This window comes from Cyrtonyx montezumae, unplaced genomic scaffold (assembly GCF_038088225.1).
Source record: "Cyrtonyx montezumae isolate F1298 unplaced genomic scaffold, pur_monq_1.0 scaffold_3, whole genome shotgun sequence".
Taxonomy (NCBI): Eukaryota; Metazoa; Chordata; class Aves; order Galliformes; family Odontophoridae; genus Cyrtonyx; species Cyrtonyx montezumae.
The window spans coordinates 44,618,064-44,757,307 of record NW_027072034.1 but is presented as its reverse complement, the minus strand read 5'-3'; the positions used below and the strand labels follow the sequence as shown (position 1 = coordinate 44,757,307).

At 39.2% G+C, this 139,244-nt stretch overlaps 4 protein-coding genes across 4 annotated transcripts; 2 read left to right on the top strand and 2 right to left on the bottom strand.

Annotated features, from left to right (window-relative positions):
• Positions 1 to 20,739: 20,739 nt before the first annotated feature.
• Positions 20,740 to 29,029, top strand: RBBP7 (RB binding protein 7, chromatin remodeling factor). Its single transcript, XM_065741393.1, has 12 exons — positions 20,740 to 20,755; positions 20,862 to 21,006; positions 23,130 to 23,272; positions 24,095 to 24,268; positions 24,559 to 24,674; positions 25,111 to 25,271; positions 25,688 to 25,814; positions 25,903 to 25,980; positions 26,524 to 26,600; positions 27,004 to 27,061; positions 27,862 to 27,972; positions 28,646 to 29,029. The coding sequence occupies exons 1-12, from the start codon at positions 20,740 to 20,742 to the stop codon at positions 28,712 to 28,714; spliced, it is 1,275 nt and encodes a 424-aa protein (XP_065597465.1). The 3' UTR covers positions 28,715 to 29,029.
• A 2,487-nt stretch (positions 29,030 to 31,516) lies between these two features.
• Positions 31,517 to 57,658, bottom strand: TXLNG (taxilin gamma). Its single transcript, XM_065741394.1, has 10 exons — positions 57,506 to 57,658; positions 49,419 to 49,731; positions 48,744 to 48,835; positions 39,859 to 40,029; positions 38,931 to 39,125; positions 37,563 to 37,682; positions 36,393 to 36,467; positions 34,301 to 34,393; positions 33,663 to 33,758; positions 31,517 to 32,748 (listed from the first exon to the last, which is right to left on the bottom strand). Exons 1-10 carry the CDS (start codon positions 57,641 to 57,643, stop codon positions 32,428 to 32,430), a joined length of 1,614 nt encoding a protein of 537 aa, XP_065597466.1. The 5' UTR covers positions 57,644 to 57,658; the 3' UTR covers positions 31,517 to 32,427.
• Positions 57,659 to 59,771: 2,113 nt separating this feature from the next.
• SYAP1 (synapse associated protein 1) lies at positions 59,772 to 78,987 on the bottom strand. Its single transcript, XM_065741395.1, has 9 exons — positions 78,700 to 78,987; positions 75,163 to 75,281; positions 73,347 to 73,413; positions 71,629 to 71,702; positions 71,308 to 71,447; positions 70,303 to 70,448; positions 65,438 to 65,496; positions 64,452 to 64,599; positions 59,772 to 63,036 (listed from the first exon to the last, which is right to left on the bottom strand). Exons 1-9 carry the CDS (start codon positions 78,896 to 78,898, stop codon positions 62,909 to 62,911), a joined length of 1,080 nt encoding a protein of 359 aa, XP_065597467.1. The 5' UTR covers positions 78,899 to 78,987; the 3' UTR covers positions 59,772 to 62,908.
• A 279-nt stretch (positions 78,988 to 79,266) lies between these two features.
• On the top strand, positions 79,267 to 132,054 carry CTPS2 (CTP synthase 2). The gene is made up of 19 exons (XM_065741383.1): positions 79,267 to 79,301; positions 81,537 to 81,742; positions 83,324 to 83,494; positions 83,631 to 83,731; positions 85,504 to 85,620; positions 86,956 to 87,039; positions 89,847 to 89,927; positions 91,178 to 91,329; positions 91,556 to 91,688; positions 94,729 to 94,817; positions 95,218 to 95,312; positions 96,222 to 96,284; positions 96,884 to 96,927; positions 117,592 to 117,688; positions 118,803 to 118,858; positions 120,467 to 120,563; positions 123,875 to 124,019; positions 129,429 to 129,539; positions 131,119 to 132,054. Exons 2-18 carry the CDS (start codon positions 81,577 to 81,579, stop codon positions 129,496 to 129,498), a joined length of 1,761 nt encoding a protein of 586 aa, XP_065597455.1. The 5' UTR covers positions 79,267 to 79,301; positions 81,537 to 81,576; the 3' UTR covers positions 129,499 to 129,539; positions 131,119 to 132,054.
• The last annotated feature ends 7,190 nt before the right edge of the window (positions 132,055 to 139,244 follow it).

Genomic DNA, 139,244 nt, shown 5'->3' with positions numbered 1-139,244 from the left:
ATTGGTTTCCACAGCAGAGATGGCCTCTGATCATCACAACCCTTAGAGCCACAAACAGGAGACAGCGCAGAGAAGATAGCAGACAGCAGCTGGATCAAAGAATCCAAAAAGCCTTCATCGCCAGCCTGTTCATGGTCAGCAATCAGCAAGAAGGGGAAGGTGCCACAGAGGTAATTCTTTGCCCTTCGCCTGTGTGAAAGGCAGAGATGCAGAGTGGCCTGTGAGAGATCTCACGTGGGCAAGAGAGCTTGATCTGCACCACAGTGAAGGCAGAGCATTAAATGGTTTATGGCATATCCCCAGGAGATGTCCTCCTGTTGAAGACACTTGCAATGTAAGGCAAAATGCTCTTCAGAGACGCCTCTTCAAGCACTGTTTCCTGCTTACAGACTTCAAGAAGGAGTACAACTAGCTGGCCAACTCATCACAGAGTACTGCCAGGTTCCTCACTTAGTGACCTTTTCTGCAGCCACAACAGCTTCCCACACAGAATAAAATGAGTATCTTGAGATCCTCACAGGGATCATGGAGTCCAACCCCTGGCTCCACACAGCACCACCCCAAATCCAACCCTATGTCTGAGAGCGCTGTGCAGACATTCCTTGAACTCCGGCACTCGGGGCCGTGCCCCCTGCCCTGTGCATCCTGTGCCATGCCCACCGCGCTGTGGTGCAGCACTGTCCCTAACCCCCAGCCGCCCCTCCCCTGACACAGCTCCATGCCGTTCCCTCGGGCCCTGTCGCTGTCACACAGAGCAGAGCTCAGCGCTGCACCCTCCCTCTCTCCTTCTCCCCCCCCCCCACCCCCAATCTATTCTTCATTTGCAGAAATGATGTGTATTGTTTCCAACTGTATGTGTTGAAAATCCTTTGTAGATTTGCTATTGAGGTATCTAAAGCTGGAACTTAAAGTAGGAACAGGATTGGGCCTGAAATACAGGCCAGTCTCTGCATGAGTACATACTTCTTATGTTACCAAGCCAACATTAAGTTGATTAATATAGAAAATCTGATTTTTTTTAGTTATGTGCAATCTTGTTGCCAGTACTGAGTAGCAAAGACTAAATATTGTTAAGATACTATTTGTGTCAGTGTTTATATGTGCTCTTCATTTTGTCCCATATGAGAATTCCAGGCAATTCACAGTTGATGTTGTTATTCACTATAGGGATCAGATATTAAACCTCATCACAGCTGACAGGGAAGGTGTGTGTAAGGAGGATCAATTAGATTCTTGTCACTTGGGATTTAATCTTAGTGAGATTCAGAAGGATACAGTACCCTTCCCACTTCTGCAGTATTTGCCACACAATCCTGCCAACATTTTTTTTGTTAGTAGTACAAATAAACTATTTATAATCTTACAGCAGTCTTTTGAGATATGGGCAATGCAGAACATGATTATGTGGTTCAGAAGTTATCCTGTGTAAATGACCTGGCCACCACACAGCTGTGTTCAGAGACCTCTGGGAGGAGCCAGACTGGTTGGCTCACAAATCGAAGAGGTACAGCTGCCTGTGCCAAGGTGACAATCTCATGTGAAGGATAACAGCAAAATTGTCTTTCTGGAATCCAGACTATCAGCTGTGAATGCCACTGGGCTCACCAGCTGATTGGTGCTAGCTATAGGTTTTCCACTACTGCTTAGTACTGTGTCACACAGATGTGCATCAGGAAGAGAATGCACAGGAGAAGCGTAAGGACATGGCACGCACAACAAGAGCTCTGTTTGGGTGGGATAATAGTCAGTGGCATAGCAAGAAGGACAGGTCAGGATTTAGAAGCATCTTCCAAACAAGAGAAGAAAAAAGCATCTCCTGTCTATCTCTGCTCTGTTTCATACCCCTCATTTGAATGATCAGTCTCATAGTTCCTTGTCCTGGCTATGAGCGACCTAAGAACTTTCCTATCATCCCTCCATCATCCTCCTTGCCAGACTTAATACTATGAGCCACATCTTCCCTTGCTATACCTCCATCTGCAAGTTTTATGGGAACCTTCCTATTATTTCCCCTCCTGCTCCCCCTCATCACAGATGACAGAGAACTCTCTTCTTTTCTGTCAGGGGATTCAGCCCCTTCAACTACAAAATCCCACATCTGTGCCTGAGGGCATCATCTGGAACCTATAGCTGATGCTACCTTTTAATATTCAGCTCTAAACTGTGCAAGATTTGTAGAACTGGAGATTAGCCAGAAAAAAACAAGAAAGAAAGAAGGACTGTCTCAAAGGATCTCTAACACAGAGTGCAGGGGGCTGAGGCTCCCTGCTGTACCCGGTGTGTGCAGTGCCTGGCTGCATTCCACACCTCCCCTTGATACACACCACTGCAGAACAACCCAATGGATGCACCCTTTCCTGTTTATTCTTCTGGGTGTGGTAAATCAACCTCTTCTGGGCCATGTATTAGAAAAAACAATTGGAACTTGGCCACAGGATGTGTAGCTACTCTCTTGCACTCAGTCAGACATTTTACAAACATTTCCTACAACAATGCTTCAATTATGCTCCTAATTGATAGGATTGAAATTGAAACCCTGCTGTTCTGGTGCAATCTCACTGTGGTGAAACTTGGGATTATCCTGCCCTAAAAAAGCTCTACTCACAGCTAGAGACAGAAGGTTTTCCAAAACATTGCCATACTAAACTAAAGCTCCTAGAGACATCTGATGTTTCCACTTCAGCATTCAATCCAGTTAGGCAGTATCCAGAGTAGTCCTATGGAAACAGTAAAGGGATCTGAGGATGCCACAGGATCACTCTGGAGTAGAACAGCTGAGAAGCTGTTAGTGAGCCTTCATAACTAGGATCCCTGGCTGAAACACACAGTGAATGTGCACCATCTTTTTCTAGCAAGTATTTTAGAGCAGTTGTGCTTTTGAACACTGTTGTACCTTCCACAGAGTTTAAATAACATACATTTAGCAAGCCTTGACCTCTCTAAAACTATGGATAGCTTAAGGGAGGAACTCATTATAATTTAGTGAGCATATTTGCTCAAGGAGTAACTGATTTAAGGAATAATATTTGCTCAGTCATGGGGTGTATTTTTCTCTTTTTGTAGCCAATATATTTTTCATCTTGGTCATTCAGTGTAAACAAGGTGTATATTTTGGACTCTATATCCTATTGCTGAAGACTTTATTAATTTGTAAAAATGTTTATGCCCTCAATTTCATATTTATTAACTTGCAATATTGGAATAAAACAATATGGAAAGTTTATAAAGTACAAATCTCTACAGTCAAAACTGAAGTATGGCTACACTGATTTTGAGGGGTAATTTTACTATGCTTTGTACCATAACTGATTCCTTCTCATGTCAGCTACATACACACAGACAGGTATTTCCATATCCCGAGGGCCATGATTGTCACTGAGGCTTTAATGGGAGTGTACACCCTGAGCAGGGACCTAAAAGAAAAGTCATCATTGTCTATAAAGTCAACAACTTGTCCAGCTACATGAAATGGAATGGAAAGGAGATCAAATAAAAAGAAAAGAGAATGCTAAAAGAAATAGCTAAACTGGATGACGGGCAGACTTCTACAAGGTTCAAAAAATACGAATTTTTCAGCTTTCAGACCAATGTGTTCCTTCTAAGTTATCCACTGCAAACACCATTCAGCAAAAGGAACTAAGATGATGGTGTTCTATGGAATATTAGAGATGCTTAAAATCTGCAGCACAAACCCAATCTCTCAGGGCATTCAGCGAACAGATGTTCAGAGGCAGTCTGATGCTTGGAGTACTTACAGACCAAAGCCGTATGAGAAATGTCATAGCTGCCAATGTTCTCAAGAAGGACATTTTATTCTGTGGATGTTTTAAAGGTCAGCTTCAGAAATCTCTGATGGTCCCGTAGATTCAGACATATCCTAGTATCTTATTCTGAGAACGCTCATCAGAGAGCTGCAGATGAAAAGTAATTCAGTTAACAGCACTCCTAATTAAAATAATAATTCAGTGAGAAGTGGGGTTTATGAAGTGTGGTTTTCCCACAGTTCCTCCTTGTCTGGATTCTTGGCTGCCCACAGGGATTTGGGGGAACACCACAAACGTTCCCTGGTGTGAACACAGCCATTATGTGTTTCTACCCTCCCAGCACAGCCAGAAGGCTTTGATCAAATGCATTCTTCTGTTCTGAAGACTTAATGGCGTTGGTTCACTTTCACTTGCTCCAGTCACTCAAGCCAGTGCACAGCAATCTCATGTCATTACTGACACATTCTTTTCCTCCTTGGTAGACCCAGCAGTTTGCTTTTCCTTTACGTGGTGCAAATGGATTCTGATGGACCTGCCCACAGACCCCTCTCTCCTACATTCTGTCCTGCAAGTTGGCATATGAGCATTGCCCAAGTACAGGAAGCATTTGCTTGCAGCTTCTCCTGGTCAGCTGTGAAATTTAGCATCAGATGTAACAAGAGTAAAAAAAGAACAGCTATAGCTACCGCAGCAAATCCTATGTTATCAGTTAAATTAAAGCAGGGAGAAAAACTGCATGCTCAGAAGGAAGAAATTAGCATCCTGTTGGCAAGGCATGTGTATTCAACCAGATACTTATCTCAGCAGCACTAGAATTAATTAGGAATAATTGCAATCTACTTCTGCACCAAGGAGAATAACTTTTTATGATTATGTATTTCCTTATCTTTATGCTTGAGCCTTCAAGATTATAATCACATTTTAAAATGTTACTTTGGTTTAGTAACTAAGATGGTATCTGAGGACAGATGTCATCTATTAGGGCTGTTTTAGACAGAACAGCCTATAAAAAATAGGTAGGTTGCTCCGAATGTAATGCCTTCTGCTTATTTCAATGGAAATGAAATAGCACTATTTGATAGAGGAAATTCTAATCTACAAAATACTATTTTTCAACATAGTCACCACCGTGAGTTAAGCATTGTCACCAGTGATGAGCATGCTGTGCTCATAACAACCTGCACGCTTGGAGGTGACCCTCTGTTGCTGTTACCAGTGCTGAAATGCACCACCCACTGTCTCACCTTGCTCACATCCACTGGTTGGTCTCCACAGACATTCAGTCAGTGTCAATAAATGTCAGTGGGTGCCATTTTTTCTGCATGGAGGAATTCTATTCCACTTCTTTGCTTCATACATACTTCCATGTCAGACATCCTTTTGTCAGAGTGCCCCTCTGCATCCATCTGTCACATGGCACCAACATATAACAAGATACTGGCAGGTGGGAAGGTTCAACCTCTACTTCCATCTGATGTCACAGGCCAACAAAATAAAACAGGAGTCATTACTTTCAGTGTAGCCTTTATAAGTGCTTAGGTAAAATAATGAAGTGACACCAAAGTGGGAAATGTCACAAATAAGATTGCCAACATGACATCATTTCTGTCTTGTTAGGGGTACAAAGGCCATATCGTGAATGCAAGGTAAAAATGAAAAAGTTCATCCATGTTTGTTAATTAGTGATAGAACGTAGCATGTTATCTGCCCTGGGGAGATATGACCTTACTCACTTCTGAATAAATAAACTTCCTTACAGTAAACAAGATAATTACATTTGAAGCACAATTTACAAGCCTTGGAAGAGGAGATGCTGAGTGGCAAGTGGGTCTGGACAAAGAGCAGTGAGAGAAGGTCATTAGGGCAAGAAAGGAAGAGTTGAAGGAGCCATGTATGGTATTTCTACTGCAAACTCACTGCTGAGCTTCACAAGGGTGGATCTGCGCATCACAGCTCCAAATGAGTAAACAAGAAGCATAACCAATTAACTCCAGTTTCTCATGTTGGGATGCAAAAGGTGTGGTGTCAGTGGTTTGCGGCCATCTCTGGAGGGCGTCTCTCAAGGGTGACAGCATGATATGTCATGTGTGACATTACCCCCTCTATAAAAGTATGCATAGGCACAGAGCCATACTTTCTTTGTGATTAAATGATTATGAGAAAATACTGAGCAATTGTAAAATAGGTTGTGGAAATATAAATCATGTGACGTCACCAGAACTCACTTTGTGAGGTCAGAAGATGTAGTGGGGGAAATGAAGGACAAACACTACAGTGTGCCTGCTCTCACAGGCCTCTAGAATGCTACTGGGAGGAGTTCAGCAAACTGCTTATATGTGGTCTACTCTTACTTCTAAAGACACAGTTATTTTTTTAACCATATTTCTAATGACAGCTTATTTTTACTTGAACATAAATAAAATACTAGCAAGGAAGAAAGCGATGGGCTTTTGCAACCCTTTTGCTAATCTATGCAAATTTAAGTAATGATGTACCCAGAGAAGTAATAATAAGGCCAGCAGTTGCTGTAGTGAATTAAAGTCTGTAATTGAATCCATGTATGCACATCTCGGCTCTGAAATTAGATGAAATGCAAAGCCTGTTGTGTTTGAGTGTAGCTGTGCTGCCTGTATTGAGTTCCTCATGAGTAAAGATATGCCACCACAATGTGCTAAGGGCAGGCCTGGACTGCAACAAAATACCTCGTGGTGAAGAGCAGGAAGGGGAATAAAGGGGAAAACAGCTCAGCCACTCCATATTCCAGTATTGCTAGAGACATTAATTGCAGAAAATGAGGCATCTAAAAATATCCAAATACAGCTTTCCTCGCAGTGCTGATGAGCAGTTATGCTTGTTTCCCTCCAACCCAGTTCTGCTGGTCTTGTACTTCTGCTGCCTGGCGGCAGAAGCTGAGAATGTTACTGTCTCACAGTATTCGCTGCTAAACAGATGCTTTTCAAAGCAACAGCTGCACTTCAACAAAAAGTTTAATTTTCTTTTGCAATTTTACTACGAGATAAAGCAGCTGGAATGCTTTGGAGATAAAGGAGTTCATGAATAATTCACGTGACACCTTTATATCAAAGTATGGGTGTCTTCATTAACTAAAATTGCCTCCTGTCAAGGGCAGTGAGAGGTTTAGGGAAGGAAAGCAAAATAGATTCCTCTTGAGAGCCCAGATAATGACAGCTGGAAATCAAAGTTGGTATCATTTTGCAACTTTTTATTTATTATTACCCTTTAGATCATTTCAATATAGAAATCATATGGGCTCAACGCTCTGGAACATAACTCAGCCAAAGAAAAAAGAATCAGTGGGTATGGCCAGCTAACAAGAATGGATTATGTGTATTTGTACAGATGGCCAAAATCCCATCCTGCTATGCAGGAGGTATTTTAGCCATTCCTTAGCATGAGGTGATGCTTGGCACCCTCTAGGTGCTTTGGTGGTGCCTGGGAGGTCCTTCTGGTCAACCAGGTCCCTCCAAGCTGCTATAGTTAGGAACAAACCAAAACAAGAGTTTATTGGAGCTGGCTGACAACTAACCGTGAGCTCTCCAACCTGGGAACCTTCTTCAGAAAAAAATCCATGTTTGAAAAATGACCACTACAAAAGCCTTGCCAATGTTGTAATACTTATCAGCAAATGCCAGTAAACTGTCACAGAAAAGGTTAATTATTCCACATATCATCTCAGTATAATCCTGTGTCAATAGAAGCCTTTGGGGAGAGGATATAAAATGACACCACTAGAAGTCTCCCACTGAACATTTTTTTCCTGATTCCACTCCTGAAGGTGTGTGCACATAACTGTACCCTTCTATTCAAAGCTATTGTACTGTAAAGAGACATCTGCTATCTGCCCCAGCCATATGCAAGAAGAATGGCTGTTCACAGCAGGCAGCCTTTGGCCAGCCTTCATTATCTCTCTCCTGCTTCCAGGCACTCTTTGATGCCAGTGCATCACCTCTATTTTGAGTCCTCTCAAGCTTTGTGCACAGTACAGGATTTTGCTCACAGTGATTCAGCTGCCCTGTTGTTAGCAGCTTTAGAGCAGGAAGTGCTGCCAACAGAAACCTCAGGAGCAAGGATAATAGACATGATACAGAGAGCAGTGCAAAGCTGTTGACAAATACAGCTCTTAGTACCACTGACTGTGCTAAGGAAGGATAGAAAGCTTCCTGCAGCTTCCTTGGTACAAGCACGAGAGCAAAGTCATTCCTTGGGTTTTGGATTGTCTACTTGAAGCAAAGAACAGCGGGGCAGGCTGCTGAGTGATGCTCTCTGGCAATGTTCCCTCACTAAAAATAGTGTGGAAGATAACTACTGCTTTTTGGGGGAGTGTCTTACTCCTCAGTTTTCTTTGTGGATTTTATGCCATGCATATGGAGTACCAGATGGGAAATAGTACAGCAACTTTTTCACCTGGCTCAAAATGTCTTTGGTCTGGCAACTTCTTGTTGGTGACTGTTTTTGCTCCTACCCATTTTTCTGTGAAGGTATTTCACAGACTCAGAGTTTTGTCTATAATGATTCATTGCACAATATTTTACCTCTCACTGAGATCAACCTACAGTTTATGGGAATAAAAATAGCACCTGTTAAACTTTGGAGTCAGAAAACTTCTGTCATTCTTCACACGTTTTCTGACTCAGCATTTTGAAAGCTGAGTTTCAAGGCAAAATTCGAATAGTATCTCCTTTTTGATACAGTAGCAAAGCCGATTTTTTTTTTCTTAAGCAGTCTCAGGAGGGAATGATGGCCATTCCTCTGGAACAAATGTGAGCAAGCAGCCTACATATGCTGAACACTTAACAGCTCTTCCAAGGGGTTTGTAAAGGACAACAACAAGCTGCAGTACAATAATTACTGTGATGGCAGAGTAGAATTCTAGAGCTCCTGTGCTTTTTCATTTAAGAAACAATTGCACTGATTTAAAATGCGCCATTCCTTCCTCTCCTCTGTGTCCAGGCCCGCTTATCCTTTCCAAACTTCTTACAAGTAATATGTAAGTGTTTGTAAGCCAATACCATACAGAATCCGGAAGCTTAGCAACAACCACTTCTCACAATAATTTCACTTCAGTTACTAAACTACTAGATTTCACATCAAACTGGCTGAACAATAATTTGCTTTACTGATTCGACAAGGAAGGATGTGGAAAATGTGGTTGCATTCACCTCTGGCAGAAGGACAACAGAGAGTTGGTGAATAACATTTCACATTGTTGCAGACATTTCTTTACTGAAATGGATATCTAGGACCTAAGTTATAATTTTGCAAAGCAAAAGGGAATTAATCCAGAGTTAAACTCTGATATGATCACCAAGTTAATTGCTCCATCAATGCTTTTTTAAAGTGCTACATCATTTTAGTTACTATTAACTGGTCGCAAGCCACTTTAATAAATACAACCAAGTCATTTGCCAGTCATTTGTAAGACTCATAAAAGAAATACTATTCCCACCAGCGATGCAATCCTCCATCATTTTGCAAGTTATGTTTACTGGAGACAGAGTTCTACCAGACTGGTTCGAGTCAAGATGACAAATTCCATATTCCAGACAGAAAAAAAAATATTTTCTATCAGGCAAAGAAATTCAGAGAAAAAAATAATTCAATGATTTTTTTTTTTTTTTTTTTGAGATAGATCTCTTTCATACCGATGATTCCAGTCTTGTGATATAACTTGCTGGTGTTTGAAATGAACACTCTCTGTTCTCAGTGATGATGAATGTCACTTAGAGCTTGTCGAGAACCTCTAATAACTGAAGAAGTGTCAAAATTTAATGTGCTTAAACTTTGAAGAAAATAATAAAGGAGAGATTTTAAAAGGTCATTGTCAAAATATCTCTGCATGCACTAAAAGTGAACAACTTGAAAAAATGTATGAAATATTTCATTTTATTCTGTAGGTGACTTGTCATAGCACAAATGCAGTTTTGAATATAGGCAGCAAGGAGAAACAGCTTGGAATATGTAAGTATTTGGAGGATTTATGTCAGTCATTGTTTCTGTACCTCAAGTGACCAGCTGAAAGAACTCTGAGCTTAAATGGTTGTCTATTTTTCCAGTTCCAGTAATAAAAAGATTTTCTTCTTTGTAAAAGCTACGTATTTGCCAAGGAGTGTGAGGCATTCCCCCGCTTTCTTCTTTGTGATATTGGGAGGAATACTGGTTAGAAAGCAGAAATGGTGGCCTTGGTTAAAGGAAACTATCCAGGCATGAAAATTACCTTCAGCTGACTTCATTATAAAGTGATGATTATGCTCAAATGGCCTTTGAGGTAAGACGTTTTAAAACCACACTTGCAGGCTGCACCACATTTTCTGGGGCCATAGCCCAGGATTCTCAGTACTCTAATAAGCTGAGATATACCAAGTGAGTTCCTTTACAGTGAATGATGTAAAAACCTGCTTGCCCTTAATTGGTGTAAAGATATGTAACATAAATACTAGAATCGGTACAGATGGAAAGACCTGCCTGACAGCACCATAAGAAACAATTGAGTGAAGTAGCAAAGCTACGCCACAATGGAAGTGCCATTCTTCTTCCTGTTAAGACAGGCCCTCATCATCAAGATAAGTGACATGCAGAAGCAAACAGAAGGGGCATCAGCCTTGCTGAAGAGTCACAGAGGCAAAAAGATTGCTCTATATTAACTGTTGACTCCTAAAGGCTATACAAACCTGTCCTAACCTAGTTTACTGTTATCAAAGAAGAGGAATTCAAGAATGCAGTGACAACCTGACAACTACTCGTTGTTGCCAGCCATATTACGTACAGGAGGTCCTGGCAAAACTGCCTGGGCATGCACATGTCTTACTGCTTCCAAGTACGTGGGCATAAGGCTGTGAATGAATAAACTGACTCACACAGGGGATTGTAAACTAAAATCACGCTCTTCCAGCATATGGTCTTGTATTGCCTTTTCTGGCACTAATAACCTGCAAGGATATGTACCTCCCATTGTGTAATGCCATGTTACTAATGCCATGGACTAGTTAATGGGTTTGCCTTTCTCTTGAGCAGTGGTTCACAAATCCCCATTCTGTTTGCCTAACGTTTTGTTCAGTAATTTCAAAATCGGTAATTAGGGGAGGACACTGGAGGATTTCCAATATATAGCAAGGGGAACTTAATGATTTTAAAAGTGGAATCTGTAAATCTTAGATGGCAATCTATGTCACGATCACTTACAGCAGAGTAAGAGTTGACTCTGATAGTTCTGTCGATCCCTTGTAAATTGATATTCTGAATTGAAATGACCAGTTTGGATGCATGTGGCAAAATGGCTCTGTGAACAGCTGAGGACATGCATTCCTATTCTAGCTTATGCTAGGTCAGACAGCTTGACTTAAAAGTTTAATTACAACTAGAGATAAGCATTTATTTAAAGGTAATATTCAGCAAAGTAGACCACAGGGGAGCTTGGTCAGAAAGGATAAAGCCACTTTGTGTAACTCAGTGGTCCAGAAGGGACAAGGATGACAGTCACAGCACTCATTCTGGTGATAACTGCTGCAGATGAAAGCCACTATAATCTATATTTAAGATGACAAAACTGCAACTGATTTAGCTTGTGGGAAGTATAAATCCTGCATTTTTAAGCTAATTCTTCATTTCATTTATCTTTGCTCTGTCAAAACAAGGAGTAATTCCATCTGATGTCTGTGAATAAATTAACACCCTATAAACTTGAATGAACACTACTGAAGGATGTAGAGTCCCTGGACATAGCTGAAACTCTCTACCTACCAGACCCACAAAGGGAAGGGCTCTTACTGGAAGGGTTACAGAGAAAAAGACCACGATAAAATGAACTATGAATGCTGACAACATGACAGATAGCATTTGAAGTGGTTATTGCTTGCCTTCATACAGATTCCCAGGACAGTTACTCCCTCTTGCAGTGTCAGCCACAGATAACCTTTGATGGCTTAAAGGGTACCAAAAAAGATGCTTAGGGAAAATATGTTGATTACATCTGTCGCTTGCTTCATCTTTCTGCTACACTGCTCTCTTCCCTCTACTTGCTATCTAAATGCTGGTAGGAAGAATTTCTATCTTTCATTGCGCAATAGTGTATTGTGGACTTATATAATAGGTTTGCCTTTTTCTTGAAATTCTCTGATTTTGTTCTCATGGCTCAACCTTCAGCAAAGAAACTGCAGCAAAGGACATCACAAGAGATGGCATTTTTATTTATGGGAGCTCTGTTTCTTCCTCATTCTTTTCCTTGTTCCTTCTACCTCTGTGTCTTTTTAGGGAGAAACAGACAATTCTGGTGGAAAGCAACGCATACATAGATTTAATGTCTTAGAAAGATATAGAAATGTAGCTATCAAATGACACAGCACTTACTGATGTATTGCCAGATGCTGCCCTATCATACTTGGAACATGGTTTTATACAGGCTTAAGTTTATATATCTGTGTAAACGACACATTTAATGCCACTATCAGTTCCTTAGAAAAATACTTTCCAAATACAATGTTTTTCAAGGATTCCACTGTATTAAAATAGTCCTATTTTCTTAACATAACATTTTATAACCTTTTGAAGAATGAATTACAAGTGTGATATTTGTAACATGGTTCAGCACTCTTCTATCCCTTTGTAAGAGTAAGGTTCTATGCTTTTACCTTTCAGCTTGATTATTTTACCTTGCTATTGTTTTTAACCACCTATCTTGTTATTTATTTATATTATATAACAAAGGCTTTGTCGAATAATTGTGCCTGCGATTTACAGTGATGGGTAAAAAAGAAATGTATTCCCCTCATTTTAAGCAGTCCCAATGCTACCTGAAACCACCCTTACCATGACATTTTGTACATATTTAAGCCCTAAGACAGGGGAGGCTGTGGTTGTTGTACCAGTCGTGGTCAAGTCTGAAGGATGAACTGGGTTTCACCTGTTTGGGGCCCTCATATTCCCTGTGGCTGATTTTGAGAGGGAGAATCATTATTACTTAACAATTTGTGGTAAATTCTTCCTTTCCCTCTCCTTTTGCCTGTGTAAATGGAAGCAGGATAATAGCTCCATATTTCTGCCTGCCACCTGATCTCTTTGCATTCCAAATGCTACCTGAATATTTATCTTCTGAAGCATTCTGTAGGACCTGAAAATGTTCTAGGTATTAATAAAACACTTGAAAGATCAGTAGTGTACTGCCCCTAGAAATTTCCACTGGGAAAACGAGGGGAAGAGAGACTGATGAGGGACTCTGTGGCCACACATGGAAAAGAGGGAAAAGTGTTTCCAAATGCTCTGTTGAGCCTGGACGATATTGTTTTATTATTATTCTAAAAGCCCTCTGAGACAGAATTTCTGACCTTCAATGTCTTTAGCTGTTGTTTTCTTTTCTTTTTCCCACATGAACACTGCTAGATCAGTGCCACTGCCAAAATGCTGAGTAAGCATTTGAAATGAGTCTTCAATGCACCATTTTAGTTAGTGCTTTAAATGCGTGCTGTGCATTTAGAAACTTGTTCTGAAATAGGTGCAATTTCACTGCAGGTGCTGAGCAAACCATAATGTTGCTACCTAAACAAATGCCACTGAGGCATCAGAGAAGACAGAATATCATCATATTTAAGAAGTAAAACTGAAGACCACTTGAAATTCTATTAAAAGCTGTACTGCTTTCAAAAATATATAAAAAAGAAACAGGATAATTTTCTACATTAACAAGCAACATCATGCAATAGGAGTGGATCTCTAGAGCAAAGTAATTGATTTTGAAGAACTTGACTTCATACTAAACATAAGCGTTTGTTTTGCTCCTTACTTTTAATGTAGATTACATCCTTTGATGCTGTATTCCTGATTATCTGTTGGCAGTTGGAACACATTTCTTATTTGATTTCACTCAAAAGGAATCCAATTCATGTGCTCTGGAACCACTAATTACTATAAACCAACATGCAGTAAGCAAGGACAATCAGAAGGTTTGCTTCAAAAATTCACTACTGATCCAAACTAAAATCCTAATGTTAGCCCCTGAAGATTCACTATCAAGGGCCTAAAGTAACTCTCTTTGGAGGTAACCTAAATAAAAATTAAGCATTATCTGAAAAGTTATCTACCACCTTTTTTTTTTTTTTTCACTGGATGCAGCCTCCCCGTAAGCATTCATAAAGTCATAGAATCATAGAATTGCTCAGGTTGGAAAAGGATCATCAAATCCAACTTCAACCTAACCATACTACCCTAAGTCTAACAACACACCACTAAATCATGTCCCTGAGCACCACATGCAGAGGTTTTTATACACATCCAGGGATAGTGACTCAACCAGCTCCCTGCAGAGCATATTCCAGTGCTTAACAACCCTTTCTGTAAAGAGGTTTTTCCTGATATCCAACCTAAACCTCCCCTGGAGCAACTGGAGGCCATTTCCCCTTGTCCTGTCATTCTGTATCTCCTTCAAGTTCTCATTATATTTTTTTTTTTGCTACTGGAAAAGTAGTTACTATGCTGAGAAAAGAAATGCTCACCTATGATTGTCATCTTGACAGCCCCACCTTCTTCTATCCAACTGTGTTTGCTTCAAAATCTAAGAATAAAAGAGATCTTCAGGTCAACAGCTGATGCATTCTTAATGGTGTGTTATTAGTGCTGACAAAAGCACATTCTGGCCTGTTACTGTGGTATATCAATGCAAGCATAAAACATGAAACTAGCACCCAACATACTACATCTGCTTACTCACAGGTTACTCACACCCTCTTTAATCTCTCATGTGCAAAACTTTTTAAAAAGTGAAAATGACTTCTCACACAGAAATGTGCTCTGTCTTGCCTTTGTAAGACTCAGCAAAAAACAGATCCTTCATAAGAAAGAGGGCAGGGACGTTATGTTTGCTGTCTTCCTACCATCTCCAAAATGTATCTCATAGCAGAAAACAAAGGAAAAACACAAAACAGTAAGTCCAAACATTAGCATTCTGGGCATGAGGCTAGAAACTTGAGCTAGGATTAGCAGTCAGCAGTTCTGATTCCCTGAATTACTCTGGCCAAGTTGCTTAGGCTCTGTTTACATTACATTTCCAGCTATATGGAAATATTAAAGCTTAGATTTTTCTAAACCTCCTAGTGTTAGGGATTTCCTCAGCTGATGGATGCTTAGTCTCAGACACCTCTTAGAGAGGCTCACTGCAGTACCTCAAATCACAAAGTGCTTTTAAAATTCAGGCTTTATTTGATTTGATCCAGTTGTGCTGCCTCTCAGCAAAGCAGTCATTCTGCTAAATCTTTAAAAAAAAAAAAAAAGAAAAATCTGTGGAGAATATTGTAAATGCACGTCAAATAAGGTCTCAGCCTTGTCCCAGGATATTGGGAATCCCTTTACTCGTATTTAGCTCACTTGTCTTCTACTTAAGCCCTTGTTAAATATCCCATTTATAACAGTACCTAAAAAGAAAATGTAAAGCCTTCCTTCCATGCCAGAAAAAAATCAAACGCGTGTGAGTGGAGTTTTCTCCTTCATTCTCAGATTCCTCATCTTCAGAAGACAGACAAGTGCTAGGGAGACTGCAATGCCCACTGTCTGCTGAGGGAACTGAACACACCAGACACTGCAGTGTACCAGTAATAAAGCACTTGCCTGACCTACACATGCAATCTCCAAGTTGATATCAAATAATCTGGAACTGGAGCCTCAATTGAGCCATCTCTGCTCTCACCCAGGTTAGATGGTAGGAAAAATTCCTTCTCTGAAAGAGCAGTGAGGCATTAGAGTGAGCCAGCTGCTCAGGCGGGTGGTAGAGTGACTGTCTCTGGAGGTGTTCAAGAAAAGCAGAGGTGTGGCACTGAGGGACATGGTTAGTGGGCATGGTGTTGATGGGCTGCAGGTTGAACTAGATGATCTTAGTGGCCTTTCCCAATCTGAATGATTCTATGACTCTCTCTACTACTTCTGCCCACTCTCTTTCCCTCACATGATGTTCCTAACTCACCGAAGTCATAGTTAATCTCGCCCCAGCCTCTGCATCTCAAAGGAAAAAGCTGGTCAGCCATCTAACATGCAACCTACCCTATGCCACTCTGTGCAGTGCTGTGGTTCTCAGTATTCAAAACCCTTCAAAAGAGAAGAGGATACAAAATTCAAGATCCCTAGAGCTTTCAAAGATTGCACCTGAGGATGACCTGCTGGAACAACTGAGCAAATCAAACAGAACAAACAAAAGTCTTCTTTACCACAGAAGCTGATCAGTGAGCTACAGCAGCTTGGCACAGTTCCTGCCTCAGCACATTCACTTCCAAGATACCCAGAACCTTGATGATAATGCTATTATGAATTGCTTTGAGTCTCAGAAGAAAGAGTGAAGAACAAAGAAAGAAACTATCTGGTGACCTCACAAAAGACTCTGAATAATGAGACCAGACAGCCCAGGTGAGCAGAGAGAATCCCACCGATCAGAAGGCATGTGCAGAGATCCTTTTCCTTCACTGAATACTCTTGAGGCTTTCAGATTGGAAGACGAAGAGGAATCGGATGATAATAAACATCTCCCACTCACTTTCTTTGGCACCTCTAGTTACAGAAGGCTTGCATTTCCCTGCACATCACCATGCTTCAGTGGATTGTTAAGAGCAGCAGTTTGCCTGGACTCCTTCCTGTATGACTGAAAATAGAAGCTTCTGGATTACAGCCTCCTTCGAGTCCCGCTGTCCAGACACAGGCCTGGAACCAACCCATCCCTGCTCCCAAAATCTCCCTCACAAGATTGTAAGGAGAAAAGTCAAGGCAACAAACAGCAAGGAGTTCCACTGTGCTGAGCCAAATGATGGAAACTTCGGAAGTCAGACGTCTCCCTCCATTTCAATGAACCTCCCTTTTGCACTCATTTAAGCATTTGTACTTTTAGGAAAATAGACTGTTCGTTATATAAATTCACACACCTTTCAGTTCTATCTAAATGCCAAGTTCTGCAGAGCAAAATATTCTTTTCCTTTTCTTTTACTACCCCAAAAGATCTACAAACTGTACATGGGAGCTATCATCGATCCAGGCCAATAGGCTGAGAAATCACAGACTATGCAATAAAAACACACCTGACATCCCTTTGGAAGTGTATAGCATGCAAAACAGCACAGAGAGCAGTGCTGTTTCACGAGATGACACGTTAAAAATTACAGACATACTCCATCAGTTCTACCACTCTGCATAAAAACAATAAAAGTGTACCGGGCCAGTTACATAAGTGTTAATATCTTTGTCTCTAAGAATTCACCTGTCATTCTATTTGGAATCATTAAAAAATGTGCAGAAAATGATAAGCAAATTCCACAGAGTGCTGAAATAGCCCAGCAAGCCTAAGTGCTGAGGGAATACTGTCATACCCATGGCAAATAATAAAAAGTGTTTAACAGGGCAGGACTTATTAGTCTTGGCTTAGTCCCACTTTAATGTTCTTTTTCAGGGTAGGGGGAGAAAAAAGGGGGCTTGCTATATGAGAACAAGCTTGGTTTGTATACTCGTTACTTTCAGTACAAACGTACTCTACATCAAAGGTAAAGCACTGCATACTCTTGAATACTGAAGAAGCGCGTAAGACTGGCAGAATGTTCCTTCTCATTCTATACAATCCACAAGGGGAGGTTGAATGTGTGATACTTATGCCAATTACACAAACCATGCAGCCCATGAGTTTCCACTACAGTATCCAAATGCATAGGAACAATTCCACCAAGAAGCTGAGAATGTTACTCTAAGGTGCTGGATATAATTGCAGAGCGAGCCATGCCTTCCCCTTCATTTAGATGTTCCTGCAAACGTACTTTGTTCTTCATAAAACAAAAGCTATTGTTTGCAGAGTATGTATGCTGTGTGTCTGGATGAAACACAGCCAGGTCTATTTAGCAGTGAAGTGACAGAAACATGCTGTCACTAGGCAATCCCTTCCTCACGTCACTGGCAGAGAACAAGAAATTCCGAGACACTGCAACAGCTCAATGATCTTCTGTGACATCAGGATATTGGTTGGGTGAGGTTTTTTTTGTTTGTTTGTTTGTTTTAATGAAGAGTTAATAATTACTGTGTAAATACAATAAATAGTAAACAAAAATGCTGGATGAGCACTTGGAAAAAGAACAGTCACAGTCACATTTCAGGAAACCGTGACTGCATGTTTCCACCAATTAATCTGAGGTGTGCTTTTCTTGTGATGGAAAAGATGCTTTATTCCCAGCAAGCCCCAAAACACTTTGCAATGGTAGCAAATGCATTAGAAAATAATAAATAGTGGGGCTGCTACTTTACTTCTCCAGTGAGCATTTTTGAGGTTTTGTACAAGCCTGATCTTCTCTAAACAATTTTGTGAGATGCTCATTCATAGAAACAACTACATTTGCTTGTGGAGTTGTAGCTGTGAACATCCATCAGCTCTGTATAATATATAAGCATCAGCAAGATGGCTAATTCTTTGAAGAGTAATAAATCAACACACATCTTCAAGCTGAAAATTAATAACTGAAGATTATTTTTCATAAGTATATCTGGCAATTTGAATCACGATGTGGCACATACAACTGATGATGCAGAAAACAGATTTATTTATTTATTTATTTTACTGAAATGAAAATGCAGTATTTCATGCTTTGGCTTGAAAGGAATATAGCTTAATAAAATAAACGTCATGATTCAGGTCACTGTTTTACTTCAGAACTAATTTATGCTATATTTTACACTATGATGAACAATGGCCTCAGATAATTACTTTCCTTTCAAAGTGTGGGGATCAAAGGATGTGTTTTAGATGTGTGGTCACAGATATGACCGTGCTGTTGAATTGCAAATAACCAGCCAAAGAGTTGATGATGTGTACTCCTTGATAGCTGTATTGTTTATAATCTGCCTTTTCCATTAATATCTCAATGTGAAAAAAGCAGTTAACACAAGGACTTCTGGTCTTCTGTGGATTTAAATGAAAAGCAAATTCATCTATGTGCAATTGCTAACAAGGAAAACAGAACTGTGCAGATCACTCACTATTTTGATACATAGATGTGGCAGCTTCTGTTCATCAAAAGCAGCACTGCTCCTCACAGCCCATTAGAATCCAACTCGATTTACAACCTGTAAAAATTAATGCAGGGCTGAGGAGCAATTCTAAAGTCATAGCTCAGCTAAGCACTACATGACATCATTGAAAGACAATTTTTCTTATCGTGTTCAAAAAGTAATTCATGCTTTACTCATCATATTCCAGGTAAATAGTGACAAAAAAAAAAAAAAAATACTGCTGTTCATAGCAGGAGGCACAAACAGCATCCCACCCAACTCTTGTACAGGCTTGATCCGTCAATGGGCCATGAAATCACACTTCAGTGAGAGCTAACAGAGATTACTTAAAGCCAGGAAGCCTAACAGAGGCTTCTTTTATCCTCTGAGTTTTAAGTCATCAACACACTGTAACAACATACAGGCTCTGAAAAGTTCGGTCTTCACTCTCTAACATTTCAAGAAGTTCTCAGCACTTGGTAGCATTAGACACATACTTGGCAGCAAACACCAAAACAACTGGTAAGTATTGCCAAAGGCAAGCTGGTAACATATCCAGCGTGGCCAAGGCTCTGTGTGCGTGTCAATGCACTCACTCCACACACCGCCTGTCTAGCAGATTATTTTACAGCTTCCAACTAATTCAACAAAAATCGTGTTTTGAATATGCCACGCATCGCTTTAGTTCCAGTTTGTGCAGGTTTAAGAGGAAGACTAATATACAGTTCTTTAGTCTCTTCACTGAAAGATTTCTGTTTTTGATACCCTGGCCAAAAAAGCAGTGGTTTGTTGCAGAATGCTTTCTGCTGAAGAGGCTGGCTGGCTACTTCAGCCTCCTTCCCCAATTCCCATGCTACAGCCTTTGGCTGCTACTCCCAGCTCTAGTGCACGCCAACCTCTCCTAGGCATAAACATTTCCCATAACTGGATTCCTTGTTTGAAAAACTGGAGCTCAGACTGTAGAAGGCTCAGCCAACTGAGTGAAATTAAAAATGCTGGCTCTTTTTGGCTGAGTGTTTCCATGCTGCTGAGCAGGGCTAGCTGAGCATAGCAAGCTCCACCACAGAGCTGTTTTCAGCCTTTCCTGGGGCTCAGGAGCACAGGATTCACAGAATTGCAGGGGTTGGAAGAGATCTCTGGAGATCTAGTTCATCTCTATGCTAAAAGAGGTTCTCTACAGTAGGTTCAACAGGAAAGTGTCCAGGTGAGTTTGGAAATATCTCCAGAGGAGACTCCAGCACCTCTCTGGGCAGCCTGTGCTCTGTCATCCTCAACAGGACCAATCAGGTCCCTCTCTGTCCACCTCTCTATCCAATCCAGGTGACACTGAATGGCAGCACAGCCATCTGGTGCTTCAGCTGTCCCTCCCAGCTTCTCACCATCAGCACACTTGAGGGTGGACTCTGTCCCCTTCTCCAGGTCAATGATGAGCTTAATACGAAGCCCGCAAGTCAGTTTGGAGGCGTCCCTTTGAATCTCCATGGGAATGCGAGACAGCCTGCCCGGGTTCCCAGCTGCTTCCGTTTCCATCACTGTGCCAGACTGCATCCTTCAGGGCACAACCCAAAAGCCCGCCCTCGCACTGCGGTTAAACACCAAACCCGTCTTCTCACACCGCCGCTACATTTGCTTTACTTAAAGCCCCACCTCGCGGCGGGATCGCGCCCACACCGCTCGCTACCCCCCCCCGAGCGCACCCGCCTCCTTCACCCTCCCGGAGCCGCCGGTCCCGCCCCTCCCAACGGCACGGACACATCCGACCCCTCGGGGGCCGAACCCCTACGTCCCTCAGCGCCCCATCCCGCGCCATTGGCTGCCGCGTCGGTGAGGCGGCGGCGCATGCGCGGCGGCGCGAGTTGGAAAGTGGGCGAGCTGGCGCGTGACGGCGGGAGTTGTGTTGGCTTCGGGCGCTGCTGCCCGCTGTGCTCGTTTGTTGCCGGCCCTTCGTGTCGTCTGCGCATCCGAAATGGCGAGCAAGGAAGGTAGGAGACATCCTCTCGTTTCCTTTTCGCTAGGGCTGGGGTACGTGCGTGGGAGGAGGGCAGTGGGGCTCCCCTCCCTTCCCTTAGTCCCAGTCTCTTCCCGCAGTGCTGGAGGACACGATGGAGGAGCGTGTCATCAGCGAGGAGTACAGGATCTGGAAGAAGAACACCCCCTTCTTGTACGACCTGGTGATGACACACGCGCTGGAGTGGCCTAGCCTCACCGTGCAGTGGCTGCCCGATGTGAGCAGGTGAGGGAGTGTTGCAGTCCTGGAAGGTAGCAGGGAGGCTGGGAGCTCAGCAGCATCTGTACCTGGCTGTAGGCTGGGAGCTGGGGGTGGTTCCTTCTCCTAGTCTGTCTCGGTTTGTTCCGCTCCACCTGTTCTGGTTAACCACCTTGTCAAAGTCACTCGAAAGTAGAGCACCTGAGGCTGCAGAGACTTGCCTTAGAGTCACAGAATCATTAAGGTTGGGTAAGTCCAGTAAGATCACTCAGTCCAACCACCAACCCATCACACCATTCCCGCTGACCATGCCCCTCATGCTTTTCTTGAACATCCCCGTGAGCGGTGACTTCACCACCTCCCTGGGCAGCCTGTGCCACTGCCTCACCACTCTATATGACAAGAATGTTTCCTAACATCCAACCAGAATCTCCCTGGCACAACTTGAGGCCATTCTCACCTGTCCAGTCGCTGTTACCTGGGAGAAGAGGTCAACCCCCACCTCACCGTTACCTCCTTTCAAGAGTTGTAAGGTCTCCCCGGAGCTTCCTTTAGAATTCCCCTATGTAAGTGTGTGACTGTTTGTTTCACTTGCAGCACTTCAAACTCTTCAGTTATGCAGGAGAAATCTTTGGTGTGTTCTAATGCATGTGTTCTTTCTGTCTTCTGTAGTGAATTCTCATTAACTTCCTCTTGAAGGCTGTTTTTACTGACCTGGGCTACAACTGGCTGTTATGTGGAAGCTATCTTGTCTGTTTCTGTATTCTTTTGTTACAAGATTGAACTTAAAGGGATACTGTTCTTATAAGATTGATACAACGTCCTGTTTTGTTACTGGCTCTCTGTTGGCTTCAGATAGTTTTATCTTCCTGTTCTTCCACCTGGTCCTGAAAGTATCTGTTCACTAGTCCATCCCTTAGAGAATTTTGGAGATGGAGCTACATTCTGTTCACGTGTTAGCTAGAAGAGACCCTAAATGGTCAGAGTAACCTCTCAGGACTCCCATCAAGATAGTGGACAAGGACCACCACCCTCATGTTGTTGTGAGCTGGATACAGCTAGCTTTTAAGGTATCTTACACTCAGAGTTCGTGCAGTAATTCAGCCTTATGTAAATGATGCTATGCTTGGTGGCTAGATAATCAGTTCTGTATACCAGAATGTTTGGGAAAGGTGTTGAGAGGTGTGAACTAACTAATGATGGCACAGAGAAAATGGAGTGGGGACTCGAGGGTGTGAAGTCCTCGTGAGGAACACTTCTGCTTGCCTCGTGTTTTGCAGATTGACTTAATGTTCAGTTTAAAACCTGGTATTTCCAGTTATCGAGTGTCAAATTCTATAAGCCATTTAAGGCAAAGGCAGTCCCTTTGTATGGCACCTGGTACGATGGGACACCTGTTACTGATGCAGGTAAGTGTGTGTGCATTGTCTTTCACCCTCAAAATGTGTGATGATGCCTTGGAAGTGGAGTAAATAATATTTACAGTGATTTACAATTGCCCCAGTCACACCTGTTTGCCTGGACTCGGAGATCCTAAATTGGTTTTGGCTGTTGTTTTTCTAGCATTATAGAATGCAGAAGTTGCTTGTTTTTGACTGTTGGAATTGTATCCTTTCAGAAATGAGTGATGCTGCCCCTCCCACCTTTTACTTATTATTAAATGTTGTGTTTAACTGCCAGAAGAGGAATCTGATTGTAGTTAAGTAGGAGTTGTGCAGTTTTAAAATGAGCTTCTGAATACTCTAGTAAAATAGTAAATGCTTATAAGAGAAGGTTGCCATTTTTCTCAGTATTATAGAACGTGGTGTTGATTGTTTTAAAGTCAATATCATGCACCTGCTAGGAAGATTAAAGGTTGAAGTAGGTATTTGTATCACCCTCTAGCTACTGTGCAAACTTTAATCGTTTCACTCAAGCAGTATTGACAGTGTTTACTGACTTTTATTGTCACTCTAGTTTTGCTGGTTGTATCACTGGATTGCATATTTAGTCTAGTTTGCTCTGCTGCGCAAGCCTTTTGTGATAAAGGCTCTCTTAAGCCAGTCTTCTTTTTCCTCGCTCTTTTAAAAATTTTGGATCTATTGTTGCTAGCTATCAAACCTCTAGAAGTGAGCATGCCTTTTACTGCGTTAATTTATTATTCTAAACAGGCCAGAGGGAAAGGATTATGCTCTACACTGGCTGGTTTTGGGAACGCACACCTCTGATGAACAGAACCACCTGGTTGTTGCCAGAGTCCAGATTCCCAATGATGATCAGTTTGATACTTCCCAGTATGACAGTGAGAAAGGAGGTGGGCAATGCATGCTTTCTTCAGTTATGTTTTAGCAGTAGCATACTGTATGGGAACTGTTGAATCAGGGCCTGAACCACTGATGGATCAGCTGAGGTGAGCACTGAGTCAGCCGCAGGAGCACAGGTGAAGGCAATGCACTGTGTGACCGGAAGGGGTGCAGTCTGGCTCCACCTCTCCCAGATTCCATTTAAGGGCTGACCACCACTGGGGAAGGGTCTCTTGTTGGAGATCTCTCCCCTGTGGAGTTCTGGGTGAGCCTTGACTACCAGTGACAGATGAGCCTTTCTTTATTTACTGGTTGTTTGTTTACCACCCAGATAAGCCAAGCAAAATATACCATCCACTCTATTAATAATTTCCTGTGGTTACTATTCTTTTGGGTTATTCACCCTACACATACTGTCTAGTGGTACTTGTAATGTTATTAAAAGCTGGCAAATATTTACCAGTTCACAGTAATCTAACATCATTAGCAGCAATTAAAAGAAAGAAGTTCTCCCAGCATTAGAAGTTTCAAGTACTGTTACCATGCGCAGTCCCTCTTAGCATTTCTGCCAGATCTGTTAGTTGTGATGAAAGCTGATATACACCTAACTCAGGTAGGGATTAAAGCTCTGAAAGGGTTTGTGTGATAGATGATTTGGCATACTTAAAATGTTAAGAATCACATGACACAATATTAACTTTCATAGGCTTTATTGTACTGTTATTTTTAAGATGCTTACCGTGGCTTCTTGGATTGGGGGAGAAATGCAAAATGCTGTTTAAAATCAGCTGATCTAAATGGATTATCAACTGTCCCTTTTCTGTCCAATGCAGAGTTTGGTGGGTTTGGATCTGTGACTGGCAAAATTGAATCAGAGATTAAAATCAACCATGAAGGTGAAGTGAATCGTGCTCGTTACATGCCACAGAACCCCTGCATCATTGCTACTAAAACTCCTTCTGCTGATGTGTTGGTATTTGACTACACTAAACAGCCTTCAAAACCAGGTGGGTCCGACTACTTGATGCTAAGCAAAATGCTTCTGTTGCTGAGTTAAACTTGTATTTAGCTGTATCTGGGAAGATAGGTAGTGAACTCTGGATAAGGAGGCACAGATCTTCAGTGACTTTAACTGGTCATGGTTAATACCATTAATTGGTCTCCACAGAAGCAGCACTCTACTACGAAACTGGTACATAAACATGATTGTTGCAACAGAGACGAAGTTTTTAAGTAAGAAAGATGTTCTCATGGATGATATGCAAGATGAAGATGAAAGGAATTTCTTCTCTTTCAGACCCAAGTGGAGAGTGTAATCCAGATCTTAGATTAAGAGGGCACCAGAAAGAAGGCTATGGTTTGTCATGGAACTCAAATTTGAAAGGACATCTTCTCAGTGCATCAGATGATCACGTAAAAAACACTTTTTTTCCTCCTTAAAAAAAAAAGTGAAGTGGCAATAGATGATTAGGGAAGAACAGGATTAGTGTAGCTTTACACTGTATGCCCTACGATATAAATGTACTGCAGAATGTTATGTGATGGTTGACTTTTGCCTGTAATTGGCCACCAGTTCTTTGTAATGTTCTGGGTGAAGTAATGTTCTTACTGCTGGAAGAGCTTGGTGTACCCTGTAAAGTTGCTTGGGTGTGAGGCCATAAATTAATAAGACTATCAGTGATCAACTGTACTAATAGCCAACACGTTTCTTTGAGCTTTGTAAGTGAAACATGATGTACTGGAATAGGGATGGTTTTGCAAGTTGCTATCGTGATCTCAGAATAATCTTTGAGCCTTCATTTGCTCAGTTGACTTATTACTTATAACAGGACACGATTGTTATTTACAGACTGTGTGTTTATGGGATATAAATGCTGGACCAAAAGAAGGCAAAATTGTTGATGCAAAAGCGATCTTTACTGGGCATTCTGCAGTAGTAGAAGATGTGGCGTGGCATCTGCTTCATGAGTCTCTGTTTGGATCTGTGGCTGATGATCAGAAGCTTATGATGTAAGTTAGAGTAGTGCTGCTGTGTGCTGTCTGTGGACTAGTTCAAAGCACTTGAAATGTTGTTAAGAAATACATGAATTCTGGGATAGTGTGATATAGCTCTCTAGTGCAGTCACTTACAATAATGCTGCAGAGACTCTGAAATCTGCATGTCATGTAATGTGTTCACATCATGTGAAAGTAAACTGTAATTAATATGTATATCAGGTCCCCAATGTAAACTGCTTATGTATGGTAGACAAAAGCCCTGGGAGGATTTGGGATTAAAAACTGTAGATTCAGACCAGTTTTAGTAATATAGTAGTCTCTTAACTTGTACTGCGGTTAATAATAGTAACCTCCTATGAAAACTCATGCTTGTTCTCTTCCACTTTCTCTTTCTGCTCCCTCCTCCCCCAAACCCTTCATTGCCACAGCTGGGACACGAGATCTAATACTACATCCAGGCCAAGTCATTCTATAGATGCTCATACAGCTGAGGTCAACTGTCTGTCCTTCAATCCATACAGCGAGTTCATTTTAACAACTGGTTCAGCTGACAAGGTTCTCACTTGTTTCACTTAAATTTATAATGGTTTTAGTGTTATCATTTAAGGATACATATAGTAATAATGTCTTTTTCTTCTCCCAGACAGTTGCTCTATGGGATCTTCGAAACTTAAAACTGAAACTTCATTCTTTTGAGTCTCATAAGGATGAAATCTTTCAGGTGGGAAACTTTTCATGCAAACTGTGACAAAAGCTAGATGAGTAGTGAGTTGGATGAGAACATGTGGATTTTTGTATGATGACTAGCAGTAACAAATGAGTCCGTTAAAAGAAGTACTGAATTTTGGTCCTGTTAATAAGAAAGTACTGTAGTTTCTATCCACACTTGACAAATTGCTGCTAAAATGATACTGAGAGCCTGCAACTACCTTCAGTAAGAGTAGAAGTTATCTCTGAAAGAACTCAAGCTCTCTTCAAAGTAAGATCATATCTCATATTGTGAGCTTGGCCTTTTTAGTAGTGTGCAAGTAACAGGCAGTTAAATTCATGGTATCTTAAATCTTCGGCACTGAAGTAACTTCAGCTGTTCAGTTTGAGAAGTTGTATGACTTTAAAGCATAGAGTTTGAGTTATAGGGTGTCTGTTGTGCTGGAATGAACTAGTTTGAGTCTAGCTGATGAGAATTGCTGATCAGGTGACAGTTATTCAAGATATGCCTTTGAAATGAGTAGTTGTGCTCCATTCAAGTTGTTTTCTTTCATAGGTTCATTGGTCTCCTCATAATGAAACAATCCTTGCTTCGAGTGGTACTGATCGACGGCTTAATGTGTGGGATCTAAGGTGATGAATAATACTGTTTATTCACAAGCTGGGCATATGCTGAAGAAACAGCTGCAGTCTTGCCTTACTTGTACAGCTCTCCAACCTTTCTTGCTTAGCTTGGACTTGGTTATGTACAGCAGAAGCAGCACAATATTTCTAATGTTACTTTCCTATGAACTTACTGCAGACAAAGTAGTCCACTGTTTAGTAGTTACTGCTTTTTGCCTCAATGTGCTTCACAAGTTGGATTTTATCTCAGTTGTGATAAGGCAAGTGATACCTCAGGCTTGTAATTTTTTGGCAGCAAGGGAAACCAAAAGCAATAGCAAATTCTTGAAACAAAGGATAGGAGCTGGTAACTTGAATTGACAGGGTTTGGAATTTTGCTTGTTGATTGAAGTTATAAACTGCTTTCTTACAGTAAAATAGGAGAAGAGCAGTCTGCAGAGGATGCAGAAGATGGACCTCCTGAGCTCTTGGTATGCTTTTGTTGTGGTTATGGTCTGCTGGTGTGGTGACCTGTTTGACAGTACGGTGCCTTGACTGTGCTCCTAAAAGTGCAGTTCTTAAACCTTCACATGTAACCTTGCTTTTAATCCATGGCTCTGACTTGCAATAGGCTTCCTCTGCTCACTTCTATAACAGCTATGTTTCAAAGCTGTACTGTATGTGATTTGCACATGTGTATTTTTGACCACACTTTGAGTTTGGCCATGTGCTTGGCAGTGCTCATCTATAACTAGGAGCAAGTCAAGCCACCATCTCTGATTGTGTCTCTTATCTTAGAGACAGAAGTGGTCCTCTCTAGGTTCAGAATGTTACTGAAGGTCTGAACCTACGGAGGTCTAAAGCTTAGGTTTTGTTTCATTTCCTCAGGAAGTCAGCTAAAAATGCTTATAGTTTTTCTCAATTTCCTGTGTAAACCCTACACGTGCTCATGTGATGAGAAAATGGGTATAAAATGTGACAGGCTTTTGTATGCCACCCCTGCATGAAGGAGCGTGGTTTCAAGGATGTCACTTGATTATTGCCATTAGTAAGTACAGTGCTGTCTCAGGAATTGCTTCCACGTCCATATGCACTGAATTGAATGTGTTGTTTTACCTTCTTTGCATCTATACTGTGAATCTCTGATGGTAACGTTTTGCTTCTGTAGTTATTCTCAAGTTAAATTCATTAGACTGAACTTAGGGGTTTTAACAGAGACAGAATGACTTATGGAAGTTTGTGTTCTTCTCTTGTTTTTATTTTTTAATTTTTGTTACTGCTTTTTTAACAGTTTATTCATGGTGGACACACTGCCAAAATTTCAGACTTCAGTTGGAATCCTAATGAGCCTTGGGTCATCTGTTCCGTATCTGAGGACAACATAATGCAGATATGGCAAATGGTGAGTGTCAAAACAACTTGTGAGTTGCTCTGAAGCTTGTCACGTAAGTGAAACTGGAATGGCTCGTTCTCCCTAGAACAGCTTGCATTGTCAGTGACTGAAAGCAACTCTCCAGTTAGTTCATATTATTTTACATTACAAGGATAATCGATCAAACTCCTATCAATACTGTGGGGAAATCACTTTACAATAACATAAATCCTATTTTTAATTGTGGAAAAAATGGAAACAGACTTCAATTGGTGTCAGAGGTCAGCCTTTCAGTTTCAGAAGTTCTTCAACTTGATTTAGCCTGCTTTGGCAGGGGGCTTGGACTACATGATCTCTAGAGGTCCCTTCTAACCCCTGCAATTCTGTGATTTGTGTGCTTGGGCTGAAGTTGGAATATGCCCAAAAACTAACATGCTCACGTTGAGGAATTTAATGGCTAAGACTTATCCTACCAAAGTGAAAGAATGTGGGAGAGCAAATGCTGAAGTGTAGCCACTGTGTGCATGTTCCTGAGTTTGGCTGCTCTTTGACAAATGGCAGGGAGTGGCTCCCCTTAAGAGAGGGGTTCATTTCTCTGCTACCTCTGTGTTACTGTGTTGGGTTGTTTTGTTTTTGTTTTTCTACTAAGTGTAGTAAGTGGCTTTAAAATGTTTGTCTACCACTTATAACGTTTTGTCTTCAGGCAGAAAACATTTACAATGATGAAGAACCAGATATAGCAGCAGCAGAACTGGAAGGTCAAGGAACGTAACTTTTCTTCCTTGAGGCAATACTGGATGTGAGAGAGTAATATAATTTGACTACTGTATGTTTAAAAAAAAGGCATTGCTTCAAAACAAGAATATTATTAATAGGGCACAAAAAGTTTTGCATAGTCAAGTTGTTATGGGATACCCATGGTTACTTGGGCACTTTGAGCTATTGTATACTGTATAGCAGTTACTTTCTAGGGAAAATAGGAATGATTGAATAGCCATCTCTATTTTTAATCAAACTCAGTGGGTGCCTGTAAATCATTAAGTCCTCATTTTTCCCATAACGAAAGTGAAGGGGAGGGTGGGTAAAGAAAAAATCTTATATTAATATATGTAAAAAGAGCTTTTCACTTTTACATAACACTTTTGACTTAACATTGCATAAATAAAATGTTGATAACATATTTAACTATTGTCTGTTAAGGTGAATGCTTTCTTGCCTGTATGCAAAATAGAATTAGAGAGTCATCAAGGGTGGAGAAGACTTCCCTGGGCAGCCTTTTCCACTCTTCCAGAGAAGGAATTTTTCCTAATATCCAACCTTAAACTGCTCTGATGCACTGCCACCTCTTGTCCTATCGCTTACCTGGTAATGCTCAGAGAAAATTACCATGCTCAGAAAGCGTGTTTGATTCAAGGGACAGATACCAGAGGGAGGCTGGGGCTGGCTGCTGCGAAAGTGAGTGCTGTAGCCTGACCTAGGCAAGGCCACATTTCTCTCCCTCCTGCCATGCTGACACCACCACCACCCCCATCCCAGCCCCTCCCAGTGAGACACGCACACGATGGTAAAGAAGAACCCAGAGTCCAATGTATTAAGCATACTTATTTACTTAATCTATACAGAATTGAGTAGATAAAATTTCAGATTCACATTAGTGAAAAATCTCTACAAAATGTTCTTGAAAAGCAAAACAAAGACTGCCTGTTCATTTATCATTTTTTTCCTCATGAAAGCAGACATGGGTTGTAAAAATAAAGCAGTGTGTTTAGCACAAACTAGATTTCTGCATCACTTTTTTTTTTTCACAGTTATTTCCATCTACAGTCCAAAGAGGTAGATTTTCTGCAACACCTGAGAATTGAACTGTAACATAACCAGGTGTAAGTGTAATGAAAGGAAGGACAAAACATCAGCTACAGCCCAAACTTCCTTGTGTATGCATACACATAACTGGGTCTTGCATCACTGTAATGCAGCTTTTTTGCAGTTTAATCATGGTGAAACCATCAGTCAGGCCCCAGAGTTCTGATGACCAGATATACGTATTTCAGGCTACATCCATTTACAGCCCCCATTAAACAGTCCATGGTAGTGGAAGAAAGGCATTAACACAAGTTTGCTTAAAACCCTATTGGAGCCAATTTGGCTGTGGATTGGCAGTGCAAGAGCCTGCTGATGGCCTTAATATAAATCTGTATGTTTAGTTTTAAAACAACACTTTAAGCAATGCATGAAAAGGTACTGACTGGCTTCAGGAAGCAAAGTACAGCTTAAAGTTGCCAAATGAAAAGTTGGGGCAGTGGGGGCACATCATGTGTAGGAAAAGAATATCCCTGTTTTAAAAGCCTTTGCTTGGGGCATTCTGCTTCATCTACAAATTAAGTAGGTAACAAATATATTGCTGTTCTATACTTGTCGTGTCTCTAGAAGCCCTTGAAAGTATTCTTGCAGCAGGGTCCAAGATCCACTCTTGCCTCCATACAGAACAAGCACTATGGAGAGGATCGTTATAAGATACAAATGCCCAAATAATAGCTTGTAAAAATAGAAAACTGCATGTCCCACCTTGCCAAGGGTATGAGGCATCAGATACAAAGCTTTTCACTTTCCCTCAGGAAAAATCACCTCATGCTTAGTGTTCACTGAAAACCAGTTCTTGCACCACCTACTGTTTAAACAGTTTGATTCTACAAAGCAAGGAAGTCATCACAATCACAGCTCTGGAATACTTCTTTCCAGTACGTTTAACCCTTATGGTCAGCATGATTAACATCTCAAAGCTCTGAGTCTAACCTGCCCGCTCACTACCTCAAAGCCTGCACACACCTGACACCGCCAGCCTCCAGTTTGCTCTGCCAGGTAAGAAATGTCAGTTTCACACAGTTCCTCTCAGTGGCATGAGCTACAACACATTTATCAGGCCTCGTGCAACCTTACTCTCCTTAAGAGACAGCTACATTATTTCAATGTACATCACTACAGAAAAAGGATCAGGAGCTCAGTGCAGCCTGAACATTCAAGTAATTTAGCCACTAAACTGTTAAGGGCAGTGAGGGTGGGAAGCTCATTGAGAGATGTGCTTGATTCAGAAACCCCCTCCCAAGTAAGTGCAAAGGACTGTAAGTACCAGAAAAGGCTACACATTTTTACCCTCCTATACAATGACAGCAACCCGAACTAGAAGGTAAATACACGTGAACTAAAATTAAAGGTAGCATGTCATTACTTCACGCATTACCTTGCAAAAGAAAACGTTGGTCCTAGTTTCTCTCAGAAAAGTCAAAATATGGATTTTATTTTTTTAAAGGAAAAGCCAGTATGGCTGAAGCTCCTCCACAAGGGAGCTCTGCTTGTGGCACGTTACCGCAACAATCTGAAGTACCATCTTTCCCAGATAGCCTAACTGGGGAGGCACCCCGCCAACTGGTACAGCATCCAGGTTGAGAGAGCAACATCCTCCACATACACTTGAGGAGATGTGCTGGAATGGACACGTGCAGTTACAGCAGCAGATGCTTACACACAGCGCATACACGGCTACTAAAGCCCCTCTATGCTGGAGGCTCGGTCTTCCACACTTCAGGCAGTATAAGTTTTATTCACAGCTCTTCTGATAATCCGCAGAGATGGGCTCAGACAATGCTGGATCTCTCTAGGCAGCATAACTGTATGTTAGGGACACACTGCAGCTAAGAGGGAAAGAACGAGACCAACTCCTGCATTAACAGGATACCCACCTGCAAAGCCCCACTCCACCGTGTTCGCTTCACATTTTCCTCACACATGGCAGTTCACCACGCTCACAGGTAGGGCAGACAGTCTAAAATCACCTTTACAACACAACCCTGAGAAGTCTGAAAAGAAGTTGTAACCCTGTTTCACCAGCTGCAAACTAACATCTTTCAAAGCTGTTTGTTGTTTTTTTTTTTTCCCCCTCCCCCCATACCACGAAGTATTTAAAACCCTTAAACATACATCTTACTGTAACCTGGACCTTTTCCATTCACATATATGAACACACCAGAGGGGAAAGCTGACACTTCCACTGGCCAGTAGACATCCTTGTATAGACAAATTTAGGACAAATGCTAATCTTCACTCAACTTAATGAACCAACCCAGAATGGTGTTCCTTAAAGCAAGAAGTGACGCGTCGTCACTGCTTCCCCCTAACCATGTTCTATCTCCACAGTCTTCAGTGACAGTGATTCGTGTTGCGGGGGAGGAAATGCACATGCATCTTTGTATGGAAAAATATTTTCTTTTAAAAAATGAGGCAGATGTGCAACACAGTTGTGGAAAATTTATAGTTTAAGCTATTTAAAGCTGCTATGCAGCTTCCTGTACCACATAAGTCCAGTAGTTCTAAGAAAATACAGATATGGTAGAAAAAGTAAGAAAATTTTCACCACAAAACCAATAGTTACCACCAACAGAGAAAGTTATACACAAAATATATCTCTCAGTACAGTGTTTACACTTCATTCTAGTCTACGGATTCAGTGCCAGGAACAGGACTTGTCAAGACAGTCTTTTCGGAACGATCTGCTGCGTGTGATTCAATGCTGGGCTGGATTCCTGGTTCTGTGTCAGTGGGACTTTCCAGCTCCTCGTGGGAATTGAGAGTACAGGACTGCAACACCTGCACAGCCAGATCCACATCGGCTTCTCTGAGAGAAACTTGCTCTTTAAGGACTTCCACCTTCTCATTCAGCTCGTTCCTCTCTGTCTGAAGGGCTCTGCACAGCTTCTCCAAACGCTCCAGTTTTATCTGAAAGCCCTTGTATTCTTTATCTCTTACTGTTTTCTGAGGAACAGAAAATAAAAAAAAAAAAAATCTGTTGTATTTCTGTTTGAAGAATCACCGTTATTTGATCCTGAGAAATGTTACTTCATCAGATAGGTCGAACCTAGCTGAGAATACCTGACACTACGCTTCACATGCTTTTGCCAAGAGTGACAACAGACTCCTTTTGAAAGGCAGCAAGAGCCACGGAACTACTTAGTGCTAATTATGGGATGAATTATCAGCAAAAATGCTGATATGAAGACCTACAGAGCTATCAGCCAACCCAAACACTGGTAACAAAAAGAAAATAAGGCAACGCATGTGGGAAGCCTACAATTCAGCAGCAGCACCCAGGTCAGAACGTACTATATTACACGGAATTGAGAAGTAAAGCAGAAAAACTAAAAACCAGTATTCTTATGTCTGTGTGAACACTTCACTCCTCTCCTGGAGCTTAATTGCTGGACTGCAATTAAGTAATGGCACCTCATGACAGCAAAAGCAGCATCAGTGCAGGAAAATAAATTATTCCGTACCTACAGATTATTTTCTTCTACCTATTTATAATGGATATCCACTGCAGCACTGACTGAACTTCGTTTAGCATATTAAAATACCATCCATTCACACAACCGACACAGTTTCATCATACACAGTATCCAACCAATCGTGGGCAAGGTGGGTGAAAGTGAGCAAGGAAAGATGAAGCTTTGTTTTCTTTTTTTTGTGTGTGTCATGAAAAGTTGTTATCTAAACTCATTTTTCATCATTTCTGGAGCAGAGTACTGTGCCATTACACATAAGAAAACTCGGGAGACAATCCAAGAGGAGGCTACAGTTTCTCTTCTAATTATCTAATACCGAAATGTATTAAGATCTCTAGAACACAGAACTGTAGCACAGCCATACTGCTGCTTAAAAGATACCATTACCTCCTCAGCCATTTGCAGAAGAGCCTTGTTATTGTTTTCCCATTTTGTACGCCACACTATAGTTTCTTTTTCCAGTTTCTTGATCTTCTTAGTCATCTACAAAAGAATAGAAGACTTACTTCTGTGGATTGTTTAGCAACAGGGGTAGGTAGGTATGCACCTATAATCTGATTCTTTATAAAGGTACTTTCAAAGTCAGGTTTGAACAAATTCTTTTATAGAAAAGCATTTCTGCACAAAAGTAACCCCACAAGTACCAACCCTGCTTCCAAAGAAAACATGACCGATTCCTTAAAAGGAAACATATTACTAACCTTCAACAACAACTAATGAAATTCTCAATAAAAGAAGTTAAAAACATAAGCTCAGTGCACCAAACTCACACTGCAAGTCTTTGGTAAAACTGACACTGGGACTCAGTTACACCAGGAAACAACTGCACCACAGAACGGAATTACTCATTTCTCTTTCATGACATGAAAAAATCTCTATTACCTATTTTAAAATCCATATTAGGTCTCAAAATGATCACATCTTTTCAGAAAGCAAACACTATTTTGAGATCTACTAATGCATACTACTAACAGCATGCGCTTTTCTATTATTATTTCTGATACTCTAAGTAATCCCATAAATACCTTCTCCATTTCTTGCCTGAAGGTTGTAAACAGTTCATTACTTTTTGCCATGGTAGTCTGGAATTCCTCAAATTTATCCATGTAAAGAGAAAGCTGTTGGTAAAAGGGTGGAAACGTAAATGTGAACAGCTGCACACAAATACAGAAATATTCATTAAGGTACAAGGGAAAATTGGTACAGAAGATGATTTTGTTTGTTTTTTTAAACTCTCACGCTATCCTGCAATTCTCTTCTGAGGAATATGCAGAGCTTGTCTAAAAACACACTATTCAAATTATACATGAAAGGAGAGTGACGTATGTTAATATAACAATAATATCCTAAAGAAAGGGATATTGTGTTTAATTAAATGTTGCAAGTCACTGTATTTAGTCATTGCCAAAAAACTGCTTCCCCACTGAGGAAGAAACCCCCTCAAAACCCAACTTCAATATAGAGGAAATTCAGCACATGGTAAGCAAAATTAAGCTCAGAAAAGACCTACTGTTCCACTTTAACCAGCCAAAGCTAACAACCAAGGCTGGGAGAAAATAAACATGACTGAATCTAGAATTCAAGATATATATTCATTCAACCTACAAAATCCAGCCAGTGAGCAAAAATTATGGGAAGTGAATATTGACAAGGCATTCATTCAATAATGAAAAGCCCTAGTTTAATAACTGAAGAGCATTAATATTCAGTCACAGAAAAACTTCTTGCCCTGTACCACAAGGTCAGTCATCAGGGCCAGCAAAATATTTTAATTAGCATAATTTTCCCCCAAAGGTTTTAACACGAAGCATTTAGTGAAAAATGCATTATTATGAGCACATAATTTGATGTTTGGAGAATACAGAAGTTTCAAATGCCAAGACTATTTACTAGTAGCTTTTTATTTCAAGTGTAAGAGTTGAGGTAACTGGTTATATCAGGGGTTGCATGACCATAAAATTCAGGGCAAACATTTTTTTGAAGAAAATGTAATAAGAGAAAAATTCATAAAAGAAATGTCTCACTTTCGACCTGTAGGTTATGACTCTATGCCTTTAATGTAACTGAACTTCCTAGCTCATCTAATTCTACAAAAACATCTGCTGACCACAGAAAGCCACAAGTACACCCACTGCTACTATAAAAAGAAAAAAAAAAGCAGTAGGATTTTAAATAGAAGGTACCTTATTTGAAGATAAAACAAAATTCTACATTAAAAGAAAACTACCTGGGATGAACAGTAAAAAAAACAAAACATCTATGCCCAGATGCCTCCAAACAAGGGCAGTTCTAGTGGAGGTACACAAGTGTATTTTAACTACACACATATATACACTTCAAATCTAAGTGCTTGGAAAAAAATAGGTAGGAATATAATGAAAAAAAATGGTCATAAAAAGGCATGCCATGAGACTTAATACAGAACTGGACATTAAAGCAATAAGAGGCCTACAGCAAAACACCTATCTGTTGCTTCTCAGATGCTGCTATTTTAGCTGACCCCACCACTTCCCTTCACCTCGTGGGCTGAGCTCACGTGTAGCCAATGACTGCAAGTGATCCAGAACAGCAGCACAAAACCTGTGGCCCAACTCTCCACTCACAGAGAGGATCTGGCTGCTGCACTTACAGCAAGTAAACAACTGAAGACTGTTTTCTGGGGACGCCTAGCTTTAGGTTAAAAACTCTGAATAACTATATGATATACAAAACACTTCTTGCTTCCACTGCCCCACAAAAGGATGGAGTGGAAACAGTAAAGAACTAATCTAAAAAGTAACATGGGTAAAAACCCACACTCAACTCTACATGCAGAGTCACAGGGGTCTCTCTGGTACTGAAAAAATACAGAAATGATAGAATACCTTTGGAAGGGAGCAGTTTCAAAATAAGCAAAGATATTCACTTTCTAATACTCTACTGAGAGGTTACTTGATAAAAACAAATTTAAGACTTTAATTAAAACACCAGTATTATTCACAAAAGAAAACACTGCAGCTGCTGAAGATGCATTTATTTTTTTCCATGAGTTGCATTACACTACACTGCAGTCATAAATCTCCTGATACTTATGTTTCAGAAACCCTGTTATCAAGGAGCATTCCATTTTAAAAATACCTGCTGCTTCAGCTGCGCTTCCTGTTGCTTCATCTGTTCACATTTGTGTCTGGACTCAGTAGCTTCTTTTAGCAGCTAAAAAAAGTGCATAAGGAAAACGTTTTTTAAGCTATTCTAAGAAATTTTATCCACAATGAAAATGAACAAAGATTAATGTCACTTAAAAATAAAAAACAAAACATCACAAAAAGGTTTCCTCACACATGCACTTTTTATTGTTTTTTCGTGGGGCTTTTTCTGTTCTTCAATTATTACCATGCCTCGATATATGTACTATTTAAAGCATGTGCTGGCACACACAAACTATTTTACTTGAGGCTTTTTTTAGATAACAGCATGATAAAATTTACGTTCCCATTTTGGTAGCGAGATTGATCTGCTAAAATTATACAAGTTTATATAAATTATACTTTATTAGTGATCTATATGCAACTTACACCTCTTTTTAAACTTCCGTAACTTATTTTCCACCTCCACGTCTCCAGGCATTAATAATACCTTCACAAATCGTTCAAAGCAATTTTGAGTTGACGTGAGAGCATTTTGTAGATTTATCCTTAAATTGATTTTCATCAACTTTGGATTCCAAAATGATTTCTTAATACTGTATACAGTCTAACAGTAGAAGATCACTTTAAGATCACTGCTTTTTCTGCAAGTTACAGCTCCATTAAAAAAAGAGCAACAAACAAGACTATTATTTTTAACTGAAAGCTAACTTAATAAGGGGTTTCCTTGCACTCTTTCAATATCAACACAGAAGTGAAACATTAGGTATAGTTTTGGGGACAGACAGTCAGACAAGCAGACATTTTATTCTACTTTAGTTACCTCCTATTGCATAAAAATGGAACTTATAACCACATGACAGAAAGGAAGTACCTGTGATGCTTCAGATCAAAACATTACTGAATCTAAAAACATATTTTAATGATATTCAGCCCATTTACTGACTAAATGCAAGCAGTAACACTATTTGCCCATGTATATGCACTTTAATAGTGTATGCATCATACACCCAGAACTTACACCTCAGACTTTACACTGACAAGCTATTCTAACTTTCAAAATACATTCCCATCCATTTAGTGCTTGCTGTATTTACTTTAAATCATACATCTGTTTCAGTGATTTGATATTTGCCTTCTAACATGCATAGAATTCACTTACAAACTCTCTTTCCCGCTGATGCTTCTCCTCTGCTTCTTTAATAAGTTGTGTCGTTTGTTGGAGTTTGGCATCCACAAGTTGCTGCTGCAATTCTTTGTGCTTGAACACTTTATCAATATGCTGACGGAAAAAAAAGCATTGGTCAAAGATAAACAGTACACAGGTCAACAAAGCTATATATGTGTACGTGGGAGAAATACTCTTGAGAAGTTTTATGCAAAAGAAAAAGCAGCAAAAGATGATTTTACAGTGCATTTTTCCCTCTGTCCCTTATAAATAGACTGTCTTTTAAAGAAGCCTAAGTTATGCTTGTTAGAATAGCATCACCACTTTGCACCTGTCATTTTTAGATATGCAATAGCAAGCAGTCTGCTATTGATTTTAAAGCTTTCAAATTCCTTTTAACATTTCTTCTACAAGCTCTAGCCCCAACAGATTTAAAAAAGCTCAAAACAAGCAAGGTTTGCAAATAGATTTGTTCAATGAAACTCCACAAAACAACAATTATATGGTCTTAAATCCAAGCATACAGTTGTACAAGGCAACTTGATACCTTCTGTCTTCTCCAAATTACCTCAGTTTATATATGTATTTATATAAATATTCCACAATCACAGAAGATCAGGAACAAGAGTCTATAGAGAATTTCCTCAGTGATGCAGATTAGAAAAAAACATCCATATTCCAGCTCTCTGATGCCAACTAAGAACTAACTGTGCTTAGACTGGTTAGTTTATGTACTTGTTGCAATTAAAGTCTGTTGCAATTAACTCAGCACTAAAATACAGTCATTCCCATAACTCCAGTCCAAATATATTCTTAAGGCACGACAGCTTAAGATTATTCACTATTAAAAACATGAGTTGCAAAATAGCTTGTAGTTCATTGAGATTATTTTTTCCCAGCAGAAATAAGAGAGAATGAATACAATCTCCTCTCACCATATAATGTGAAATTGCACTTCAAGGAATTTAAAATATTAATGCATATTCACATTGGAAATAACTTTTGGAAGTTGTTTAGTCCAAATGCCCACTGAACCTAGAGACAACTTCAGCGACCACGTTGTTCTGAATACTTGCAAGGATAATGAAAGATTCCACCATCTCCAGACAACTTATTTCTCTTTGGTGACCTTCACTGTGAAAGACTGTTTATGACACACCTTGAATGTGAAGGATGCAAAACCACAGAAACAGCACAGTGAGCCAAACAGCCGCATTGCTTTTCAAGGTGGTGAGGTAAAAAAGAATATTTTAAATCACACATACGGTAGGTGTAAAGTACTAGGGTTTTGGCTCCCTTGAAATAATTATTGAATCCTTATAAGGAACTAACAGCATCCCATCAGAAGCATAACGTAAGTACCTCTTCTCGCAAGGCATACTGCTCAATGAGCTTCTTCAGTTTCTCCCCCAGTTCGATGTTTTCCTGACGGAGCTTGGCGTTATGTATATCATGCTGCTCCAGCTGAGCCTGAATTTCATTCAGAGTAATCTGGAAGTGTGCAGTTGCTTCTTTTCGCCTTTCCTCTTCTTCACGTGCTTGCTGGATGTTTTCCTCCTTTTATGAGAAATAAGAAAGTAATGACGTTCAAGCCAGACCACATGCCTTTTCCTTATCTTCTAGCCAGCAACAATGGCAGTCATTCACCTTCGTACAGTTTCAAGTTACAAATTGTTACCATAAGCTGCAATTGTAACATTATACTGATCTAACCCTATGAAGTATCTTGAAGTTGCAAAGCCTTTAGAAAACCTTGTACTTATTCTTACTGGCATTTCAAGACACTGCACCAATACCTCTGCAAGAATAAGAAATGAAACCTAAATGTTAAAAACAGAACTGACACTATAATGCAATCTCCTACACTGACTACAGATGAGAATCTCACAGCTCTTCCACGTTATTCCTAGCAACTGTATTCTGACATAATTAAGCCTTTTTTTTCCCTGACACGTTGACATTTCATGCTGCTGTTATTTCAGTTGTGCTATTTTTTCCAGCAGTCATCACTACTGCTCCCAGAAATAAACATGACAAGACCACAGAGTGCAAGTAATATGACCTATCAACCAGTTTGAGAGAATAGTTCAAAGCCAGTTGAACTATCCTCATGGCCTACCTTTAAAAAAAATCAGTTATGCTTACGTCACATGCTACTTGACATACACAGATGTAGGCAATATAAACATGGGATAAAGCAGTAAGCAAAAAGCAGCAGGTTAACTTTAAGCAATCATCAATAAGTGAGATTTCCACTATCGTGTATCATAAATTATGTCAATCAACTAACCTTTAAAGTCTTGTTATGACGCTGAAGCTCCCGACAAAGAGATTCCAGTTTGCTGCGTGCCAAAATGGCCTTGCTATGCTCACTCTGCAAGTGGACTTTCTCTTTCACAACTTGTGCTTGCTTTTTCTGCAGTATCTTCATCTGCTTTTGAACATTCCGGCTCTCTTCCAACTAACATTAGAGAGGCATTATGAAATTAATACAGCCAAGATTATCTCTATGCATCTACAAAAACAGACTGAACATGTAAGCATTTCATATGAAAGCAAATAAATATAATAATTTCATTATTTGACCCCCTACCACTGATCTTAAAAACAAACACCCAGCATCCTACAGACTACTCTAAATATGTAAGGACAGAAGAGGAAAATATACGCAATCCAACTTGACGTTTGCCATTGAAGAACACAGACCACAGACCTGCTGACTGTGGACAATCAACTTGTGTTCAACTACAGGGGCAGGACTAGCCCTGAGAAAGGAGGATGCAGCAGATACAATTAAAAGCCAGCTGGGACTGGCATTTCAGCAAGCAACAGTTCTTTCCACTCTTATCTGTAAATTACACACAACTGTTTATCCAGCATGCCTTGTTTTCACCATCAAAAAAAGAAAACCATGAAACTGTGTTCCTGTCAGCAGGTGTTCCTTCTGAAGCAAGAAGTAGTTGATAACATTTTGTAAAACGCTAAGTTACTTCAGAAAGGAACAGACACAGCCAGCAGCCCTGACACAAATCAAGTCAAACGTTATTAAAGCTGCATAGCCCAGGTTTTGGTGACTTACAAGATCCGTAGCCTGAACCATGTGGAACAAACTTTTGAAATAATTTTCATTATACTATTTGGATGGTAGCTGTCACTGCTAAACTTTGTATCAGGGCAGAATTCAAAATCTACTCTATGAACATCCAACAAATTGAAGAGTTTCTTACAACAGCACCTAGTCAAGAGCAAGTTCCACTGCATCCTCTGTTTTTTGGGCTCCCCAAGAAACCACATTATTTAGGGTTTGATCTATTGTAAAAGTGGTATCGATATTAAGAGGAATACTGCTCCTTATTTAGTGCCTCAGCCTCAGGACACCGCCAGAAGAGAAGGCTGGCAACCAGGAACATCACCCTGATGGAATATAACAATGGTTTTCTGAAAGAGCTCAAAACAATGCTGAAGCTCAGAAGAGAAAATAAAGTTAAGGATCACCATGACAGTAGCAAATAAAATCTGGTATTTCATCTAGTTTGGAGCAAAGTGACCTTAAGTAAATATTTTGATATGCAAACATGAAAAGCCTTTTTCTTGGTTGGACAGAAAAAAAAAAAAAAAAACAAACACTTTTAAATGTCCCTACTGTCTGCATGCCCATGAAACTTCAGGCCTGTAAAAGTATGCTAGTTTGAGACATATCACCAAGGATGTGAACCTTCCTGCATCACAAACTGATCTTCTGATAGATTCCAAAATAGGAAAAAAAATTGTGGAAGATCTTTTGCCAGGAGAGTGGCATTCCTACCTTTATTGTACAGTCCTTTTCATGAGACACCACTGAAAAACCTGACAGTGAGCTTTAAAGATGATGAATCTTTAAAAAAAGAAAACAAGCATTGTAGGTGCACTGTCATAAACTGTCAGTTCAAACCTCTGCTGGCATTAAATCTGACACCTATGCCAGTGGTTCACCACCATGATCATGAAGGAAGGAATGCATCTTAAAAGGAGCACACTTAGATCAAACTGAACCTAAGGGGAACAGGGCACCACTAAGTACTAACACTAAGCTACTGTTACACTTGCATGAGCTCCCACCCAACTTCCCATGATGCTGAGAACTGCTGGGGAGAGCAATCGGTTCTCTAGCTTGGGGATTCTAACGATAGACTACGGCTCCTCTCCTGGAAGAGGCAAAAAAAAAATCATGACCTGAACAGGTCTCTCCTGATAGCCAAGCTTCTTGAAGGAATTGACTATCATCAAGTCTAACAGTTCCTCAATTAGCTTGACATCTTTCTTTCAACAAGAAAACTCAAAAAAAAAAAAAATAATAAAGATGGTGCAGACTGCTCTCTCTCAGAAGAATTATGGAATTCATCCTGTCATGGTTTTATGATTTTTGGTACTGGTATTCCACATCATAACATCATGTAGTGCATTTAGAGTTAAAGAGTTAATGCTCCAGCTCCATGGATCATCGATAGTTCCAGGTATACCTGTCTCAGAAGAGAAGAAGAACTCCATTCCCCAGAGGACTTTGCGATGCTTTGCGTTCTTACGTGTTTACGCTCAGAGGGAAAGATAAAAACTGTCTGCGGTCACGGGACACTCTCTTTCCTTTGGGATCGACTCAGCAGTGGGTGCTCGCTGCCGTCCGCCTTCAGCGTTAGCGTAAGGCCTTCGGTTTATCGGACACTCTCTCTCTTGCTCATTTTATTTGATTTATTAGCTTTAATTCCAATTATATTGTATTATATTGTGTTATTTTGCTTTCTGATATCTTATTTAGTAAATTAGCTTTCCTCCTCAGATCGTTGCCGCTGTTTTGTTCCTAGGCCCATCTCCCTTTTCCCTTCTCCCTTTCCCCCTTCCCCTTTCCTGGGGCGTGGGTCCGTGGGTCCCCCGCACCAATCGTCACGGAACCGGGCTGAACCTGCCCGTAAACCGTTGACATTTTGGCGCCCAATGTGGGGCACGAACAGCTGCCTTAGCCGAGCAGAGACATACTTTTAGAGTGAATCTCTGTCTCTCGTTAGCAGGCTTATCTGTACTGCAGGTGCTGTACGGCAAAACACGACCTTGAAGTCTGGGCGTACTGCCAGTTGTCCTGGGATATTTGTAAACTTTTTGGGTACTGCCAGCTAGTTTTAGAAAAGAAAAAAAAAAATGCTTTCTCTTTTTAAACTGGTCTTAAAGGGACTGCATTTCATTGGTTTTTCCCTTGTAATGCTCAGAACGTACTGGGACTTAATTAAGTTTGCCAGTCTGATCCATGGAGCTTGGTCTCTGTATGATAAACTAAAAACACTGATGGAAATACCTACCTGGCTTTTGTATACGATGTGGCATTCAGTTCCAGAGGGAGTAACTCCAGATGAAGTTGCTAACTCTATGGAACTTGTGATTTTTAAACAGACTCCTGGCCTCTCCTTTGAATTCATTATGCGTTTTCTGAAAGCCCATCCAATGCTTGTTATGACTGTGGTATCAGTCTCCCTGAATGTACTTTTACTCAGTATTTGTATTTATAATATTTTGAGAAAACCCTCCCCAGAGCCAGAGAATACTGACTGGCAGGGAGTTTGGAGGGACTTAGGAGAGACTTTAGAGAAATGGGCATCACCGGTGTCATGGAACTTTTCTCCTGAACACCTGCAAGATCCTGAGAACTTAAGCAGATATTTGAGACAGGGATGTTGCGGCTCAAACAGATCTGAGGAGGCCCAAATTATTTGGGGTCTGGCTTATGCTTACCGGGCCTTATTCAATACTATCCCAGAGAGGCATAGAGTTTCTGAAATAGAGCGAGAGAGTCTCCGAGCCGAAAGGGACAGTCTCCTGATCCAGAAAGAGAGTCTTTTAGCTGACAATCAGACTCTCCAGTCCAATCTAGACGCCCTCCAATCCGAGCGAAACGCCCTCCAGACCGAGAAAGACACCCTCCAGTCTCAACAAGAAGCTCTCCAATCCGAGAGAGACGCCCTCCAATCCGAGAGAGACACCCTCCAGACTGAGAGAGACTCCCTCCAATCTGAGAGAGATGCCCTCCAGTCTCAACAACAAGCTCTTCAATCCAACATGGACACCCTCCAGACCGAGCGAGACAACCTCCGTTTTCAACAAGATGTCATCCAGTCCAAGCGAGACACCCTCCTGTCTGAACGGTACTTCTTCAGAACTGAGCGAGGTACCTACCAGCCACAATAGCCCCTGCCCCCCAGCCAGGTGGGGGAAAGGAATAATAGAGTGTATTGGACTGTGTGGATTCGATGGCCTGGCACATCAGAACCACAGAAATATAAGGCAGTGGTGGACACTGGTGCACAGTGCACTCTAATGCCCTCGAGTCACCAAGGGACAGACTTAATCTATATTTCTGGGGTGACTGGGGGTTCCCAAGAGTTAACCATGTTGGAGGCTGAAATAAGCCTCACTGGTAAAGACTGGCAAAAACATCCTATTGTGACTGGCCCAGGGGCTCCATGTATACTTGGTATTGATTACCTCAAAAGGGGATATTTTAAGGATCCCAAAGGGTATCGATGGGCCTTTGGAATAGCTGCTGTGGATGCAGACAACATTAAGCAGCTGTCTGCTTTGCCTGGCCTATCAGAAGATCCGTCTGTTGTGGGGTTGCTCCACGTGGAGGAGCAACAGGTACCGATTGCTACAAAAACGGTGCACAGACGGCAGTACCGAACCAACAGGGATTCCTTGCTCCCCATTCATAACCTGATTCGTCAGCTAGAGAGCCAGGGAGTGATCAGCAAAACTCACTCACCTTTTAACAGCCCCATATGGCCGGTGCGTAAAACCAGTGGAGAATGGAGGCTGACGGTAGATTACCGTGGCCTGAATGAAGTCACACCCCCACTGAGTGCTGCTGTGCCGGACATGCTACAACTCCAGTACGAACTGGAGTCAAAAGCAGCCAAGTGGTATGCCACCATTGACATTGCTAATGCCTTCTTCTCAATTCCATTGGCCACAGAATGCAGGCCACAGTTTGCTTTCACCTGGAGGGGCGTTCAATACACCTGGAACCGTTTGCCCCAGGGGTGGAAGCACAGCCCAACCATTTGTCATGGATTGGTCCAAACTGCATTGGAACAGGGTGGTGCTCCTGAGCACTTACAATACATTGATGATATCATTGTGTGGGGCAATACAGCAGGAGAAGTTTGTGAGAAAGGAGAGAGAATAATCCAGATCCTTCTGCAAGCTGGCTTTGCTATCAAGCGAAGCAAAGTGAAAGGGCCTGCACAGGAAATTCAGTTCCTAGGTATAAAGTGGCAAGATGGACGTCGTCACATCCCTACAGATGTGATTAACAAAATCACTGCCATGTCTCCACCCACTAGTAAGACGGAGACCCAAGCTTTTTTGGGTGTAGTGGGCTTTTGGAGAATGCATGTTCCAAACTACAGCCTCATTGTGAGCCCTCTCTATCGGGTGACGCGGAAGAAGAATGATTTTGTGTGGGGCCCTGAGCAGCAGCAGGCTTTTGAGCAAATTAAGCAGGAGATAGCCCGTGCCGTGGCCCTGGGGCCAGTGCGGACGGGACAGGATGTAAAGAACATCCTCTACACTGCTGCTGGAAAGGAAGGTCCCACTTGGAGTTTGTGGCAAAGAGCTCCTGGAGAGACCCGAGGCCGACCCCTTGGATTCTGGAGTCGGGCGTACAGGGGGTCTGAGGAGCGCTACACTCCAACTGAGAAGGAGATCTTAGCCGCGTACGAGGGGGTTCGAGCTGCTTCCGAAGTAATCGGTACTGAAACGCAGCTCCTTCTGGCACCTCGACTGCCAGTGCTGAACTGGATGTTCAAGGGAAAGGTTCCCTCCACCCATCATGCTACTGATGCCACTTGGAGCAAGTGGATTGCGCTGATTACACAGCGAGCTCGGATGGGGAACCTCAGTCATCCAGGAATCCTAGAAGTGATCATGGACTGGCCTGAAGGTAAAAAGTTTGGAACAACACCAGCAGAGGAGGTATCACGTGCCAAAGAGGCCCCACCATATAATGAACTACCAGACAATGAAAAGAGATATGCCCTGTTCACAGATGGATCCTGTCGCATTGTGGGTAAGCACCGCAGATGGAAATCTGCTGTGTGGAGCCCCACACGACGAGTTGCAGAGGCCACTGAAGGAAAAGGAGAATCAAGTCAATTTGCAGAGGTAAAGGCTGTCCAGCTGGCCTTAGATATTGCTGAACGAGAGAGGTGGCCAGTGCTTTATCTTTACACTGACTCATGGATGGTGGCAAATGCTTTATGGGGGTGGTTACAGCAATGGGAACAAAATGGTTGGCAACGGAGGGGTAAACCTATTTGGGCTGCTGAACTGTGGAGAGACATTGCTGCCCGAATAAAGAATATGGTTGTAAAGGTGCGCCATGTAGATGCTCATGTTCCTAAGAGCCGGGCAACTGAGGAACAACAAAATAACCATCAGGTAGATCGAGCTGCCAAAGTTAAGGTGGCTCAAGCAGACTTGGACTGGCAACACAAGAGTGAATTATTTTTAGCTCGATGGGCCCATGAGACCTCTGGCCATCAAGGAAGAGATGCAACATATAAATGGGCTAGAGACCGAGGGGTGGACTTAACTATGGATGCTATTGCACAAGTAATCCATGACTGTGATACATGCGCCACAATTAAACAAGCCAAGAGAATGAAACCTCTTTGGGGGGAAGGGCGATGGCAAAAGTATAAATATGGGGAGGCGTGGCAGGTTGATTATATCACCTTGCCACGATCTCGCAGTGGTAAGCGTTATGTGCTCACCATGGTGGAAGCAACCACTGGGTGGCTTGAAACATACGCAGTACCCCATGCTACCGCCCGAAACACCATCTTAGGGCTCGAGAAACAAGTCCTATGGCGACATGGCACTCCAGAAAGAATTGAGTCCGATAATGGAACTCATTTCAAAAATTCTCTTGTAAATACTTGGGCCAAAGATCATGGTATTGAATGGATTTATCATATCCCCTATCACGCACCAGCTTCTGGTAAAATTGAAAGGTACAATGGGTTGTTAAAAACCACATTGAAAGCAATGGGTGGCGGAACATTTAAACACTGGGAGAAGCATTTGGCAGAAGCCACCTGGTTGGTCAACACTCGAGGGTCCATCAATCGTGATGGTCCTGCCCAATCCAGATCTCTACCTACTGTAGAGGGAGATAAGGTCCCTGTAGTACATGTAAAGAACATGTTGGGAAAAACAGTTTGGGTCCTTCCAGCTTCTGGAAAGGGTAAACCTCTCCGTGGAACTGTTTTTGCTCAAGGACCTGGGTCCACTTGGTGGGTGATGCAGAAGAATGGGGATGTTCAATGTGTACCACAAGGGAATTTGATGTTGGGGGAGTGCGGTCGTTAATTCCATGTATATACATATATATGTTGTGTGTATTTAATGCATGTTAATCATTGTTCTTCTATACGTATATATCAAACATGATGTAGTGATGTGGAATAAGGGGTGGAATGTCATGGTTTTATGATTTTTGGTACTGGTATTCCACATCATAACATCATGTAGTGCATTTAGAGTTAAAGAGTTAATGCTCCAGCTCCATGGATCATCGATAGTTCCAGGTATACCTGTCTCAGAAGAGAAGAAGAACTCCATTCCCCAGAGGACTTTGCGATGCTTTGCGTTCTTACGTGTTTACGCTCAGAGGGAAAGATAAAAACTGTCTGCGGTCACGGGACACTCTCTTTCCTTTGGGATCGACTCAGCAGTGGGTGCTCGCTGCCGTCCGCCTTCAGCGTTAGCGTAAGGCCTTCGGTTTATCGGACACTCTCTCTCTTGCTCATTTTATTTGATTTATTAGCTTTAATTCCAATTATATTGTATTATATTGTGTTATTTTGCTTTCTGATATCTTATTTAGTAAATTAGCTTTCCTCCTCAGATCGTTGCCGCTGTTTTGTTCCTAGGCCCATCTCCCTTTTCCCTTCTCCCTTTCCCCCTTCCCCTTTCCTGGGGCGTGGGTCCGTGGGTCCCCCGCACCAATCGTCACGGAACCGGGCTGAACCTGCCCGTAAACCGTTGACACATCCTAACCTAGCTTGCATGCAGGCCATCATCTCTGACTTGACACAAGAGCTGTTTGCTCAAATAGAAAAGGCACCACATGCACAAACAATTACATATAAATTCCAACTCATTTACTGTATTTTCTCTCAGTATCCTCAAGTTGTACCACAGAATTGTTATTGTTTCTTATTTAGAAGAAAGTGATTTCTTAGAGAAGTCTGTTTTAAAGGGAATTCACTCGTGTGAAAAAGAACACACAAGTGAGAGAAAGAAAAACTAAGCAAAAAACATGGCAGACCTCCAAGGAAGACTCAGGATTCGGAGAAGAAAAGGAAGGAGCTAACCTACATGTATTCTTAAATAGTTATTATTGCTTCTGTGTCTAGAAAGTTTATGTACTAAGCTCATTAGCAAAGCTTTGCAGACAACATTCTCAAAAGAAAAAAGATTAGTCCAGAAAAGTTATGTCACGTAGTGCAGCCATTTTCAGAAACATTTTGATACACACTACACCTGACAACAGGAGAAGGCAAGCCTTATAACTTTTTCAAGCTGTTCAGTCATTACTTTCATTTTGTAGCTACAAATATGGTGGGTAAACCATATTTCCATTCTCGGCTGTCCCCATCTCAAGATGAATAAGTGCATCATTTTTCATCTCCAGAAACATTCAGGAAAGAGAACTTTTTACCCAATTTCCCCACTTAATTTGTCATCAATTAAGTTAGAGAATAAGTTGCCCTATCTGTTATTTAGAGTGGGAATTCACCCTATGATCTGATTCTTTTCAGATGCCTAGCAAAGAATGTTCTTTCCCTTTATAAGCTAAGAAAATACTTCCAGATCTTTTCTGTTAATCCTAATGTTATGATTTGGTACCAGGCTGTCAAAAAGTTATTATAATCTAGTTTTTCTTCAGTTTTAGACACTCTTTTAGAAGTGAAAAGACTAGATGCAAGCTCTGCTGAAAGAATATTCATGAGAAGCCTGTGAGTTCATTTTTGCCTATCAATACCGTGAAACATCCAAAATCATTAACCATCCTGTATTAGAAGTTATTGCATTTCCCTGTTGATTTTGACACATGAATAACTCTTGCCATCTTTACAAATTACTTACCAGATCAGCATACTTTTTGCACAAAGCTGCCAACTTTTCTTCTGGAGTAGAAAGTGTGTTCAAAGCTTGCATTAATAATAGTACTTCTTTTCCTATTAAAAGAAGGGAAGACAACCTTACTTAGGAAAAGAAATACCTTACCAGAAAAGCAGCTCAACTTTAAAAGTAAAATATAGAAGCATGAGAAGTTAGTGTGATTTAAGTTGTTCTCTGGTTTGATTGCTGCATAATGGAAAGTCATCACAGTACGAATCATTTTTCTTGACTGTATGCCATTACACTACTTGATAGCAAAAGCTACTTCAATCTTAAAACCACAACAATGTTTTTGTTTGACTTATAATAGGAAAGGAAAAGCTTAATTTAAAAGGTTAAGTTTAGCTAATAAAATACATTCACAAAAGTGCTTTTAATATGCCTTTGGAATTCAAATACCAGCAGTGAGAGCACTACAGACTGCAATCACAAATTTAAAAATTAATCCAACAACCAGGAAGTTAAAAAGCTAATTAGCAATTAAAAAAACCTGCTGTAAAAACAGCAATATCAGCAGAGGTACTCTTACATATGTATTAACAACTGTTTTTTTTTTTTTCCTAAGCATACATTCTGTTGTCTTCAACAGAGCACTCTTCAGTTGTTCTGCCTACAATATAACGATGAGACAGAACACACCTAAAGTTTTCTCTTTGTGCTTTTCGCTCTCTGGATCTTGTTGGCCATCAGGTGGGTCGGTACGGGTTTCCTCTCTCCCAGGAGTCTCTTCACGAGACTCTTGAGAGCAGCACGTGGAGCCTAAGAGCTTTCTGTTCTTTGTGATATACTCAGTTCCTTCCAATGTGTCCGTGTTTTCCAGGCCATCACAGTCGGGCTGCATATGCTGTAACACTGTGTTAGACAGTTCATTGCACTTGCTGTTCATCAGCTGATCCTGGCTATTCACTCCCATCTCCTGGGATCCAGCTTCTTCCATTGCACCAACAACCAACTTCAGAAGTGAAAGGAAAAAGCAGAAATCAGAAGTCAAGCAGCGTACTTAAAATGGAAACTTCCACGTTAATTTGGCACAGACAAAAAAGAAGTCCACTGTTAATCACACTGATCAAGGTGATACTTACTGCCATAGATAAATGTAAACAGAATAGGCCTAAAGAGCAATGAAGAAAACAGCACAATGGTCCAAAATATTACTTTTTCTATTATGAAACAATCTCAATACATACTCACTGCAAAAATATTTACATGGAGATGTGCTCATGAAGCTTCGCAACAAATGTGATGTCATCTGAGTTGTTCAATCACCCAAACTTAAATTAAAACATTTCTCCACAATACTTCCTAAAAGTGTACCTCACAAAAATCAACACTAAGCATAGGAAATATTAAGTACATGAAAAACAGGATTCAGAAAGTGAAACAAGGACACAGCGTACTTAAGTACCGCTTTATTACATACTAGCTTCAGAGAACTGAAAGGCAGCAGTTTTAAAATAATTCAAGAGCTGTACAAAAGAAAGGTCAAGAAATTCACAGAAATACATTTTTTCAAGGATAAGAGCTTCATCTACTTCAATCAGACACAACTGTAGACTTACAATTGGAAAGAACCTGTCTAAGAAGAATGATAAATCTGACTACGAGCACATTCATTTTCAAAATACTGAAATTCACACCCATTAAATCATTGCCAAAAATGTGAATATTAGCTGGCTTCAGATTTGAAGACTTATGATTTTTTAAACTGCATTTCTGCCCAATTAAACAGAACCATCTTGAAATACTTCTTAAATCCCCAAATGTTTAATTGTTTAACCAAAAGCTTAAACATTTCCAGTTGTTCTAACATTGCAGCAGTTCATCCATGTTTTGGAGCAGAAGACATTCTGAAGCCAACATATAGCTTAAGGAGAGCCAGACTCCTCCCCAAAACAGCCTAATCTCCACAAACATTTCAGAGCAATGAGAATCACAATGTTATGCCTGTTTTGAACTATAGAGGTCATGATGTAGGGCAACACTGTATGGGAACTGCTGAATCAGGGCCTGAACCACTGATTGGTCACCTGAGGTGAGCACCAAGTCAGCCATGGGGGCACAGGTGAAGGTGATATACCTGTGTGATTGGAAGGGGTGCAGTCTGGCTCCACCTCTCCCAAACCCCATTTAAGGGCTGACAACCACCAGGGAAGAATCTCTTCTTGAAGATCCCTACCATGTGGAGTCCGCAGCGAGCCTTTATCATCCTAAAGGTGAGCCACCCACTTTTGCTAACTATCTGTGCACCATCTATATAGGCCTACTGAAATATACCATCTTCCATACTATTTTTGAGTACCATCCTTGGGGGTCATTTACCCTACAAATACTTAGCAGTGATCTAGTGTTTTTTTTCCTTTCGTTTGCAATCTCTACGATGTACGTAAATGGAGGATGATAAGCAGAGTAGAATTCGCTCTACTGACACAATGAGGTGATTATTCCCACTGACTTCATGTTCAGTGAACTTGAAGTAAGTTTTCTTTAAAAGTTACAGCACAAGCAGCTATAGAAACAAGTCTTGTTTACACACAGAGCAATGTTGTTTACGCACAAATTTCAGATTAACATTTTTAATAATAAAATATAATGTCTAAAACCAGTTGATATTGGGTTGTATATTCTGCGTGAATGGATTATGTTCCCCTTCAGAAGAGATTAGCTAACACCAAAGGAATACAGCCAACACTAGTAATATACTTTGAGATACAAACACTATTCTCTTTAGCAGGCCTGGAAGTAATTTGAAATCATTAAACAAACGTGCATTAATATTGTTAAAAATACATGTATGAGAGCTTCGTTGCTCTCCACAATCAAAGCAAGTCCTCTATTTCAGACCTCAAGGTAGATTCATTCTTGTGAAGATGGAATAAAAGCAATGTATTTCAAGAAGGACAATAAGCTTTGCAAATGCAAATCACTTGTACAGATGTTAAGAAGCAACTTTTGACTTATCAAAGAAGATTTTCAATCTGCACTGCTCTTTAAAAATGTAGAAAGCACCTGCTTTATGGACAAGCACTGCAGCTGTGTCTTCATCTAATCATGGCAGTCAATGTGCTAATGAATGCCTCTAAAGGTAATACAGGGACAGAAGTGCTGTTATAACGAATCCATATTAACGTTTTCTTAGAGGTCTAAAACACATTCTTTCCTTAAGAATGTCTTAAGCCTGAGACTTCCATTAGCATGGGAAAGGCTCACTACTTCAAGTCTAGCAAATGGGAGCTTCCTCCTAAAAACAGGATGAGATATGAAACACGTATAGTTCAAAATTGGTGAAATGAACTTTATACTAATAGCTTAAAATAGAGCACAGGGCTTCTCTACAAAACACAATTTGTCCAGAAGCTGGATACAGAGTACTGCAGAGCTCACGTTACATTGCCTAAGCAGGAAAGTTCAGAGGTATCTCAACACTCCATGAAAGTGAGGCAGAACTGCAGCACCAACACATGCTGAAATGTGCTGTTTCCCTGTTACGCAGGATGTTGGCTGCTAGCTCAGATTCTTGACCCTCAGAAGTCTGCCAAGAAGTAGGGGAGGCCTGCCCCAACCTCAGAGTTTCTGCGCAGCAGCAGCTTATTCAGGCTTTCTGAAATTCATGACCAGACTCAGGAATTTCTTTTAGAAAGCAGAGCAAAGAAGTGCCAGGTGCTCCAACAAGCAGCAGGGAAGCCTGGCTGGCTGTGGGCACGCACTGAGCAGTGGCAGCACTCTGGGAGCACTCTTGCAATCACTCCTCGTTCCCCTCTCTCATACCACCTCTCCGCTGTGCTGGCAGCAACATTTGTGCAACTTGTTCTAAGAGAGTTTACAGCCAGATCAGTCCCTCAGCTCAGTTCACTGCACAGCAATAGGCCATTCTGCCGACAGCACAGAAGGGCTCGGGATGGCTGGAAATCAGCCAAGACGTGAGAGACGCTAAAAAAAGGTCAGCCCAATCACAGCCAGAGCACAAGGAACTAAGCCAAAAAGACCTGATCCTAACCACAGATGCACAGGTACCACGGCCTCCTGCAGTTCTGGAGCACCGTCAGCAAGAAGGCATCTACAAGGAGCTATTTTCATCCATGAAAATTCCTCCCCTTCTGGGGAAAAATGAAAAGCTATTGCCAGGGGCACATACGTGGTCATGGACTGAAATACACCCACTCCACTAGCAAATTGCTACAGTATCTTAAATATCCCTCATTTCTGAGCTGGCAACTAACACACACCAAAGCATCTGCCATTTTCACTGAGCAAACACCACCACCTCATTAATTCAGCAGAGCTTTTTCTAGAAGTCAAATTAGGTGTCAGTTCAATTCTTTACTGACAGTAATTTCCCAACTCTAGGAGCTCCTCTATTCTTGGTTAAAAAAAAAAAAAAAAAAGAGGAGCAATTTCAGAACATCAGATTCATTTTCCCAAGTCTAGCAGAGAAGGCAGCAGTCACCCATTAGAAAACTGAAGACCAAGATCTGCATGCATGTACCCTGTGCATTTCCAACAGACTTCAAAATAATAGCACTGTGTTTCCAATAGTGGAAGAAAACACATACTGAACATTTCAACCTTCACTTGGTTTCTTGGTTTCCCAATGAATATAGAACAAGTCAAAACTTACTGACAGACAAGCCTGCTCCCTCCAAAACTAAAGCATAACATGGTAGGAGACTATTTTGTCATTAATATTCTATTTTCTTATCTTAAATGCAATTAGGAACTGGTGGCCATGGGCTAGAATACTGAGGTTAGAGGAGAGGTTCTACCAACACCAGCAACCTGACTGATTACATATGAGAGTAACTAAGAAAGCTCTAACCCCATCAAATCGTAGTCCTTAAATCCTAGTAGAACTGACAGCAGCAGGACAACACTGTAAAACTCAAATGCATTTAACCTAAATTAGAACGCGTTTATTTTTCATTATAAGCACAGAGGAGTCTATTACTGCCTGACAGGTGCCACAAACACTAACAGCTAGATGACCTCCGGATAATGATTAACAAAGTTTTCTACACTAGTGTTGCAAACTGTCACTTTAGATAGTAGATGTAAAACATTTTGGCTTGCCTGGGCCACACTGAGAGAAGAGGAATTATCTTGGGCTACATATAAAATATATTACACAGTTCACGTATATAAGTTAAAAAAAAACCTTCTAATATTTTCCATTTAAAAAAACTGCAACAAAAACCTAAGACTTGGGAGTTGAACACACATGCTTCAGATGTTAAAAGTATAACCAGCAGCAACCTTTTTAAACTTTGCTCTTCAGACACGAACTACAGATAATTTCAGATTTGGCTGAAGTGTAGCAAAAATAAATGTCACATGGAGAAAGCTACAGCCTACACCATATTAGTATTGCTGAAATTGTCCACCTTACTGAGGGAACAGACAGAACAACCCAAACCATCGCCTTTTTCCCTCCAAAATTCACGCTAATCAGGCGAGCAAACTTCTCCGTTTAACATTCCAGCCAGAACAGAGCACTTCCAACAGCACATTGTATAATAGTGCTGATTCAGTACTGACTGCATAAAAACAAAACAAAGCCACCCCACCAAAACCCAGCTGCTGAAATCACCGCTATGTTTTTAGCTGCTACCATGGTCACTCAGGTTCCAGCCAGCTTCCAGGCAGATTTAATACACATGGATTACAATCTGACAGACCTGAGTGAGATTGTAACATACCCAGAAAGACTTTCTGTAACAAAAGATGTCCTGTACAGAGGACACAGCATTTTATACTGTAAGATGTCAAGAGTACTTATCAAAATATAAAACTCTTCCATTACATAATAAGATGGGTGCTACATATGTAGCTGTGAATCCACCTATTACCAGACACTGATACCTCAGAACAAACACATCCACCTTCAAGATAAGGACAAGTGGCTTGAGAATGCCTGTAAGAATATTATTCATGACAGCACTCCAGCTCAAAAGCCCAAAAGTTTCATGTCAGTAGCCTGCTATATTTTCTCAGCTTGTGCCTTGATCAGACAAGTGCACAACAGAATGACTCTACCACCTAGCTTTACACCTAAAAGGTGAGAGCACAAACACAGGCAGTATTTTAAGTAGGGTGGCTATTACCACAGGACATTAAGCCAGTGTTATTCTGTGTCAAATTCTACGTTGCCACTCCAGTCACATTACCTACACAAGAAGGCCCAGACAGCCAATCCTACCAACATAAGGGCAGACATTATTTCTGTTCCAGTACCTACTAAATTTGTACCAAGTTTTTCTATCTAAAAATAAGGTATGCATACTGTTGGGTACTAAGCTACCTACACTTTGCATCTCTGCACCTCTTAGCAACAGATTCTAATTAGCAGCTGACACAACTTCCTGTTTCTCCTAAATGTTAGCAAGGCACCCTAAAAAAATAAAGAACCAAAGCACTTCCTTCATTCCCCATAGCAGTGGACAGTCTGTACAGTAAGCAGCCCTTTACAACCTCTGCCTTCAGAGCCATTAATGCTTTCCAAAAACATCCCAGAAGCTTCAGAAAGAACATATACACATAACCAACCAATTACATCTTGAGCCAAGAAGCATGCCAAGAGTTTACAAAGTAGAACACATTTTAGGCTTCTAGCGTCCCAGCAATTTACTTCTACTTGCTAACACACCAAAACTTGATATGATCTGTGCTCGCTCCCTCCCAAGAAAAATAAGCTTTTTGGTATGCCACTAAATTGTAGCTTGAATTTTAGAGCAGGTGCACTTTCATCCACAGGTCTAGCAACAATAATCCAGGAGCTCGTGTGACCACAGGACTAGTTTATTAACTTCGTTTCTCCATACCATACTTCTGCATGCTGTGCTCACTGACCTAAATAACCATGCAGTTTAATTACAACTTTCTGGAAAAAGAAAAACAAAAACCAACAATGGCCTCTGAAGTGGCCTCCTCTATGATCTCAAGTCTTAGCTGTGAGGTCATAAAGTCATTTCCAACAAGTACTTCACCCTGTCCTGTCATTACACTGTAAATTATGTTTTCAGTACTCCTTTATCTGCTTTCAGAACATTGGACTGAGGCCTCCTCCTCAGCGTTACTCATAATCACTGAAAGGTGAGGTGTCCCAGCACAGCAGGAGGAACACTCAAAAACAACTGCCTGAACAACAATATTTTCTCTTTATAAATATTAGAAGTATTATGTTAGTACTACTGTTGGCCTTGCATTCAAGCCTTTAATACCGGCTCAGGCACTTACATTTTCACATACCCAGCTCACGATCCTTGCTTTGGTGTCCTTTCCATTCCTTCCTGCATTTTTCTCTGTGTCCTTGGCACACAGAACTGCTGCTTTCAAAAATGCTTTTGTATCTCATAGAACCATAAAGGTTGAAAAGAAGACCTCTAAGGTCATCAAGTCCAACCACCAATCCACCACACCATGCCCGATGACCATGTTCCCCAGTGTCACCATCTACATGTTTCTTGAACACGTCCAGGGACGGTGACTCCTCCAGTGCACTGGGCAGCCTGTGCCACTGCCTCACCACTCTTTTTGAGTATAAATCCTTCCTAATATCCAACCTGAACTCCTCCTGGCACAGCTTGCGGCCATTCCCTCTCATCCTACCACTGTTACAACCCCCACCCCACCACAACCTACTTTCAGGAGATACAGAGAGCAATGAAGTCTCCCCTGAACCTCCTCATCTCCAGGAGGAACAATCCCAGTTTCCTCTGCTGCTCCCCGTAGGACTTGTGCTCCAGACCCCTCATAGCTTCACTGCCCTTATCCAGACACCCTCCAGGGCCTCAACACTGATGTACCACGAACACGACCTCAAGCAAAAGAGAATTTGCACCTTTCTCTCTAGTGCCCTGAAAGCACACTTTTGGTTTTAAAAAACAAAACAAACAAACAAACCCATAAGAAAACACTAACTGAAACTGTAGGAAAAATCTCACAGCAAGAACCCAAGGCCTAAACGGAAACTGTCACTGCATTTAAATGCAGGGTGAGCTGCTCACTTGAAAGCAGTGCCTTTTAATGTGAGCACGTATGACAGGTGCTAATTAAAAAAAAAAAAACATTTAGTACAGCGTGAATCACTTCCCCCAGAGCTGCTCCACTTCCTCCGTACTCTAAATTATTTTTCTGTCATCCTCCGAGCGTTTCTGCAGAAAGCCGGTGGACAAGTTCTTAAGTCCCAAGAAAGCACGACACAAGGAACCCACAAAGAAAAGCCGCCCCAAAAGGGGCGATACACCCGCAAGAGACCGATTTTCAGCTCCCGAAAGATACTCCAAGTAGAAATTACACGACGATTCGAGGCGCTCGAGTTCCACCTCGCGACGCCGCGTTTCCAAACAACGAGTGCAGAGCTAGGAACGCTACCTGCCTCCCCGCTTCCGAGCGAAGAGCTCTGGGGAGGGAGCGGCGGGCACGTCCCCCGTCCGGTACCGGCGCGGAGCCCCGCCACGTGCTGCCAGCAGCCCCCGCGCGCGGGGAGGTAGCGCCCCGCCCCCACCCGCGGCACCGCTGTGGGGTGAAAACGGTGGAGGGGTTGGGGGGAGGCGCCGTGAAACCCCGCCCCGCGAGCACGGCGCGGCGCCCACCCAGGGAAACGCGGCCTCCCGAGAGCGGCGCCGCCCCCACGGCCCGAGCGCCGCGGAGCGCGGAGGCCGCGTGGGGCCGGAGAGCGAGGCGCCGCGAACCGGCGGGGGCAGAGCGGAGCGCTCCCGCCGCGCAGCTCTCACCTCGGGGCTACCGCCGGCGCCCGCCGCCGGCGCCGCCTCCTCCTCGCTGCCCTGGCCCTGACCGTGGCGCCGGCTCCGTCCCGCCGCGCCGCCGCCGCTGCCTCCTCCCCGCGCCGCCTCCGCTCCGCGCGTCGCCATGATGTGACGGCAGCATCCAAACAAGCTGCCCTGCCGAGCGCACCGGAAGCTCTCCCGGACGCCCGCCCCTTTTCCGCCGGCAGCCAATCGCAGCGCCGCTCTCCGCCTCACGTGGGCGGTTCGCGCCCTCCCTGCTCCTCAGCGATCCGAAGCGAGCGGACTGCGCTTCCCGGCGTGCTCCGCGCCCGGGGCCGAGCACGGCATAGTGGGAGCGGCCGTAGGGTGCGCCGCGGGGCATGCAGGGAGATGTAGTCGCAGCGGCGCACGAAGCGCCTCCAGTGCTTCATCCCTCACTCTGTACGCATACCCAAGGTTGTCCCTTCCCAGGTGCAGAATCCAGCATTCACTCTTGTTAAACTTCCTGTGGTTGGTGATTACTCAGCTCTCGTGTTTGTCCAGGTCTCTGTGCAAGACCTCTCCACCCACTCTTCCCTTGACTTCATTTGGATGGGACTCTGCCAGCAACTTGGTGAAAACTGAGCCTTTTCAGTATTTCACATCACCTCCATCATAACGAGAACAAAATGTTTAGAAAACTTACCAACTGTGAAATAAAGGCATTATTTCTTTTCTTACAGCGTTCTTAAAATGTTTAAGATGGGGAGGAAACTGTTGAAATGTAGATTTGGTTGTGTCCTTTTTGCCATGGTTACTGTTCTGACTGCTTCCACTGACTTTTTCAAGTAGCTATGGGCTACCAGGTTCTCCTTTCTCTTTCTTCCAGGTATAAAATAAAAACTGGACTTCTTCCTATGTCATTTTTCACAAAACAACCAATCAAAAAAGAAAATGAAGGAGGGAGACAGAAGGAAAACAAACAAACAACAAAAAAAAACAAAAATAACCCAAACAAACAAATCAGCACTCCTTTATTTCACAAGATCCTAAAATTAAATGATGACAATTAGAGAAATTAACCTACGGCCCTACCTGGACAATGCTGCAAACATGTGCTGGCTGAACATACGGCTGTAATTAAAACAACAAGCAAGATGTCAGGATGCACAAAGAGCAGGATGAGGAGTAGTACAGAAAAACAAAAGCTGCGTCATCGGAGTGGTGTGTTTTCCTGTGTGGTTCATGCTGATGTCACACTTCTATTCCTGAGCGAGGGCTCCAAAGCTCAGGGGCAAGACTGAAAGAGGAGCTGGATATTTGTAGTGTTAAGAACGATAGCCAGTTACAGGCTATTACACGTGTTTTTTGAAAGAGAATGCAGATGTCGTTCATGAGGGCCTGAGGGCAAATCTTCAGTTGTGCCCGAGTGGATCATCAGTCTGGGGATCCTATTAACCATGCTCTGCCTGAGCTCGTGCTGCTTTTCACACCTGCCAATACTGAAGTCCAGATAGCCAAGGTAGATTCCCCATCACACCCTAGGTTTTCAGTCTCCAAAGACGGGCAGTTCAGCCACCTCTACTGGGAATGACACAGTGGCCAGGAACCAATGCAGAGATAGATAGTTGGCTCAGGGCAGACACCTTCATGAGTTTTCCCTGCATGCACTCAGGGCCAGCAAGAGCTCAGTCACTGCTCAGCTGACACAAGACACAGAGTCCAGCAGCATGCCTGCTCTGCCAGTTCCTCCACCTTACTGAACTGATGCTCCAGTATTTCTGCCTGCTTAGGCAATGGTTCCAACTCTTTCATTCACATTCCCACTATTTGAGGCTGCTTCCCACCAAGACAGTTCACTGTTTCCATATCCACACTAAATGTATGCCAGGGCTTCTCTCCACCCAAGTAATACTCTCAGAGCAGCATTTTTCATCCACCCAGCACACGATGGGCTTGAAAGTCCTGTTATACGTGATACAAGATGCAAATTGGTGATGATACAGCATAAGCAAAACTTTGAAGTTTAAATTGCAGGCATCAACATCACAAAAGACTGCACAGCCAGCATTGACATTTCTGAAATCGGCAGGAGAAGCAGATAGCTGTAATTGATGTATTCACTGGTCATTATTTGGCTGTTAAATTGGGTCATTTCTCCTCAGGTAGGACAGCAAACAGAGTGACAGTAGTTTTATCTGGCTCAGTGTCCATGTTGAAGTATGGAAACCATCACTTAAGAGAATAAATAAAGAAAAGCAATTGCAGAGTTAAGGCTTGGTGCATTGTTACAATTTAAAGAATGCATACTAAACGTGTTTTATTTATAGCATCATATATCAAAGCAGGTATGAGATCTTTATTTTATATATGCCCCTTAATTAATCGCATTTCTCTTCTGCCTTTCCCTGCTTTGTCAGGATCACTAACACTGAGAAAAAGTAACTTTCCTACCCGTGTTGTTTTGCATTAAGCACACCTCCTAGGTACATCTGGAAAGGTTTGTCATAGCCTCATGAATCCCTCAATTAGCAAAGGAAAACTACTCACAGTCCGTCCCATAATGAAAACCACGCTTTTTTCCAAATGAAGCAAGTGATTCATTCTTCAAATGAAATTCTGCAGGGTGCTCATTAAAAATCACAGTGACAAACTAATAATAATTATTTTGGTTGCTCCTTCTCTTTCACTGGTATTTAGCTAGGAGTAATAGCTTCAAAGGACCTTATAAGTCCCTGAATATATTTAGGTACAGTAATACCTACGTTTGTCTTTGTGTGTTCTACAAGTGGGCTGTAGACCTAGGACCCAGCGTGGCTGCTATTGCTTCTCAGGGCACTGGCAACTAACCAGATGCACTTCACCTTCCTTTATGTAACAGCTGTTGCAAAGTAGGAAAGTCAGTAGTGTTAGAGTGTCCAACAGTTCAAGGATGTACCTCCCAGTCAGGTGATACGCTCCTCCACATAGGGTTATTTTCATAATACAGGAGGTAAAAATTGATGTATTGTGCTGTACTACAGTTTCTTCTGAAGGAAACTGTTCACAAAAGTTTGCTTGCTTTTCCTTGATGTTTTAAAGGACTACATTTTTTGTTACATTATCTCTACAGTTTAATATTCTATTACTTAGTTTCACAACCACCCATCTCCCTTTGGTTTCCTCCTTGATTTCATACTGTTTTCTTTTGCTGTATTTTACCATCTAAACAATGACAGTGCTTGGAATAACATTTTTAAAATAGCTTTGGAAATAAATATATTTAGGTTACAAAGGCCTACAAAATTCACCATGAAAATGAAGAGATCGACCTGTGTTCACCTTGTTACTACACAAGTGGAATCACAGAATCGCTCAGGTTGGAAAAGAACTTAAAGATCAAGTCCAACCACAACCTAACCATACTTCCCTAACAGACACTTTCTCTCCTGTCAAGTACTACACCTCAGTTTGTGGCCATTTCCCCATATCCTATCTCCACATACTGCTGAGAAGAGTCCAGCCTCATCCCTTTGCCTCCTGCTCCTTAGATATTTATTGATGTAATGATGAGATTGATTTTCAAGAAATCACAAATTTGGAGCAGTGATACTGAGCTCTGAGAATCATCCAGTGAAAACCTGGCACTGAGAGAACATAACTACTGGGATTTCATAAGTTGCGGCAGGTGTTGGTGTCAAATGGTGAAGCAGATATCCTAATGCCTCCAGCATAAATCTGTAAGCATTTGTCAAAATATGAGTAAGCATTAAACACTGAATGGTCTAAATATTAGTGAGCACAGCAGAGTCACCATTTGTGGTCTTTAGTTCCTTATGTAAGAAAGATCCTAATCCACCTCCTTATTACCACAGTACCACATGACATACTTTGTATCTGCTAATTAGAAGGGAAAGTGGACCTTAAAAGTGAAGAACACTGAAAATAAACTGTGCTTCAGATGATCTGTAGTTGGGAAAATGTACTAACAAAACGTAATAACAAAACCAATTTGAGAAACCAAACATTTACATGTTTGAAACTGTCTTCCGTGATGGAAATTATCAGCGGGCTTCTTGTTAAAATTGCTTAAATTAACAACTTGGACTAGTATTTTCTTAGCATAACTGCAGTTAAAACTACTTAGTTCTTCTCAGGATGAATGCTGAGTGAATAATTACAGCTATAATCTTTATCTCTTCACAAAGTTTTCTGCAGAATTACGTCGTTAAGACAACTGTCTGTAAGTAACATGCTTATAATTCAGCCTTGCTTAATGGACCCTACTGCATTTTACCAATTTTCCTTTGTATTCAGGACTTCATGAATGCTTTTATCATAGCTGATGACATAAACGAAAAATAGAACATTACATTTTTAATTTAAACACGTAAGGAAATTGATGTAATGATAAAAACTATAGGAAATACTCATGTCTAATACAAATTTAAATAAGCCTTTAAAGAAAACTATTTTTATTTCAATTCCATGTCTTTTTCACGCTGTGCGATAGTTCTGAAATCTGCATGTCTGAAATGTTTTCCCCTCAATACACCCTCCTTCCAAATAAATGCACCAATTTTATACATATCTACAAAAATTAATAAAGATGTCCAAACCAGCCAAAGTTCTACATAAGTGTTTCAGCACTTAAAGAAAAGCATTCAGTTTGCTCTCCTTCAGCAGAATTAAATGGAAACAAAACAGTCATCAAACAAAGGAAGAATTGAAATCAATTCTCCCTGTTGGGGAAAGGCAATATCTTAATACCATGATTTAATAAAAACAATGGGTTAATTCAAGCAGATAGGAACTCAGTTCTTATTTAAATGCTTGAATGTTTGCCTACAAATGGTATCTGATCAATAATAAATCAGCACTTCTTTTGGAATCTGAATTACTTTTTTTAAACATCAGAAATTATTTTTGGAGTCTTTATACATTCTTTGGCTACATATATTAAAGGAGAAGTTAAATACAATGAAAGCTACTAGCTACAAGTGACTCAAAATAGTACACATTTACAGATTATACAGGCATCAGAGCGTAAATGCGTAGGAAGTTATTTCCAGGGACAGAGTTATATACAACAACCATTTCTACATCCCAAACAGAAGGCTGTAGACAAACTTGAGATTCTTAGACTTGGAAATCTTGCAGAGCTTCTTGATCACCTAAGAATGCCTCAAACTGAACTGCTGCTTCGTGTTATCATTTTTACTTACTAGATATAGCCTGCAGTGTCTGTCTCTTTTTTTCATTTAAAAGAATGAAGATGTTCAGAAACTGCTCATACAAAGAACAGAAATACTGGTTGTATCCCAACATGGAATTACAACAATTCTATATTTTCTTGTCTTTTGAAGATCTTTAGGAGGCAAAATATGAAACTGGAAAATTCATATCAGTTTTCAGGAAAAGTCTGGGGTTACAGTGATCTTGTGTAAAAGCTTAATTTTCTTCTTGCAGCATTTCTTCTATTTCTTTATCCCAGTTTTCATCCCGTTTCTCCGATTCTGTCACCACTTCATACTCTTGAAGCTCTTGTTGTAATTCCTTCTCCCAATCAGCAGTCTCTTCTGCAAGAGATAAGCAACATCTTATACTATCAAATCGATCGTCACACAGTTTACTCACATAAACTAGAAACTTGAATAATTTGCATTGTCTCTCTTTTCTCTATTGAACGTTATGAATCATTCTTCAAAGCTAAAGAAACTTCAAGATGGGAAATTCCATCTTCATCTTCTGATTGACCTCAGATAGGAAAAAACAGTTTTATCAAGTGTTCCTTAGCTAAATATCTTTCTACAGACTTGTAATTTAATATGAACTGAATCTCACTTTGTGCCTTTAAATCTTGTGAGGGGAGAGGGGAAGACGTGCTATTTGGAAAATAATGGACATAAGTTTGTTGAATACACTGTTAAGAAAAAAATCAGGATCAACTACTGAGGATAATTTTAAATGTAGCCAGCATTCTCCTCACTGACATTTGCAGTTCGGCAAACTCATTTAATCCAGGTTAAAGGTAACCATAATTCATACCTCACAGCAAAAAGAAAATGAGTCAGAAGGCACTCCCGTGTTGTTAACCTGTTTAATTAACTTTGCCTGTGATATGAAAGAGCACAGGGGAGGAGACAGGTTTTTGATGTGTTACATGTTGGTTAGTACTTAAGCCTAGATATGAAGGTTGGTAAATCCACAGTCCAAGATAGTTAGGCCAGCTGAGATTTCTCTGAACAAATTACTCTTTAATGACTTATTGAAACATTTCCATAATTTCCTCAAGCTTGGCTATGTATTAGAAAAAAACAAAACAACAATTTCAGAAAACAAAGATTCTGCAATGTCCAAAACACACTGGAGAACAAGTTCTGAAAAATATCTACTGATAAAAGCGTCTTCATCGTAAATAATTCATTGTGTACAGCTAGAGCCATTATAGACTGTTTTCATCCCTTTGCCACCAATATTAGTTCTTCTGAATCACTGTTTCAGAATAAGCCTGATTTTTTCCCCTCATTTTTCTCAAGTTTGCTAATTTGTAACTGTTGCAAATGCATGCATATGTTTTACAACAAAGGCACCGGGCAAACTCAATCTGGTGCAAATGCTGACTAGTTTAACAAAATGCCTGACTTCCAAATGATGTATTTTACTCACACAATTAAATAAAGAAAAATTACATGCAGATAAGAATCTGTCAAAGAGGAAAAGGAGGAGGAAGGGCAAAAAAGTACTTCCCTGATGCTTTTATGAAAGAGCCATCTACAAACTGTTATTTGGACTGGAACTCCTCACAAAAAACCTTCAGTAAAAGACACTGATTGAGGAAAGAATTATCACTAATTTCTGCAATGTTTAATTGCAGAACATTTCATTTTTGATAAAGGGCCATGAATCTACTTTCCTAAATGTAATTACAGTACAAATATAGATATAATATCTTAGAATTACTGTATTTAAGACAAAGAACTAGTAGTTTTACCTTCTACTACTGAGGTCTCTTCTTTCTTTTTGTCTAACACCAGCTGTTCCATTTCTTTTCTTAGGTCTTCTTGATTCAAATTACAGGCATCAAAAGCATCACTCACAAATTCTGATACACCTGGACTTGTGGAAATTTCTTCCTCATCCTAGAATAAGATAGTTTTATATAAAACTTATCCTAAAAGTAGGACACAGAATGGCACCAATACAAACTTTCACTCATGCAACTGACTGCCCTCCAGTTGCAAACCAAAAAATAAACCAAATTCTGTTTTTGTATTGTTGAGAAACAATAATAAACTCCTAAGTAGCTTAGAAATGCACATAATGGACTGATATTAAACACTGCCCATAATTCAGTAATAGTTTTCTACACGCAGAAAAGGGATTGAGAGGACCATTCTTTGGAAATCTTCCCAGCCTAATTCAGTCCATCGCATATTACTGCCAAGTGAATACACAGCTCTGCTTTTGCCATGAGTGTTCTCTGGCACAGATTTCACAACTCAGAAATGAACAAGGGTCATTAGGTGTCTAAGTTAATGGCTTTGCAGTACCAAAGCTACTCCTACTGTTGCAATAAGATAACATTGCTATGGTAATGTATGATTTAGATTTCCTGTGCTTAAGATTGACACTGGACAAAACACAGCACACACATATATTTTTAAATATGCACCCCTTATGTTTAAATATAATGCAAATCTTCCACTTGCAATGCTTTGGAAATGTTCCTTCATATGAAAAAAACAAAACAACATCCTTATTATTACAATGTGCAGGATATTAATGAAAGCATACTTCAGATATATTGCTGTTTCTACTACTGAAAATGAGTATCACAATAGAACAACAGTCTGGTGTTAATGTACTGTCAGATATTATTATACTTTCATCCCACAACTTATTCAATAGGATGGATAATTATTTAAGAAATGACAGTTTCACATAACAAATATCAAGCAGAAACATAAGCATTTTTACCTCTTGAGATTTTCTCTGAGGCTTTATTGTTACAGGTGGTGTTTTTGGCCGTATTGTCTCTAGCAAGAGAGAAAAAATGGTAATTACATTTAAATATAAAAGATCTCATTTATTCTAAATAGCTGTTAAGTATATAAGGAAACATTTTATTTTAAATTTTAAGGTAATCTGGTGGTCAAAGGCTGAATTCAGCAACAAAAGCAAAAATGGAGGCACAAACGTATATTTTTAACTAAGTAAGACAAATTCAGCAAATCATTTTTGTATTATGAATCCAAAGTTAAATTACAGGAACCCTCCTGCCCCACTAAACAATGCAAAGAACCACAGAAATAGGAAGAACGCCATCTATAAAATGCTCACAAATAGCATCCCATGCTGCAAGATCTTTGAAGTTACAAAGGTGTAGACTTGCTCAGGAAATTACTAATTGTTACCACTTATTGCAGAACTTCAAACTCCCTTGCCTGTGTAGCTCTGACATAGGCATTAGTTAGCTCTTAGCTAACAGCAGACTATATCTGCATGCATATCTCTAAGCCACACTGCAAAGTCTTACCTTATTTCACACAGGCTGAAGTCACTGGAACAAACTCTAGAAGCTGTTCTGAGTTTTCAGATTAAGCTCACTGTATGTTCTTAATTTAGTAGCATGGTGCAAAGGAGATACTGACTGCTTACAAAGATTGATAGATCTTTTTCTCAGAAAAAGAACACCCCAGCTTTTCTGCCAACATGACTAGTCAGGTAGAAGAATCACAGTAATGAGCCAAGTGGCTACAAGAACAGTTAATGTGCAGGGCAAGTTGCAGTCCTAATGTAGTGCTTGCTTAGCAGCTTATTTGTTTAAACTTGCAAAACAGCTGTGAACTTGCAGCTGTGTTTATTGCAGGTGGATCTTCCCTGCTTACCCAGTGATTTTTGAAGAACTTTTTTCAGGTTTAATTTCCAAGATCAGCTCTAATTAAAATAATTCTCTAATTGGTAGCTGTTTGCTGCTTGTAAAGCTCATCTACTCAATGGCCACTGCCCTGTCATATCCTCTTTCCTCCTTCCCCACCCTAATCTTCATAGGATTTGTTATTGTATCCAACACTGTGTCCAAGAAGGCTCCACTATTCCTGGCTGGGGGAGGCTAAAGAACATGGCACTACACTTTTTGTTCTTCAGTGGTGAGTCCCAAAACACTGGGAAAGAGATGCCTCAAGCTCTATTGCCTTTTCTCATGAAGTTCTGTGCTGGGCCAAGCACCAATCCAGTGTTTCTAACACATCATCACTGCTCTGGGCTGATGACGATACAATTTCATTCCCAAGTAAATGGCTCTGCCAAGAGAAGGAGCAGAACTTGGCATTTTGTTACAGAACATATAGGCACATGGCTTCTAGGTCAGAATATGGAATGCTTTCCATTTGTTCCTTTTATTTCCCCTTAACTGTTATGACTGACGTGAAACTTTGTGAAAAGAACATGCAAGGAAGGGACAGAAATAAAATGGAAGGCAATTAATTCTATTTCATAGACATCAGTCAGCTTTGCGAAAACACTGAACATTATGAGAAGTTACCAACAGGCAATTACTCCTAGTTTTAGCTTCCAATTAGTGAATCCAATCTTCAAAAGATTACATAAAATAAAACAGATAACTCAGAGCTCTCCAAACCTACACGTGTTGAAATAAAACAAAATATATATTTACTATAGTTTGTAAATATATCTCTGCCATTTCACAAAATATAGTCACTGGGGCAGTAAATCTATTTGCAAATCCTATACTGGTCATCTGAATCATATGAAATCCTTAACAGGTCAAAAGGTGATGCATGTTTTTTTGTTCCTAAGTGCAAAAATGCTTCATTTTCAGTCATAATGGTAAGTTCTACTAAAAGAGCTTTTTAGGTATTATCCAGCAACTTCAACTGGAAATTTCCAGGTGCTCCATCTCTCCTGTAGAGTTGAGATGCTTCCATTAAAACAGCTGTGGCTCAGCAAATTTGAGTACTGCACTGTTTAAAAAGCAAGGCTCTAGGAACTCATAGTTCCAAGACTTTAAATTTAAACACACATTTAACTTGTGTAAAGAAAATGTTCCGCATTGTATTCAATGACAAAAACCCTTCTATGTCACTAGACCATGAACCACAAGACTAACAGCTTTCTTTTCTCTAAAATAGATTTACTGTAGCAATGAAATGCAGAAATAGAAATCAAAAAGCTCAGTAAGGAGAATACTAAAAGGAAGCAGACTCCTCAAGTAATAAGTTTACAAACAACAGTGAATGAAATCTCTTCTGAGAGACCTTATGTTTTCTGATTTTTCCAAATGCAACCTTTTCCACTATATAAAGAGGACTTAAAGACAGTAGTAAGTGAAAAGATCCAAAACAAAAATCTACTGTAAGGCACTAAAAAAAAAAAAACAGATATGATAGTCACTACTCTACAACACAGTCTGTCAGTTGATGTAACAAAAAATCCAAAGGAAACAAAATTCAAGAAAATAAAAAAAAGAAAATGCACACAAACCAGAATGATCACTGTAATCTCTAACTAAAATCAAGAAAATGATATCAAGACATTTAGAAACCTGTTAAGTGCAGTCAGTGAGAATCCCAGTGATTTTCTGAGTTGCCTAGCACTTGTAGAGGGTAATAGTAAACAAAAGTTGCTCATAGAGAAAGTGACAAAAATGGGAGATGAGTATGGTATGTTTGTAAAAGGACTATGACACGAACAGTTAATTGAGAAACAAGCCTAAACAGAGCCTGACAAAGAAAGGCAAAGAAAGAAAATGTCTGCTCTGATAAGAGTTAGCACAGAGCATTAAAAAAAATAGTTCTTTTACAGAAGGAAAAAAAAATTGCAGCCTCCAGGAAACTTGATCCTGGTGAGATTATTCCTAGTTACGCCTGCTAAGAAGTAACTGGATGTGGACATCTTCCTTGTGTTTAATCTGTTTTTTTCTCCTGTCCTCAGACATCAAGTTATATGAAAATTGTAAAGAATTAGCATCCTCAAGACTGATTTCTTGAATTATTCACCTTTCTCAATCTAGCTTTTATAACTGTTGTCCACTTTACCATTCCTGAAAGAATAACCTTCTGGTCCACATTTTAAAAAGCACAAGACCTGAACAAGCACATGAAAAATGTTATGAAAAAAATATCGGAAATACTAACTAATACTAGTTATCATCAATACTACTACACATCTTGTTTGATTTCCAAGTAATGTAATTAAGTATTAAAAAAAGTCAAGAAGTTCAACTTGAAAGTCACTTGTCAGGTAAGGATGAAAAAAAAAGTGAGTGGAATAGGAACAGAAGGATTCAACCAATAAACAAAACCAAACAGCACAGAATAAATGGGTAGGAGAGTATCTGCTGAAACAGCTGCCACCATCCCATGAAGGCAGGGAAGATAACATCATTAGCAGTGTCAAAATCATCAGTGAGAATACAACTATGGGAAGAAGACTCCATCAGCTCCATTTCACTTTTCTCATTCTAGATGGGGACCCTGCCTATGCTAAGACACAAACTTTGACAGAACAAGATAAAGTGACAACATAGGCAATCATTTAAAAAAATAATCTTGAGGAAACTATAACCCTTTTTTTGAAGAAAGTATATTCTATACAACATCCCACCCCAGCTCTGTTATCCCCCTGATAACTCCCCCCCTCACCCCAAGGTTCAGCTGCCTGTATCCAAGGAACCAAGGCCCAGCTGAGCAGACTCGGTTCAAACTACACAGAAAATTAGGAACTTGTGCAAAAGGGCTGTGAGAAGGTACATACAAAAATAGGAAAGGTGAAATTACAAACTGAAGGAGATTTACAAAGATGGGATCAATAGCAGTGCAGAACTTGAGAGGAAAAATAAAAGTATGGAAAGACATAGTATCTGAAAGAGGGAAAAGGGAGTCAGCTTGACACTGATCAGTCGGTAGACAGTCAAGCTGTCAATGTCATCAGGACACCAGCACTGGTGATTTGATGACAGTTTTTTTTATGTTGGGAGGATTTGTAAATCTGCTCCACTAAGGTAAAGCAAAGGCGTCCTCCTGCCCAACGCCTGCCCAACCTGCAAAGATTCCTCAGGGGTGATGAGTGTACTCAGACTATGATTTTATAAGCTATGACTGTGTCTTATCCAGACTGCTTTATATTCTAAAGCTGCTCTTATTCCTGTTTGCAGAATGTGTCTTGCTGTAGGTAAAGATGCCCAGTGTCTCAAAAGATGATCAGTAACTATATAATGTATAAATTGATCAGTGTGACTGAGAAAGCCTACATTAAGTGGCTTGTTCATTTCAAAGCCAAATCTCAAGTAGCCTTACCTGCCCATCTTACTCCAATTATTTAATACAATGCATGCTTTTCCATGTCCTACACATTTGCCTCCACCACCACAGTAATTATACCCCCATATCACTAACTTATTTCCATCCAGCATGAGGCTTATGCAAAAAAAACAACATGTGCTTAGACAACTGAGAGCAAAGTGCATGCCAGCTGGCTGTGTTGGCTGTTGCCTTCTGTCTGACAGGTGAACCAAAGCTACCTCTGGCTTCTGACAGGTCAAAATAGAGCACCAGAGACCACTAGTGGCTGAGATGTGTTACAAATCAAGTACAACATCTCATCTCTTGGGACTTGCACCATTATGGCAAAGTTGGCTGAAATTGGAAAACCTGTTTGAAAGCACTCAGAACCCCCTTTTCCCATCTGAAGAAACAGACTGAGCATAGTGAGAAAAGTCCTGATTTCACATAAAATCCAGGAGAAAAATCCTGGCACCTGATACATATGGTCAGTGGACATATTAAATTAATAAGTGGTGACAGTACAAACCCTTTCCATACCTGTCAGTTGACTATCCTCTTCTCTGCCTTTGTTTTCCTCTTTTCCTACTGCTTGCTGTTGAGCAGCAAGTGCAGTGAGTTGTGCAGACTGTTTAATTAGGGATACTCTGTAGAAATAATTTCTCCAGAACACCTCCTCCTTTACACTAGAGAGAAAAAACAGATTTGACTACTACACATGGAAACATGGTTCCTCTTGCCATCTACCAATTAACTGAAAGGAAAGAAGGAATAAGCAGAACTGTCACAAGTAAGAACTTTGACATGTGATATAAACAATTTAAAAAATAAAATCAATAAAAATTTAAAAAAAAGCATTTTTTTTCCCTCCCATCCTCAGACATGGAAACTAATACTGGGAACTCCTAGTTATCAAGAATGCTGACTTGTGAAACAAGTTTAGAGAGCAGAACCTTGGATGGGACAACAAAGGAGAACAAAACTGGAATAAAACTGGGATCAAGAAGCCAGACTGGAACAGGCTATAAGTACTGTGATGCTTAAGGATATTTTAGTTGGGTCTGCTGGAAGGTGGTTACAACAAAGAACAATTCTCCCTGTTCCTCTTGCTTGCAATAGTACTGTTTTTTTTTTGTTTTTTTTTTTTTGCTATTTCTCTAGGGGTCCTCTGACCATCTGTAATCACTTCTTTGAGGTGTGAATTACACCACTTCGATACAAAAAACAAAAACCTGTTGCTGCATTTACCATTGGTTGGGAAATAAATTTTCCATTTAACACAGCAGACCTAGAAAAAAATTAAGACCCCTCCCATACTGAAATCAAAGGGTCCTTAGTAGTTCTGAATTTCTGACTTCTGCACCTTCCCTTAATTGCTGAACTGCAACGCACATGCAGTATTTTATGCATTTGAAATGGGCAGATACAAAATACAGAGGAAGTAGATACCAAAAGAATTGAAGGAAGAAGATAAAAATAATAACATACAGATATATGCAGACACACTGAAAGTGCAATGATAATATTCAGTAAAAAATTACTTACTGTTTAGGAACGAGATCAAACCTCATCCTATTGAGAAGCTGATCTTCTTGTAACATCACCATTGCAACAGGGTACATTTGATCAAAGTCAAAATTAAACTGAACACCTGCTGGAGGATCCCGCAGAAAATTTCGTTTATCCTTTGAAAAACATATTACAGTCATTAACTTACACCAGAAAAGGGATATCACATTTCACAAACAAGACCAGCAAAGCTTTCCTGTTTCTGACAAAATTCTATTATACAAAAAAAAAAAAAGCAAATCCTTCTATAAAAATGAAAAATCATATTTTTGACCTTATAGTAAACAAAATACTTACTGCTGATAAGGCTAGTATTTGTTGTTGAATTGTCTCTTCCTCATTGCTGTCTACCCAAGGAGGAACTGCTGCTTCTGTTATTGAAAGGAGGAAAATACATTTGTGTTTGTGCAATTTAGAGGGAAAAACAGTCACAAAAATAAGCAGACTTGCATCACTATGTTAGTTCATTGTTTCTTTTTCCTAAACTAAGCTCAAGTCATAAGATGTCCATATGATCGCTCTAGGCACAGATCCTGATTTAGCAGAGCTAAACAATACTTTAAATAGTTGCTGACTTTTATCATTGTAAAACAAAATCTGGGTTTGTTCCCTGCGTGTTCAGCCAGAACTTAACTGCCTCCTAGTTTAATTACTGTGGTAAAAGCTATGTAACTGGGTAATCTGGCTGCCAAAAGCAACTTCTAGATTCACTTGAAGCATGCAAACTTTGCCTAAATTAAGCTTTCAAAATAATTTACTGGTATTTTTATTTTCCAGTACTCAGAGGACACCAATTCTTTACTGAAGGAGAAAAATAATTTAAGTTTATTATAAATTATAGCAAATTAAAAATGGAATAAATATACTGCAGTTGACCTGCTTTGTACACTTGCAGATACTTACAGAATATTTCTGTAGGCTGTACACACACAAACTATCCTAGATGTACAGAAATCTAGACATCTATTCAACATCAATGTAAATTCAGCCTGGAGAGATACTATAACTCATATGAACCAGTTAATAAATAACTACTGTGCATTAAACTATGCATTTTTGTCTGTGCAGCTGACATAAGCAAGTTCTTACACAGATGGATTCCCATATGCTGATGCTTCTTTCCAATAGGGCATCTCTGTCTCCCCTTTACTGTCAATTCAGCTACGTATTTTCACAAAACACATAGAAATATTTTAGAAGATGTCAAGGTTTACTGATAGATACAACCGTCAGCATGATAACATAAGTGGTATTTCAAGAGCTAAGTACTAACATACTACCTACAGACAGTATGAAAAAATTTATCATGATCCATTTACTATCAGCACATTTTCTAAGTTAACACTAAAGCCACTGATCATTCAAATTGTAACATCACTGTATTCAGTTGAACACTATAAAAGAATAACACTGTGATAAAGCAAAAAGAAAAAAGTGCTTGTTTTGAAGTTTTAACTGGTTCACCAATTTCAGTAGCTCCTAGGCAGATAATTCAAAGGATCTAGATCATAGATAATTACAAAGCAAATGAGGTGTGGGAAAGCAGAAGAACAATTCTGCCTTTAATATAAACAGCACAACTATTCCTACAGCATCTCATTAGACACTGGAATGTAATTCCTAACCCATGTTTTCCATTTCATTATGAAATCATGATATGATTGATAAAGCTCAAAGGAAAATTAACCAGCATAACAGTTTTCAGTAAATACAGACTTAAAATTCAAAACAAGCATAAGAGATCAGCTTTGCCAGCATACTGATCTTCCAGTTGATTTTAAAAAGCTGAGTTTGGTTAAAAAAACAAACAAATCTAACCTTACTAGATAAAGTAACAATGACATTGCTTAAAAACATCGCCCTCCTATCCCACAGGATAAATTAAGTTTGGCCATACAAATGTTTCCTTACACAGAAATGTGATGGGTTGTGCTTAGAGACAGCTCAAATATCCAGATACCTATAGAATTTTAATTTATGTTACATCATGTGTTACTCAAAATAGCGTACATTACCTGATTTTTTTATTTGCTGTTCTTGGACAAATTTCTTTTGTTCCTTCTGAAAGTCTCCAATAATTGTCTAAAATAAAAATCAGGGATCTCAGTAAGTGATATATATACACACACATACTCTCTCAAAGTAATATTTATAGTTTTACCAAGTTCAGTGGATGAAAAACAAAAAAATCTCAACTTATGGACTTAAAACGTCAACATATTTACCTCTTTGCATATGAAAGAGAGACAAAAACTACTGCCTGCTTTCACCAACACTTAAAGATACCCTTGGCCTTGTATTAAGAAACATACCCACTGCAATAAATCAGACCTATAAAATAGTTAAGTATGACTTTCAGAATGCATGCTTAGCTGAAATCAAATAATTTCTCCATCTGTTATATTGATTATATTAATGTACATCACAAGACTATGCTCAAGAAACATCCTATAAAGAAATTAACATTGAAAAATCTGGGAGTGGTCTCAGAAGAGTTATATACTTGATGTAAAACAGCACTGTACATTTTACAGTGAAATGTTTAGGGATTTCAGAAGCAGGAATGCCATAATCTATGTAACAATGTGAATATTGTTTTGTATTTGAAAAGCACGGAAAGGAAAAAAAAAGGAATGATACTGGAAATTAGATGTGAATACTTAAACCTACTTTAAGACACCAAATGTACATTTCATTCAAGGACCCAGCATTCTGGCTTTATGTTAACATCAATGAGAGAACTAATGTAATGCCTATGATAAGAATAGATCACTGTGGTTCCCTCTGGTTCTGAGTTACCTGCGTTTTTATTATTTACAGAATAGAAATTTTATATGTTGTAAGAGAAAAGCATTAGGATGCTATGGAAGCTAGAATTCTATTTTTCCTGTACATACACATTTTAGTCAAATTAGGGAATTCACGTTACCTGAAGAACAAAAATGCACGATAACAGTATTTTAGGCATGAGAAACTGTGCTAAATACCTGCAGTATATTTGATAAACATTACTGCTTCTGCTGCAGGAGGAGGGAGTTGGCTCCATCCTGCATTCTGACACTTGAGGATGCACACACTCACCACACCTGGGTTGTTTTTGTCCAGTTTCCTTCCCCTTCAAAGCTACCTTTGCTCACAAACAGAACACTACAACATACTGACTGCTTTACTTTCCCCTCCCAAGTTCATGACTAAAGCACTGGAAGAACACTTGCTGCAGAATTTAAACAATTGGAGCCAACAGCCAAGAGCTCAGAGAACAACAGAACATTGTCAGGGTAAGAGCAAAAGATAAATGCCAGGGTAGGGGAGAACAGCATCATAGTAAACTTTTTCAGTTGCACACTGGTCTTACTAAAACAGACACATGTAGCTCTAGGGCCTTACTATACAAAATCCACAAAACTGATCTAATTCTGATTCTTGCTTTAGAGATGCATTTAAGACACAGTGGCTATAGCATTTCTTCCCTCTTAAGTGGAAAAAGAAAATTGATTACATCCAGGTATCTGCAGCCACCTGTCTCTGATTTCTTCAGCCTTTCGTGCTATTTCAGCACACACGTATTTTGTGTTTACTAATTTTCTTTCTCCAGTACATTTACGTCCTGAAGAAAATGAGCACTGGTGCAGCACTGACTAAAGCAGAGCTGACCATTGCACTTTTACCCTGAACAAAAATTTTGGTTACATCATTTATAATGACATGAGATATCTGCTATTGAAATACACATTCCTAATGTCAGCTTTAAGAAATTTTACCACAAGCCAGACTTCCTTCACAACAGTAAGCAAGCAGATCTTTCAGATCAAGAGTTGAGAAATAAAATACCTTATCAATGATACTGTCGATTTTCCCTTCTTCTACAGATTTCTTAATGGTCTGTGCTGTTTCGGCAACGGATTCAGATATCTTTTTTGTAGCAGCAGTAGCAAAATTGAAGAGGTAACCTTCAATATAGACAAGAAGAAAAACAGCTGAAAAAAGATCTCTCTTCATCCAAGACTGGTACTAGATTTTCCTATTTGAAGTCTTCCTTCTGAATGAGTTAACTCAGCTTCTAAACTACAAAGGACTCCTATTTAAAAACCCATCTATCATTTTCTAGCTCACACGCTCTTTAGTGATGATCGAACTGTTAAGCTGGACCAAAACTTTCTGTAAATCAAATCATTATACTTGACAAAAAACAAAACATTGATTACTAAATCAAACATTCCTAATATCTCAATACACTGCTTTCCATTACATTTTTCTGAAACAATGCTTCTTTCATAATTTCACTTATTTCTGTCTTCAAGTAATAAAATACCTCTAGCAACAGTACTAAAACAATTATATTTTGTAGAAAATCAACGCAGACAGTAAAGTCTCATGAAGTGAGACAACAAATGCATGAGAAAGTTTTGGTAAGGAACACTTCAGATTCCTTTAAAATTCTTTAGAGAGAAGCTTGCCCTTCTCTACTTTGGACTGTCCTCTTTAGAGCTCCATTAGAAACAAGGTGATACTCCTTATTCCTCTGAACAGGTTTAGAACTAAGTAGCACGGGCAGTTACCCTGTACTGTTAAGTTTTACTTAAAGGACTTTGAATGAACTTGTGAAGATAAGCAGCAAGACCCCTAACAGGAACTTTTAGAAATAATAAATATCAGTATATTGATACAGGATCTTAAAACGACACTGTTTATTTCTCAGATAATAACATGATGCCACAAGCACTTCATTACATTTAATCAGTCGTATTTTTACTGTAATATCACTGTTATAGCATAAATGCCATAGTAAATAATATAATGCCAGGGTTAAAAGAAATGAAGAAGTAATAGAGAATCTAAGCTGCAAAAAAATGTGAGTTCCTTGTAGGTTAGAAACATAAAAAATGACCTTAAGATGTTAAAAGCAATTCAATTGTTCTAACACATTTGTTCACCACAGGTAGAATGAGGTTCATTCATGTCACCTTCTGGAAAGCTGACTGTTGTTCTTTGGACCATATATTCTTCACATTATCACCAAATCAACACTGAAAAATGCAAAGGTCTATCCATGTCTGCCAGCAAGCCAATTTTTTTTTTTAATTTATAAACTTGTTTCTATCACAGATTTGTGGCAACTAGAAGTAAACTTCCTCCTAGCATTTGCTAGCAACTTTATCTGTTTATCAGGCTTTACATCTCATCACATGCTTTCTTTTTCTTTTTTTTTTTTTAAAGTCTATCTTCTACTTTTTGCATAGAGATATATAGCATCACCCCTCAGAACAACAGAGAATACAACAGCCTACTGGGCTGTTTCTTCCCCACAAGCTTATGTTGCTTCTTCTATGTATCTCTGGAAACTTTCTAATATTCAAGTGCTTTAGGTGCAAAAGTTTCTGAAACATTCGCTGCCTGGCAACTTTTTGGTATCATTGAGCAAAGAATTCTGGGCCAGCCCTGAAAACAGCCTGAAGAGCAAAACACTTTTTTTTCATTAAGGACAAACTGCATATTCTTCTTATGCTAAGGTACTTAGAAAAACCCAGCAAAAGGTGGTACTTAGCCTAGAAGAATAGTATTAGTAGTGGGAAAACAACGCTTCCACATCTGAATGAACAAGAAAGCTTAATTCCCTCTTAGAAACCCATGTCTGGACTAAGAATGTATATCTAGCAATATTTCTATCACTAATTTCTATTGATTAACTCTTCCAACAATTGTAATGATATAATAACAAGCAGAAAAAAAGAGTATGCAAGGCTTCAGTTTTACCCACAACATTTATTACATGCTAGAAGAGTCTCACTCACAGCTACCTTGGCTGCCAGATGTACAGATGTTTCTGGAGACATTATCTGTTACAAAAGCAGCCTCCAAATCCATACAAAAAGGCCTTTCCAGCAGAGCTTTCTTTGGTGACACGGGCAATGAATACACACATCGCTGTACCAAATCCTTACTTCTATAGCAAACTAAGGGATAGATGTTTTTGTCAGTAACACTATATTTTTTCTTCCGAAAATTCGAAGTACCCTCCTGGGCAATCAGAGTAGATTAGGACCTACTTACAAGAACAACCAGACATCTGATCGATCCATACAGACAATTTGCTGCATTTCAGAAAGCTCAAGATAACTATATTAAAGAAAAAACTCAGACTGATGTCTCAGAAGACACTGAGAATTGGTTAAAAAACAAAAAAAAACCCCACACACTCAGTACAGAGCTACATTTTGTATTAATTTTACCTCTACTAGTAATGCCGAATTCTCACCAACAGCCAACTATACTCCTACCTCACTACAAATGAGTTCAACAAATAAAATCAAGAACACATTACTTTCCTATGAAGTATTACAGAAATGCCTACACCACTTCATGAAGTGCATTATTCCATATGCATACACCATTTCTCTCATAGCAACTACAGAATGGGTACTTAAAGAAATGCTGTTCATTTAGTAAGAGATGATAACCAAAAGGAACACCTGAAGCCATTTGTTTGTTTATATTTTAAGCATCCAACAAATTTAACACAGTGTTTTTTGATACCCAGGGAGGCAGCATCATTTAATACAGCAGAGAACAGACAGCAGGTCCCTCTTGTTACCAGTAATTGTTAATTGAAAGGAATGTCTGAGAAACAAGCAAGCTAAACAGCATATCAGAGGTGGTACCAGAGGAGTAGCACACTTTCAAACTTCTGGCTTTATCAGTTACATAGGATTGCTTGAGAGCTATAGAAGACAAGATGTACAGAAAACTCAATGTTATGATTAATACATACATATATTGCCCATTAAGAAATGTCTCTCCTAAAGGAGAGATGCAAAATAGTGATTCAAGAAAACATGAAATAAAAAGGAACTGTGAAAATGACTGAGATAATTTCTGATCTCGACTAACCTGACCCAAATTATCATTTACATCTGGAAAGATATGCTTTGGGGCTTGTTTTGCTCATTTGTTTACTTTTTAAGTATTTTGGTCACCCTGTGTTTACTTTGCATCACGAAACAAGATACATTGGGCTTTTAACTACCGACAAATAAGACAGCTCTTTACGTTTAAGCTTAAGCCTACATGCAGTTGTTTACTTCGGTTACAGCTCAATGCCAACAAGAAACACCAGGGGACTGTGCTCTAACCATACACTAAGCAGATCTGCCTTCACTCCTGCAGCTATTCCGCCTTACTCTCACCATAACATGGGAGATTTGCTTCTTTAAGGCTACGTTATTACTATTTCCGAGAAGACGCATCGCTGCGCTCCCGGGACACGTCAGACAAGAAAGAAAGCTGTTTTTTCAGCTCAGCCTTTCCCTAGCACGAAGCCTCCCACACCGCCTTGTACGTGGGCCCAGCGGGGCGGGCCGGGACACTCACTGCCGAATCCCTTGGCCTGGTTGAGCAGAGCGTCCGTATCCTCCTGCGGCTCCGCCCGCTCCTGGCTCTGCTCGGCCGGCTCCGCGCCCAGCTGCTGCTCCTCCACCACCTCCGCGGGGCCGCTCCCCTCCTCAGCTGCCAGCAGCTTCTCCTCGCCCGCCCGCTCCAGCCCCAACCAGCTGCCTAGGCCGCGCAACATGGCGCGGGGCGGCCGCGCAGCCGACGATTAACGGGCGCTCCGGCGGGCAAACCCCGCTCTCCACACGGACACCCGTTCAGCCCGATCCTTCCGCATACGTCACTTCCGGCTGAAGGGGGCGGGGCTTGGAGTAGGGGGCGTGGCCAGGCTTGCCGCGGGCTGGGAAGAGTGCGGTGAGGTTAGGTGTGAGGGGAGCTGCCCGGCTGCGTGTTCACCTTCTTGTGTGGAAGGTAACACCCCGCCGGCGGCTCCGCGTCCCTCGGCTCCAGAGGAGGAGCCGCTTCTCCCTTCGGGGCTGTGCGAAGCTCTGTGGTGCGTCGCGGGCCCGCCCCCGTCCCGCGTGGGGCGTTCGCAGGTTCTGGTATGGGGGTAAAACGGGCCTGACGGCCGCCCCGCGTACTGCGTGAGTACAGGAATTGGAGCTCCTCGTCGGGGTGTGCAGACACAGGATGAGGGGGAATGGCTTTACGTGAAAAGAGGAGAGATTAAACGCTGGGGGGAGTGAGTCTCGAAGTGGCACGTATTAAAGGTTTATAGTTATCATTTCTTTGTTCCTCAGTTTCTTGCTTTATGTTACTCTAAAGTTGTGTCATTATGTTCCCACGTTGTGAAGGAAATGAAAGGGAACTTCCTTCTTACTGTTTTCTTTTTCTGCTTATTTTGCTTTTACTTTGGTGGTTGTGGCCTCCCTGTTGTTCATGCTGGCAAAGAAGGAATACTCCGTTAATTTCCTGCTATCCATTGTAAAAGCATTGACAACGAGCATTGTTACCTTCTTGAGCTCTGCCAGCTGCAGGTCTAGGTCTTATTTCCATTAATTAATATTATCAGAGGAGAAGTTATTAACTCAGAGAGCCATTCCAACTTGATTTATCATGAACACTTTCAGATCATGTTCCATTGCACATTGCTTTGAGCAAATTGCATACTTAAGTAAGGCAAGGTTATTTTTGACCCTAGAACTTTAGCTTTGTGGCATGTTATGCTGTCGCTGTGTAAGAATTACTCCAAGGATTAGCCCCCAGATTTGCCTGAATGTAATCTAAATGCAGTTATGGGTGAGTTGTATTCAGCATTTGTTTATTTCAGGTGGGCTGGACAATTATGCTATAGGTTTTCACATATAATCTATATAATCTGCTATGAATTAGGATGGTTGGAGCTTTATCAGTTCATGCCCCAAAGCTGAAGTGGAGCCTTACCGCTCTCTTAGTAAAGAATTTCCTCCTCTTTTCATTGAAAGCCATTCCCACTTGTCCTATCACTACACTCCCTGATGAAGAGTCCCTCTTCATCTTTCCTGTATGCCCGTTTAGCTCTTGGAAGGCCAGTATCAGGTCTTTCCAGAGCCTTCTCCGAGCTGAACAATTATAACTTTCTCAGCCTTTCTTCCTAAGAGAGATGCTCCAGCCCTTTGATACCTCTCTTGGCCTGTTCTTCTAATGAATCTACCTCTTTCTTAGTTTGAGGGCTTCAGAGCTGAATACAGTACTCCAGATGGAGTCCTGTGAAAGTGGAGTAGAGGGAGAGAATAATTTCCATCAATGTGCTAGCTACACTGTCATGTTTTTTTGTTCATTTTTTACCACTACTCATAATTGCAGTTACCCCTTTTAAAGGGTCATTTATCACAGAATCACAGAATTGTAGGGATTGGAAGAGACCTCTAGAGATCCCTATCATTTATTTATCTTTGTTGTCTTGGAAGCTAAGACATGGGCAGGTTGGACAACTGAAGGCCACGTGAAAGAGCTCTGTGCTCTGCAAGGTTGCAGTTCTGACTTTATGTTCCTATTGTGTGTCATAACTTTGAATGCTTCTCTAACTCTGAAATTTAAAACTACTATAACACTGTTTTCTTCTAATACAGCATCAATTTCTACTCTACATCATGGTCCACAGAAGCTAGGTGATTCTTCTTTAGATTTTTTTTCTTCTCAGTAATTAGTTGGAGAATGGGTAGATACGTGAAGAAAGACTTCTAGGCTTATGGTTAATATGCTATCATGTAAATGTGGATGTTTTGCTTCATTTTTTCTTTCTTGCTCTTATAGTCCATTGATGCGTAGGGTATTATAAGACCTTTGGTGAAATACTTGATATGTTGTGAACTAGAGAGGAGAAATCTTCTGAAAAAATGTAGTGGGTGATACAGAATGCTGATTTTATTAGCTACTGGTAGCTATAGACTCAAGTTTTGAAGGAGAGAATGTGATTGTTCTGGCTGATTGTTCTGTAGCAAGAAACAGTCTTTATGCTAACTTCTCAAAATGCAAATGAAACAGTCCATTTCTTTAATTCAGAGAGTCCAGGGTGAGATCAGTCTAACCTGTGGTTCTAAAAGGTGGTTGTCTATTCCTGTTGTGTTAGAGAGGTCAGACAGATGAATTATACCTGTCTTTGGTATCTCCACAGGGCAGTACTTCAAAATAGTGTCTCCATTTTCTTCCTGACTGTGGGGGAGTATTGAGGCATCAAGCTTAAACAGTCATGTATAAGATGGGAAGGATTCTGAAGTGGTGATTCTGTTGTCTGTTCCTGCAAGTTGTTTCAATTTTGATTCTTTGCATAGTGAATGAGACTGTTATTCCTTGGGGTGAATTTGCCTTAATCAGATGCATATCTTTTGTCATTTTAGATTTCCGGTTTGAAATCTGTGTGCTTGAGCTCATTTTCCAATGAAGTACATCCTTGTAACTGGTGGTGTCATCTCAGGCATTGGCAAAGGGATCATTGCAAGCAGCATTGGCACCATACTGAAATCATGTGGTCTGCGTGTCACTGCAATCAAAATTGATCCTTACATAAACATAGATGCTGGAACATTTTCACCATATGAACATGGTATGAAGGACAGTGCTGTTCCATTTTGTAGTAAATATTTGCATTTGTAATCATGAAAACATATGATAAAAAACCAAATTAAACAAAAACCAGTAGCGTGGTACTTATTAGTCATTTTATTGTCTATTTGGCAATGCAATCTTGTTCCCTTCTGCGTGTTTTCAAGGGAGTTGTCTGGTCTAAGTAAAGAGAGAAGCCCGTTGGAAGGTACTTCTGTGATTAGAGGCTTACTTTCTATAAAGTTGTGCTTTGTTAAGAAAAATCCTAGCTGTGGACCTTGTCCAGTGTATGCTGTCATCTGTTCAACGTGAAAAGTATTGGAATAGTACAGCAGAAATTACTTGAAGCTGTAATACAGGGCAGTTACTTGTGAATGCTGCTACCTGGATATCAGTGCCTCTAGTGTGTGTCTTCATGAGAATTGGGTTAAGCTGATGTTTTAGTTGATGAATATCAAGTCAAAACCATCAGTGCAGGTTAGAAAGCTGACTAATCTTATTATTTAGAAATAGATGCTTAGTTTGGTTGGCTTGTATTGACTACACTGATGAGCTGCAAAACAATCTGATAGGTGTTTATAATGCTGAGCATTCGTCTGTGGTGCATGTTATTATTATGTCTATTAAAAACAGTGGTTTTCAAAGTTCCCAAGCATCTTCAGCCAAGAGAGATTTCTGATTTTTATTTGTCAAGTTTTCCTTGCTTAGTTTTTGTCTAGACCAACTTTTTTTGGAACTGAACTGAAAGCAGCACAGCAAACCTCTCTAAAAGCCAAACTGATCTAACTCAATACTCCTGCACTTTCGGAAATATCTACTGCTACTGAGGCAGTTTTACAATAAATTTCTGCCTTCACTTTTGATTATTTGACTCATGTAATGACTTGAGATTTTGAGATTTTTTTTTGTTGGGAGTGTTTATTTGCTTTTGTTAAACTGATTATAGGAGTCTACATCATATCTTCAGGGGAATTCCTTCTTTTTGTCTCTTGTGCAGAGCATTAGATTTCATTAGATTTTTTGCTATATGCATGACAAACCAAATACATGAGATGAAACAACTGAATAATAGTGAACACGTTTGTAGAAGCATTTTATGCTCGTCATAACTTTACTCCTGATTCAATTTGTGATAATTGATGCTTAGAAAAGCACTTTTTTTTTGTCTGTTGCATTAAACTGGTATTTTATTTATTGCTGATTTATGATTCCTGGAGATTACTTTCTTCTGATCAGGGATTGTATCAGGCTATTGAATGTTTTTAAGTCAATTAAAATATTTTAACAGTGTTACTTATATGTTTTGTCAGAACATTTGTGACTGATAGACATTCAGTGTAAAAGTGACGACTTAATATGAAATCATACAATAACAACACAGATCATGTTGCAGCATGTGTTCTATTGATATATCATTTCAGTATGTCTATTCATTTATTTTTTCTTCAATTTGAGGATGTGGTTCTCTTGATCTGATTTGTGCTTAGTAGATTTTGGATAGCAAAGTAATAAAATATCTGTTACGGTTTCCTTCCTAAGCTTTCCTTATGTTATTTTAAATATTTTCATTTTCTTCTTTCAGGAGAAGTTTTTGTACTGAATGATGGTGGAGAAGTTGACTTAGATTTGGGAAATTATGAGCGATTCTTGGACATTAATCTTTATAAAGATAACAATATCACCACTGGAAAGATATATCAACATGTTATCAATAAAGAAAGGCATGGTGATTACCTGGGAAAGACTGTTCAAGGTGATATTTTCAGTTCTGTGGCATGCTAGTCCATTGTCCGTTCAGTCTTCCTATAAGAGTGGCTAGAACAAGCTGCTTCTTGCTATATCAGCTTATTCTTATTCTATGAGAATGCTACTTCTGCTTTGTCTCATAGTTGTTCCACACATCACTGATGCGGTTCAGGAATGGGTAATGAATCAAGCAAAAGTTCCTGTGGATGATGACAGAAAAGAGCCACAAATCTGTGTAATTGAGGCAAGTATCAAACCTCTCAGGTGAACACAAAGAGCTAGCTTGTTCTCTCTTTGCTATTTACTGTTTAAAAAAAAAAAGAAGTCAGACTACAGCTTTGTGGAGAGCAGTAATACAAAGACATATTTTGTATTCTTTATTTGTTTTGAGAATGACAGGAATGGCTGTATCCCCACAGGTTTTGTTACCTTGACTAAATCCTGCTGGAACTGAGCTGCTTAAGAGCTTACTAGTTGACAATAAATGACTACCTTAATTTTATGATGTGGAGTATCTATGTGAAGACACAGATGTTTGACTGAAGCTATGCACCATAAACAGTGTTGAGAGAATGTGTGTAATATCTGAAATGCCCTACAGTCAGTAGCAGAGCTTATACCATTTTTGCTATCCATGTGGCTTCAAATGCTTGATCTTGCTGTTCATGATTATATTTGCAGGAATATATTTAAACGTTATAAAAGTTAGTTTCCTACTTTTTAGTTTTGTTCTGAAGATCTCTGTAAGTAACTTTGTTAATCACTTACCCTGTGGTGTTCTGCACAATAGATCTAATTAGTTTCACTCACACTTAGTGCATGATGACAAACTGAAGAAGGGCAATCAGTAGCTGCTAGATATTAACATTACAGTGGAAAATTCAGGAAAAAATTTATACCTGATAATCCAACAGAAGAATGTGTCATAGATTTAATGCCAGAAGCCACCACTGTAGTCAGCAGTGTGGTAAACTTTATGACCCAAGATACTGAGTTACTCAGCACTTACACTAAGCAATCTTTCTTGAGTAAAATATACTCTTTTATATAGCTATAGATTTTTTTAATGATGTGCACTGTGAATAGAGCATCTAATGCAAACATAAAACCAGTAAATACAGAATTTGCACAAGAATGTTAGTAAGTGATGAGCTTGTCAGTCCTTTGACTCTGAAAATACTAGTGTTTCTTCCGTGTAAAGGTTTTTGCATTATAGTGCCAGCCTCATGGACATATTTCTCCTTAGGACTGTAAGGGTAAATTGATATTTTTGCCATTGTAGTAAAAGTCAGAAGGCGCTAGGCTGAATACACGTGTCGAGAACAATTGTAAGAAGTTTTTCTGGTACTGTGTGAACACAGATATGCAACTCTGCAGAAAGCCACATGGTGGCACAGAAGGATCATTCTGAAACAGCTGTTTCACAAGACTTCTCTGCTAAACTGCTTCACTGAGCATTTGCTATAGCTCTTTGCATCTTTCAAAGATATCTAATTCATGTCTTTGAATTAGGTTTATCACGGAATTGGTGTTGGACTTTGGTTTGGTACTAAGTATTCAATTAGTTTTTAATTTGAAATATTATTTTGCATTGTTCCTGTAGGATTTATTAGTATTGGAAAACTATTATAATATTGTTAGATGTTGGCACCTTACTAACTCTGACTGCTTATTAATTTGTCAGTCAGGGAAATGTAGTTTCTCTGTATAGACACTGTCAGCTTAACTATTAATTAACTATTGATCACCACTTTGAAAATAGTAAAAGCATGTATTATTGTGTAGGGCTATATCTCCCTATGGAAAATGTATTTGGTGTAAAGTGAATATAATGAAACTGGAAAATTGTTTTGTGGTTCCAGTGGGAAACAAAATACACAGAATATATGAAGATTCTTTGCAGACATGCCTGCACATTTCATTTGCCATCATTGTTTGAATGTGTATGAGAGAAACTCTTTAAAAAGTATTTTTCTTTACTTCCTGGCACTGACAGATTCAAGCTTTCTTTTACAGCTGGGTGGAACTATTGGAGACATTGAAGGAATGCCGTTTGTGGAAGCATTTAGACAGTTCCAGTTCAAAGCAAAAAGAGAGAACTTCTGTAATATCCATGTCAGTCTAGTACCACAGGTAAATTATTAAAATTATACGTATTTAATTAATAGATAATCTTTAGTCTGAATTGAGCTTTATATTTGTTTATTTCTCTGATTAAGAAGAGATTTTGGAAAGCTTTAGAGATTGAATGATAAAGGCCAAAAGATGGCTTCTTAATCAGAGAAGACCAGCCTCATTGGGATGAATAAAATCCTTGATAGAACACTGAAACACATTGATAAAGTAATTTAATTACCAACAAGAAGTTTATCAGTGCTAATTTGTCTAGAAGCCTAAATGTGGTTCTGTTTTGCACTAAAGAGTGCTAGGATATTACGATTCCAGTAAGAAAGGCACCCAGCTTCTGTAGAAAGGCACCCAGCTTCTGTAGGATATTATTTAAAGTTATATTTGTTAGAGATGATGTTGTAAGGTGATGGAAACACCAGGTGGTGTGGCCTTAAACCACAGCAGCATATCAGTCATTTGACCTATTATATGATTTTCTTAAAGGCAAACAACTCTGTTTCTGCTGTTAAGCAGAAATGACGTTCTTATCGAACTTCTTGCTGCATTCCTAGATACAAAGAAGATTGTGTGGTTGATGTGATCCCTGGTACCATGTTAGATCTGCCTGCAGGCTCCTCTGGTACCATGAGCTGGCTGAGTTTATCCTGTGGCTAGATATATCCTATGCTCATGAGATTTGTGTGGAATGGAAGAGCCTCAAGGCCAGGCTGGATGTGCTGCATAGCACAGACCTGTATCCACTCAGGTTAACTGTTCAGCGGAGCACCAAGTCCTTGATGTGTGGTGGTACTCCAGTTGGGACCACTACAATTGGTAGTACGGGGCTGAAAGTATTTTACAGATTTAAATTTAACTTCAGAAGGTTTTCTTCAGCAATTTCACTAGGGAGTTTTTGGTAATGAAAGGTTAATAATGTTGATATGATCATACTTTGTATAGCTAAAAAGATACTGTTAGCTGCAGTGGTTAATATTAAGTTTAATTCTGTGTGCTATTTACTACATTTGATTATTTCTGAGGACTTAAGGCTTTATGCTGTTGGATGTTTTCCATTTATTAGCAGAACCCAAGAAAGATTCTTTTCTTACCTAAGTCAATTATGTTGAAACCTCTCCTTTGGAGGAGCTAGACACAATAAACCTAACCTGGTCATATGTTTCTTCACAGATTTTTTGATGTATATAATAACTATGGTGCAGTTTCTGTGTCTGACTCAAAATAACTCTGTTTCAGTATGCTTACTTCCTGCAAATATTATTACTTGCAATGATTTTTCTCTTTTAACTCACAACTTCTGTGTTAATATATTTTATGTGCTTTCAAAATATGTCCTTCTAGCCTAATGCCACTGGAGAGCAGAAGACAAAACCAACGCAGAACAGTGTTCGGGCACTGAGAGGCCTAGGCTTGTCTCCAGATTTGGTGAGTTCAGAAGTCAGTAAATACAGATTTATACTTACAGGTCATTTAGAAGTGTCTATACAAAGCAAGTGGTCAAAAAATGAGCCTTAGTCTCCTATGAGAGGCAAGAATTTCAGAAGAAAAGCAACATATTTACTGTACTACTTCACTAAATTAAATTGCTCGAAATTGCTCTGAGATAACACAATCCAATAACTCTTAGCATAACCTGGGGGCTCTAGCTATGTTCTTCTTCCAAAGGAATCCAAAGCAAAGCCATTCTGCAATGCTTAATAATCTGAAGTTCAGATGTATCAGTTTACTTTGTGGAAAGACCTAGGAAACCTAGAATGATTCTACATTTTACCATTCTTTCACAGATTTATTTTTATACAAATTAAGGAAGAGCAATCCAACTTGAAGTTCAGCCTTTAGAAATATTGCTGTTTGGAAATATGAAACATGTTGGTAAATCTTAAAAGTAAGGTTGCTCAATTACTTTATTTTGTTGGGCTTAATACCACATAGTATAGACAGGGCAAAGCCAGCGAGTTTCACTTTGTGTGAGTTGGTAGATGATGATAAATGCTCAACTTCCATTCTCTCTCCCAAGTTCTCTAGTAACAAGTATGTGCTTAAATCCCAGATTTGCCAGTGTTTGCCTCACTGGCACTTTACCTAAGGAGCAGAGAAGAGACAAAAGTTAATTACGGCTTCCTGTGGCAATTCCTGTCTTCCACTGTGAGATGTTAATCTGCTTGTACAAGTGGTACTTGCAATGAAGCCAGGGTAGCACAGCTTCAAATGCCCATACAGTCCCAGTTCAAACTTAGAGTTCTTATTTTTCTGAGCTGTAGCTGACATAGCCGAAGGCAATGCATTTCTAGTTCTTCGGAACAGAAGAGAATTCTGCTCTTTTATGTAAGGCTGCTGAAGTGAGTGAATATTTTCTATACTTAATTCTGGAAGTCATTGAGTACTTTCATTCTCATCAAATCCACTGGAAGAAATGGCTTCCTACTTGGCCTGTCTCAGAAATGAAAGAGTAGTGAGCATAGTCACTGATTCAATATGATGTTTGTATACTCAGAAAGGAGAAGTGATTTTTGAAAGGAGAGTTGCGCAAATGAATTGCGTTGTATTTCTTTTTGTAATTTTTTTTTTTGGCCTTGATATTTTGCAAGAGTTTATTTTGGTATGTGTCCTTTTCTAGTATCTAGACATTTTAAGGTTCTCATCTTGTTGCTACTTTCTATGGATTAGTACAACCACTTTAATTAATAACAGAGGTCTAGTGGGAATTGTTGCCATTAAAAATAAAAGGAAAGAAGAAAAACCTTTGTGGTACAGTTTGCCCCATCAAGTGAAAAAAAGAGAGCTGTGTAAGTTCATGCTACCCCTTTTCACAATTTATTTATTTATTTTTTAATCTTTACAGTTTTCTTCAGGACTGGCCTTTGTTGAGCAGGTTTGTCTTGCAAAAAGCTATTTGATGATCCAAAGCAGAATAAATGGGCAAGCTAATGATTAAACAGTGTAGGCAGTCTGGGGTTCAGCATGGTCCTATGTAGTGCTTGGCCCAGATATTAATGCACTTGCTAACACAAAGCTGTGAATGAGAACAATGAATCTAATTATGAGGCAACTTTGTGTTGATAACATTGTAACTTAATAGGAAAACAAAGTTACAAACATTGTTTATTTTTCCTCAAAATTTCAGGAAGTGCCAACCAACATTCTTACTGGTGGTAGATAAATGTGAAGTTTTTATGCAATCAGAAAAGGTGACCTGTTCTCATCATGAAAATATTTTGTTACTTGTTTTGCAAGTAGTAATTTGTGAGGCCATTGATAATCTTAACATTATCAGCTGTAGCCATGTTTGTACTATGGCACTGTTTTCAGATAGCTGTATTTGCACTAGATAGGGGAGAGCATGGACTTGTTTACTCACATTTTCAAGTTTTACTACATAAGAAGTCTTAGCATTTTATCAGCAAACTTGTTTTTAAATATACACACAACTGTTTTTATAAATAAGATGTTTGAAGGCTGTGGTGGGTAGCTTCAGTTTTCACCAGGTGAATGTATCTTTGTGGAGGATAAGTGTCTTGTAAGTACAGTGCTGCTCAGCATTACACTCTGAGCAACTCCTTTTGACTGTGTCAGTAAGTTGTCAGGGAAGTGCTTTAAGAAAATATATAAGTAGTTGCTGTCTTTTTCTGGCCTTTCTTTTCCTGCTTCTAGAAATTTTTGCAAAGGTAAGGGAAGTTATTTAAGACTTCATCAATATATCAATATTAGTGTAGCTAAACTGTGTTTTAGCAATGAGATTGAAGAGCATCTACTGGTTTGTAAACAAAAAGAGGGGATAATGCGTTAGGTAGTTGTGTATGCTAGGAAGATGTGGAATTAATCTTTTAACAGTATCATTGTACTTGGTTATACTTCAAGCTTAGAAGATCCCAGTGTTTTTTTTTTTTCATTCAGTGCACTATTTATACTTTCAGACCTGCATGACTTTACCTATGGAGTGTTAGGATAGTATTTACAAGAGATGAGAAAACAAAGTACATACAGAAGGTGCCAAAAAAAAAAAAGGATAAAAATGGGTCATTGTGGGCAGGTTAACTGAATACTTTTGAATTCCTAGAAAATATTTGTGAACTATTATATTTTGTGCAACTCCAAAAGAACACAGAAAGGTAAAGTGTATTTGCATGTGATGTGCTTCCAAGGGAAGTGAAACTCTTCATGAACAGTACAGAGGATGTTCTGTTGTTTTTTTCTGGGAAAGATTTAAGATTTTTTTTCTTCTATTATAACAGATTGTCTGCAGAAGTGCAAAACCCATAGAAATGGCAGTGAAGGAAAAGATCTCCATGTTCTGCCATGTAGAGCCTGAACAGGTCAGTACTTTAGTTACCATTACTTAAGTATGTAGGAAAGCATACAAAAACACCTGTGCATTTCTGTTTTCAGATTATTTCATTAATTGTTTTTCTCGTTCTTATCTTGCTGTCACATTAATATTGAAAGTTATGTTAATTTTCATATATTGAACAGGAATTAAAAATTTAGCGCATGTTGTATTTGATAGAATTACTGAATGGACTGCAAAAAGTTGAAAAGAATAGATTTTGAATATATAGTTAATTAACTGTATTGTCATGAAAAACTATGCAGTTCCTTGCATAACCAGTGCAGATACTATGGCTTGTTATTGCCCATAAATCATCTAGAATGCTTATAGTAATGGGTAAATAAAGCCATCCCTAAAGCTGGGGATTTTGTTTACGTCCAAAGATTGTCACAGCCATGTGAACAATGAAGGCAGACTGAGAGCTGGGGTTGTTCAGCCTAGAGAAGAGAATGCTTTGGGGGAGCTTTACAGCAGCCTTCCAGTACCTAAAAGGAGCAAAATTTACAAAAAAGATGGAGAGGGACTCTTTATCAGGTACTGTAGTGATAGGACAAGGGGGAATGTTTTTAAACTAAAAGAGGGGAGATTTAGGCTGCTTATTAGGAGAAAATTCTTTACTCAGAGGGTGGTGAAGCACTGGAACAGGTTGCCCAGAGAAGCTGTGGATGCCTACCTCACCTCTGGAGGTGTTCCGAGCCAGATTGGATGGGTCTTTGGGCAACCTGGAAGGTGTCCCTGATCATGTTAGGGGGGTTAGGACAACATGATATTTAAGGTCCCTTCTAATCCAAGATATTCTGAGATTCTTGGATCCTAATTAAAGCTAAGGGATGGAATGGGGGAAGTTTATAGCCTTGGCATTTGCCTTCTCAAGTAAAAGTTGGGTGATGAAATCCTGCTTTCCTGGAAATAGGTAAACATCTGACTGCTGACGAAAAGTAGTGAAAGAATTTTTTTGTGCATGTTATTTTGCTGTAGCTACTAAACTATCTTAACTTACAAGTTTTCTCACTTTCATCTTTCTGATTCTCTCCCTGTATCCCACAGGGATGAGTGAGTGATTGTGTGGCACTTAACTGCCTGTTGGAGTACAATAACTGCCTTGCTCACTCAAAAGAAAATTATTTGAAAAGTAGAATGTATGTAAATTACACAGTGTACATAGCATGCAAAAATAGAGTGTATGTTACTAAGAAAAATATTTAGGTAAGTCTTTTGTGCCTTCTTTTTCTTTAGGTGATATTTATCCATGATGTTTCTTCCACTTATCGAGTTCCAATCCTGTTGGAGGAGCAAGGCATCATTAAGTATTTTAAACAGAGGTTAAATTTACCCATTGATGACCAGCCAAGTGATCTTTTAATGAAATGGAAGAAAATGGCTGACAGGTATTCTGAATCCTGTTGCCTCTTTTGAAAAGTGTTTTAAGTCAGGTTAGGTTTTGAGCTAATGGATCAAACTGCATTGGAGTCAGTAGCATTCTGCTGCTGCTATACCTGTAGAAACTCTTGGTTTAGCAGCATTGGCAGTTTGGATATTTTAGATGTTTTGTAAGGTTAAAGTAAAATGAATGTGAAAAAGGGATGTAATAATCCAAAAACTTGTTTTTGTCAGATATGAAAGGTTGCTGAAGGTGTGTTCCATAGCTCTCGTTGGCAAGTACACAAAACTAAGTGATTGCTATGCATCTGTTTTCAAGGCTCTGGAACACTCTGCACTGGCGATTAATCACAAACTGGATTTAATGGTGAGGATCTTTCTGGATTTTGCTTTCAGAAGTATTTTGAATATACTTTACTAACTGCCATCGTGTCAAGCAGCTTTTATTCATATGAAAACTAGAAAATGAAAAAACTGGATTTCAAAACTGCATCTGATTATTTGATTTACTGTCAAAGTTCAGTTTCATTTGTTATGGGACTGCTTGTTCTGTTAATGACATTAGCTTAAGAAAGATAATAGGTAAATTGAAAAGCAATTTATTTTCTTATTAAAATCTGCTGTCAGGAGCTGCTGTTCATCATTTCAATTAATAACTTGAGAGCAGTCAAATTTATCTTAAGCAGGGTTCTAATGAAATGAGACTTGGGCCAGAAGTAGTTCCTTGAATAAAGTATTGTTTAAGGATCAAATTTATCTTATTTTAATAAGAATAGAAGGTCGAATTGCACAAAAATTGTTACCAGCTTTCTTACTGCTGTAACTATCCATTTCTATTCCAGGGTTTTGGTACTGGGGGTGGAAAGGTGTGGGGCAGAGCAGCAGTGTGGAAGTATATTAATGGATGGGGACAGAAAATGTTTTGGCAACTTGCAGTAGCAAAATATTAGTAAATAGTCACAAAGTATCAGCATCAGTGTACTGGTTTACTGTGATTCAGGAAGAGATGTGAGATAGATTGATCAAAGTGGGCAGTTGAAATATTTTTTCTGTAGGGTTTCTTGGAAGAAAGAAGTGGGTTAATGTTTCATACCAACTGAAGAAACTGAAAAAAAAAAAACCCCACACACAAATTGCTTAATGACTTTTTTAATGATATGGAAGATGAGATGTAGTGCACCTGAGGAAGTTTGAGGATGATACTAAATTGTGGACAGCTCTTGGTATGGGGGCTGCTACTCTGAGGAACCTTAACAGGTTATGGAAGTGAGCTGATGGGACCCAATGTTGTAAGGTTCAGCAAGGGCTAATGCTAGTCCTGCATCTGACATTGAGTAACCCCATTAGTACAGAATGGAGCCTGACAGGCGAAAAAGTGGCTTGTGTATTTGGAGTTCCTTGTAGATGACAAGTTGAGCATGAGCCAATGGTGTGCTCTTGCTGTGAAGAAGGCCACAACATCCTGGACTGTACTTAAGCAGAATCATGTGATGCTGAGACAAACTGAGGATAGTCACTCTTCCCCCTGTTCAGTATTTCTGAGATTGCATATGAAGAGTGGTATTCAGTTTTCATCTCAGTGTAGAGTGTGTGCTGACATAATGACTGAGTCTGAAGTAAAGCTACCAACATCAGTGGGCTGAAGTGCATGCCTATGAAGAAAGTAGACTAAGTTTCTTCATTCTGAAGGAGAGAAAGTCTGGGGGGGGGGGAAATCTTATTGCTGTTTTTACCCAAGGGAGTGAAGAAAAGATCAAGTCAGGCTCATTTCAGAAGTATGCAGTAGGAGATTGAGAGAACACAGGCACAATTAGGAATGTGACAAGTTTTGACTTGATAAAAAGAAAAAAAATAACCATGTGGGTGGTCAGACCCTGAAACAGCGTGGCCAAAGTGGTTGTGAGATCTCCATCCCTGGACAATTTTAGATCCTGACAGGAAATGACACTGGGCAGCCTGCTTTCATTTGACCTGCATTTACTGGGGATCTTGTCTAGAATCTTCCAAAGGCCCTTCCAATCTATGCAGTTCTGTCACTCTTAATAGTGTTTCATGCTAGCAGTTGCATAATGGGGAATTCTTATGATATGTGAGTAACTTTTTTTTTGTAGTAAAATGTGCCTAGTCTTGCAGGTACATGGTTAACAAGGCTTACTTGCACCTAAAGCTGAGTTCAGCAGAGCTTTTGCATTAACAAGCATGGGAATGACATTGCTAAAACTCATTCTGGCTTGGTGCTGAAGTGTGCTAACTGACAAAGATTCCTGCTGTATTTATCTGCACGCATCAGCCTCCTTATTTTTTTTCATCAGAAGGTTCTCTGTATAAACTTATGTTCCGAAGGAACTACTTAATACTGTATGTAGGATCCTGCTTACAACCTAGTATCTGACATACATGAATGATAAAATGTTGATGCTGCATGAGTATGCTGCTTAGCTACGCTTGGCAGGGAAACTGCAATTAACTTTAGCTGTAGTGATTTTTTTTCCCCAGTTTCCCAATGTGATAAAGCATCATTTCAGTTTGTCTTCTCGTGCCGGTGTAAAATAGCAAGGTCCATAAGCAGTTATTTTTCTGTTGTAGTTTTGATGCCTTTTGGAGCATGGTAAAAGGAGAAATGTTAGCTAGGAGGCAAGTCTATCTGGAAAATTAAACCTTTATAGCTGTTTAATTTTCCCACACACAAATGAATACTGTCATTTCAAATAATCTAGTTCTTATGGTGCATGGCCTCTATCAGCTATGCTATTTTCAGAAAGACTGTGTTAAAACCATGAATCAAACTCTGATATTTTGTCCCTAATGCAGTATCTAACTGCCTCAATCACTTTAGTGGTGCCTCAGAAGCCATGCTTATTAGTGGCAGTATTGATTCTTATGCAAGATCTCTGGTAGGACATATACATACAGTGAGCCAGGCTTGTTCTCTACAGTTCATGCTTTCAAGTCAACCCATTAGAGTGTCTTTCTTACAGGCTAGATAATTCAAGTTTATCCAGTCTTGAACTAAGATTAGATAAACAGTGGCACCCAAAAGCTGGACACTCTAACCACATCTCATTTGAATGTCAGTATAAGGTCAGCACCAACCTTTGATTGGTGCCCAGATTTTCAGAGAAACTAAAGCTGGGTACAGGGCTGTTTGGTACTCTAGCAGGTCTGTGTATCTGGGGGGTAGGAAAATGAGGACTGGAGGCAGGCAGAGCTCTGGAGCTAATGTGCAAAGAAAGGAGCATGACGTGCTGCAAATAGAGCAAATGTTGAGGCTTTGGTGTAGTTGCTATAGATTTGCTGAGAAATTCGCATGAAGCTCTTAGTAGTAATGCTATATAAAAGTTGCTTATATAGAATGTGCTGCTTTTTCTGTGAAAAATGCTTTTTTATTGTATATTTTTCTTTCTTAGTATATAGACTCAACAGAACTTGAACGTTCTACAGAAGTGGAGAACTCAGTGAAGTACCATCAGGCATGGCACAAGCTTTGCAAAGCAGAGTAAGTGTTTTGTATCTTAGTGTGGTATTTACTTAATGTGATGAAAACTATTTCAGTGAATCCTTTCTCAGGGCATCCAAACTTCTTTTTCTTTTGGAGCAGGATAGCTTTGCATGGCTGGTGACAAGCCAGTTAAACATAGCATATGCATATTCACTTAGTACGCAGCTAATAGCTGTAGAAGGCAGTGAGAACTTCACCATGTAGTAAGGGGTCAAATGTGAATCAGAGTGGATGTATGAGATAAAGCTCCACATTTAAATTCTCTATGGTAGTACAAGACATCTTTTGTGTGCACTGTTCTTGTTCTTCCGTAATTAAAAGTCTTTCTCAGATTGTGTTGTCTTTTTCTTTTTTGCCATCTTGATTGTTAATGCTTAACATATGGCTGTCATTACAGTGGCATTCTTGTCCCAGGAGGGTTTGGAATTAGGGGAACAGAAGGCAAACTCCAAGCGATCTCCTGGGCGAGAACAAAGAAAAAACCTTTCCTTGGTAAGATAATTAGTATCATTAATTATTATGTTTTGGAGATGAAGAAAAAGCTAATTGATTTAATATTAAAAAAAAAAAAAGCTGTAGTCTTCCCAGTCTGCTGGAACTGGTGTGTGAACATATACTATGTTGTTAGTAAGTAAAAAGAATGACAGAATCAATAGAATACTGAGAAATTATTCTGCCTTAGGATTGTATATATGCTGTTTGGAACATGTGCCTTATAATTTATGCCTAGGGTCATAGTCATGTACTCCAGCTGCTATATAAGGAAGGAAGAAAAAGGCCATTCCTATTCCAAAGGCTTATTGGCTATATTCACATTTTATATGGAGAATGTGCATCTCAGTGTAATGAAATCAGTATCATTATGCTTATTAACCAGTGTGCAGAAAACTTTGGACACCTTTGCAGTATTAAATAATTTTTTGTTGATTTACTGATATCTGATTACAGTAATGCTTGAAAGTTCCATATGGCCTGTCAGCTAAATGCTCTTTGTGTAAATCCCTCTGGAGCTTTGGTCCTCACTCTAGATTTGTTACAATTCTGTAAGTAACAGTGGCTACTTGGGCTAGTTGCTAACCTAAAATTTGATTTGGTTATACCCAGGCTTTCTGCTTTTGTTTATCTTTGCAATAATAATTTGGGAAGAAGATGGGATGAAAAAAAAAGAGCAAGTTTTTGAAAGTTTATGGCATATATGTTTCACATGTATTCATAGTACATGAAATCTGAGGAGTATGTCATTTTTGTTCTAACTTTTTGTAAAGTCTGCGTGTAGACACAGGGTACTAAGGCTTCTTAACAGTAACGTCAAGATGTAACAGTAAGTCCCTTGTCTGCCCTGCTCTTTGTGCTGTTAAATTCTGTTTTTTTATTTTCTTTTAATTTTTGTTCTGTCTTTAGGAGTTTGCCTGGGAATGCAATTAGCAGTTGTGGAATTTGCAAGAAACTGTTTGAATTGGAAAGGTGAGCTCAGAATGCTAGTGTGGCTTGCATATGGCTTGCATAGATGGAGTATTATTCTATACGTGAAATATGTGTCTATTTTTAGGTAGATCCTAGGATTATTCTTCAAAATGGTTATGTTGCAAGAGTTAAGCGCCATGTGTGCAAAGGAGCAAGAACTCCTGTTATGTGGATTGCCTATAATTTGCTCCCTAACTGAAGGACTGTCACAGAAAATGTGCTCATGGTTCACCTTTGTAGTCTTTAGATGGAGTGTGCAAGTGTGGTGAAGAGTAAAAATGTGAGATTAGGCTTCCTCACTTGCTGTTGCATACTTTGTTTGTTGGAATAACTAAATTATAGTCATTGCAGCAGTAAATTGAAGAGGTTTAGCTCACTGGTGAACTAATACCACTAAAATGGAGGTGTACAAAGTTTGGGAATTGGGAAATGGTGTGTGCGACTGAGGTCATGTAAGAGTGCTTCAAAAGTGACACACTGTGTCTTTCAACAGGTAAGACTCAAGTGGAGATGCAGACAGTGAAATTTCTAAGAACAGTTCATATGAGTCTGTAGTGCTTGTAGAACAGTGGTGATGTATTGTTTTGAACTTTTTTCAGATGCAAATTCTACAGAATTTGACCCAGACACAAAAAGCCCTGTTGTAAGTACTGATATTTCTCCTGCGTCTTTTGTGAGCATGCTTCTTGTGTCAAAAGAAAATAAGTGAACTCTGTGTGAGAAAGTTGATCTATATTTTTATGTGGTGGGACATGAAGCGATGTCCACTGTCTCTACTCAGCATTACTTCAGTAGGTATTTTATTTTTGAGTAGTTCCTTCCCTTCACCTTCTCGTTTCTGTAACTTGCTGTTACAGTATTTGATTATTTTATTTTATTATCATTATTGAAGCTTTGAATAGATTCCTTAGTTGCAGGCAGATGCTGGGAGTACACAATAATGTTGGCTTTCCTGGCAAATAAAAAATAAAGGGAAGCTGGATAATGTAGAACAAAGCTATTAACAAAATATAAATTTATACAGAAAGAGATTATATATGAAGCTGTTGAAACTTTTCTTCCTTTATTTGAATACTATAAAATATACACTCTTTCCTGCTGCCCCCACCCACCTACCTAATGCACATGCATCTCAGAGTTCTCCTTTTGAGAACAATTTCAATGCTGTGGGTGAGGCAGGGCTCTCAGTATGGGTTGCCAATGGTAGAAGTTTCAGGTGGAGTTCATCTGGGTGTATGTTCAGCAGTGTGGTATCACGTTATCCATAATGGTAAAACTGACAATTGATCAGTAAGGAAGAGTTTGTAAAAATAAAATAGGATAGGTAAATACATGTGGAAAATAAAGTAGTACCTTACTGCAAGATCCTTTAGTGATAAATGAAGTGGATTGTTCATGATACAGAAGCAGTAGTTTATCAACTTCCTTCAAAAGATTTTATTGGAATTTTTAAGTGAAATCCTTTTTTTTTTTTTTTTTTTCCACATCTACTTTGTCTGCAGCTTCCAAATAGGAGTTTTAAAAGTATTCTACCTGTTTGGCAGCGTTGTTTACATATATAGAAGAGAGAATCCAGTGTGAGCTTTTGAAGGTTGATTTGAGACCATCAGAGTTTAATTTGTTGTGAGACTTCGCCCTTCCTGAATAATACGAGAAAAAGTACTTTTCCACTGAAAGGATCCATTTCATAAATAGTAATATGTTGTAAAATGTGAAAGTTGTTGTGCCCCATCCCTGAAGGCACTCAAGGCAAAGCTGGATGGCTCTGGGCAGGTGTAACGGTTGACGACTGTCCAAGGCAAGGGGGTTGAAACTTGATGATCTTTGAGGTCCTTTTCAACCCAGGCCATTCATTGATTTGCTGTAATTGTTTTGGGAAGCAAGAGGGATAATACAGAATACTGATCCTGGGCATCGGTTTTTTTAGGGTCATTTAGTGATGGTTCTGTGTGTGCAGGATATTTGATTGTTATTGGGTAGAATGGGGCACAATTTCTTCTTTTGTCACCTTAAATTCCTTAGCTGCCAAAAGTGATGTTTGTGGGTTTTCAAGGTTTTTTTTTAAATTTATTTATTTTTCTAGTAGTTCAAGGTTGGTAGGAAATTGTTATAATGCTATTAATACTGATTTTTTTTCCTATCCTTTGAACAACTGATATAACTTTCTTTCTGTGATCTCATGACCTGCTTTGAAAAAATTTTGAATCAAATTTGGATTTTAACACTAGTAATTTGAGTTCATTATTATCTTTACATTATTAACTGTGATCTTTTTTTATTTGCAGAAACTTTCTGCTGTTCCATTCTAACAAAAATCAGTTTTTTGGCTGGTTAATACTACCTAAGTTTTGAGACTGAGAGCTGGTAGTTTAAACTAGGTGTGTACATCCCACCACAAAAGTGCAGCTTGCAAACAGTGCTCCTCCACTTCACAGCATGATGTGAGATCCTTCTGCCTGATGCAGAGTAGACTCAATTTTCAGGGACCTAAAATCAAGGAACATGGAGTATATCTTACATAACTTAATATGACTGAATTTCGTCTGGTCACCTCAGATACCTTTTCAGGGTGCAGTCAGGTCATGAAGCCTGCTTGAGGAAGAGGTGGAACTGCCCATTTGCCTCCTTTATTCTGAGGATTGTTTGCAGTAGCTCTCAGGTGCTGGGCTAGTTAACTGAAGTCTGGAATATAGAAGCTTGTCTGCAGTGATATTAGCAGTTTCTTTCATTACTGAAATGGTAGTGTGTATTAGTATAATATATATCTGACAATTTTTATTCCACAAGTAATTAACCATGTGATTTGCAGTTAACAATAAAAGGCAAGCAAGGTATATATTTTATAGAGAAAGTTATATAGGCATTAAATTAAGAAAATAATAGAGTGAATGTATGTGTCATAGAAGATTAATGAAGTATTCACAATTGAAGCATTATGCTTTCAGGATGTATAACAGATACTCATTTGTTCCAAGCTACGCTAGGGTTGTGAAATTGATTATTACTGGTCATGTGTCAGCACCTTAATCTGATCTTTGACATTTCAGTTCTGGGTGAGAAACAGCCATAAATTGTTCCAGGGGAGGAATTTATACTATCAACAACAGTTAATGCTAAATAATCTGTTTTAGCAAAGTCTTATCTTGTGCTAAATACTTTAGATGTTCTATGTAATAACAAATCAATAAAAATGACTGTAGAAGCAGCAGATTAGTGAAGCTTGTGAACTACTGGACTGATGTAAATATTTCATTATCCATGAAAATTAATTGGAAACAGTGTCAGCACTGATAATATCTTGTGATGCCACTGTGTGAGTCAGCTGAGTCCTAAGTTAGAACCACAGCAGCATATTTTTTGTTGTTTTTTGATTCCTATGGAAGTTGAAGGGAGAGAGAAGCACTGGTGAGGCAGCAGTTCTGTTTTCTTCTATTTGTAAAAGCAAAAAGGTTCTATGGTGTTAGGAGAATTTTGGGGCAACTGTAAAACATATATCTTGCATTTCTTCTTAAATTGTTAAGCTTAATACTCAGAACAGAACATACCAAAATAGTTTCTTCTAAAGTACATATATAAAAAAAGAAGGGGATGCTTTGCTTCATTATCTGCCCTTTTAGTCTCTGCAAGTTGTTCTCTTTCACCCTTTTCTTTACATTTGCGGAAATGTGGGCTTTTTTTCAATTAAAAATTGAGACGGCCAGGTAACTTTTTAAATTACAGAAGAATTAAATTACAGAAGAAATACAGGTGACTGAAATTATGAGAAGTGATTGTTAACTCTATTTCTCAGTAACAGTGGCCAAAGTTGTACTATAGAAGAGCATTGTATTAGGAAAAGACATGAGTGTTATAAAAGGTTTCAGTGTGATGAGGCAATTGAGACTTGTTCTGTTTTGACCAGTAATGGAACACAAAACTGAACATGCAAATGCAGTGTTGCATGAAATGCTGAATATCTGCTTCATTTCAGCTGCGCTGCTCATCTGTTTCTTGCTCTATTGACTCATTACAACAGTATTACTTGAGTGATGTTGCAAAACCCAGGTCAAGTGAAACCTGATAGAGGAGGGAAACCCTGTATTGCATGTTTTGGGAGTTATTAATCATTTTGGCATGTAAATGACAGCAGACATTATAGATTTCATGTTCAAATGATGAATTAAAAAAATGATAGTCTCTGCATATACATAAAAAAAGGAAACTAATGGCCTAATAATGCAGAATGTGGCCAAAATTTTCTTTTAAAATACAGCACGGAAAAAGAAAGCTGAATATAAGATGTGACGAAAACTTACAGGAATTACCACGTAGAATTTGAAAACATTAATGGGCTGTGAGTTGTACATTTGATTTGAGAGATTTGAAGCTGTTTGTTTAGTATTTTCATTTACGCTTAAACTGAAGTCTTTAGAAAAAATAATGATCTTTTGAGCAGTTTTCACCTGTTTCCACCCAACCATGCCTTTTGCATTGAATACCTTAAGTTTTTTTTGTTTGTTTGTTTTTAAAGCATAAGTTTGATTTCACTAAGGCAAATGAGGCAGGTATACGATCATATATCATCAGTCCTGACATTCCTGATCATCATCTTGACTGGTTGGGTTGAAAATGTTCATATTTATTTGTTTTAAGCTAAGTTTTGTAGTCACCATGGTTCTTTATGACCTGTCACATCTTTTGTAGCACTGTGAAACTTGAAGTATTGCATGGAGTCTTTGTTTTATGACTTTAAGAACTTGCATAGTAGACATTGCCAGTAGGTGGCACACTTATAACACATTTGTGAATCGATATCCACTTATACCAGATGCCTGTAACGTGATTGAATTCTAAATTACTAAATGTTTTCTAACACATTAAAAGAAACTGTGCCCCATGTGTTATGCAAAGGAACATAATAAAATTCTGTGGTATTATTTGTGAGAAGTAGCTTATGTTGCTCAGCACACAGATGTGTATGTGGTACCTTTTGTTTTGAAATCAAAGTGTATTATTAATTTGGAACAATGATTTTTTTTAATTTAAAAAAAAAAAGTACCAAGTACTACGATTTCCTTTTTTTTTTTCTTCCAGAAAACAGAATGCAGTTTAACAGCTGATGAGTTTGTGTAAGATTATGTCCCAAGGGCTTAGTAGAACATTTCTATTATTTTTAAGTATTGTAATTTCTGAGGCTGCTATACATGCAGCTGTGGTGCAGCACCGGATTCCACATTTTTAGGGAGGAAATCTAAGTACAGGGATCACTTGTGAGTGAGAAATATGTGGTCTTTAATGCACTTGGTCTGCTTTACCATTAAATTGATTCTTAAAGTCCTTAAGTAACTCTTGATATCTGGACCTAATTGCTCTATCAGGATAATAGAGTATGTTGATAATAAAATTCAGTCCAACATTCTGAGTTCTGTGGTATGATTAGTGCCTCATCCTCTAAATTAGTTTTCATCAAAGTTCATTTTCTTCCTTTCTCTTCTTCGTTTATTTCCTTTATTAAAGTAAATAATAATCCCCATGAATTACTAAAAAAAAATAAAATAAAATAGAAGTGTGACAAGGGAATCATGAAATGGAGTAGTTTAAACTGCTCAAAAGAAGTTGTAATGGATGCTTTAATTTGCAGCAGAAAGCACTCTGCTCTTTCATACACATATGAAATTTGTATGTGTTCTCATTTACAAAACTTTTGACAAACAGGAAGTATGTGCTTATGTATCTACAACTTGAAACTGAGGTGGAATATTGTAGTCATCATATTTATAGTAATTTTATATTGTTATTTAAAATACATGCTTTTTTTTGTTTATTTTTGAATTGAACTACTTAGCATTTCAAAATGTCATCTGCTATGGTGACATTTTCTCAAATAGCATTTTAGTAGCATAAAACAAAGACAAGTAGTTCTGAACTAATTTGAGGCAGTATTGTTGGAAACTAAAAAGACGACAGGGAATGCAATACAAAGCTTAATCAGTTATGCCATATAAATCTTTATTGTGTACTTTTTGAAATTAAAACAAGGGAATTTGTGGATTTAGATGCACGCGTACTGTCCATGGATGCTGTGTTCTTCTCCCTCAAAGGAACGGTGCTCGTTCTGGCAAATGCCTTATTGTCCTGTAATCTTTTTTATAAGCATGACAAACTCATCGAAGCTGATACTTCCATCATTATTTTTGTCCAGTAACTTAATTACGTTGTCAAGTGAAAATGAATCCTGTTTTTGCAGAGGGGGAGGGAAAAAAGAATGAAGTGAATTGCCACAACTTTCCTAGTAAGGATTATTACCAGAATTGATGCAGTCAGTGACAATGTTGCTTGAAGACGTTACAGGTGATGTGTTTACCAGTTTTACTGGTTAAACTAGAACTACAGTGCCTGCTAATGCCTCCCAAAAATGTTAACAAAGCTACAATAACTATTTGAGAACTACGAGCGGTTGTTAGCTTTTAACTTGGCACCTCAGTATGTGAATATAACCTCAATACTGAGACATACTTTGTACTACAAAGACATTCACATACAACACATGAACATGCCAGTGCATCTGTCATCACCCAACTACAAGTATTACTTAGGTTACTTCAGTCTTCTAAGTTTTGCTTGGACTACATTACAAAATGTAGGTAACACAGCAAGTGCAGCAGCTTCATTGTGCGTGTAGTCATAATTAAATAGGTATACCACATACTGGTTTATTAGATACTAGTCCAGGACCAGCATAATACTGGTTTAAATATAAAACGTGTTTCAGTAAGCTTTGGACCTGGACCTAAGGGTCTGTTTGGTTCCTATTATCTCCTCTTTACTAGGAATACTCTTAGAAAATTCTTGTTAGAATAAATCTGGTTTATACTATAAGCTTCTTTAATTCATGTGACATTCTGATGCAGTGATTATTCTGCTAACGTTGCAGATCAAACTAGTTAAATAGTATAAAAATAGTTCTGAATATAAATTAAGTCTTTAAAATGCTTTTTTCGTACTTTTTTTGGTCTGTTTTGTACTGTTGTGTCCTGCTATTTTCTTGGTTTATTATTGTGCCATATACTTCTGCATACAGAGTGGGTGGTTGAAAATGTCTGTTATCCAGATGGAAAACATCTGTTTTTTTTTTTTTCTAATCACTTCTGTTACCACAAATCTGTGGAAATGGGTCCTGCCTAAACTGCCTACAGCTAGTGTAAAAAGCATTATCTTTCTGAATTTACTATCACATTTCCTGTAAATTTTAGTAGTTAATTTCTGGCAGATGGTTTTACAAGGGCAGACAAATTCATGTGTTTTATTAGGTGGCTTTTTTCTTCTTCATGTTAGTGAACGAACTAAACTGTATTCTTATAGTTCTTAAAATGCTGAATTTCCCATTGAGGTATGACTTCTTTCAGATCTCTGGCAAAAAGTGCCTGTGTCTTATCTTGTAATCTAAAACCCAGTATTTAAGGATTTGCCTAGCAAAAGAATCTAATAGAGTTCTAATCTAATGAGTTTAAGAAAGATCTTAAGTAGAGAAGTTGAAATTATTTTTTTTCCCTCAGTCTCAGGAAATAGATATTTTTCTCTAGCTTGGTGATATCTTTTTTATTTCTTGTCACCTGTTAGAACTCACAAATTTTCTCTTATTTTGAATGCTATGGAATTAGATTACATAGAGACTGACCTGTGTCTCTTACTTTCAAACTTGCTGTACTTATTTACTTGTTGTATAGGTGTTCTGTATATTTTTCTAGATTGAAAATGCATTGTTTTGATTGAAATAAAATTATTTTATAAAACTCAGATGCAGTATTCTAGGTGAAATTTGAATTCCATAAATAATTTATTATATTTTTGCATTTAATTTTGTAGGACTTTGTTAGAAACTCCCTACTTATTTGTTATCTCCCTAATATTCATTAATGTGAGTAAAGTTTCATAAACCAATCCTCAAGGAGTATTTACGGAGTTGGTAAAACCATTTGAGCGCAGGATCTGTGCTCAAATGTGATTGCCTGCATCTCCTTTTTTCTATCCACCTTATAGTAAGTACAGTGTATGAAACAAGTGAAACTTACCTTCAAGTACTGAGAAAACTGATTCTGGAGCAGTGTTTTCAGGCCACCAATGGACAGTGCAGTAGTGCTACCCTCCATTAAAGCATATTGAGTAAAGTATTTCAGAAGGTTGTCATTGAGTAAATGTTCCATGTTTCTTAGGTGTTGTCTTCAGGAATAACTGGAAACAAAGCAGACAGTAATCATCTTAAGCACAGAATGTCTTTTGAAATACAGCTGGCATGCAGCTCATTGGTTTTCTTATGATACAGTCAATACTTAACCTAGATGAATTTTTTTCTGTAAACTGACTTAATTCTCACAGGAATAAGAAAGGAAATCAGATGAAAATATTTGAAATGCTCATTTATATATTTAGTTCATGCTTACCTCAGTCAAAATATAGAGCCTCCGAACGTATCCAGCACAAGTGAATTTCCAACTGGAACTACCTTTATAGTGGCTTTCATGCTCCACCCTGATTATGAAACCAGTATTTGTCATTAAGTCAGTCCTATTGTGTTCTCTGTAGTCAGGTGAACAGGATACATTAGGAGTATAAATGAGTAATATTTTTTCTTTTTTTAAGTCTCTGAAATTGGTCATTGTCAGCAGCATCTATCACTGTACTTGATGTAGGTTTTCTTTGTATTTATAGGCCATCCTGGAGATATTTTCTGTCTTCAGTTTGTGTATTTTATACTTGAAGATATACCCACACCGCTATGGGGCTATGTATAGATATGTATGCTATTTCTTCTTAGTGGAAAATGTTTGTTTTTCAAAAAGTCTAATGTAAAATATGAAGGAGTCACTTGCTCTTTGTGTGAATTGGTAATTATCAGTGTCAAAGCTTATTTCCACCAAATTTGGTGCTGTTTCTTAGCATAGGAGAAAAATGTTCCGGTGTCAAATTTTTGGTTGCTGATATTAAAAATCAAAACACTCCATGATATAAATAATAAAAGAATGAGCCATGCTGAATAGGAAAGATAAATCAAAGATTCCAAAAGAATGATTCCTTCTTAGGATCATAACTGAGTATTGTATTCAGCAGGTTTTGAAATGTTCAACTGATGATCTGTGAGGCCTAGTTGAGTGATATTTTGCCCAAGCTAATGCTTCACAACCGATCAAAGAGTGAAGTACTGCTGCTGTTTTTTGCATAGTGTGATGAGCTGTTGCCTATGACTGTAGTTTCTAATCTACCTGATGTCCTCAATAGCCTTTTTTTGGTGTTTAGCTCCAGGCCCACTTACTAGATCTTTTCCCTGGTGTGTGGTTTACAGAGAGAATTTTCCAGCTCTGCTGAACCAAGAGTTTTGTGGGTCTTTAGGAAATAGATTGGTTGTGGAAGGCTGTTTTTGGAACTGTGAGTGTATGGGTCTAGGATATATTCCCGGTAAGTTTGTGGTTTCCTGGAAAGACTCTCTTTGGTGAACTTCGCAGAATGAATTTGGATTAGCAGCTCACTTGCATGTGCTTGGACTTACTTCCTAGAATAGGATTGGGAGAGTTTTCTAGAGATTATCTAGTTCATTTTTCCCTTTCCTCTAGATTGGGGTCACTTCTGCTTATGTTGGATATCTGGTTAACCTATTATTAAGTGACTTACGTAACAGACTCTACAGACTCCTTATCTGATTTGTTTATTAAACAGTTTTGTTAATGTTCGAATGCCATGGTTGTTCATGACAATAAGATAATTAAGAGACTTTTTCTCTTCTTTCCATTGACAAAGTGAAAGATGTTCTATTGCTTTCTCCTTTCATTTTGCTTTCCACCTTTGCTGTGTGATGAAATTTTAGTAGTAATGAATTGCCAGGTGGGTCTTCTAGTGCTTCCATTCCCCATCTGCTCATTTTTATTGCCCATAGCTCTTGAATGTGGTGACCTCAAAACAGTTCTTCCCTTCTAGAAGGAGTGTTAGGAACCTGATGTGCCTGAAACGTGTTGTTGACATTACAGTATTTGCAGGACTCTTGGTTAAGTTTCAAATGACTTGTCTTTACTTGTACCACAGGCACCTCACCAGTTTTAAACGTGTAGTAGTAAAATGCTTATTAGAATAGAAGCATGATTTATATTTCGGGGGTTCACAACTTTAGTAATTTAGTACATTAGCCTTGTTAGATCTTCATTAAAGAAGGACAACTGATTGTGAAATAGCATAACAAGTTTTACTGAACTATCTTCCCACGGCAGCGAGAGACTGATGTCTGGAAATTTAAGTGAACTGCTCAAGAGTTACACAAACGTTGCATGCTGAATCTGGGGGGTAAGTCCACGCTCCTTAGATCAGCTTTATTCACAAGTTATTGTAGTCTGTAGGGGGCTAACTGAATGATAGTGTCAGATTTGGGACCTGTAGCTTGATCTCCCAAAACCACTTTGTCCTTCTCTCTCACTTATACCACAGTAAACTCCAATGACTTGTGTGATACTTCTGAGCTCTCTATCAGAACTAAGTAGGCAGTTCAGTTTGACAAGCATTGGATGTTCATTCTCTTCCTCCAAGACTGCTTTGCAGGACACAGCTAGTAATTCAGCATAGGACAGAAGTTTATCCTGCTCAATCCAGCAATGGCAGAATGTTTCCAGTGGTAAGAAATAGTCATCGTTGTGCCAGAATTAGAATAGATGTCTGAATGTTGCCACTATTAGAAGGCATGCAACTAGCAGGCAGCAGCATTTATCTATTCTGAAGAACAGTAAGTACTTGGTATTAAGTCTTGTCTGATACTTATGTAAGCTGACACTTAGTCCAGAAGCAGCATTTGAGAATTTTTTACATGTTTTCCTGCTTTTTCTTGGGCATATGGGTGCATATTGTTCCCACAATTCATGGCATAATTCAGTTGGGTTTGCCCTGGGCTAGAGAAATCATGTTAGCAAGTAATATATCCTTTTGGAAATGACATTTTTACTGTAGTTTAGATACCAGACCATTAATTAAAAATAGTAATAATAAAGAAGAATTGAGCTGATCGTGTGCTGTCAGTCTGCTTAGGGACACCCATCATGTGTCCCTGTGTTGACTGTATTTCACTTTCTTTGATGGTGTCTGCGGACTCAAAATTCTGTCTCAATTGTCTGTTGCTGTGTATTCCCCTAGAAAACTGATGTATGGACAAACTTGAAACATGCAATTCCAATCATGCTGGAGTGTAAAAGTTTACCAGTTACAGGGATGGCTGAAGTTTGAGTACCAGCACTGGTGGTAGGAGTGGTGGAATTTATGGCACTGTGATCACAAGATCTTGAAGCATGTTTAATGCTGGCTTAAGTGGGATGGTAATTCAGGTGCTATTGTTTTTTGTACTTTTTTGCCACCATTGATGGCTGAATGGCAGGTGAGTCTTTGTACCTTGTCAACCTTAACATGCTGGACTATAAACTAGGTTTGTCCATCAGTAGATTTCCATGCCACTGACGTTGCTGGAAGGCCTGTGCTATAGAGGTGGAGCTGTCACCTGGGGGCAGCAGCTATCTCAGTCATCCTGGTTAATCCTCTTCTGATGGGTTAACACCCTAACCCTCTGGTATTTTTCCAGCTTCCCTGGTATATTTTGTACTACTGTCATCACTGTTGTTTGCATATGAACCTTGATGAGTTTAAAGTCAGTTGAGGCATCTCTGAGGCTTATGTTGCAGCCTGACTACGGCATATAAAGTCTGCTGTCAAGGTGAAGTTGAGAGAGCTTATATTTGTGGATGTTGTGCATGTGGGAACAAAGACTGGGCTCTACTCTGCTTAGTCTTCAGTTATTTCTACTTGTGTACTGCTTGTGCATCATCTCTAGCTTCCAGGCATCAGTCATTAAATTAAAGCCCTCTATTAAATTGGGTTACTTCCTGGAGCAGAGAAAGATGGTGGAACAGCTTAAGAAGTTGCTCTCAATTCCTTACCTGACTTGTGAATAAATCTTGCACAGGTCTCAAATTTTAATTCCTTAGCAAGTAAAGAAGTAGAGTGATTTTTTTGTATGGAACCAATGGTAGTATAAACAATGCACATTTATCTATGCCTTTTGTGAAATATCAGTCACTCATGTTGCCATCTGAAGTTCTACCTAGTTCTGTTTAACTTCTTAAATGTTGCCTCTGCCATGTGTTCTTGCTGCCACAGTAGAAGACAAAGGATAGACTGTGAGATACAAAAAAAGAAAATAAAACACATCCAGTTAACAGATATTTCTGAACATGCTTGAATGTTATGTGAGGAGTTCAGAGAGCTGCACTATACAGCCATTGTGGTGAACCTTACATTGCTCTGAGGTATGAAACTGTTAGAATTTGAAGATGGGTTGTAAAATCTTTTATGTGTCAGGAGTGATGCTTTCCTTGTGTTAAAACTGCTATTGTTGTCAAGCTTTCAGTGGTGATGTGTAAAAGGGTTGTCTCATCTCGCAAACCTGAGCTATATAGGTTATCCTTGTTATAGTGTAACCATGCCTCAGATGTTGAAGGTGTCTTCTTAAACAGTGCTGGGTGCGGCTGCTTAAGGGATGAATGATTTTATATGATGCATTGTTTGTAGTCAGTTTTAAATTGGTTATGTGTTGTTCATTGTAGCTATATGTGTCAGCTTATCCTGTCCTATACACACATCTGGCAGGAGAATAATGGTATTGCTGAAGCTTCCTGTGATGTAGATACTCCATGCTACATGAGACAGTTCTGAGGGAGAACATGCTTAGGAAAGAGGTTTTATCCTTCTACTTTCTGAGCCTTGGCACATGCAGCAGTGCAATAAGACTGTTGCATGTAAGTATGCTACAGCTGAAATACACAGTTAATGTAATTGGTAAATTTTTTTGTTCACAAAGTATTTCAGTTCCAAAGAGTGCTCAGAAAATGTAGACATCTTCATTTCAGCATGGTACATATGTTTTTACTGAGGAGTAGCATACTGTTGTGTTTCAACTGGGACCAAGTAAGTATAAGAAAACAAATATTGTACAAATGGTACTAGAAAGTTCTTTGTTTCCCCAGTGAGTTAGTCTTCTCTCAGTCTTCTCTGGTCTTGGAGGTGCCTGAGCTCTCTAGATGTCTCAGTTGTGCCTTAGAGCCTTTCCTCTTTGTGAACATGAAGCTGATAAGGCAAGGTGAGGATCTGGTTCAGTAGTTGTTTTGTTTTTTTTTTTGTTTTCAAATTGTTGTTCTCAGTGATGCAAAAGGTGATGGACTGTTCAAAAGAAGCCTCGATGTGCACCCTGTTAAACAATGCGGTCATGTAATGTAGGAATTGAGATGTCTGAGTCCTGAAGTATGAAAATATTAGTAAGAAGCTGTTTTGTCCAGCCTTGCTCTTGCCTAGAGATACCTACATTCTGCTCTCATGCAAGTCCAAGATAATTGTCTTTGTATGCGATAATCCAGCATGATCCAAAGAGGAAGTCAAAAATTGCATATCTGATCATCTCAATCCTGGAAAGACCTAATAAAAAATGTACTCGTGCAGTTTATCTGAGGTGCTTTAATGAAAAGAGGCCTGATACAATATGGGTTAGCAAAGTTTTCTTTTAAAACAAGCCAGCAGCTGAAGATGGCATTTTCTATGTTGATATGATTGATTACTCTTGATTCTTTGTCTGCACGTGGGATAGATGGGAAATGCGTTCTGGCTTCTGTTTCTAAAATTATTTTGACTTTTATATTAAAGGTCAGGAGGTGGGAGAGTGAGAATTCTGTACTTTCTGCCATGCATAGCAGTGTGTGTTGTTAAACAGGAAGCTTGAGGCTACACTGTTTGGGGACAACGAGCTCTCAGCGTTCAAGGCCCAGCAATTCAGACTCTGAAGACTTGTAATCAGAACTGTGCTGAGTGGCCTTTGGACCACTGCGATCCCGCTGCAGCTATTCTGGCCTTGTTGCTAAAGTAGAAGGGAGCTTCTGAGACAGTGCTGCAATACTTGAGTACAGGTGCTTGTCATAGAATACTAGAATGATTTGGGTTGGAAGGGACCTCAAAGCCCACCCACCCAGCCCCAACCCCTGAAGTCAGGTGTTACCCTGGGACATGCTTAAAAACTAAGATTAAGTCAAGGAAATCTAGCTAGGCTGATAAGACTAACTAGCCACTAAGAATATTGAGCAGTTCTCTAAACGTTTGATTTATAATTACAGCAGAAATATTTTGCTACTTAATGAACACTATAGTCAAGAAAGCATACTGCTTATGTATCTGGCCTAATTTTGTTTCTATTTACCTAATATTACCTAAAGGTAACATTAAATCAAGGTCAATTAAATCAAGTAACATCAGTGGCAGTTTGAAAATTTTCAGTTCTTATGAATTGTGAAACAGTTCTTAAATAGATTTGTATTCTGTTAAGTTGAATGTAAGATTCAACCTCATAGCCAGTTGCATTTAACTTAGAATGGTGACATGTCTTTTCTTTGATACAGAAAGGCTTTTTTTCCTCTTACCAATAATATAGTGAAGTTCATTTCTTTCCTGAAACTAAGTACAGCTTTAAGTAGCTTCTTAACTTCTTTAACTCCTTGGATTTGGAACCAAGAATGGAGAGGATTTTATGAGGAAGTTTTAACTGCCCTTAGCTTGTAAAAATGCTCACCAAGTGCCATTTGGGACTGTGTTTTAAGGTTAGTATCAGTTTGGAACCAAAGATACCTGGTGCGTGCTGCAAGGCCTTTGTATGTCAGAACTGGGAAAGCATCAAAACAAGGATGAATGTCGGTACTCCTCTGACATGTTACTAAAATGATTTTTTTCTACCATCTCTGCACCTTCACCTAATCTTGTCCATCACTTCCTATGATTAATACAAAGAACGTGGAATTATATATTCATTATTTTCAAATGTATATAAACACCTGGTGATTATTGTATTGTGGCTGAAAGATAATATGTATTTAATTAGCTGTGGCTTCTCATTGGGATTATCATTTGGCCTGATTAATTACAGAGAGTCTATGTAGGGATCAGATTAATTTTCCAAGCAGCTATTAACACTGGTCTATACAAGGAGAAGGAAGCCTGACAGTTGTCTGAAAACCAGGCAAAAATAACAAAACCTCACTATTGCTCATTCTGTAAACTGAAAAATAAGTTTTGACAAATCGCAACAGGCATGCTAATTCTACAAACAACATAGATCAGAAGCCATTGCTTTCTTGCACAGCTTGACTTTGTGCACATTTTTTTTTTCTTGTCTTAGGGGAAGGTATTCTAAACTTTCTCAATACAGTGTTTTAAGTAGAAATAACTAGATTCCTTGCAAGCTTTGTTTATTCTTCCTGTAAGTGATGGTAACAGAAACAGTATTAATTGTTTAACAAATTATTGCTATGGGAGGGTGTATTTAATGAGATATGAGTCCTTCATTTGTTCTGTTATTTACTATGTCATCTTATTGAATAACAAGGACTATCAACTGAAGTTTTTTGTTTTTTTTTTATAATAAATACCTGTCCCCCCCCCCCCACAGCTCATGAAAAAAAAATAAATGTATTTGTTGAGAGAGAGAGAAGGAAAATGGAAAAGAGCTAAATTCTGTAGTTACGTGCCTCCCATTACTGACTTAAATGTGAAGTTACTGAATAATGGAACTGTGCAATTTTTGTAGATGTGTACTTTTTAACTTTTAAAACTTTATGCTTTCTGACTTCATTCTGTCATTGGAGATCCAAACTGTTAGAAGTGCAGGATGGAGGATAAAAATGGATTTTGTACAGGCACCATTTGCTTTTGAGAAATTCTATGGGTTCTGTGATACTTTGTATGAGCGTTCCTGCTGTGCTGGCTGTATGATGTGTATGATGCTGTGCCAGCTGGTGACAGCCTAGAACTTCTGTGGTGTGGCAATGTCAGCATTCTTCTGCTGGTTGCTCAGTGAACATCTGTGTGTAGCATTTGAGGGGATTGCTGCATTATCTGTTGGAGTGATCTCTATCCTGCCACCCACACTTTTCACAGAGGATGTCTGAATTATTTTGGGCGTGAACACCTGATGTCATACTAATTAAATACTGACTTGATTTGCATGGTATAGAGGTGATATTTCTCTCTAGATGTTACTTTCTTTGGAACAGTATGGGTAAAATATTTCCTAGGGGCTTTCACAAACTTGTTTGCTAAATGAATAATGATCTTTAGACCCCTTTGTCTTCATTTGCCTTTTTGCTAGGGGTTCTTCACATGGATCCACATACCTACTTTCTTTCTATTTCTTTCTCTTTTTCTCTTTACTTTCTCATAATTCTCTTACTGGAGTTGGATTTTATATTTTAAAAGTGTCTATTGTATTTGCATATAAAATATCCAGGCAACTTAGTGGTACTTACAGGCACTCTGTGACACAAGTGAGTCATCTTTTAGCTTTCCTGAAGTGGACGCCACGGATTCAACCAGTCAAGCAACTTGTTCTTTTAAACCATGCAGTACTTGACTCCAAATACCTGTGTAGATGCAAATAAGGAAAGCAAATTCTGAGAAATTCTTGTTGAATTCAAGTTGAGGGCTAGAGAGCTAAGGTAAGGAGCGCAGAACTACATTACAATTTGGACAGTGATGTTTATCAGGTTTTTGAAGGAGGCAGAACAGGCAAGGAAAGATGGTATGTATGCTGCACATCATGGCTTCTGCTTGAAATAAAAGGGGTTTGGATTGCAGGTCAGAAATCATTTGCTAGAGTTAAGATTCTTTGACACAAGGTGGTCTTTGGCCAGTTGAAGCTTCTCTGTGTGGAAGCAGGAAATAATTAAGTGTAATGTAGAGCATGAGACTTGCAAGCATCCTTGAAGTGGCTGGCAGATGTAATTAAGGTAATTAATCTTTGCTATGAAATTAATATATCAATCCATTTGTTTTTCTGAAACTGATGAGTTGTTGGATAGACAATAATGACGAAGTACTCTTCATGAGATAAACTAATTCACAAAGTTGTATCTTTGAAATTATCTCCTTACACTGTCATCTTTATTTTTTTGTTAACAGTGTAGTTTTCAGTATTGGGAAACCCTAGAATTTAAAGTCAGTGTCTTAATTACATTTATATGATAAACAGTGCTTGCTTTAGTTCTATCAGTTCTCCAACTGGGATGAGAAAAGTTAGGATTAATTTGTTGTAAAGAGGATATCAATTCACGGAAATAATTTGCAGCGTCGCTGTTCACTTCATGGACAGTGGGAATGAAAATCCCATTACTCATTGCAAGAGAGCTTTCCAGATGGCTAGATACCTCTTCCATATAACACCTCGGAGGGCGATGAGGTGCTGGCTCAGCTGCCCAGAGAAGCTGTGGTGCCCCATCCCTGGAGGTGCTCAAGGCCAGGTTGGATGGGGCCTGGGGCAGCCCTGCCCACAGCAGGGCGTTGGACCTGTATACACAGATGATCTTGCAGGTCCTTTCAGCTCAAGCCGTTAACCATTCAATGAAAACAAAAGTAGAAGGAGTTGGAAGTTGGGAATAAGCATAAATATACTTAAATATTTGAGTTTGAGAACTACTTCAACCTTAATTGTCTGCTGTAGAAAGTTATAGCTTAAATATAAAAGAAGAGCTGAAAAGAAAACAGGCTTGCTCATCAGAACAAATTGCTTCAATTATAGTTACAGTAGTTGGATAGAGGTGGTTTTGCAGAGTGGACTCAGCTGAGTGCTTATTAAGCTAATTAGATTTGTCACAGGTTTTTTGGCACCAGGGCTACTGTAACATTGACTTTCACAACTGTCTGCAGTGGTTCTCTTTAAATTCAGTGTCTATTTCTTGTTGCTGTTTCAAACTTAAGTACAGGGATATTTTTCTGAGTCAGCATACTCTTTTATTAAAATATGCAGAATAGAGTGAAAAAGTTCACCTACGATGGTGAGCAGGAAGCTTAGCACCACACAGTCCTTCACTCCCTCTCCCCCTCCCTCCTAATGGAATGGGGAAGAGATTAGGAGAAAAAGCAAATTAAAAAAACAAACAAACAAAAAAAAGTAACCAAGGTAGATGTATTCTGACATAGCCGGACCTGAAGCAAAACAGAGGCACAGCTTAATGGTCCTGGAGTGATTAGTAAAGCAATACACGTTGTTGCATTTTCAGGGCCTTGGCTCCAGTAGGTTGAGCATCAGGACTTTTCTCATTAACTTTTATGTTTTCTAATGACAGTGAAACAACCCAAGTGGTAGATTTCTGAAAGAAAACTGTATTTCATGGATAGTTAAAGTTTGCTTATCATCAACTGAGTGATTTAATACCCCTTGGACTGTTTTACATCTGTGATGTGGTTTGCTGTATCAGTGATTCGTTATTTGTTTGGTGTTGACTGTCAGGGATGCACTATGTTATCCCTGTAAAATCCCAGTAGTATTAACAGTTTTCAGAGACTTAGGTTAAAAAACAAAGAAGACTGATTTATACCTTATATTGTGTTGCATCTTTCCCTACTGATGTGTTTGTGTTGCTTGTGGTTCTCATTCTTTGCCATTCTTTATTCTTCAAAGAGCTAATGCATAGTAAGAACTGATTTATTTTGTGGAGGGTAGCACAAGCTCTTTACAGAATCTAGTCATTTGTTCAAAGTAATAGCCACTTGATGATTTGTCTTTTATGTGTTCAAATAAATTCAGTAAAATAGAGCAAAGTTTTCCATAATGTGAATTGATTTTCTGATTCTTATTACTACCTTGGGTGGTGGAGCAGCAGTGATGCTTTTCCTTTGAAAGCTGCTCACACAGATGTTATTGCAAACTCATGTAATGTATAAACGTTGAGGGTTCTGTGCTGGTAGCTTCTGAAGACAAGCAGAGCTGCAGAATGTATCAGTAAGGAAGATCTTGTTTCAGAGTAGCTGTGTTTTAGTAATACAGGACTCCTTTTCTCATCTGACTACATGAATTAATATTTGAAGCCTTTTATATTATCTTATTATCATAAACATTAAATCTTGTTAGTTTTAATATAACATATCTATGGTAAGATGTGAATGCACAGAGTAAGCTACTCGATACTGAAACTCCGTAGAGTTATTCATTGGTAGAAAATCTGCCACTGATTAAAACTTATCAGACTTTAATGCGAGCTTTAAGGGTTAAATCCTCTTCTGATTATGTGGTGCTGACTACACTACTGTAGATGTTGAGACAAGGAACCAGAATTTTCAGAAGACAAAAGCAAACTGGGAGAAATCTTCTGGTGGAATTTTTGTTGAGCTTGTAGGCCCATGTCAGATTCTGACCCAAACTGTGTCAAAAGATGTCAACAGAGCATAGAAATCTGTGCTTTTGTAGGCTGACATTTTGCTATTTGATAATGGCTGATTTTGAATTTTCCTGAAAAACATATTTAAGCACAGTAATTTAGTGAAATAATTTAGTGAAATCTCCTGTGACCTGCATAGATGGATCCGCTTCATTTGGAACCAGTGTTTTAACTGCTGAGTTCAAGTTGAATAATGTCTTTCAAGTTGTTTCCTTTTCCCTCGCTGTATCCCCGTCCTTCCTTCTGTTCACTGTGTTACTCTCTTAATGTTTTTATAGAAGATCTTAGCTCAGCAAATAATAAACAGCAAGAAAATGGTGAAATCTAAATTGTTCTGAGAAAACCAGGGGAAAACCTAGTAATAATCTTCTTGACAACTCTAAATATTCATTAAACAGCCATTGAAGTGGAACTTTTGTGATTGGAAGAGAAGTACATACTTGAAACATTTTTAGCTGCTTGTGACCATTTCACATCCATTATACAGGAGTCAAGAGCGCAACTTTAAAGTTCTGTAGTATGATTGTAGGGAAGTAAGTGTGTGTATTTATATATTTGTACACTCCTCACCTTTGTGTTTTTGGGAGGTAATTAGAGGATTTGTAATATCCTACTGGTTTGATCACAACTTTTGCTCATGACATTTTATAATGAGTACATAGTTTATAAATAACATTTTGAAGGTATAAGGTTATGCAGAGATAATTGCACAGCTGAAATGCATTGGCTCAAGGCCAAAGGCTAAGCACTTTCTGCCATCTCTCCTAAATTGAATAACTTCCCTTTATGAAGTGTATCATCAGAAATTGTTTTCATTACTCCCAGGGGGCAAATTAAGGTTAATAAAAATCCAATTCCAGATTACCCATATGTGTGAATATTTGTATTTTTAGAACCTTGCCTCACCAATTATACTTCTCACCATGTGTATATAGAGAATACATAGATGGAGGTTATAGTTTCAGCTCACGTGTTTCTATTCGTCTGAATAATTTTACCTCTCTGAGACAGACTTTCTTTAAGCACAATTAAGAGACTCATCAAGATTTTTCAAACCGAGCAAAACTGAACACACTACTTCTGCTAAGCTGTTGTTTCTTACAGCCACCAAATTCCACCATTTTAGATTTTGCTTAACCCACAAAGCAGCCATTTGACCCATCTGTTTCAATCCACAATAACAGCCTTTGTACATTCTTCTCTAAATGTTCTTCATCTAAGGCAGCCCAGTATTCTGTGGACTCTTAGGCAGCCTGAGAAACAGAATCATTCAGAATCAGATGATGGCTGATGCTGCATGCACCTCTGTGTCAGGCCCAGTCCCTGCCCAGCACCACACCCAGAGCAGGGTGCCAGGCCCACAGCCAGGTGGCTTTTGGAGATCTCCGAGGAGGAGACTGCACAATCTCTGGGCAGCTCTTGTGGTGCTTTGTCATCCACACAATGCAGAAGTGCTGCCTACTGTTCAGAGGGGATCAGCTCATGCAAGTTGCCCCTAGTGTTGTTACTGCCTACCTCTGAAAAAAACAAAACAAAAATACTTGGTTGTTTATTTGTTGTTGTTTTTTATTTGGTAAAGTTGATTTAGGAGGGAAGTTTCATTAATCTTCTCCTTCTGATAAGTTACTGATATGTATCATCTGAGATAACATATTCACACATGCTGGAGTCATCAGTTCTAGTACAATGTTATATAGCCTTGCTGCTAATGTTGTCTTCTCTTTACTGTCTGGTATCCTCCTCCCATCAAAAAAAAAAAAAAAAAAAAAAAAAAAAGGAGTTCCACTGTCTTAAGACAGCTTTTTCTGCCTCTGTGTAGAAAGAACATTGGGTAAAAGAAAAGTGTAAGGGAAAGTACTAGTATATATACTAGGGAAAGCCTAGTATACATTTAGAATGATGCATTAGGAAAACCAAAGACAAATAGTAATTGGAAATGCTTGGCAGAAAACTGAGTGATGTTACAACTTATAAATCTATGAAGCCTGTTTCGTGATTGTTGTGTTTCTCCTTTTCTTAGCTGGATGTAAGAGTGATTAAACAATTTTTTTAATCTAAAGGTCATTGACATGCCAGAGCACAATCCTGGAGATATGGGTGGAACGATGAGACTAGGGAAGAGGAGGACGGTTTTCAAAACGCAAAATTCTGTTTTAAGTAAGTTATATTCTTGTTCTTTCACTTGCCTTTTCTATAGGATGTTAAAGGATTACAACCTCGAGCAAACAGCTTCCTTGATTTTACTCAGATCCTGTTTCCATTAAATGAGAGGCACTTGGAAGTCTCAGTGAAAAGCTGAATTAAAACCCAGTGCTTTATGCTGCTTTAAATAAGCAATAACATTTAGATCTCTTATTAACCTATTTAGGTGTCTATTATACAATAGTAATAGAAGTGATACTATATCCGTGAAAAATAGTTTCTTGTTTATGAGTAAGTAACTATGTGCATATTTCCTGCATTGCCCTGCCCTGGTATTGATCTGATAATGTATTTAGCTATATTGAACTTAAAGGAAGTATTCTTCTGAGTTTAAAAAAATTATATTTACTTCAACAGGAGACCAAACTATAGTATGCACGATCATTTTCAGAAAAATTTGGTCTTAGTATTTAGTATTTGTGGTGTTATTACTCTTCAAAATCTTGGAGATCGTTTTTGGAGTTCTGTTCATGTACCAACACCCTAAATAAAACAGTACTTCTAATGATGCTAAGATAAAGCAAAGTTTGAACCGTGGCCGTGAGAGAGGTGATTAAAGTTTGGTTTACTGCGTACCTTAAACTTGCTTCTTGTTGGTTTGCAGTGTAGAGGATTCAAGAGAGTTGCAAGAGCCATTTGCTAAAAAGATCAGGAACCAGAGAGAAAAGCAGTATTCTGTTTGTCACAAGGAGTATGCTATCTGCCAAGTATAATCTATTAAAATAGATTGGATGCTAGTAAAAGGCTGTGGAACTTCCTTCACTGCACGTTTTGCTTACAACTGTTGTATAACCAGCAAGGCTTTCATGTTACTTTTTTACTCAAATGTTTGTTTTCATTACAATGCTACAATTTAAACTCTGAAGTTTATAAGCTATTTCTAGTTGAGCAATATTTAGTATGAATCCTGAATAAACTTAAGTAGCAGTAAAATAAAAGAAACTAAGAAGGATTCATAAAACCAGAAAGCTGGAGTGAGATGAAAGTGTTCTGTTACAAAGTTTTTTACGTGAAAAATTTTTGAAACTTAAATTATTAGCTATATTTGTAATTACTGCTGTATTTTCAGGGAAACTTTATGGTGATGAAATGTTTGTGGAGGAACGGCACAGGCATCGATATGAGGTAAGCTCTGCTAATGGACTTTGTGTTCAAAACTTAAAGCTTACACAAACTGTTTCACTTGGTAGACACAATTCTCGTAAAACACAGTGGGAGATGTCTTACATGACCATAGAATAAAATTCACTAATGTTTAAATAGCCATTCAGGTTGTAAGGAACTTCCATGCTTTGGTTCAGTTACATAGATGCTTGGAGTTGAGCCAGCTTAAAAATTAGATCAGAGTTCTTGAAGTTTTGTCCTGTCTTGCTTTGAAATTCTTTGAGAGAGATATTGCTTAGTATCTTTGGACAGTTTATTCCAATGCTTAACCATTTATTGTGAACTATGTTTCCTTCATATCTGCTAGGAAATTTTCTTGGTTGGTTTGCCTCTTTTACTTTACTCTTCTTTGCACCTGTGAGCATAGTCTGAATATAGGTACAAAGAAGATATAGCCATTATTTGTAATTTGGCTGAAGTCAGCAACCAGCTCCGCACTTCACCTTCTTTTCTCCAGGCTGAACAAATCTAGGTCCTTCAGCCTCTTCTGTGTTAAATGTCCTTCAGTCCCCTAAATGTCCTGGTGGACATCCTTAGACTTTGCAGTATTTTGTTAATATCTTTCTTGTACTGAGAGGCCTCAAATTGGACACAGTATTGCAGAGGTGTTATTACAAGTGTTAAATGAAGGAGAAGAGTGTAGTGTACTGTCTTAACAATACTGCTTCTTAGGGTGTTTTAACTATTACCTGACTTGACTTCCTATGAGATGTTTGTAATCTTTAAGTTTATTGCTCCTGAGCTGACCGGGCTTAGATTATGCTCAGGAAGTCCACGTTCTTTCGTAATCTAAACATAGGCAGACTTCAGGCTAATTCAGATCACTTGCTTCGTAGCAATTGTCCCAACTCTGCAGGCCTCTGGTATAGGACCTCTTCACTGTTTGATAATATTTGAGCAAAGACATCTCTGTACATTCGAAATGCTATTGTCCAAGGAGACTAACAATAGCTGGGCATGGGGTGTTAGTTCAGAAATGGTTCAGAAGGCACTTAATGAGTCAATTATCTCTGAAGGGGCCTAAACTTTGAGATGTATGCTTGGTAAAATCTGATTCAAACAATGCTAAGTTTCCTTAGAAAGCTGGGAGGAGAGTGCAGTGGTGGTGAGGGTGTTCAGACTGAATAATGGGAGTAAGTAGAACATCACTAAGGAGGTGAAAAGGCTCATTATAGAGCTCCTGTTTGGGTGAGCATTTGGATTTTTTGAATAACAGCTTATGCTGTAGATGATTGAACTGAACAGCCTTCCCCTTGCTATGGTAGGCCATTTCAGAAATGAGGAATGCAAACTCTTCAAAATCAGAAAGATAGTAAGCTAGAGGGACCCTGGCTTTAATGTTTTGTTTGCATTTATAGTTAGGTTTTTAAGTTACTGATTCATCTGATGTTAACATAAGCATGCCTACGTTTTTGAAAGTTTCTACCTGAGAATCATCAAAGGAGGCAAAAATTCTCAGCACTTTTCCAATTATTTTTGTTTTTGCATACATAATAAAGGCACTACAATTATATCAAAAAGTTACATAAAAAATAAGTAGAACTGCTACTATTGTTTTCAATATTTCAGGTGAACCCAGAACTAACTCACTGCTTTGAAGAGAAAGGTTTGAAATTTGTTGGCCATGATACAGAAGGAAACAGGATGGAAATGATTGAACTGGAGAGTAAGTGTCTTGCTTGTCTGTAGTATTTTCTGTATCTGATGAAACTACATAAACTATAAGTAGGTAAATGGCAAGAAGTTCACTACTTAGGAATTACTGTTGATTTTACATGTGTATAACAATAAATGAAGATTCAGAGGCTTTTAAGAGCTAGTGTCTTATACTTCTCCTTAGGGATTGTGCATGTATCAGTATCAGGTTATCAGAGAGACATATACTCTTTTTTTTTTTTTTGCAAATTTTTTGCAAATTATCATAATTGTAGCTCAGTGTTATGTGGCTATGTGGAATCACAGAATGATTTGGGAGATGGTGTATTCCAACCCTCTGTTCAGATATAGATCAGGTTGCTTAGAGCCATATCCAGTCAAGTTTTAGTTGTCTCCAAATATGCAACTGGTTGGACTTTCAGACCTCTTGCCACTGTTCTTTGAACTCAGCAGTCTAGCCATTTTTAAGACATTTTCTAGTTTACCCATTCCTTCCATAGCTCCTGATTTGGTTGCTAGGAAACCAGGTTAAAAGCCTTGCTAAAGTCAGGATAAAGGGAAGCTACTGCACTTCCATCATTCATAGCCTGATTGTTTCAAATTCCTTTCCTGTCATTTCTCTGTCTGAAAATGGATTGGAGTAGTGTTTATTTTGTAATCTTGCTATAAATCAAGTTTAGGCTGACTGTATTATAGTTCTTGAGATTCCATCTTCTTGTCTTTCTTGAAGATGGGCATGATGACTGTCTTTTTTTCCTGTCATCAGGAGCCTCTCCTGATCATGTTGGCCTTTTAAAGGTGAAAAAAGTTTTGCAATTATATTGGCCTTAAGTACCCTCAGATAATCTCAATCTCATCTCAATAACTGGTTTATTTTGTCTGAATTTATGAAATATGTGTACATGTAATGTAACCAAACTGAAAAACATCTCTGCAAAAACATGAAATCCCCATGTTTGCAGGCAGAGACCTTCTAAACTGGACTATGCAAAGTTGTCAGCAGCGTGATTTAATTTTGAAGCTGACCCTGCTTGGAGCAGGAGGCAGGACTTAGATGCCTGTTCAAGGTGCCTTCCTAACTCAATTTGTGTCTCCTTCAGTTATCCCCTCCCCATTTAGAATCAGAAAAAAACTCAGGCATGAAAATGGTACAGAGAAAAGTGCCTGTCTTTCACAGAAGTGATTCATATAACTAAAGGCTTAATTCTGTGGAACTCTGGTAGGACTGGACTACTATAACAAGTATGGCTAGATACCTTTTCTAAAAGATTCCAAAATGAAAACAAGCTATGTTGCTTTTTTTTTTTTAAGTTGTTGAATATTTACGTAGTTCAGCTTGTAGAGACTGTCGCTTTGCTTTTCCTTGAATCCTTGAGCAATTCCCCACTGTTTAGTCACCACTGTCTAGATGGGTATCAGACACCTGAATATGAGGGACTACCGAACAAGTTTTTGAAGTGACCTAAAATGACATTGATTTAGATAATAAACATGCACAGAAATTTATCATAAGACCACATTATTATTCTATAGAGTGTTATTCTTGATATGATGTTTCTGAGGAGTTATTTTATACTCCATGGTATATTAAAGAACATTCTTGTTGTTTGAACCAGAATTTGAGTACAGACATCTATTTGTAATATCTGTGGCTGTACCATAGAGAGTAAACTCAAAGAAGAAAGTACATATGAATTTATGAACTACTGATTGTCATGATATTCTTTGTTTAGTTTGTTTTTGATAGATTAATTCTCTTATGCAAGCTGATGACTGGTTGGGGCACTATTTTATCTGTCCTGCATGAAACAACTTTTATAGGGAGCATCATTAAATAAATCAGGCAGGATTTTTAAATTGCATGTTACTGTAAAAAGAATGAAAGCAGTGGTAAAACCTGGAATTATTTCACAGTGGGCTGCAAGGAGACTGATTTCTGTAGAAGGAAAAACAATCATCATAGAGAGAAGCGTGGGTTGAAGCAGAGGCATAGAAATAAGAGTATACTAGATAGCTTAGGCAAAGCTTTCTGGAAAAAAAGGAAATATTTGATGCTTTGTCTTTTGTCACTTTAAAGAACTAGATTGCATAGTAGAGAGAAGTTTTGGGATAAATTTAGGATCTTGAGTTCTTTTTATGGCATAACAACAGAGCGAAGAGCAGTATACTTGTTTATATTGTTTATCTTCAGAGAATAAAAGACACTGATTTCTTGTTATCACTTAATTTTATACTGCAGAGAAATTCCTTGAATGTCTGGGTAGTTTTTTTTTGAAATTGGCCAATCAGGGAAGATCTGTGCTTGCTTTCATCTTGTGTCCTAGTAGTAGAAATGGTTAACGTTAGCTGCTTTAAACTGATATTTAGAGAAGAAATGGGCGTACAACATGAAAGAGGACAAAATTATGGTTCCATCCTTATCCTTCCAAGAAAGTTAGGGAGGATGCGGAAGCAGTATTCATGAGTTGCTTGGATTGGAGAAGCAGCTGAAGATTTAAGAGAAGACAAATCAGCATGTATTGATTAGTGTAACAAATGACAATGAATGATGATATTGTCATCCATTGTCACATAACATATTTACATATCTATAATTTTGCTGTAAAAATGATGGCCTGTGAATTAGGAAGGGGCTTCTAAGCAGAAGGAGAGACTCCTAACAGCTGTCTAGTGGGAGTAAAAAATCCTGGGAGGTGTTATAGCAGACCTTTGGCCTTTGTGTATGGCACTATGTGATGTAGCTTTGTTCAGTAGCAAGAAACTGAACTTAATCATCCAGTAGTTCCTTTCTAGGCCGAATAATTTAAAAATAATTTCCCCTAGTTTTCTATGTATCTATGTATGTTGCTTCTATGTTCATTCCTTTGTGTGTAAGTAGTTACTGTATTGTAATGCCTAGTCTTTTATGAAATATTTTATTTTCCACTTAGATGTGTATAGGTGCATGTTGTAGATATGCACACAGAAATACAAATTTTGGACACCAGAGTGCTATAAGATTATATGAAATGGCTGAATTATGGTTGCCTATGTACCTTTTTTTAATTTTCTCTGTACATATTTATAATTCATCTTTTAATTACGTTGTTGGGCACATTGAGGTTGAATCCCAGGATGATTTTTCATTAATTTACATTACTAACCTTTTGCCACCATTGTCAGTTGCTTTTCATGGAAAAGAAGTTGAAGTTACCACTGTCCTACACTTGAATTCATACATGCTGATCTGGTTTCTTGACTCCTATGTGGTATCTTCAAGAAACAGATGTTCTGTTATCCTCTTCTTAGATCTTTTAATTTTCTTTGATATCTGTCTTGTAGATCATCCATATTTTGTGGGGGTTCAGTTCCACCCAGAGTTTTCCTCAAGACCTATGAAACCTTCACCTCCATACCTTGGGCTGTTGCTTGCAGCGACTGGAATGCTCAATGCATACTTGCAGCGTGGGTGTAAATTGTCTCCAAGGTAATCTTTCTTACTTATTTGCCTAAAGTTTCACAGTCATGTTGTTGGAGGGAGTATTTTGTCCATCAGTTCAGAAGACCAGAAAAGGAAAATGAGTTCTTCATATATTGTTATATTCAATCCTGGATATGCTTAGCATAAACTCTGGTGTAAATATGTCTGCAAACCTTGTATTCCTCATTTACAGAGGCTCTGAGGGCTACAGTCAGATCCATACGTTAGAACAAGAAGGAAGTATAAAACCTTCTAGTAAAATTAAAAGTTTAATTTTTCCTTTCCGGCCTACTAGGTTAGCTTATAATGAAGTAAAATTCTTCCCCAGTTATGTTTTATTGGTTGCAGAAATAAAACAAAGCCCTGCCCAAAGATAGCATTGGAAAAGGGAAACAATTTAATGCTGAAATAGGAACGTTTGCACAGGAAGAACTCTCAGGAGGGAATTTCATTGCTTGTTATAGCACAGCCATTCATACTAACGTATCCACCTGCTGAGTGGAAAGGAATTCTTATTTAAACCTTTAGTCCTCAGAATGGGAATGATGTTTATTGAACAATAAAGCTAAGACATGTCCTAACAAGACTTGGAATCAGAATTGAGGAGGTGATTTTCTGCACACCTCACCCTATACTGACCACAGTGAGTTGTAGTAATGCTGTTGACTGCCACGGAGGTGTAAAATGAACCTCAGCAAACAAAAAAGTATCCACCAAATAGCCCACAAAACATCATCAAAGTCAATTTTGAGTTAGTCACCCCAAGTCATTTTGTACAATCACTTAAGAGAATAAGCACCCTTAAGAAATCAAGTAGCTTATCCTAATAGTTGGGTGCTTTAGAGGTGTTATACCCTAGAAGTGCTTGTTTCCATTGACTGGTAAGGAGCTGGTGATACAAGCTTAGATGAAGATACCTTGATGCTGTATGAGTGGAATCCCATACAGGAGGCTTAGTTGAAAGTGGGAACTTTTATCTGACCCAGTTATGTTCTGGTCTCTTGACTGTAGGGTTTGTTATTCTGTGTCCTAATGAAAACCATATCCCAGGTTCAGTTATGTGAGTGCAGATGTCTGTCATGTTGGAAGCGAGGAGACTTTGTATGTGATTAAGGGATTATAGAATCAGAAGGTTGGAAAGGACCTACAAGATCATCTAGTCCAACCATCCACCCATTACAATTTCTACCACAAGCACTAAATCATATCTTTTAGTTCCTCATCCAGATGACTCGTGAATGCTGCTAGGGACAGCAACTCCGCTACCTCCCTGGACAGGCCATTCCAGTGCCTGACCACTCTCAGAGAGAAAAAGTTTTTCCTGATGTCCAGTCTAAACCTCCTCTGATACAAATTGTGGCCATTTCCTTGGGTCCTGTTTGTTGCCTGGAAGAAGAGGCCAAACCCCTCCTCAACACAGCCGCCACGGTGGAAGTTGTAGAGTGCAATGAGGTCTCCCCTGAGCCTCCCCTTCTCTAGACTAAACAATCCCAGTTCCCTCAGCTTCTCCTCATAAGACTTGTGCTCCAGACCCCCTCACCAGTTTTGTACCAGATTCTTTAATTGAACCGTGTTTTATGGAAGCATAGAATCATATGATGATGGTGAATAGTACTGCTCTATAGAGACAAAAGCCTGAAAATATGCATTGAGGAATAGAGGTGACTGCAATTATAACCACTGCATGGTGTTTTAATAGCTGTAATTCGGATTTGTGTGTGTGTGAGGTAAATAATAATAATTGATAGATTTGTTTTTACTAGGTTCTAGATAGCTTATAATAATTATAAACATCCACGGCCTATACTAAATACAATTACATATATCTTTAATTTGCCCTGGCAAAGAAGTGAACTTAGCTCCTGCCTTTGCTGGGTATAGCATTACTGCCACAGATGATCAAATTGTTTACATTTCTGGAAAAGGATTTTTTTTGTTCAATTATAGATTAAAAAAAAAAAGAAAAGATGAGAAATGCTCCTGTTAAACTGCATCAACTACTCAGCTTTCAAAGAAGCTTGTCTCCTTCCATGTGTTTGATAATATCTGCAATGGTCATGAATTTGGTAATAATGGACCACATGCAGAGAGAAAGCTGATTTTTATTGCTTGTGTTGTGAAAAGCTGATGGGGATTTGAGGAAGAGCACTGAAACAAAGCAAAAACTCATTATGTAATTTCTCAGTGGAAAATGTTTGCTAACTCTAATCTGAATATATGCATACTGGAGCTCTTCTTGCAATTCACTGTGAAGTAAAATACAAGCTAGGTACTATATTTCCATTAATTATGGCTAGATTAGTAGAAGATTAAATTGACCAAAATTCTTTATCTCTGTGTGCTCATCTTGACTGAAATGATTGACTGGATGTAGTGATGCTGCATATTCAGTGTTTTGTTCTTCTTTTCTCTTGGTCTGAAGTATAAATATAAGGCGCTGTGGTGGAGGGGGGAAATAAGATGGACTGGTATTGTTTTGGTGGCCTTAGAGCTGCTCAGTTGTTGGAGTCTACTGTCATAAGAATGGTTACAGACAAAGTGAATTTCTTGCCAAAGGTATTTATTAATTTTTACATAAACTGAGAGAAACACATGCTACTGAAGGAAATATCAGCTTATTTCTTTGATGGAGGGCTCAGTGTGAAAAAGAATTTCCTAAAATAAAAGGCTAGGCTTATATATATATTTTCCCCCACTACTTTCATAACCAGCACTTACAAGTAAGGTTTATATGGCACACATAATAGTAGTAGATATGAGCACAAAGTATCAATTTGAATTTTGTTTAATATCCGTGTAGCAACTCAGTGTAATTTGGAAAGGAGCACATAGTTATTCTTGAGAGGTAGCAATTGTTTGGAGTTTTTCTTCAGATTATTTATCAGCTGAATATGGCTTATATATCACAGTAAATCTTGTTAACATGATGTCAGTATTGGTTTGAGGATATAGTTCACAGGCCTAGATATGCCAAGATTCATGTGTGCCTGTTTGCAGCTTATCTCTGGAGGGGGTTCAGGTTTTATGGGAGCTTAAGTTCTTGTAAACACAGTGCCACAGCTATCTGGGGCAACAATTTGAACAGCTAGCTGTGAGAATGACAGACAGTCTGAAACCCAAGGGCTGACCATTACCTAGGTATTTGCATTATCTTTCTTGCCACTGTGGGCTGCCTGTTAGAAATAAGACTGACTTAAACTCGGCAGAACTCAAAATTAGGAGAGTGTGGGAGAGGGTGGTGCTGCAAAATAGTCAAGAATGCATTGACCAGAGCCCTTCAGTGGATGTGGAATCAAATGTACCATCTCTCTCCTAGGGATGAACTTGGGCTCTTCTCTGTTCGCCTTATTGGTGCTTAAGCATTTTTACTTACATTTCCAGGGGCCTCGTGAAGATGTAGGGAGCTCTGCCATGTGTTTTTGTCATGCCAGTAGTCAGCAGAGTCAATAAAAGACAAAATGTAATGGAACTCTTCTCTGAAGGTTTTGGGTTTAAATCAGAGTTGTCATGAAACTGTACACCACTCTGCAGTCAGTAATTTTACCCTGTGTTTTGTAGACAATTTTTGCTATTTTACTTTGATGCGAAAATGTAATCATGTTTTAATAATACTGAATTTTTATTCCATGTTTCCATGGGTACTTTCAGAAAGAAGTAAGTACAGTGTCAGTGATGTTGTGCTTGTGTGTGTGCATCTGGCATGCTTGATCATACTGTTAACAACACTTTCCTCACTTGAACTGTGTAATTGTTTGCCAGCTGGTGGAATGATCAAATTGAGCATTTGTGGTTAGCCTGATATAACGCACTCTTTACAAGAGTTGCATCAACAACATGCATGTCTTGCAAGGAAAAGGTAGAATGCTGTAAGTGAAGTCTTAGTAATTGTTTGGACAGTTGGAATATCTACCTGTTCTTTGACAGAAACTGCTACAGTGATTTGCTGCAATTGTGGTGGGGGTCTTTCCAAGTAGTCAGAGGTAGAAATGAAATGAGATGGGATTTGGTTCTATTCCTCCTTTAGCACTCTATTATAATGGCTGACTTTAATTTTTGATTGTTTTTGCAAAGTGTGGAGAGGGTGAACTTCAGGCTAGAAAGCAGTGCTCATTAATAGTCACCAGTATGACTGAGTGCAGTTCATTTACTTACTATTCCTCATTATAGTCTACATAGATCTTTAACTGTGAATTTACACAGATCCCCCCTGAAACATTACAGTTACTGAACACCAGCTGATAAGGCTGTGTCTAGTTGGCCATAGGTTGCTTATGTGCTTGGTGGCTCAGTGAGAGATCATGACCAGAGGTAAGGGGTTACATGACTGAGTTCCTGTTGGGTGAGGGATAAAGCTGTGCGTTAAGAGCATGATGTGGCAAGACAGGTGTGCAACAGTTGCAGTAGACATGCTACCCAAGGCTGGTACTGATGAACCCACGCAAATTAGGTTAGAGAATCCCCACTTGTATTCTGTTAACCATACACTGCTCTCTGCAGCATCACAGAACTGACCAGCGTTGTTACTGTTGACGTATGCTCACCAGTTCCCTGGGTCTCCCTTGGCTGACTTCTGATCTTGGGAGGTTCATTTATCTGGAAAGCAAACTATAGAGGTGAAGCATGGTATGGGGGGAGGCTAAGTCTGGAGACTTTTGTGAAGAGGTGCATTTTGTGCAGAGTTAAGACAAACCCTGAGACCTGATAAACATCACTGAATAATTCTGCAAGACCCTGTCCAGCTGGCTACGAATGTGGTTTGTGGGCACTTCTTTCTTTCAGTTAGTGTGGTGATTCCTGTCCTTCACTGTTTCCTTGTTCTAGCCACTTATAAAATGTTCACTTGCATGGCAGCTTGTTCTGTAAGAATGAATCTATTTTTCTCAAGATACAGCAGGAGGGGATAAAATGTAAAGAAAAAGCATCAGAATAATCCTTGGTGAAAATGCAGGAGTGAGAATCATAGTTTAAGTTTATTTACTCAAAAATCTTTTATTTAAAGTAATAACTTCTTTGGTTAAAGGAAAACAGTTTTCTTTAGGATAAAAAAGGAATTTCTTTTAGTCTAACACTGGCTACCTATTATTTTCCATGCTGATGATCATGATCATGTGTGTGGTAACAGAAAACTGTAGAATTAACACACAATATCCAAGCAGGAAGAAAAAAAAAGTACGAATTGAATGTCCTGTTTATATGGTGGAATATTGTTCCTTATCAGTTCCTAGACTCATAAGCCGATTCCTGTAGAGGAATACATTCTAAAATACCAGAATTAACCATTATTAGGTTAAAGTAGTTTTCTGGAAATGGGATACATTTGAGGAAAGTGTTTGTCATATACATCATCTGTGAGGGAGGGCTTGAAGTTCAACATGTATTGCTGCATGTTTTCCAACAATGTATTGCTTTTAACAGTGAAAGCTACAGTGACCTCAGTGATGACAGCTCACCAGATAAAGAGTTTCCTAAATCAGAAACAAGCTAAAATGGTTGTATGAGAACACAGAAATGGATGATGCTATTGAGGTAAAATGAATCATTGTAATACTGCTTTATGACATTTATTTGTTCTTTACTTATAACCGGAGACTGTTACCTTGATTCTCCCTTTTGTTTCAAATCCCATCTGAGAACTATTGGTTTTCTTCCTTGCCTGCAGCATTTAATTGTTCTCCTTTTCTTCTGCTTAGCTCTGCAATTACATTATTGAAGTCTACTAAGTGTTTTGTATACAGCTTATAGGTAGGATGCTGTACAAATTCAAGCTGTGTTTGTGTTTGATGATACAGTGAAAGCACATTCAAAGATGTTCTTTTTTGTTACTTCAGTTTGCAGGTATAGATCATTTTGAGTACACTGTGTTGACTTTATATTTTATCTTAATATTCATCCATAATTTTTCGTAGCCTTGTTATTTAACAAACATATCTCAAGATTAATAATTGGATTTAATCTGCATACTGATATTTACACAAAAAAGTTATATGAAATCGTAGCATTGTTGTTGCAACAATGTTTATTGTAGGTCTGGTTGTTTCTTTCACCTGCAAAGATCAGATTTTCTGTGAGCCATCTGTCCAATGCATAATCTGGGTGTAAATCTCAGATTGACTTTTTCTCAGCACTCATTAATCTGAGCTGTGGCTGGTGTGGTACTCTCATCCATGTGTGCATTAACATTTTTCAGTATTTCTGAACACTAAAGTAAGCAGAACACAGCTTTTCCCTCCTGTGATTTTATTCCACTCATGCAATATAGTTACTAAATAGCTGTGCTTAATTACTAAACAAGTGATTTAGGCTGCATACAAATGATGCTTTTCCATGACCAATAAAATACTTGTATGAGGTGCTAGAAATTGCATGGTTTTCTTTTTTCTGTGACTTTTTATTCTTTCCTCTCATATATCAAATGTTAAAAATGGATAATGCTTCTTCTGTTACAACAAAAGAGAAGAGAATGTTTAGTGACTCTGTGATTTTATGCATACAGATACCATACTGATGTGTGTCTTACAATGACCAAAAAAGTATACATAATCTTTCTTTTCACTCCTGCCCTCATCCTTCCTACCTCCAAACACTGTCATGACTCTTTCTCTTTAGCCTGATGGATAGTACAGGACAGGCCCTTTGCTTTTCTCAGTAGAACTTAGGAATGATAATTCATAAGTGCAGTTTACCAGTGTACTTGTGACATTTTCAGTGCTTGGATGAATGTTCTTATGCGATGATTTAAATTAGCCAAGCGTATTTTCTTTGCACATCTCTAGTGGCTACCAATTATATTCAATGTAATTACTCTAAAAATAAATAACTAATCCAGATACAAACAAAGGATAGAAGCATTGGCTTACTTAGTGTTGTTGTTTTTTTTTCCTTGGGGATAATTCTCCCCCTTAATCAGAGCTGGATACGTATGTAGATTGTATTTAGTTGTTTTTATTTATTTATTGTATTTGACCTATTTGAAATTCATCTACTTATCATAAAACTGCTTCGGACTTGAGAGAATAATCATGAATTAAGCTGAGTTGAAGAAGAAATGCTTTTAATCATTATTTTTTTATTTTATTTTCCTTCCCCTCTCTCTTTTATGCTACAGAAAGTTGAAAACAGGTCAATATGGAGTAGAAGAAAGTGAAGAAAGTGGAAGAGTATACTGCTTGGATCCTCTTAAAAGCAAAATAGGTCCTCATAGTATTTCTTCTTGCACTGTTTTCAGTAATTTTCTTTAGCAAAACCTGTTCTGTATAAATGCTGTTTCTCTTTAAAAATGATATAAATTGTTGTGCACTTGGCTATTAATCATTATTGATCTTGTCCTATATTTCAGAATAATCTCAGGTGAATGTGTGTTAGTTCACTAGTCCACAGTTAATTTTGCTTTAAGGTAAAATACATTCATTCTTCTGAATGAGAAGGGAATGCACAAAATGATTAAGGGGAAGTTGTTTTCTGCTGTTCATGGATAAAATGGTTTCGGATTTGCTTGTTGTGTGTATATATGTATGTATTACTTTTTTGCTGTTCAGTATGTACAAATAAGAAATTGTTTCTCTATTTCAGCTGTATGTGATTGTAATTGTTGGATACAAATGTATCTTCACTTTATAAGTGATTCCTTTTGACAACAGTTTGTTTTCTTTATTTTCCCTGAAAAAAAATGTAATACCAAACATAATTCTGACCTTCCAAGTTACAGAAGTGATAATATAAGGTGCTTTTGTACTTACATTTTATAATAGGGAAAGGAAATACACTCATATTTTAAAATGCAGGCTGTGTACTTATATGAAGGTTGCAGAAGAACCAGTCATAAACCTGGAGCGTAATCTGGGATCCAGCTGCACAGTACTGTTAATTTCAGTAATTGAATGTTATGATGAATTAAAGTTTACTGTTGTTTCCTTGCATCTGTCGATCCCTCCATTATTGCGGGGCTCATTCCCCAGTAGAAGAAAACAGTTTATTTTCATTTAGAAATTGCGAGTTTGCACCACTGTGTGACAAGCATAGGCTGCCCTTGCAAAGCCTGGAGAGCAGCCAGGATCACTGAAATGATGAGATATGCTATGCTGATCCCATGAACTGAGTGGCAGCAACAAAGCTGTTGCAGAAGCTGAAACTATAACTAGCAGGACCCAAATGTCTGGGGTACCCTTTTCTTATAAGGCAATTTTATAATAGTTAGCTCTATGTTTCACTTTGGTTTTGGCAAAGTGGCTTTATTATGTGTTCAATAGGTTAGTACAATGTTTAGCAGGACAGAAGTTGTTAGTACAATTTGTTGGAAACATGGAGGTTTGGGGCAGCCTTGGCTGCAGTGACTGAGATGAGTGGAGTCCAGGATCCTCTGTGGAGGAAGCAGAGCAATAAGTGAAGGGCCTGGAGGATCTCCCCTGCGAAGAAAGGCTAAGTGAACTGGGTCTCTTTAGCCTTGAGAAAAGAAGACTGAGAGAGGGGACCTGATCCAGGTTTATCAATATCTGAGGTGCGGGGGACAAAGTGGCGAGGCCAGACTCTTTTCAGCAGTGTGTGGAGACAGGACAAGGGGGAACGGACAGAAACTGCAGCACAGGAGGTTCTGCACGAACGTGTGCAAGAACTTTATGGTGAGGGTGACGGAGCACTGGCACAGGCTGCACAAGGGGGTTGTGGAGTCTCCTTCTCTGGAGATATTCAAGACCCGCGTGGACGCCTACCTGTGTGACCTGGTGTAGGGAACCTGCTTTGGCAGGGGGGCTGGACTCAATGATTTCTTGAGATCCCTTCCAACCCCTATGATTCTATGATTGCAAAGTTGGACTTCAGATGAGAAAACTTTGGCCTCTTCCTGAGCTTGGAGGAATCCTGTGGGCTTAGGGCCCTTGAAGGTTAGGTGTTCCAACACATATGGTTAATATTCTGGCATCACTTCCTCTGTGCTTCAGATTGGTGCATCCCTATGAGTAAGAAGTCAAACAAAGTGGGCGGAAGACTTGCATGGATGAGTAGGAAGCTACTGGGTAACTCAAGAGTAAGGAAGTATGTAGTATGTGGGGAAAAAGGAACAGGCCACTTTACAGGAATATAAGAACATTGAGTATACAGGAATGTGATGGGGAAGGTGAAGACCCACTTAGAATTAAATCTGTTAAGGGGACTCAGGGGCAGTGAGAAGGGCAAAAAGATCAGGAAAAAATATGGGCCCACTCCTGAGTGTGATGGATGCCCTAGTGATGAAGAAAACAGGGAAAGCAGAGTTACTGGAGACAAAAGAGAAAGTCTGGAGGAAGAGAGAGCTTCTTGTGGTTAGCAATCACGAAGGCAAACCTGATACCCACATATCCATGTGCCCCAATAGAATGCAGCCATGAGTACTGAGTAAGCTGGCAGATGTTATTGCTAGGCTACTCCATCTTTGAAAGGTCGTGGAAAATTGAAGAGGTGCCCAAGGTCTGAAGAAAAGCCAGTGTTGTTTGGACAAAAAGGGCAAGAAGAAAGACCCAGGAAACTACAGGATAGTCAGCTTCACTTCTGTCCCTGGATGGGCATACATGCTTAACCAGTGTGACAGCCTTCTATGTCATGAATGGATGTGCAGATGGGGAGAGAGTAGTGGTTGTTGTCCAGTTTGACTTTATCAAGGTTTTCAACAGTGTCTCCCATAACATCCTTACAGATAAACTGAGGAAGTGGGGGTTAAATGAGTAATAACTACATGTATTAGTACAGATTAGGGGCTGATGTGCTGGAAAAGCAGTTCTGTGGACCTGGGAATTGTGATGGAAGAAGTTAACCGTGAGCCAGCATGTGCCCTTTTGGCCAAGAGGACATCCAGTTTTCTGGGTAGGAGTATTGCTTAGCAGGTTAAGGAAGGTTATGCTCTGCCTCTACTCGGCGCTGGTGAGGTTGTGTCCATTTATGGGTTTGCTGGAGATAGTCCAGCAACATGATGCAAAGGTGATTAAGGGACTTGGAGCATCAAGGGAGCTAAAACTTTTTAGCCCAGAGGGAGACTGAGAGGGGATCATGTCAATGCATACAGATATCTTAACTGGGAGAACGTCATGAGGATGGGAATAGACTCTTCAGTAGTACCCAGCAACAGTATGGAAGGGAATGTGCACTAACACAGTAAGTTCCATCTGAATATGAGGAAAAAATGTGAATGTAATGGAGCACTGGAACAAGCTGCCCAAGAAGCTGTGGAGCTGTTCTTTCTGGGGATCTTCAAAACCTGCCTGGACATGATCCTGTGCAATGTGCTCTAGGTGACCCTGCCTGGAAGCATGGGAAGGGTTGGACCAGATGATCTCTGGAGGTCTCTTACAACTCCAGCCATTCAGAGTGTCTGTATAAATATCTGTACAAAAATAAGAAGTACCATATCCCTTTTACAGCTTTGTGAAACGGTAAGTTTGAGAACTTTGCATTGCTTTAGAAAATCTCAGGTTGCACAACTGAATTCTCTCTTCACTAAAAGAACCTTCAATGGTAAAGAAGTAAAAAATTTGTTCCTTTTGGCAGAGATTGTTTTAAAGAGGTCTGCAAGTAAGTGCCTCAGAAATAGAATATATTGACAGAATTGGTATCTCTGTCTTCCCCAACAAGAGATACTGGCTGCTGGTTTTTGAAAGGTGAAACATTTCCACATTCTATCTGTATTGTTGAAATCTATCTTCAAATATATCTGTGTTAGTCAGCAGTGTTAAGATGTTTTAAAGAATCACTGTGAGCTGTGGTGTTTTTCACTCTGTCATTTCCAGTTGTATTGTCTTTGTTGTCATATCTTTCTGGTTGGTGTGGTCCTAGTTCATCAAGATGAAATATTAGGAGTTAAATGGCTTGGGAAACTACTAAATTTGGTTTTGTATAGCTGTCTTATGGAGAATTTGTGTTGTATCCCAAAAAGTTGAGGGAGAAACACAACATGGAATGAAGCTGGAAACAGCACCTTAAGCATCCAGTACCTTTGTCAATCCTCTTCTTACTACACAAATGACTAAATCCTGGAGATACATGCATCACTGCCACAAGAGATTGATCTCCTGCTTGAACTGACAGAGGCAGCAGTGTGCTGCTTCTAAACTGAAAGCATGCAGGTCTTCTTGGTTTTCATTTGCACGTGAACCCTGGAATTTGGATTATTTTGTGGGATAAACAGTGGAATAAAGCAGTCTGACAATAGCAGGTGTCAGAGCACTGATACAGACTTCCCAGACAGGTTGTGAGTCTTTTTCTCTGAAGATATTAAAGATCTTTCTGAGCGTGATCCTGAGCAACCTGTTTTCTGTGTCCCTGTATGCACAATGGGTTGAGCCCAATGGCTTTCAGAGGTCCCTTCCAACCTCAGCCAACTTGTGATTTTATGAGAGACTCTAGTTACCTTTTAACCTCATATTTCTTAACAATAATGATATTATGGGAGGCTTTGGCCAAAGTAGCTCCTTGGAAATAAGTGAGTTGTTTTGTGTTTTGTAATTAATTTTTTCACTTTATTTGGTAGCTTGGAGAGAACCTTCATTGTAACTTTCTGAAGAGGTTGAGTGTGATGGAGCAGCTCAGATCTTAGTTTTTCTATGACACTGAGGGGGAGTTATTTGACCAACCAGGCTATTTCTCATGAGGAAATACTTACAGAGAGGTGGGCCAGTTTCTGCATTAGCCTGCTGTTTGTCTGAAGCTTTGTAAGGGGTGCAGTACTCCTATTACACAAGGATGACTTTGTTTATAAGGTGACTCCGAAGAGGGGTTCCTATTACCTGGCATTCAGCTTGGGCATGGTTCTCCTAAATTACTTTGCAGGCATCTAAGCGCTGCCTTTCTCAGGAAGACAGTGGGGTGAAAAACAGCTTGAGAGCAGAGGATGATTTCTGTGCAAGAACTTGTATAATTGCAGCCCCAAGCCAAAAGTTTTCAGAAGAAGCAAAAGGCAAGTTACCAGTCTGATCTAACCTCCCTATGGGGACAAAGTTAAGATAACAGTGCAAATGAAATGTTCTCCCCAAACTGTGTGCATCTTGACAGTGGGGAGTGTAGTTACACCATATAGGACTTCTGAGTCAGCTGGTAGTGAAGCCAGAACAGCATGGAAATGAACAGGGTCAGTAGAAACCTGTATGGGACCAACTGAAGCTCATTTTCCCCTACTTCTCCCTAACAGTATCTGTAACAGTGTGCATAACGTGAGGTGGCTGAAATTCCCTGATGAAAAGAGTAAAGGGAATTGGGGAGGAAATCAGAATGGCACTCTTGGAGTGACCTGGACCTCCTCCATTATCCTCTGGAAACACTGCAATATGACAAAGCAGTAACATAATCCTTCGTGTACCTAGGACTGTGTAACACCTGATTCTTGTATGTTATCTGGAGGAGAGTCCTTTGCTTGAGCATCTGCATGAAAATCCTGTTATGTTTTTGTTCCTCTGCATTTCATTCCACATAGTGTATTTTTTCCTCGTAACAGTGAATCAATAGCAGCAAGCTCTGCAAAAAGCTTCCAGATAAACTCTTACTAGTTCACCGTCCTCACTCTTGACATAATCACTACCTTGTTAAAGGTTTTCACACATCTTCTCAGTGAGCAGCCCTAATATTTTTTGAGTGAATTGAATGAATGTATTATTTCTCACTTGATTGGGGTTTCATTACTGACTAGGTTTTTCCAGCATTCTTCTGCATCTGAATTGTTGACCAGCGTGTGCTGACAGAAGTAAATGGATTAAGGACTAAAATCAAAGGAATTAAGTGATTAGGTGCAGCCAGCATGGATTTATGAAAGGTATGTCTTGCCTGAATAAATTCATCTTCTATGAGATTACGACCTCCCTAGAAGATGAGGAAAAGGCTGTGCATGTTTTCTGTCTGTGTTATAATGTAGAATTTTAAATGTAAATCATTTGACACTACTTCCCACAGAGTTCTCCTGGAGAAGTTGGCTGTTCCTGGCTTAGATAGGTGTATTGGCTCACTGAGTGAGTACCTGGTAGAGTTCATCCCACTTGGCTTCCTGTCACCAGGGATGTTTCTAAAAGTTCAGTATTAATGGCCATTTTTGTTTCATGCTTTACTTAATTATCTAGATGAATGGATTGAGCACACCCTCAGTAAATTTGCAGGTGGCACTGAATCACGTGAGACTGTTGGTGAGCTTGAGAGTCAGAAGGTTCTGCAGGGGGGTCTGGATGGGCTGGATCAATGAATGCTGTACAATTCAACAAGGCTAAGTTTTGGGTTCTGTACTTGGGTCATAACAACCCCATGCAGTGATCTAGGTTTGAGGAAGAGTGGATGGGAAGTTGCCCAGCAGAGAAGGACTGGGGGATGTTGGTCAACAGCCAGCTGAATGTGACCCAGCAGTGTGACCAGGTGGCCAAGGTCAGTGGCATCCTCACTTCTATCAGAAACAGCATAGCAAACAGGACTAGGGAGGTGACTGAACCTTTGTACCAGGCACTGGTAAAATCACACCTTGAATATTGTGTTCAATTTGGGGCCCTTTGCTCCAAAGAAGCATGTTGAGTTGCTTGAGTGTGTGTGACTAAATTCACTCTGTGTCATCATTTTTCTTTTTTCTGAAAGCTCTTACAAAGTTCCATACAGGCATACTGATTTGAGTTGCTGGGACAATATTCCCATGTGGGACCATAAATCAGATAGCACGGTGCTGATATCGCCGTACGTGGCCTCATCTGAGCCCCCTTTGAGCCTGCTAAGTGTCCCACTTGAGGGGTGGGATATAATGTAAAATGCAGCATGACTAACATTGTTTTAGAATAGCTGAACCATGCTCATCTAAGCACCTGCATGTTATCAATATAGCTAAATGTCAATGCCTACACATGAGCTACTCACCACAGGCTCCATTTATAATTGCTAGCAAACAGGAACTTTTCGGTCATCCTTAGCAGATCGAATGGATCACCTGTGGATATTTCTTAAGTATCATGAGCCATAAAGAGCTTGGCCCAAATGCCTTAGGTATCTGCAGTTGGGTGAATCCATTTTGTGATGCGTTGATGCCAAAATGGGAATTAGTCATTCTCTTCAGCATACAGGAGAATCCTCTGTGATCTTGCCAGTCATAGAGGTGAGATTGACTGGAAATAATAACCATTTCCCAAAGTTCTTTCCCAGGAGACTGGGGACTCCTCGCTAATTTTCTCCTGAGTTTCAGAAGCAGCAAGGCTCCTTGTCCTTTGGAGGCTGCCCACTCAGCAAGGTTAACACTATTTCCAAGAGCCAGTGTCCATTGCTATCTTGTTGGTGTTGGAGCTGTCTGCAGAAAAATACCGTTCCAATGTCAGAGAAACAGTAAGTGTATGATTCTGCAGGTTGGGTAACAGGTCCTTGGAACCAAGGGGACTTGAGTCCAGGTGTGTAGTATATATATTTTTAAGTAGTTATTGAACAAAATACAGAAACAATCCTTGACGAAGGAGCCCCAGAGCACAAGACCCCCACTTCGTTGAACTGGTGCCATAATAAGTAGATTAAAGAAGCTCTTTCACTTTTTGGCCATGTGAGCCTTGAATCCTTTTCTCTAGGATGGCAAAGTTTCAACAGGAAGAAGTGACAGCACCTCTTTTTTACTCTCTAATGCTTGGAACTTGCAGTATTGCTGCATTGTTCATCCAGTTATTTCTGCTGCTTCATAACAACTTCTGATTTTGCTGGTGCCAGCTTCAGGCTGGGAAATGCTTATTACCTTTTTCTCTGCTAGCTGTGCAACCCACTCATTTATCTCCTAGCCAGGATTTTAGATTTTTGTCTTTTGTTTTGTTTTGTTTTGTTTTGTTTTTGGTTTTGTTTTTTTCTTTCCAAAAGGGATTGAAGGAAGCTTGTAAACATAGAAGAAAACTATCTTCAGAGTAATCCGTCCACAACTGCTACCTGGAAAAGCATGAAGTCCTGTTAATACACCTGCCTAATGATATATGTTGGTTGAGTCTCAGTGTTTGAGAAATATGGGTAAGTTTAGAACAGTCAAATATTAACTTCTGAGGCTTGTGGCTGGCTAATATACTTTCCCTGTGTTATTCTTGGGAGCATAATGTGACATCTTTTACAAAATGTAGTCAGTGTTAAGTTACTGTTGAGCATAAAGCGGGTTTGGAGTCTGGAATTATTTGTCTATACTGTTGGAAAGTTTTTCTTATCTTACTGCTGATGTTACTATTGCCAGACCTGTGCATGCAGCCCCACAGGGACTTCAGGTTGGACATTAGGAAACATTTCTTCTCAGAA

What these genes read in the sequence shown, in the direction of transcription:
- RBBP7 (XM_065741393.1), top strand. An exon ending in ATAAGGATGAAATCTTTCAG is followed by an intron (nt 25,981 to 26,523) that starts GTGGGAAACTTT and finishes TTTCTTTCATAG; the next exon opens with GTTCATTGGTCTCCTCATAA. An exon ending in ATGGACCTCCTGAGCTCTTG is followed by an intron (nt 27,062 to 27,861) that starts GTATGCTTTTGT and finishes CTTTTTTAACAG; the next exon opens with TTTATTCATGGTGGACACAC.
- TXLNG (XM_065741394.1), bottom strand. Translation starts at nt 57,643, where the DNA reads ATGGCGACGCGCGGAGCGGAGGCGGCGCGGGGAGGAGGCAGCGGCGGC. An exon ending in GTCATAACAAGACTTTAAAG is followed by an intron (nt 39,126 to 39,858) that starts GTTAGTTGATTG and finishes TTCTCATAAAAG; the next exon opens with GAGGAAAACATCCAGCAAGC. An exon ending in TTCTGCAAATGGCTGAGGAG is followed by an intron (nt 32,749 to 33,662) that starts GTAATGGTATCT and finishes TCTGTTCCTCAG; the next exon opens with AAAACAGTAAGAGATAAAGA.
- SYAP1 (XM_065741395.1), bottom strand. Translation starts at nt 78,898, where the DNA reads ATGTTGCGCGGCCTAGGCAGCTGGTTGGGGCTGGAGCGGGCGGGCGAG. An exon ending in ACAGCAAATAAAAAAATCAG is followed by an intron (nt 71,703 to 73,346) that starts GTAATGTACGCT and finishes TTTCAATAACAG; the next exon opens with AAGCAGCAGTTCCTCCTTGG. An exon ending in TTTGATCTCGTTCCTAAACA is followed by an intron (nt 70,449 to 71,307) that starts GTAAGTAATTTT and finishes TTTTCTCTCTAG; the next exon opens with TGTAAAGGAGGAGGTGTTCT.
- CTPS2 (XM_065741383.1), top strand. Translation starts at nt 81,577, where the DNA reads ATGAAGTACATCCTTGTAACTGGTGGTGTCATCTCAGGCATTGGCAAA. An exon ending in CACAAATCTGTGTAATTGAG is followed by an intron (nt 83,732 to 85,503) that starts GCAAGTATCAAA and finishes TTTCTTTTACAG; the next exon opens with CTGGGTGGAACTATTGGAGA. An exon ending in ATCACAAACTGGATTTAATG is followed by an intron (nt 91,689 to 94,728) that starts GTGAGGATCTTT and finishes TTTCTTTCTTAG; the next exon opens with TATATAGACTCAACAGAACT.